The sequence below is a fragment of the Sturnira hondurensis genome, unplaced genomic scaffold (assembly GCF_014824575.4).
Source record: "Sturnira hondurensis isolate 20B ecotype Veracruz unplaced genomic scaffold, ASM1482457v3 Scaffold0005220, whole genome shotgun sequence".
Taxonomy (NCBI): domain Eukaryota; kingdom Metazoa; phylum Chordata; class Mammalia; order Chiroptera; family Phyllostomidae; genus Sturnira; species Sturnira hondurensis.
Window position 1 is genome coordinate 245,601 of NW_028077851.1, and position 134,201 is coordinate 379,801.

The following is a 134,201-nucleotide window of genomic DNA, read 5'->3' on the forward strand; positions in this document are numbered from 1 at the left end:
CAGTAATCGAGGTTATAGGTCCTTGCTTTCCATGACTTTGAATACTTCTTGCCAGGCCCTTCTTGCCTGTAAGGTTTCTTTTGAGAATTCAGCTGACAGTCTTATGAGAACTATTTTGTAGGTAACTAACTGCTTTTCTTTTACTGGTTGTAAGGCTCTCTCTTTGTATCGAAGACCCATTTTAACTCGTTAAGACATTCTTTTTGTAAGACACTGACATGGAAAATTGAGAGTCCATAAAAATGAGTCAACACACTAAAACCGGCAATGGCAAAGCTTTATACATTTAAACTTGCAGTCTTAGCTTGGGCTCCCTGCAAGCTGACTCCGAGGTGAGAATGAGAGTTGAAGTATTAGTTTATTTGAGAGGTCATTCCACAAAGCATCAGCGGGGTGGGGGGGGGGCGGGGAGTAATACAGGGACTGGGATGAGCGAGTAAAAGGGCACATCATCAAGCCGATTTCCACTGGGGGCGAATGGGTTCAGTCCTCAACACCCAGGCGACTGGGGGGAAAAGGTGTAGAACATACCTAAGAGGAATCTCACCAGAGGAGGAGGAAGCTGGGGCATTCATCCTCCATCAGCCATCTGTCATTGGCACATTAAGTCCCAACACTTCCAGCCTGGGGGGTGTCCAGGCTGAGACAGCCCAGGTCAGGCTTTGCAGGTCTTCACACTCAGAAGCCACCCACCATTCTTGGGTACTGGAGGGTGAGTGCCAACGGGGCATCGGTGGGCCACCACTACTACCCACTACGTATGTTATTGACTCAAAACTATTGGAAGAGGCCCTGGCTGGTGTGGCTCAGTGGATTGAGCGCGGGCCTGTGAACCAAAAGGCCACTGGTTGGATTCCCGGTCAGGGCACATGCCTGGGTTGCGGGCCAGTTCCCAGCAGGGGAAGCACAAGAGGCAACCGTACATTGATATTNTTAATTTAAAAAAAAAGAAGAAAATAACAGGTTCAGATCGTTACCGTATGCTTCATGAATACCTATGTGCCAGTCACTCTGCTAGGTGTTGGACCTAAAGGCTTTCACATTATCTGTCCTCAGAGTGTGAGAGGCAGCCATTAAACCCTTAAACACAAGTTAACATGTAATTGCAAATCGTGGTGGTTGCCTCAACTGAAAACTGGCACTATATGAGTTGCCTGTGTAGGGGAAGCCAGTTCCAACCGCGTGGTTAGGGAAGGCCTATCTAAAGAAGGAATAGCCCTGGGTGGCGTGGTTTAGTGGGTTGAGTGTGGGCCTGAGAACCAAAGGCTCACTGATTCGATCCCCAGTGAGGGGTCATGCCTGTGTTGCAGGCCAGTTCCCAGTGTGGGGGTGCATGAGAGGCAACCACACATTGATGTTTCTTTCCCTCTTTCCCCTCTCTTGAAAATAAATAAAATCTTTTTAAAAGAGTTAAGAAGTAAGAAACATCACTGAATACATAAATCTGGCTGAAGCTCAGGAGAGAAGCCAGAACTGAAAGCCCTCCACTATTACAGATAGTACTTATTTACTTGGGTTTTATGTACCCTTTTCTTATGGAAATGCTCAGAGAGAGACGCAAAAGCAGACAAAATAGCATACTGAATCTCTACATACCCATCATAGTACAAATCGTATTTTGCCATGAAAATGCGAAGTCTCCTAGAAAAGAGAAATATCCCAATCACTCCAGTCCGAGTTTTCCCATCTGAAAAATGGGAATATTTTAACTGACCTCATGGAGTTCTAGTGAAAACACACAATTAACCACGTCAACAGTGTGCAGTAAACCGATTTTAGCCGATTAATATTTCGTTGTTTTGGGGTTGGCAGTATTGACCCAATATTGGAGGAAAATATATCAGGTTTAGTGAGTTGTTTAACTAGTTCCAGGGCGATGCTGAGGACCAGGACTCTCTGGGGCCCTGCAGGGCTCTGACGTGGCTCCTCACCTCGACTCTGCAAGAAGTCTGTCACTGAGAATTTCTGTAGCACGCACAGCCGCCTGCACTGCTGCTAGAAAGACAGCGGGATGGGCACATGGCAGAAACCCATTTCCTCTGAAGCCCTCCACCCAGGGGAGGAGCTGGGTTTTGTGTCAGTCAGGGGCTTAGAGTCCTCCAATGGGCATGAGATAGCCCAGGAGGGTTGGGGGAGGTTCAAGGCGTCAGCAGATCTGGACATTGATACTGTGTCACCCATGCCCATGCCCCCAGGAACTCGATGTTCAGAGGCGGAGACAGAAAATGACACAGAACAGACACTGAACAACAAATTACAGGTGCGTAATGTTCTTGGCCCAGAGACACAGATGAAAGATCTTTCAGAATAAGGTTTTCCTAAGTGAGTGAGGGAGGTCTCTATGTGGGGACTCAAAGAACTTACCCCATTTCAGGGAGAATTCCCTATCTACCCACAAACCCATTTGGCAACAAATTTTAGCTACAACAGAAAAACACCTGCGATCATCAAGACAGCAGAAAGCAAATCACCATTTGTTCTGCACACTGCTTGGTGCTTTACAGAACTTCTCTCATTTAGACCTCACAGCATTCCAACAAAGGGCGGTGCTGGCCTTCAAGTTGACCAGATTCAGGAATTCCAACCATGTTGACAGGCTTCCTCCAGACAGGACACCAGCAGCCCCAGGCTCATGTTATCTTAGCTCAGTAACCCCAGGAGAAAGAGACGGGGTCTCTCTCCTGGTCTCACCATACCAGGGCTCCAGCCGTGTGTATGCCATGTGCTCGCCCTTGGATCCATCACAGTGGCTCAGAGTGGCTGGGAGAATAGACTTAAGATAATTGGCCAGGGGCTGAGGTACTATGATTAGAAACCCCACCAGAATTAAAAGGGCGGGGTGAGAAAAAATAAACGAATACAGAGAGGTTTGGCCAACAAATGCAAAAGGTCCCTGCGCGGATGATCTATGAGTTGCCCCACTGTACAGAAGAGGACAGTGAGGATGAGAGAGGCGAAGTAACTTGCCCGAGGTCGCCCCTCCAGTACAAGTCAATCAGCCAGGGTGCAAACCAAGGCGGTCCGACCAGAGCTCCTAACCACTGTGTTACAAGGCAGCGAAGTCAGTTTGGTCTCCGACTTCTCTGCAGCAACAGCTTTCAGAAGAAAATGCAGCAACAGATAGACTTTTTAGAGAAAAAAAGACTGTACCCAAAGAGTCCTCCACTCTGCCTGCCAAACTGTCTTTCACAATATAGCTAACAAATATTAAACATGCACCGTGTGACAGGCACTGTCATAAGTGCTTTATAGATATTGAGTCATTCGTGAACAATCCTGTAAGACAGGAATTCTTTTTTTAAAGATTTTATTTATTTCCCTTTAGAGAGAGAAGGGAGTGAGAAAGCAAGAAACATTAGGGTGGAAGAGATACATCGATTGGTTGCCTCTCTCACGCCCCCAAATAGGGACCAGGCCCACCATCCGGGCATGTGCCCTGACTAGGAATCAAATCAGCGACCTTTGGGTTCACAGGCGGGTGCTCAATCCACTGAGCCACACCAGCCAGGGCACGAGAATTCTTATTATCTTCCTTTTACACGAGACAACAAGCCCAGAGAGCTTAGGTAACTCATCTCAGAGCTAAGAGGGCACCTATGCAACCTGGTCTTCTGACCCCTGGTGTGAACTGCCCTTCCATACCACCAGGGTTCGAAAGCATACCATCGATGTCCACTTCTTGAAAAAAATTACTTAAAAATAGACATCACAATAACAAGAGATCAAAAAACAATGAAAAATGAGACAACCTTGTGAAAACTACAAAGTTAGTTTTTAAAAGTCTAAAAGATTCATCTATATGTAAATCTAACATTTTTATTAACAAAGAGAAGGAGGAGGAAAGTAAAAGTGAGCTCCACCTGGCTGAATCAGGAGGAACTAAAAGACTATCATCTCATGTTAAGAACAGGATAGAAAATGGAGAAGCCCTGGCTGGCGTAGCTCAGTGGATTGAGCGCGGGCCTGCGAACCACACGATCGCGGTTCGATTCCCAGTCAGGGCACATGCCTGGGTTGCAGGCCTGTTCCCAGCGGGGGATGCACGAGAGGCAACTATTTCTCTCCCTCACTCCTTCCCTTCCCCTCTAAAGATAAATAAAAAATAAATAAATTTAAAGAATAAAAAAAAAGAACGGGATAGAAAATGGAGAAGCCAAAGAATTTCCATGCACGACCGATGGACAAGAACTAAGGGGCAGGGATTGCTGGAGGGAAGGGCGTTATGGGCAGAGGGGGGCAGAGGGAGAAAATTTGGGACACCTGTAACAGCATAGTCAATAAAATACTCTAAAAACAATATAAATAAAAAATAAAAAAGATTACCATTTCAGTTTAAGAATTCTGATAATTTAAGAAATATAGGCCACAGAATGAATGCTTTAAAAATTGTTCTGCTCAACTCTTTTTTAGCAGTTTTCTAAATACAGCTGGTGCCATAAACTCCTCTACAGGAAAATAGTAAGGTTTTTTTTTCAAAGATAACAGTAGGGTTTTAAAACTATGAACACACGGATTCAAACTTACTTGATGTGTTTCATCTATGCAATTATCTTTCTCGATGGTCAAATTGTCCCACCTGTGACTAGCTGGGACTTTAAGTTGGCACATGAGTCCCGTTACCATGACCTAGAAGACTCTGAAAGTTTTACTGCCACTGAAACACCACGTCTGTCTTTTCCCAGACCCACAGAAAGCTTAAAGGTCATATTTACAATTCAAAAAGTGTATATATGCCTTCCAAAGCAAAGAAGAAGTTGCTAGCAAAGAAAATACTCATAAGAGAGAAACAGATCACAAAGCAAAAGAAATAGCAAAGGAGCATTAAAAGGTAGCACAGAAAAAGATGAAACATGAGCTGCATGCATCGGTTACAATGGTAAATAGAAATGAAACCTACTTCCATATTTAAAAATAATGTCTCCTAGGCTGGATTTTTTAAAAAATTAGTTCTATGATATTTAAAAGAAGCACAAAATGGCACAAGAAGATCCATGTAAAAGAGTCAGGAAAATATGCAAAACAGACACAAATGAAGGGAAACCAACGGTTGAAATACTTAGTTAAATTTGAGACCCCAAAAACCTGCATAAAACGGCATTGAAATGTATAAATCCAAAATAAGAATAGAGACTCACTTAATAATACAATTAATGTCTTCTTTAATGGCTTCCTGGAAAGGAGCCTGCATACTAGACAAATAGACCTTTTTCCCTGGTGCCGATGGGACCCATAAAGATAGAACATGTAGCCGCACTAACAGTGGCACTTCAACAGGGTTCAGTTGCTGAATTAGACTCACGGAACTTAAAAGGACAAAGCTTTCAAATACGCCGTTTATTACAGGGAACAGACACACCCTAGCAAGAGCCCGAAAATCAGAATAAACATCAGCATATGACTCACAGCAGGGGTCTGGAGAAGCCAGGTGCGGCCTCCTAATGTCCTCTCTCTCTAAGGGCCAGGCCAGATGTCTGTGGATGGGGAACCCCTGAGGTGTGCACAGAACACTTCGGAACCAGGGAGACAAAAATGAATTCTTTGCTGAGGTGTTTTCTACTGTGCTTGTCACCTAGGCATATCCTGGCTGTGGACCCGGTAGAACCCGGGGGTGGGAGCGGGGGCGGGGGAGTGGCCCACGCAGACCAGGTGCAAGCCCCCAAGCTCATTGTTATTCCTAAACGGTGCTGACAAGCTGGGTCGAACTCCCCTGAAACTCTTTGGACTCATGGTTCCATAGAGACACTATGCATCAATGTTTCATGCTTTGACTAGGAGTCATGTCAGTCAGGAGCTTTAATTGAACCAAACAGCTCAGGTTAATTGTAAACCTGCCAGGATTAAGCTCTACAGCACAAAAGCAAAGCACAAAGTCCATCCCAATAATTTCCAAAATGCTGAAACCACACAAGCCCTATTTTCGGACCACGATCCAAACCAAGGATGAATAAATGCGATAAATACAAAGTGATAAAAATGCAAATTAAAGCAAGGTGCCTTTTTTTAAAACCCTGTAAGTCTGATGAAAATGAATATAAGCGTGATCGCATCCAATGTCAGTAAGGGTCGAGGAGAACTAGGCCTCTTCGTTCACTGCTCTTGGAAACATAAATTTGTAGAATCTTTCTCAGGTAAGGACCGATCATTTTGGTAAGCTGGATTTAAAAATCCCTCAAAAGGTACATTCTCTCGGCCCAGAAACTATATATTTGGCATTTCATCCTGAAGACACTAAATGAGGATATGGACAGGCAAGAATGCTTATTGCAGCCCCATGGGTAGCAACAAAATGTTGGAAACGATCAAAATGTCCAGCAGTGTGGGGCCTCTTTCACTAAGTCAGTGCCATAGACAACTGTCTGTGGCAGGCTCTGCTGGTTCCGTGTCTACAATGGTGTCCCATCTTCTCCTGTAGTAACACAACCGCCCCCGGCAGTGCTCACTGCTCCCAGCACAAAATCTGACAGTCCCGTTCCCGCTTGCCGAGCTTGCCCTGCACTTAGGGGTGACCATGTGATCCTGTTCTGGTCCATGAGATGTAAGGAGAAGTCTACCGGGGGCTCTGAGAGAGGTTTTACTTTCCTAATGAAAGGGAAAGATGCTGTTGATGCCACAGCTATCACCTACTATTAAGTGAAAAAGATGAACTATTTGTCGAGCAACAGTGGTTTGGGTTCTCTGGTAATAGGAGCCCAAAGAGTCCCTAACTCTGGTGGATACTGTGATGTGCCCCCCCCAGGCCCCCTCAGGACTCCCAGATGCTGGGAGTGCTATGGGCTGACAGTTGTCAGCCGTCCCCAGGAATTGCACTCATTGGATCGGCTGCTTTGCCCAGTCCCCTTCCTGGGAGGCAGCCCATAGGTGTATAAAGGCTCAGCCTTCTTTCTTGAATTTGGGGCACAGGGCATTGCCAGCTCCAGAGCTGCGGCGCTTGTCGCTCCTGCACTGCCCAACTTCCCCTCGTGCCTAATCCTGCGTGACTCCCTTTCTCGGTGGTATCTTAAGAGCACTTCTTAATAAACTGCCTGCACTTAAATCTCTCTCCTAGAGAGAGAGGAAGGGAGGGAGGGAGGGAAACATCAATGTGCAAGAGAAACATTGATCAGTGCCTCTCACATGCCTCCCACTGGGGACCTGTCCTGCAACCCAGGCATGTGCCCTGGTCAGGAGTTGAACTGGCGAACCTTTGGTTCACAGGCCGGCACTCAATCCACTGAGCCGCACCAGGGCTGGTACTCAAATCTCTTGACTCAGAGTCTGTTTCCTAAGTTACTCTACCCACAGCATCACTGACACATTCGTTCATGTAAAAAGACATTCAAATTATATTGCTAAATGACATGAAAGGAAGTTATAAAGCAGCATGCATGGTGTGTTTGTTTTTTATTATACCAATTATACAGAGGTGGGGAAAAGTAGGTTAATAATAATACAACGATCAATAAGTAACAATACAAAAATAAACTCTGTTTCACGTATTCACAATTGTAAACCTACGTTAGCCCCATCCTGTACATCTGCCCAGTAAAAATGCAAAGGAAGACATTTCAATGCCAAAAATAAGTTTAAAAAAATTTTAAAAAAGATTTTATTTACTTATCTTTAGAGGGGAAGGGAAGGAGAGAGGGAGAGAAATATCAATGTATGGTTGCCTCTCGTGCGTTCCCTGCTGGGAACTGGCCTGCAGCCCAGGCATGTGCCCCAACCGGGAATCGAACCACAGCTGTTTGGTTCGCATGCCCACACTCAACCCACTAAGCTACACCAGCCAGGGCAAAAAAAAAAAAGTTTTAATATTTTAATACATAGAGTAGTGGTGAGAAAGTAAGGGAATCCATCCCAAGGGTGGTGGTCAGGGTGCAAAAATGATTGGCAAGCACCAATCCACAAGAGCTAGAGATCAGATTTACTCTGGAGGTAGCTGCTGACTCCTGAGGCCTACAGCCAGGTTTTCCCGAGCCGTTGCTGTGGGGGATGGGAGACAAAGCTTAGAGCTTGAGCAGTGTGAGAGTTCAGGATGGACACCCTTGCATTCAGGCAGGAGAGCAAAGAGCAACTAACAGCCTTAAGAAGTCCAACGGGAAGAGCCCACCCTGTGCACGGTGCCAGGAGAAGTCAGCTCCATGGGAACCACCAGGCACAAGCAAGTTCACCAAACTGTACTTAACCACCACGACGGTAAATTTATTTTATGTGTGTTTTACCATACTAAAAACAGGGGGGTGGGGGAATGGAATGAAGTACTGACACATCATACAACGTGATGAACCTTGAAAACATTAGGCTACATGGAAGAAGTCAGACACAAATACCACATATTGCATGACTCCATTTATATGATGTGCTCAGAAGAGGCAAACCTACAGAGACATGAAATAGGCTGACAGTTGCACAGGGGAGCAATGGGCTCCGGCAGCTCATCCTGGGCTTACCCCCGATACTGCTCCAGGGCCCCTTCCTTTGCCTCACTGCCCCAGACTTAAATATCCTTACTCTCACTTTTGCCTGCACTTGTGTCTTGAAATTTTCCCTGCACAAGTCAAGAACCTGGTGGTCCCCGGACACTGAAAGATCCTGGACCTTGCCGAGGCAAGTCCAGCCCCGGTACAGAAGCTGTCCGGTAACATTTTTGCATCTAAGATAACACGCCTCTGGAAGGTCAGAGTCACCTGCGATTCCAGACCCCTCCAGACACACACACAAAAACAATGATGCTATCAGGCTAAGGGGGTTCTGCTGTATTTCTAATTTGCTAAGAGTGTTTATTAGAAATGGGTATTTAATTTTGTTAAATGCTTTTCTGCATCAGCTATATATCATGTGGTTTTTCCACTTTAGCCTGTTAATATGATTGGTTACACTAACTGATTTTTGAATATTGAACCTTTTACAGCTTGAAATAAACCCCACTTGGTCATGGTATAAACTTCTTATGTGTTGCTGAATTCCATTTGCTAAATTTCTTTTGAGGATTTTGGTGTCTAAGTTTATAAGTGATACTGTTCTGTGGTTTTCTTTTTTGTAGTACTTTTGTCTGGTTTTGGTATTATGTTGTCCTCAAAATGAGTTGAAAAGTACTCCCTCCTATTCAATTTTTTCTCTTAAAGGTATTTAAAATAATTATTTATTTATATATTCTTAAAAGATTTTATTTGTTTGTTCGTTTATTTTTAGAGAGGAGAAAGGAGGGAGAAAGGGAGGGAGAGACACATCAGTGTGTGGCTGCCTCTCTTGTGCCCCCTGCTGGGGACCTGGCCCGCAACCCAGGCATATGCACTATACTGGGAATTGAATTGGCAACCCTTTGGTGTGCAGGCTGGGCCTCAATCCACTGAGCTACTCCAGCCAGGGCCCTCCTATTCAATTTTCTGGACTACTTTCCATAGAATTGTTGCTAAAAACGTGTACAATTTTAAAGCTGGAAGACACCTTGGCCATCACTAAGCACCGACCACGAACTTGGTTTGACTTCAGAGACACCAGAGACTCCCACCCCATTTTTCTGCAGGTAGCCCAGTTCCATTGTAGATATCTACACCTGGGAGGGTTAGCAAAAGGAATGAAATGATGTTTCTTGACATAGCGCAGAAAGAAGATAGTACGTTCCGAAGGAGCTGAAAAGTAATCTAACGAAGTTGGCAGTTGCTCTCTTCATTGTATTATAAAACCAGGAAATAACAAATGAATTGAAATGTCGAGGAAAGAATAAAACAAAGCAGGAAGAGCTGCTGAGTCTTTGGTTGGTTTTCCCCAGAAGCTGACTGTGAGGCAAGGATTCCAGTGCAAGTAATTTATTCAGAAGGTACACACACAAACAAACACCTCAGTAGGAGAATGAGGAAGTTGCTGGGGAAGTGAGATGAGGAGGACAAGGCAGCCACGAGCAGTGGTCAAGGCGAGGAAATACCGGCGGCCTATCTATAGCATCTGCCACAGCCTGGGAAGAGAATTGCGTTTGGGGCAGAGAGAGAAATTACCTCCCGGGAAAAGATTTGTGTGATTTTAGAAGGGAAATATCAGTACCATGATTTAATGTATTCCCAAATTACTCAAACTGTAGAAATTTATTCCTGAGGGAGACACTACATTTTTTGGTCAAAATAATACTCATTTGCCCTGGCTAGTGTAGCTCAGTGGATTGAGCGCGGGCCTGCAAACCACACGATCGCGGTTCGATTCCCAGTCAGGGCACATGCCTGGGTTGCAGGCCGGTTCCCAGCGGGGGACTCACGAGAGGCAACCATATGCTGATATTTCTCTCCTTCCCTTCCCCTCTAGAGATGGATAAATACAATCTTTTCAAAATAATAATAATACTCATTTGATGCTTTGCCTTAAAGAAATAATCTGTGAAGGCAAAAAGCAACTGGCAAGGTGCAGCCTTTGTATAGAGCATTTTGATTCACTTTAAATTAATACAAACCTGGATATCCTCATCTGATCCTATTTTCTTTAGCATGTCAAAAGAATTACATTAACTTATCTGTGCTAAATGAGAAAGTACTCTGAATGAGAAAAAATGTAATGGATTGCATGCTGAGAATAACCTATGGATTAATATTTAAATGTTCTCAAGAGATGACGTCATGATTAAACTCCCTGGAACGGAGAGTATAATGGTATTAGTCATAGATGTTTGGAAATGCTGCTCCAACAACTTTTAACACTGGAAGCTTTTTATTTATAGAAACCCGTAATAATTATTGATCCAAAATAACTCAGGTTGTGTTTGAATCTTTCTTAATGTTCTGCGATGGAATGGTATACTTTTTGGCATCATATTTTTTTTAGTCTGGCCCATAACCATCATATTCCACTTTCAGAAAGTTCCTCTTACCTCTGCAAATGTTGGAGAATTTTGGAGAATATAATTTGACAGGTTAATTTATTTTTATTTTTTTAAGATTTTATTTATCTTTAGAGGGGAAGGGAAGGAGAGAGGGAGAGAAATATGTACGGTTGCCTCTCATGCATCCCCTGCTGGGAACTGGCCTGCAACCCAGGCATGTGCCCTGACTGGGAATCGAACCACGGTCCTCTGGTTTGCAGGCCCTCACTCAATCCACTGACCTACACCAGCCAGGGCTGACAGGTTAATTTTAATGCCAAAGATTGCCTTAATTTACCAGGGAGAGATGAATATTCACTTTTGCAAAACTACAGAAAGAAATGATTTACTTTGGGAGAACTTTTAGAAAATGACACGCATGAATATTTTAAACTTAATGTCATTTCTGTGAATCATGCTGAATATAATACTGTAAACTTATAGAGTAGGGTTGCACATTTTTGGTTTGTGGGCAATCTTTATTCTCTCATAGCTTCCTGGTCCACAAATCTGAGCATTTCTCCTTACTTCCAAGCAAAGAATTCATAGCAGAAGTGAAGTTCTTGTTACTAAAACTTCATTAATTTTATAAACATTATATATATATAACATAAAACATTCACTAGTACACTATGAGACTAAGCCACAAGACCATTTTAAATTAAACCACACTTTAAATAATTTAGCCAAGTACTGTTCATACAGGAAGCCTTGATGTTTGATTTTAAGCACATGAACACATCTTCAGGTTGCCAATATTATTCTAGCAATAATTAGGGACTACTTAGGGAGACTGCATTATTGGTTCATCACAGGAAAAAGTTATAGAGAGCATTGAGTTATAGAATCTTATTGTTCTGTGTTCTTTTAAAAAAAATTAAGGTTCTGATTAGTTAGAAATATGTAACTACATTTCCTCCTCTTCCTTTTAAAAATCCTTTATTGCTGAGTTTCTACGAACTGTTCTATGAAATCTGCAATTAGTGTCAGTGGTACTTCGTAAATGTACCATTATTAAAACCAGCCTTGAAAAGGAGACAGAGGTTTCTATACCATTGGTTATGTAGTTAATAATTTCTTCAGGAAGGCATTCCTGTACTATGTTAATACTGTTATCAGGAGTCTCTTTGTAGGTTAATATATATGGCACACATAAGGCCTAACACTTTTAGAGATGCCTTCTGAGTTGGTGACCAGGCTGTTATAGAGCAAGGGTGTCAAACTCATTTGCACCGGGGGCCACATCAGCCTCGTGGTTGCCTTCAAAGGGAGGGGGGCAAGGGGGCATGTAATTTTAGGACTGTATAAATGTAACTACTCCTTAACTGTTACGCAGTTGAAATTACATTTGGCCCTTGGAAGGCAACCACAAGGCGGATGTGGCTTCCGGTGAAAATGAGTTTGACATCCCTGAATATAGAGTGAACTGTAACAATCTGTCCCTCAGACAGATTCTGTTAGTTGCCTGAAATAACGAAGCCTTAAAAAATATGCATTTTTATAGCATCCCATTCGGGCATGCAAGAAATATTCAATATGCATTTGCTGAATTAGTGTTTTTGTTGTCATTGTTAAATAATAAAGAGTGAGTCTCTGGATCCATCCACCAGTTTATAGGAAATACAGCAGGCAGAAGAGCACGTTAAGCTACCCCAGAGGAATTCAGTCAGCAAAATCCAGATCATGGGAGATGGCACAGATAAACAGTTCAGTTTTATTGGCAAATTGTTAAAAGAAAGAAAAGAGGTAGACAGGGAACCTACAGGTTAAAAAGAGGTAAAAACCATGTGAACATAATAGGTGAAATTAAAGTGTTTATGGCTGCATGCGTAGGTGATGAAACTATAAAGTGCTGAAGTGATTACCATAAAAGTACAAAGTGGAACCTAATCAACAAAACAAACAAGCACGCAAAATAGAAACAGAGACGTGGAAATAAAGAACAAACTGACAGTGACCAGCGGGGAGGGGGGCAAGGGGATAAATGGGGAAAGAAGGGGAAAGGCCATCGAGGAACGTGTATGAAGGGCCCGTGGGCAAATCCAAAGGAGGGGGAAGGATTGAGGGTGGGAGGTGGGGGTGGGTGGGGCAGGGGAGGGTAATGAGGGGACAATGGGGACAACTGTAATTGAACAACAAAATTTTTTTTAAAGATTTTATTTATTTATTTATCTTTAGAGGGGAAGGGAAGGAGAGAAGTATCAATGTATGGTTGCCTCTCATACGTCCCACGCTGGGACCTGGCCTGCAACCCAGGCATGTGCCCTGACTGGGAATCGAACCGCGATCGTGTGGTTCGCAGGCCCGCGCTCAATCCACTGAGCTACACCAGCCAGGGCAACAAATTTTTTTTTTAAAGAAGTATGGTTACTCTTAGGAGAGGGGGAGCAGATGGAGAGCTTTTGGGGTGGCCAGCTATGGTTCTTTTTCTGACATGGATGATAGTTACAAAGGTGTCTTGCCTTACAATAATATCTTAAACACTATGTTTTATGTGGTTTTATTTTTTAAGTATTTTTATTGATTATGCTATTACAGTTTTTTCAATTTTCCCCCTTTATCCCCTCTCCACACTGCCCCCCAACCCTCCAGGCTTCCCTCACTTAGTTCATGTCCATGGGTTACACATATAAGTTTTTTGAGTCCTCTTGTTTCCTATACCATGTTTTATCTCTCCCCATCTATTTTATGCCCACTAATTATACTTCTTCTTCCCTGTACCTTTCCCCCCATTCTTCCCTTCCCCCTCCCCACTGAAAACCCTAAACGTGATGTCCATTTTTCTGATTCTGCTCCTGTTCTGGTTGTTTTCTTAGTTTTTGTTTTCATTGTTTTTCTTTTCTTTTATGTTCATTCGTTGATAGTTGTGAGTTCATTGTCGTTTTACTGTTCATAGTTTTGATCTTCTTTTTCTTAGATAAGTCCCTTTAACATTTCATATAATAAGGGCTTGGTGGTGATGAACTCCCTGAACTTGACCCTATCTGGGAAGCACTTTTATCTGCCCTTGCATTCTAAATGAAAGCTTTGCTGCATAGAGCAATCTTGGATGGAGGTCCTTGCCTTTCATGACTTCAAATACTTCTTTCCAGCCCCTTCTTGCCTGTAAGGTCTCTTTTGAGAAACCAGCTGACAGTCTTATGGGCACCTCTTTGTAGATAACTGTCTCCTTTTCTCTGGCTTCTTTTAGGATTCTCTCCTTATCTTTAATCTTGGGTAACTGAAAGCAAAATATTCAGGGATCCAAAAGTGACAGGAGGGAAACCAAGACTGAAAGCAATGATTTGGAACAAAAGAAAGAAGTAAACATCTGTCCAGAAGAAAAGGAAGAAACGAGAATTCAAAAAAATGAAGAGAGGCTTAGGAACCTCTAGGACAACTTTAAATATTCCCATATCCAAATTATAGGGGTGCCAGAAGGAGAAGAACAACAGCAAGAAATCGAAAACTTATTTGAAGAAATAATGAAGGTGAAGGAAATAGACTTCCAGGAAGTCCAGGAAGCTCAGAGAGTCCCAAAGAAGTTGTTTTATGTGGTTTTCTATAGATGTTATACTTAACAATAAAAAAGTTTAAGAAATAAACAAAAAGATGCCCTGGCTGGTGTAGCTCAGTGGATTGAGCATGGGCCTATGAAGCAAAGGGTTGCTGGTTCGATTCCCAGTCAGGACACATGCCTGGGTTTCAGGCCAGGTCCCCCAGTAGGGGGCATGCGAGAGCAAGCACACATTGCTGTTTTTCTCCCTATCTCCTTCTCTTCCCCTTTCTCTAAAAATAAATAAATAAAAAACTTTCAAATGAAATGCATACTTGCACAGCTTTAAAAATTAAATAGTTCCATAATAGTTATAAAACTGGCTTCTTTTGGGAACATGGGCTTTGTTTTCCCCTATGTTCTTTTCCTTAGAGGTAACCATTTCAATTCTTTTAATTTAACTGATTCTGTCTTTACACGGCTGTCTTCTTATAAAGACACCAGTTCTGTTGGATTACGGCCCCACCCTACTCTACTATGACTTCATCCTAACTAATTACATCTGCAACAACTCTATTTCCAAATAAGGTCACATTCTGAGATACTGGGGGTTAAGCCTTCAAATGATCTTTTCTGGGGGAAGGAAGGGAACACGAGTCAACCTGTACCAGTGGGGAAGGACTCTGGTGTTCTAATTGCTTCTTAAGCAGATTTTCAGCCAATTCTTCCTCCTTTACCCCTCACTTCCAAATGTAACTACTTTGCTGTTGCTAATTCCTGAGTCCTTTGGAGGGTCCCACAGGATAAACTGGTTTGCTTCTTAGCTTACCTCAAGGCCAGTTTAAGGTATAGTTTTCTCAGATGCGCTTTGTCAACTACCACTCATAAGTTTTCCAACTGCCAAAATTTTGCTGCTGCTTTCTCTGATTTCTACCACTGACAGTTTGTCTTTAAAAGAAACACCTCTTTACTGTTATTTTAGTGGGCTTGAAGGGGAAGCACTTTTAGTCAGAAGTCCTTCCCCATGGATCTTCATTCTGTCCTTCTCAAGTGGTACCTTCTTTCCGAGCTCTCTTGCATCTCAAACCACAACAAAGCTTCTAAGGGAAGGATTTCTCTAATTGCTATATATATGTGAATAGTGAAGGGATAGAAAGAGATGGGGTAGGGGGAGACAGAATCACACGCGACCTATTCAAAGCCCATACTCTCTAATGTCACTCTGCCTCCGAGTGGTTGCCACTCAGAAAGAGGATGGTGGGGAAACAATGTGACAACGCATACGAACGACCCTAAAAATATCTTAAGTTTCTGATGCTGTTAAGGGGTCCTACTCTCAAGATTCTATCCTAAGGATATAATTCAATAGAATGAAGTGACAATGTGGACCTTCACGTAGGAGAAAATGGTAGACTAAATATTCTGCAAAACCATCCCACTGCAAAAGCATAGAAACCCTAGCTAAAATGTAAAAAGAAACCCCCATCTTTTAAAAGCTATGGTTGAGCTTGTAAGAAGGAAAATAGGAGTGAAAAATAAAGAGGGAGCTACAAACTCGCATGGTAAGTGACTGATAACCCTGAGTCCCTTCGCCACTCCCAGGAACCTAAAATCTCAGGTTTGAATGACCTCATATTTGTGGGAGACATGATCTTGGGCTCAGGGAAGGTAGGGAATTGGCATGGAGACTTCTGCATACAGCCAGACGCTCCAAGGACACTAAGATGAAACAAAATGGAGATAAAGTGTGGGAGAGTCAGTTTCCTTCAGTTGTGACTGCAGAGCACAAAATACAAGGAGAAAACCCTTAAAAGTTGACAGGACGAAAAGAGAGATCAGCTAAAAGGAACAACTGGACTGGCAATCACAGTGGAACAATAATTTAAGATTGCTAAGAGAAAACCACTGTCAATGTAGAATTTGATATCTACTTAAATTATGTACACTGTATTTAAAAGTAAGGGTGAAATGAGGACATTTTCAGAAAAATCCCAAACTGAATGAGTTACCACCAAAGGATACTCGTTACAGGAGTTTCTAAGAGTATATACATTAGGATAAAGAAAAAATGATCCCAGAAGGAAGTTTGAGATTTATAAAACAACAATAATGTATAATTTGCAGGTTTAAAACAAGATGGTGCTAAAATATTGGATAATAATAACTTTTAAGACAAGAGGATGGTGGTGATTAGCATTCTGACACCCTCGGGTGGTGGAGCTATTCTGATGTAGACTTTAAGTACACATGCTAAAATTTAAGAGTCATCACTAAATAAAAATAGAGCGTATAACTTCCAAAACAATAGAAAGGAAAATGTGGAATCAATCTGAGAGAACACAGGAAAGGGGGGGAAAGACAACGGAAAAAGCAGGAGAGAGAGCATAAAATAAAATGCTAAAGATAATCCCACATATCAACAATTAAAATCACAATAACGTATAAGTGGTCTAAACGCACTAGTTACAACAAAGATGTTCTCAAACTGGATCGAAACGAAAATGATCCAGATATCTGCTGTATCCTAGAGAAAACCTAAAACACAAAGACACGGTATATCAGAATAATTAATGTTAGCTACTGCAATGAACAACCTCTAAGCTCGCTGGGGCTTTAACACAACAGAGTTTATTTCTTGCTCACATAACAACCCATCAGGGCCGGTTGCTTCTCTGGGTGCCACACATTCAATCAGTGACATAGGAGTCTGGGGCCTTTTAATCCTAGTTCTAACACTTGGGAGTTCTTTGCCTGCAGACACTTGAAGAGGGAAGACAGCACATAGAAGATCACGCATGACATTTCTGCCAAGTCTAGAAGTGGCATATATCACGTCTGCCCATACTCCTCTGGTGGTTCCAATATAATTGCAAAAAGAGCTGGGAAACGTAGTCCTGTGTTCGCAGGAAGAGAAAATGAAATCAGCGAGCACCTAACCAGTCTCTGACGCACGAAAAGGTTGCAAATAAGAACAGATGCGGAAGGATATGCCAGGCAGACAATAAGCAGAGGAAAGCTAGAGTCGTTCTGCTCACATTGAACAAAATATTCTTCAAGGCAAAATGCATTAACAGGACTAATGAGAGTAACTACATAAAGATAACAGATTCAATTCACCAGAGATGTAGCTAATGATGCCTTCAAATAACATACAGCAAAAGTTGACAGAATTATGAGGAGAAACTGACGAACCCACCACCACAAAATGTAACATATGGCCTTCTTAGTCACTGGTGTCACACAGACCAAAAATTAGTAGCATACGGAAAATATAAATAATACATCTAACAAGCTGGATCAAAAGGACACATGTAGGGAGAAGGTTTCAATTAGTAATAATTGCACCTTGGATAAACCTCAATGGGCCGTGATAATGCCATGGCACAATGCTGAATCTTGTATCCAATGATACAAGATTCATGTACAGAATCTTGTATCCAATGACAGAGAATGCACGTTTTTCTTTCTGTACACTGAATGCTTCTTTCTTTTCTTCATTAAGAGTGCAAGAATCATTTATTCAAAGTGAACACATACTTGCCTATAAAACCAGCCTCAAAGTTTCCCAGAATCAGCATCATACAAATCATGTTCTCTGATTACAGTGGGGTTGTTAAAAATAAATAACAGAAAGATGACCAAAAGAAAGAAAGCTGTGCATGAAGACATTTACTCTGGTGTTAATTACCTACAATAGGTGAAAAATTAAAATTGCTGAAATATCCAATGATATGGGCATGGCTAAGTAAATTATGCTTCATCGACCCAATGGGCTATCATGCGGGCATTAAAACTATTTTTAAGTGGACTATGTCTAATGTACGTTAAGTGAAAAATTCAAATCTACAGGGGTGTTATGATCTGGTTTCTCCTCAGATTGTGCAAATCTTTTGCCTTTTAAAATCTACAGGCGTGGGAAAAAGTAGGTTTACGGTTATAATACAAATGATACGATAATTAATAACAAATAATACAACAATAAACTTTCACGTACTCACAACTGTAAACCTACTTTTGCCACCCCTGTATGTTATTTATTACAACCATGTAAAAGCCTGTGTACATTTAGATTAGAAAGATATAAACAAATGAAAACATCTGTTATATTATAGTGATGAGATAACGTGTAATTCTTTTAAAAGGATTTTCTGTGATGCAGTTACACTGTTTAATGCGAATGAAAAGAATCAGTAGAAGATAATCTCTGGCAGTTGATGCTAATTATGTCTTAATATCCATTATCCTGTTCTTTTTCCCCCAAAGATTTTATGTATTTATTTTTAGAAAGAGGGGAAGAGGAGGAGAGAGGGAGAGAAAGATCATTGTGTTGTTGCCTCTTGTGTGCCCCCTGCTGGGCACCTGGCCTGCAACCCGGGCATGTGCTTTGACTAGGAAGCAAACTGGTGACCCTTTGGTCCACAGGTTGGCACTCAATCCACTGAGCCACACCAGCCAGTGCTATCCTGTTCTTTTATAACAACAGAATTTTAGTTTGATACGTAACTGCCCCAAATAAGAGCACATTTCCCAGCCTCCCCTGCAGCTGGGAGGAATGCAGCTGGCATTATGATGGGACAAAGGCATAGCTAGTAAAAGAAATGGCTGCCCTTGAACAGACTCTTTAGTCTGTTCTTCCTGTGTCACTTTCCTTCATCGTGTTACCTTAAACCTCCCTTAGCTTTGTTATTGCACATCCTATGGGTAGACTGGACCTGCTATGCATTTGATCGATATAGGGACTGATTCATAATTTAACAAATGAGAATATGTATGACTCACGAGGTAAGTACGTGTTTTCTATTCAGCCAGTGTCCAGAACAAGCTCTGAAAACAAGGGGATTATCTATCCCATGTTTGGAGATCAAATGAGGATATATTAATATTGAAGAGCACACGTTTATGTTAAATATATTCTAGCGGGAATCACACACGTTTACTCCAATATTCTTTATCATTTAAGAGAATGTTTTAGCAGAGAATGAGATCCACTTATAGGCTGCTTTGCCTGAGTTAAATCAGTGATCAACCTCCACATTTTAAATGTTAAACAGAATAAAAAATTGTATGTTAAAAGTTAAATAAATAATGCACCTGGTTTAACTATGACAGTGTCTGGTAAGGTTTGATCTAATCCAATAGCCTAAATCACAAAAATATCAATAGTATTTGTACTATATCAGGAATGAGGACTTATCAATTCAAAAGGAAATTGATAAATATTATTCAAAACCGTCTTCATACTTGAAAAGTATCCAAAAATACAGCATTAAAGCAGATGCAACACTCTGTCCCAAGAGCTTACAATGCTCAGTAATGATTAGGTATGCTACATCCCACTGACTGGAGCAACAAATTCATTACTAATTTTATTATAATCGAGAATCGGTCAATCACAAGCTGTTCTGTAAAAACAACATGCTACTAAAAACAATGACACTGGAGGCTGACTCTGCAGAAGCCTTTTATTCTGAGAGTTCTAATATTTATGCTAAGCATGACCTGGTTAGATATTTGTTCAAAATGAAGGAAAATAAAACTTGAGAAATGTTCTAGGGATTCATTTACTCATCATTTCTCAAACAAAACTGTATGTAGCTAGTCGGAGGGCATCTAGTTGAAATAATTTATTCAGATTAAAATTCTGTCAGTAAGAAATATTTGTATCCATGGTAATACAAAAAGGGCTTAAAAATCTGTCACATGTTTGGTTAAGAAAGCAGACCGGGGCCTTGGTTCTAGTTTGTTTTCCTCGAGGACTCATAGTTGAATCACTTAGAGACAGACAAGCAAATTATTAAATAACTTGGTTTTCTGTTAATTAGCTGTTCATTGAAATGGTGGAAAATGATGACTACACATCTGTTCATGACAAGCACATGGTCCTTTTTTGTTTTTTTCCAATTTGTCATTCAATTTCAGTTCCTTAATGTCCGGTGTCCAGAGATGAGGAGAAGATAATCGTCTGTTGGTTGATACTTTTCATCTCCTGTGTCTCGCTGAGGTGCCTAGGTAGAATGATAAATAAAAGTGGAAAGTGTTTTATATTTGTTTTTTACTACTTTATGTTTTTATATTTGACTTTCTATACGTAGCCTCATCTCAAAAAATGCATAGCGTATTTTAAGAGATTACAAAGTGATACATGAATATATATATATGTTCATTGTAAATATTCCTACAACAGGAGTATACTGAAGCAAAATTTATGCAGTATGGATTTTAAGAAGTTCAGCTAGAAGACAGAACTGACTTCCTCTTTGAGAAATGTACCATCAGAGATGTGCTGACTCATCAGTGTCAACATACAGAGGGTTGGGGTTTTTTTTGGTTTGTTTGTTTTTGCCAGCTCATGAAGTATTGATCAGGTTTAAGAATTTCAAAAATATGTGTTACCAAGAGAACTGTAGCCTTATACTATCATACAAGTTATATAATGAAGGTTTTTCAGCCTTGAACTTGTAGATTCAAAAAATTCTACTTATGGAAGTAGAATTATTTACAGTTTGCATATTGTCCAAACAATGAATTCAGTACAGGTTGAACTTACAGTCCCCACAGAAGTGTTTATTTCTTTTGCCATTCCATAAGCTTTTTTCATTTTTTCAACTTTCATTTTAGCTTGCTTGGATCGACAACCCATTTGTTTAATCTGACTTTGCTGTTGGTAGGGCCGATATAAAGTTTGGCTCCCTGACACATACGAACTGTACCTAGGAAACATTTGTAATACAAACAGAAAAATTGCACAAAATAAAATTTAAATATATAGCAAGTTCCTACTTTTCTTAAAGTATCCTCTAGCAAATACATCATAGACCTTAGTAGTTGCAGCAATGCTGCATATATATTTTTAGGTCAAAGTTATCGTTTCTGTTTGAGTGACGTAGCACACTTCTTTATCTGCTATGATGACAGTGATGATGATAATGATGAAAATGATAAAAGTATCAATTTAAAATCAGTTTTCCTGGAAAATACCATGTAGTAGCCATTCGAATTTTTTTTACTATACACTAACACAAAAAGGTATTCCATTTCACAATGGATGGAAAAACAAACTTTGGAAAATCAGTGTTGGACTCAGATATAGTTGGTAGCACGCCCACAGTCCGTCACCTTGGCCTTACTGCTGCAGGGCGCACAGGCCCGACTTCCACCTGCTAGCAGGGGCCTCACTCAGCCTGAGAGCTTTCTTGTGAAAACAAAAACCCACGTGTGGGGAAACTGCCTGCGAATTAATACCCTCTCTCCTAAGCAACCCTTAACCAACGACTAATGGGCGTTGGTGTATAGCTCTCCCGACTCCTTGGGCTCTTCAGGAAAACTGGAGTTGCGTGTTCTGCAGTGGTTCAGACATTCCCAGGAGAGATTAAGCTCCAGTTACCCACAGTGGTAACTTGCTTGCTGACCCACCCAGTTTTGGCTGCCTGCCCTTTCCTGTTTCACACCTCTACCCTGCCTCATCAGCAGTTCCTGGGATCGGCCCGTCAAACTACTCTTGCTCAAATCCTTGTCTCATGGTGTGCTCCTGAAAGAGCTCAAAGTAAGGCTACATTCAAAGAATCCCTTAAAAAAGTACTTTTCGCCCTGGCTGGCGTAGCTCAGTGGATTGAGTGCGGGCCTGCGAACCACATAATCGCGGTTCGATTCCCAGTCAGGGCACATGCCTGGGTTGCAGGCCAGTTCCCAGCAGGGGACTCACGAGAGGCAACTACACATTGATATTTCTCTCCTTCTCTCACTCCCTTCCCCTCTAAAGATAAATAAATAAAATCTAAAAAATACATTTTAAAAAAGTACTTTCACTCTTCAGTTGATTTAGAATTCGACTACCTATTTGGCTCCTTAAAGTGACTTATTCTTGGATAATCAGTAGCATGCACCCAAATGGCAAGGAGTCTAGGGTTACAAATGGGGGCAGAGAAAACCACACCACTCATTTGATCTTGGTGGTAATAGGGTTAAGTTTTATATTCAGTGCTTATATGGATGAGCTACTGTAAATCTATTTCATGACAGACCACCTGCACCCTGCACCAGGCCATCCGTCTGGCAAATGCATGGCCTTGATCATAAAAATAAATGGGCTAAATTGTGTTATTGAATCAGCATCACTCATCTCTTTTCCTGGAAAAAAACCCCCCAACCCAGCATGTTTGTGTGACAATGGGTCACGGGTGTCCTCTTCAGGTACTAAAGGAGTATTTTTCACTTTGAATATGACTGTGTGAAAATGGACTACCAATAGGTCTTCTTCTGTCTTATTATCTCTTTTTGTTAAGAAAGAAAGCTTAATCTGTAAACAAGATAGGCTAGGTGAGACTTGGTAATGGAAAGAAAAAAGAAATATAATTGGAGCAGTCATATTCTGTTCATGTTGCTTCAGATCATAATACAGTCTATTTTGCTACAACATGCATTTCTATCATGTGAATTGGCTCACATGCTACTGGTAAAGAAGGAATAATGTCACTGTAATTTATATGCAATTTATCTTCAGCAAGGGGAGCCAGTATAGCAAGAGCAAAATTGTAACCTTCAGCAGAAAGGAAAACATCCTTAGCTCTGTGCAGCACAGGCAAAGGGGGCCCTTCTGGCTGTATTTCAAAAACAACCATTAGCACCTGCAATTAGGGCTCTCTCCCGGGAGAGGGGCCCCACTCCCACACTATCCACCCATACGATCTCCACCCTACACCCCACCTTGGGTGGCTCCTGGTTCAGGACAAGTCGAACTGCCTCTCATGTCCACTTAAAAGGCAACCACACTGGACTTGGGCTCCACTTCCATCTGCACAATCTCAGTGCTTACAACTTGCTCTAAATCAAGAGTTGTGCCCTGGCTGGTGCGGCTTAGTGGATTGAGTGCCGGCCTGAAAGGGTTGCCAGTTCGATTCCCAGTTAGGGCACAAGCCTGGGTTGCGGGCTAGGTCACCAGTGAGGGGTGCACAAGCAGTAACCACACATTGATGTTCCTCTCGGTCTCTTTTTCCCTCCCTTCCCCTCTGTCTAAAAATAAATAAATAAAATATTTAAAAAAAAAGGAGTTGCTAGCATTCCTACCCTGCTGTACATTTTAAATATTTGCTTTGGGGGCCTCCAGCTCTCCTGAACTGCCTGTCTGGTGATATGAGTTATCTCCCCATGTACCAGTTGTCCTTTTTGTTGGTGCTGTGTTTGCAAAGTTGCATAAGTTTTGAGCAATCTGCCCCAACCCTATTTTTCCCATATGCCCTTTTTTTTTTTTAGTCCTCACCTGAAGATATGTGCTTATTGATTTTAGAGAGGGGGGAAGGGAAGGAGAGAGGGGGAGAAACATTGATGCAATAGAGAAACAATGGTAGGCTGCCCCTCGTAAGCACCCCAAGGACTGAACCCGCAACCCAGATATTTGTCCTGAGCAGGAATCCAACTTGCTACCTTTCAGTTTGCAGGAGGATGCCCCTCCAACCGAGCCACACTGGCCAGGGCCCCAGACCTTCCATGAGTTATTTGGCAGTATGTGACCATTTTCAGTAATGTCCCTGGGATTGGAACCCCAGTGAGGGATCGCTTTTACCTAACTTCAGAAGCAACATGTAGCTTGTCCTGGAGCGTGTCTTCTGCTTGGTGGTCTCTGTAACAGATTCTTCACTTCTTTTCATACACGGTTTGAGATTATTCCAAATTCTGCATACTTAACTATGTCATACATCATCCTTGTCCTGGGAATGCTGTCAAGGCTTACTCGTCTTCAACTGTTATTTCTTCCACCAGAAGATGCAGGGATCTTTATCCAGTAGGCTACGATACTACAGGGAAGGGCAAAAGTAGGTTTACAGTTGTGAGTATGCAAAACACAGTTTATTCTTTTTTTAAAAATTTATTTACCTTTAGAGGGGAAGGGAAGGAGAGAGGGAGAGAAATATCAATGTATGGTTGCCTCTGGTGCGTTCCCCACTGGGAACTGGCACACAACCCAGGCATGTGCCCTGACTGGGAATCGAACTGTGATCCTCTGGTTCGCAGGCCCGTGCTCAAGCCACTGAGCTACACCAGCCAGGGCAGTTTATTCTTATATTATTATTTACTAATTATTGTATTGTCTTCCATATGAACAACTGTAAACCTCCTTTCCCCCACCCTGTATATGGGAAAAACAATTTTACAAAATTGGTTGTGGATGCTCTAGAACAGGGGAGTCAAAGTCATCTTCCCTGGGGGCCACATCAGCCTCGTGGTTGCCTTCAAAGGGCCAAGTGTAACTTTAGGACTGTGTACATGGAACGGCTCCGTAACTAGGGGAAAGGAGCTGGGCGCTGCTGCCGGGTAGAAACAAAGGGCTGGGCCGGATAAAACAAGGTGGAGGGCTGCATTCGGCCCGTGGGCCTTGTGCTTGCCAGCTGTGCTCTGGAATGTTTTTTGGAGATAATACCCAAGGTTCCACTCAAATGTCAGTTCATTCAAAAAGCATTCCTTGGTCACATCTCTGACTTTTACTGGCATCTCTCTTCTATGACTCTTATTACTGACTACCTGATGCTTTAGCTGTATCATGCATGGAATACCACACTCACTAAGTATTTCTTTAATGCACACACATTTTAATGGCAAATATAACTCCGATAAATTGAACTCAGAATGACCCTAAAAACTGATAATAGCTATGTGATTTTCATTCCTGGTCGTGCTCCTTCATGACATGCGTGGGTTGAGATGACATTTGCAGAAATCTTTTTAGAAATGAGTTCATCTCTGGTGCTAAGTGGCAAATTGCGTTATTATCGTTTGAAATATTTCTAGAAATCACACTTTTGAAGAATTTGAAAACATAAAATTAGGAATTAAAAATGCAAAGGCAAACATATAATTCATTCAACCTCATAAATGCTCATTTGGCCACTACAAGCAGGGAGGGAGGATCCATGATGCCAGGAAATGGAGTAACGGCTGGGCAGTTAGGGTACACGGGCCCCCCATACACGCACTCTCCCTCACACACATGTGGGCAGTTCTCCCTTTGTATTATTTAGTAAAAGGCGAAAGATTTGTGCGATCTGAAGAGAAACCAGAGTATCCCCTTTGTGTTATTTAGGCATGCATGAGTTTTCATTATCACCATTTAGTCAAATAAGCCCAGTCTTCCAACAATATGGTTCAAATTTCAGTAACCACAGTATAATTGAGTAATTGCATAAAGTACAAACTGCTGCCACCTCTTCAGTCCACAGATCGCTGCATAAAATAACAGACGTGTTTGGCGATTAGTGACCAATCATGTCACTTCTCTCGACGTGTGTCAATGACTGGTCACTGCGGATTTGTTATTTAGTTCACAAAAACAGCCAAGTGTGTCGTTGTGTAGCCTGTTTGTCTCCCAGTGACCAAAAAAAAAAAAATCAAATGAGGTAACAGCCAAAAAAGAAACAAAAAGTGGTAATGCTGGTGGTAAAATTCAAATAGAATGTAAACGGAATTTTAGAAGAAATTGGGGACCTGGGGTGGTGACACTGTCATCACGGAAGAGACTGCAGAGAGGCAGCTGGAGGCAGTTGGTGAAGGTGAAGTTATTCACATAAATGAGGAAAGTGGCTGTAACCAAAAGGATTCAGCGGTTGCAAAGGAAGTGACGCTAGCAGAAAAAGACGCTTCGCAGCCCAGTGCAGGAACTGAGATGTATCAAAACGTTGAAAGGCCAGAGGGTAAAATGCTGGTGGGTGAGCCACACTCAGAAAGAAGGACGACAATTTGTCCACAGAGATGTTCACTCCGTATTGCAAGTTACGTAAGGACAAGAAGGCAAAGCGTTGTTTAAGCTACTCTAGATAAATGGTCTTTTAATAGTTTTATTGAGATTCACATCCCATACAATTCACCCACTTAAAGTGGATAATTCAATGGTTTTTAGTATGTTCGCAGCTGATAAATTTAAGTTTTTTACAAAGAAATAAAACTTTACTTCTCAATATTTTATAGTATATTAAATAAATCTTTCATTTTATAATTTTCCTATATAACAGATAGTAAGAGTGTTTTTAATGTTTTGACAAGATTTCTTTTTTTAAGATTTTATTTATTTATCTTTAGAGAGGAAGGGAAGGAGAGAAGGAGAGAAATATCAATGTATGGTTGCCTCTGGTGTGTCCCCTGCCGGGAACTGGCCTGCAACCCAGGCATGTGCCCTGACTGGGAATCGAACCGTGATCGTGTGGTTCGCAGGCCCGGGCTCAGTCCACTGAGCTACACCAGCCAGGGCCTGACAAGATTTCTTAAAGGCAGGGAACAATACTGATTTTTCCCATTGATTATACAGTTTGCTTTGCATCCTTTCAGTTTGCATGGTCCTTTCCATGGCCCTGCACTACCGTGCAAAGTGAGGACTGCCTGTGCCTTTTACTTCCTGAGAGTGGAGGAGTAAACTGGGGAAACATCTCAGAACAGTCAGTGATCTGCTCTGCGCTTATTAGCTATATGACCTTGGGCAGATTTTTAAAAATCTCATTAAACTCAGTTTTTCTCATCTGTTAAAGGGTCCCCTAATTTATAAACCTGAAGATTAAAGGAGATAACACGATGCATATAAAGAGCTAAAAACTATGCTATGCCCAGAAAGGGCTCAATAAATATCAGCAATCATCATATCTCCCTCTACCAATGTATCGGTCTGGAGACTTTTTTCTATGACACCAGTCCTTGGCATAGTCACGATCTGTGAGCATGAGAGCCATGTCCTTAGCAAAGATAGTTGGCACGGCCAAGCTCCACTTATTTCCTGGTCCAATGCCCTAATCTTCTAGGTTAAGGCTTCGAGAGAAAGTAAACAGAATCAGGGGTTCCTGCAGCATTGTACTAATTTCATATTTCACATCGAAGCAACTGAGTGAATGGTTAACGCCATATATTATTATTATTATTATGAGCTAGAATTTTGGGATCCCTTGTTCCTTACAATGTGTAAAATAGGGTAATAATAGTACCTACCTCTTAGGGTTGTTATGAGACGAAAAGGAGCTGGTATTACAGTTATGTGCCATGTGATGACGTTTTGGCCAACACCAGACTACCTATATGATGCTTGTCCCTTAATATTATAGTGCAGCTGAAACATTCCTATCACCTAGTGACATCATAGCTGTTATAAAATCATAGCACAATGCATTACTCACATGTTTGTGGTGATGCTGTAAACAAACGTACTGCACTGCCAGTTGTATAAATTATAGCACATACAATTATAGTAGCAAGCTATACCATCTAGGTTTAGGATAAGGAGCCATATTGGACACCTCCCTTTAGTTTACCGTCCTGTCACCAAGACCCATTCCTTAAAAAAAAAATTATTTATTGAATTTTTAGAGAGAGGAGGAAGAGGGAGAGAGAGAGAAAAAAAGATTGATTTGTTGTCCACTTATTTATGCATTCATTGATTCTTATATGTGCCCTGACTGGGGATTGAACCTGCAACCTCGGTGTATTGAGACAGCGCTCTTGCCAACTGAGTTACCGAGCCAGGGCCAAGACTGGCTGCTTTTATTCTCTAATTACCTTTTGCATCTCCAGTCTCACAGCCCTAAACCGAGACACCACCATCTCTCCTAAAATACTGCAGGAAGCTCTGAACTAGGAGAAGGCTGTCGCTGTCCTCCAATCCACACTCTGTGTTGCTGCCACACGCCTCTCCTCACTCACTAGATCTGATCACCTCACTACACCGTACCAGCTTCTAGCTGCACACAGAATCAAAAATAAATAAATAAATAAATAAATAAATAAATAAATAAATAAATGCCTTCCTATGGTCGAAAGCCCTGCTTGGTGATCTCCTCCCAGCCCTCTGGCCTGACTACATGCCACGCTCTCTGCGCTCTCTCTCCTCCAGTCCACAGACCTGTTCTCAGGCCCTGCATCTCCTCTCCCCACGACGCCTTTGCCTTGGGTATGTCATCTCCTCAGCCCCAGACTGAGGTTGTGACCCATTGTTGATCGCCTACCCATCAGCTATTTATCACTTTTTCCTTTCTCCCGGAGCCCTGATTTTTTTTTCCCTAGGTATAGAACAGCAATATTCTCTGGAAAGGAGGGCCCCAGCACATGAACCATGACCCAGTCCTGACCAGTAGGGCCTGGGGGGAGGTCTGTTGGAGTCTTCTGGGAGAGAGTTTTCTTGGTAACATAAAGAGAAAAGGACTCCAGGCGTCTCCTTCCTGCCTTTGAATGTAGTTGAGAATGTGATAGTCATCTCGCTACCATGTGAAGGGAGCCAAGAGAAGCATAGAGAAGTTGACCCAGGACCCTGATGTCCATGAGCTGCTTGCTACGTTAGCTAGTCCAAGACCCTCCTATCCGGGGACTTGATACATGGGATAATAAATGTCCTTTATCGTTTAAGCCTCTTGTGGCTGGAAATATTCTGTTATTTGTAGCAGAAGGCACCCAAACAATAACAGGGTCTTCATTATTAGGTCAAATCCCCGTGCAGTCTCTTAGCACCATGAATTTATTTTTGATTTTTTATTGAGATAAAATTTAGATAATATAAAATTCACCAATTTAAGCATTTTAGAGTGTACAATCCAGTGGTGTTTAGAAGTTCACATTGTGTGTCACCACTAATTCTAAAACATTTCCATCAACAGAAAAGGAACCCCACATTCCTTAGCTATCACTCCCCAGACACAAAAAGCCACAGAGTATATGATTCCATTAGGACGAAATCTCCAGAATGGGCAAATTCCGAGACAGAAAGCGGATTAGTGGTTGATAAGGGCTGCAGTGATGGAAGAACAAGGAGTGACTGCTTAATGGATGCGAGGTTTCCCTTCGGGAATAACAAAAAGGTTCTGAAACTAGATGGTCGCAATGTTTGCACAACACTGTGAATGCACTTAATGCCACTGAATTTCACTTTAAAGTGGCACATTTTAGCCCTAGCTAGGTGGCTTAGTTGGCTAGAGCATTGTCCCTATATGCCAAGGTTGTGGGTTTGATCCCCAGTCAGGGCACATACAAGAATCAACCAACGAATAAATAAGTGGAATAACAAATCGCTATTTCTCTCTCTCAAAGTAAAAATAAAAAAAATAAAATTAAAAAAATAAAACAGTACATTTTATATTGTGTGTATTTTGCCACAGTAAAAAAAATGTATGATTCTTAGAAGATAAGGTCAGAAGGCTTTTGGTGGTTGTTTGTATGTTTTCAATATCCAAACCTAAATTCCTTACTCTCATGCCATCTTGCAAGTTGACAATGTCTGTTTCATCAGTTGTTTTGAACTCCTGGGGGAAAACGTTCATCTTCCACAATTTGTGCATGAAACTTCTTCTTCCCCATTAATTTGCAAGCATCAGTGGATGCCTATAGAGAGAATAGAAAATAGACTCTTAAAATAGTAGTATAATAGGAATAGTTATTAGCACACGCTTCACATGTTTTTCTGACAGATATATCAAATATTGTTCCTTTCTTCTAGCAGCCTGCTATTTAACAAATGGATTATGTTTACAAAAATATTATGCAGGGATTTAAAAAACCACCTAAAATTTGTCTCCATAACCACATCTACAGTTTGAAGTTGTAGCTAGAGGAGTAGCTGAGTCTATAATCTTTGAAGGACCCGTTTTTATTTTTTATTTTATTTTTAAAATATTTTATTTATTTATTCTTAGAGGGGAAGGAGAGAAATATCAATGTATGGTTGTCTCTTGTGAGTCCCCTGCCGGGAACTGGCTTGCAACCCAGGCATGTGCCCTGACTGGGAGTCGAACCAGGACCCATTTTTAAAAGATGTTTTTTAACCCCTTAAAAACAAAACAAAACAAACCTATGATGCCATTTGTGGTGTCCATGCAGAGAACACTTACCTGGTTATTCAACAGGCTGGCCTCGGCCCTGCGATGGGAGGTGTTACTGGGCCAACTCTCTTTTATGTGTTACTTCCTATACAGCCTCGGAATGGAACCACGGATGTTTCAGATCGTTCCTACCTCCCTCTCCTTCAGACTTCATTCTCAGGAGCCAAAGATTGGCAAACAAAGGGTTTTGTTTTTTTTTTTTAACATTTGGTACTCAAAGAAAGCACCCGAAAGGGCAGAGATAGAAAAACCAAAGAAAATACTGAGGCTCAAATCCCATCTGGCTCTATCTGTACCAAACTCTTCCATGCACATCAGTTCTTGCGTTAAGAGCTATACCCAGACTGTGAGTAGAGCTTTAAGTAACCCCCTTCCTCCTCCCCACTGCCCGTAAGTATATGCTGTCTCTTCCAACCCATATTTGTATTACATATCTGTGTTTCTGGCCACAAAGGGTACGCTTATGTGAAGGGAGACTGGTGTAGATGAAAATTCAAGTATGTTTTGATTTCCAATCAGTCTCTCTTTTCCTTTGTATCTCAAAGTACGGGAACTCTGTGTTATATAATCCTGCTAAAAGACCATAGAGGAATGACTGAGATAGGACTGAAACTCAGAATCTGGCCTTTTTACTTAACACACAATACAACAGCAAACCTGTTGTATTTTCCATCCCAATTCTCATTTTTGTTATCTACATTAGTCTTTTTTTTAAATTCCAAAGCTTAGAACACAAGACACAGGTGAAAAATGAAAGAAAATACAGGGTGGGGCAAAAGTAGGTTTACAGTTGCGAGTATGCAAAACACAGTCTGTTCTTGTATAATTATTTATTAATTATCGTATTATTTTTCTTTTTTTAAGATTTTATTTCTTTTTAGACAGAGGAAGGGAGAGAGAAAGAGAGGGAGAGACACATCAACATGTGGTTGTGTCCTGCATGCCTCTACGAGGGACCTGGCCTGCAACCCAGGCACGTGCCCCAACTGGGAATCAAACCAGCGGCCCTTTGGTTCGCAGGCTGGTGCTCAATCCAGTGAGCCATACCCGTCAGGACTATTGCATTATTTTTTCAGGCAAACAACTGTAAACCTACTTTTTCCCCACTCTGTATTCAAATGGTTGTGTGTAGTTTTATTCCTAATGTAATGCACTAAAAGGACAGAAATAGTTTACTAAAAATGTGATGGAACCTTCCTTCAGGCAGATTGTTTTCGTTTTTCATTTCATTAAGTTTCTTTATACACTGCGCATCTAAACAAAAGGCAGTATTGGCACGTATCTCCATTATGCTTTCTTGTAATTAATTTTCTGTGGGTTCTAATTAGCCATTCCCACAGGGACACTAGAGGTAAAAACAAATAGTTACACACTAAAGAGGTCTGAAAAAATCATTTCATTTCTGTTTTGAGCACTTCTTTGGATATTATTATATTTTACTTTAGATCGAGTTATTTGAAAAGGTACTTCTTGTTAGTTCCTCCAAACTCTATTGCGCTCAGCCATCGCCGCCAGTCTCTCCACGCCCCAGATTCTTTATTTGTACAGGGCCTCACAGAGGCCCATCCTAGTCTCTGAGGCAGAAAACCTTCCACCTCGCAGCACAGGGCAGTTTTGCTGCCCTCTTGTGACAGAGGTTTGAAAAAAGTTTGCTCTCCAATAGCCAAGATGTTCTTTCCCATACAGCTGCCCTGTATGGCCAAATTCAGGAAAGTCCTTCTGGATAAGAAGGGCGGGGGGAGAAGAACCCACTCCCCCCCAAAATGGGAAGGGCGAAAAGTAGGCAAGGGATCCAGGATAGCAGCTAATCAGACTAGGATTCAAGAGGCAGGTTCCTTTCTTGGGACTCAAAGGGTCAGAGTGGGGTATCTGTAAGTTTGACACCTCCCCTGATACCTGGCATCAATGTGACCCAGAAGCCCCCACAGCCCTGTGCTTACTTGCTGGCCTAGATCCATACGTGGGCTTATCAAGTTACTCTAATATCTCAAGTCTCATCCCTGCCCAGCCTGACATTCTCACTCACCAAGGTAGTAATGGGTAGCATCTGCACAGGAACAGGTTATTGGTTTGAAATGGTTCAATTACATACAGGCTCCAAATGAGTCAAACCACCATAACTGCACCAGAATGTGTAGGATACACGGAGATGGAGTCAAGTCTCAGTCCTGTGCCGGACAAGCCTCCCTGAGTTTCACCTTCTTCATAGGGAAATGGGAGTAACGTGTCTAGCAGGAGGCCATATGAGAGAACAGATTTAGTTAGTGGGGTTCCTGACTCGGGAGTGGTGAAGAGCCTGAGCTCTGGAGTCAGGCTCACTGAGTTTTGATGCCATTTCCTTCACTTTCTAGTTACGAGGCCTTAGGCAACTTACTTAGTCTCTTTAAAATGAAGATAAGAACAGAACCTACAGTCTAGAGTTTAGGAGAATAATGATGCCCATAAACATGTTTAACTTTGTACTTGACGGTACTCAGTAAGGGCAGCTATGATTAATACTAATGTTTTTCCTTTTCACATAAATGCACAATCCTCAAGAAGAATGGGATCTTCAATTAAAAATAACAGCTATTTAAATGTTAATGTTTAAGAACTGTCGGTTACCCAGAGGTATTCCAGGCCATGGTGGGGGCATCTTTAGAACAGCGCTCATCCAACTAGATTGCACCTCGGATCACCTGGGTGTCCTGTTAAATGGCAGCTGCCGATTCGGTGGGTCTGGGGTGGGGCCCGAGGGTCTGCATTTTTAATAAGTTCCAGGGGATACCAGTGTTGTGGGTCTGCAGACCACACACTGAGTAGCAAGGTTTTAGAATATTCTAAATATAGTTGGTGGACTAACTACAGTGATAACCCTCTGTAAATAAGCATTACTTTGAAAATAGATTATTGAAGGAGGTAACTGAAACAAGATCTCTTTTTTGTACACATGGCTATCTCATTGTTCTAGCACCATTTGAACTGCCTTGGCAACTTCAGTGTAAATCAATTGGCCCTGGCTGGTGTGGCACAGCGGATTGAGTGCCAGCCTGTGACCCGAAAGGTCACAGGTATAATTCCCAGTCAGGGCACATGTCTGGGCTGCAGGCCAGGTCCCCAGTTGGAGGTATGCAAGAGGCAACTGATCGACGTTATCTCTCGCACATTAAGGTTCTCCCTTTCTTTCTCTCTCCTTTCCTTTCTAAAACTAAATAAAATCTTTAAAAAAAATCAATTGATCATCTTTGTGTAGGTCTATTTCTGAGTTCTCTATTCTATCTCATTGTTCTCCATGTCTGTCTTTACATTATCACCAAACTGTTGGGATTACTGTGGCTTTTTCTATCTTGATATCAGGTAGTGTAAATTTTCTAACTTCACTCTTCTCCAAAGTTTCTTAGACTGGCTATTCTACATCTTTTCACTTGTTTTTGCTTGCGTGTGTGTGTGTGTGTGTGCGTATGAATACATGAAAGATGTCATAGGAAAATAACATGGAAATTAAACTAGAAATGGCAATAGAAACAAGAGAAAAGCCGGAATGCGAGCAACAATCTGTGAAACACCCCTCCTCCGTAAGTCAACTTAGATTAAACATCTGAATGGACTAAAATGGACTTCTTTCTTTCATGTTAAGAAATAAGTAAACTTAGGAAAGCAGGATCAGTTTGCTAAAGACACAGTTTCTACATTCAGAGAGCAAAGGAGTTGAGTAAACTTATAGTGAGAAACATTCCACTTCTATCAACCATTAATCCAAGGGTTACCAGAGTTTGTTTTGCAACTGAACTAAAGGGAAAAAGGAACCCTAAATTGTTCCCTCCAAATTGGGGAGTCCCAATCATTTAAAACCCTTATAATGTTCAGTGAAAAACGCAAGCTGAATGGTGTGATCGCATTTTTATAATAAAAAAAAACTTAAAAATACATTTGTGGATGTTTTCATGAGGAAAAAATAAAGGATATGTAGCACAGTATTAACAGTAATCACCCCAGGCGAGTGAAAATTGCAGCACAGTAAAGAAAGGCATATTTTCCCTTAAAAAATCTCTGTGCCATTTTCTCTTTTAAACAGCTACTTTGTAATCTAAATAAAAATAGAAGTTATTATACAGCATTTTCATGAGTTTTAGTACACACACAGTGCTTTCCAGTCACGGCGTCCAAGCTTCTCATTTGCTCCAGCCTGGGGACAGCAGGGGCCTCCAGGAGCTGACCCAGGAGATTTTCAGTTCCTGGAAAGGCCCCATTATATAACCTCAGAAAAGCTGCAATTGATGGGCGTTTACAGGGCCAACTCTGAGCTTATGCTGTAGATAAATGTGGCATGAACATAAAATAAACATCTACTTTGCATTTGAAGTCATCCTTTATAGATGAACATATATTAATGTTTCTGAAACACTGCATTTCACATGAAAACACATAATCCATTTACTACATTTCTTTTTTTTTTTCATTTACTACATTTCTGAAACTGAGCTAAATTTTCTCTGACACCGCCTGAGAGCAGAAAAAAGCAGTCTCTTTTCCTTTTCTAATATTCTCCGGAGAATAAAGGCTACACATGCTGGATCTGACCAGACGCCGCCAGGCTGTGTGGTCTTCTCTCCGTAATTCATGCCAGTACTGATTATTTCAGATGGGCCATACTTTTCATGTAAAATACTTCCAAAAGGCTATAGGAAAATAACCTTTGGTTTATGGCTTATAAAACGCTAAATATGAGAATGCACACTTTTTTTTTACTCAGTTGTAGTTGCGTATAAGGCTCAAAGGAGTAAACCCTGTGTTGTCGATCCTTGCTATTCCAAATGTGGCCTGTGGACCAGAAGCAGCGGGCACACCTGGGAGCTGGTTAGGTGGGCTCAGTCCCTCCCAGGTCTGCTTGCCCGTAACTGCATTTTAAACAAGATCCTCAGGTGATTCCTCTGCTGTGGGCACCGTTTGGATGAATATTCATGAAACTTAAACGGATGAGAACTCACATAAAAAAGGATAAATATTTTAAAAGCTCATTTCCAACAGTCCGGCATCATTTTTCTAAATATGCTGCCAGGACTGAAAAAAACAATGATAAAGTATCATTAGACAAAATTGCATCAAATGTTCTGCATAATCTTTAAAGGATTTTATTTATTTACTTTTAGAGAGGGGCAGGGAGGTGGAAAGAGACGGAGAGAAGCATCTATGTGTGGTTTGCCTCTTACATGTCTCGCCCTGGGGACCTGGCCCACAACCCAGGCGTGTCCCCTAGACTGGGAATAGAGCTGGCCACCCTTTAGTTTGCAGGCCGGCACTCAATCCACTGAGCCACCAAGGCTGCATAATTTAAAAAAAAACATTTTATTTACTTATTTTTAGAGAGAGGGAAAGGGAAGGAGAAAGGGAAACATCAACGTGTGGCTGCCTCTCGAGCTCCCCCTTCTGGGGGCCTGGGCTGCAACCCAGGCATGTGCTCCAACCAGAAATCGAACTGGTTTGGAGGCCAGCACTCAGTTGCCTGAGCCGCACCAGCCAGGGCTGTTGTGCACAATTTTAAAGCTGTGACTAATAGACCACGTTAGTTTGTTAAAGGAATGGACAAAAGTGCGTTTACAGTTGTGAGTATGTGAAACACAGAGCTTATTCTTGTATTATTATTTATTAATTATTGTACTACTTCATTTTATTAATCTATCATACTATTTTTGCCCACCCCTGTATGAAGAAACCCAAATTGTAATACAAAGAATATTGGTGGCTATTTTCTAAGGCCTTATATAAGTAATTACTTCAGATGTTTTTTAGCTAATAAACAGAGACACTTTGAAACATACATATGCTTAAAAATACTGTCTGCTGGGATGTTTGATGGGGAAATAATTTTGTCTGTATACTTAAATGCAATTCAGATACTACCTATCTGTGTTATGATGTTAAGAATCATAAGAAGCTAAATTAACATAAAATGTACATTGTGAAACATCACCTTGCTTGACTACTTTAACATGTTTTTCTCTCTGAAATACTTGTAACCCTGGCCTCCACTGGGAATGAAAATTTTAAACGCAATAAAAGGTGGAAATGTTTCACCACTCAATCTGAAAGAAAGAACAAAAATGTGTCATTTGGCTTCAGGTTTGGGACTTCTCCCCCTTGTACTTAAGATATTTCAGTCAAACAGATCAAGGCTGTTTGAAGGTTGAATCCTGGCTGCTCCACTTACCACCCCGTATGCCTTTGGACAAGTTACAGACACTCCCAGAGCCTCAGCCTGCTCATCTGTAAAATGGGAGTGATAATATTCAAATAATATTGCTGAATCATAAGGATTAAATAAGATTATGTGGATAAGTCACCTAACATACTATGTGGTATGTAAAATGTGCTTAAAAGCTAGTAACTGGATGCTGGGAACACAGCGGTAAAAAAGGAACACTGCTCCTAACTTCATTAAGCTTGCAGTCTAGTAGGGGACACAAAGGAGTTTGTAGTCAATGATGATACATTGTGAGAAGTGTCATAGGGAAAGAACAGTGCCTGGGATCTCGAGGAGGAACACGTACCCAAACTTGGAAGCCGGAAGGATGAAGTAACTGACTCAAGGCTACAGGGATGATAAGTGAAGAAGCCAAGACTAGAACCCAAGTCTTCAGAACTTCAAGTCTGATGTACTGTTCACTTTATCATGCCACCTCTGTTATTGAGTGAATTGCATCTGGTCAGGGTACCACCTTCCACTTACAGCACCATCATCTATTTCAGGGATACTGCGTGGCACGTGAAATACTAAAGAATGTGAGCCCCGTAGAGGCTGAGCTCAGTTAAAGATCCTAGCATGAAGTGTAAAATTAGATTCAGGTAATGTTTCTGTGCTGCTTTATTTCGAAAAGTCCTTAGTTAATGTGAAGGTACCTTAGAAGTTTATTTTCTTAAGTCATCCTCACTTCTCAGTATATAATTACAAAGTAAATGTGTTCTTACTTACATTTATTATGGGAAGAAACTGAGGAATGACTCTCGGGCCAAAAGTTGCCTTGAGAGTGGCTCTCATCTCCTGTGACGTATCCAGTCTGACACATACATGAGAACAGTTGTGACATACACATGTAAGTGTGGCTCTTTCACCTTCTGTAATCCAATTCATTACCAGTTTTTTTTTCTGTGCTGTGGCATAGCCTTTACCCTGCATGCAAGAAGCTGTGTGAAATATCTTAAGTACAATGGGGAGAAGTCCCAAACCTGATGCCAAATGACACATTTTTGTTCTTTCTTTCAGACTGAGTGGTGAAACATTTCCACCTTTTATTGTGCTTAAAATTTTCATTCCCACTGGAGGCCAGGGTTACAAGTATTTCAGTGGGAAGAACATGTTAAAGCCCCCACTTTCGCCTCCATATGGCCCTGCCCAACATTTATGCCTGTGACAATCACATAAAAATGTACACCAATGGCCTTTTAAAACGGCAAAGCATTATCCATGGAAGCTAGTAACTTGAAGCATTAGGATAATAGATGGGAAAAAAAGAATTAATTTCCTTCTTTCTGTTATTAAACAAATCTAAAATTATAGTCAAACTAGTACCATGGTACTTAAATACAAGTTCTCTATGCGAAGACGATGGACAATGGACCTGCAATGTCGCCAGTTTACCTGGGTGGGTTTTCTCTGAGGGATCCTGCTTTCACTGACATCAGAAATGGGTCTGTGGGTCAGATGGTGAAGAAGTGTATACACTGCTCAGACTTGAGGGTTTTTTCAGAGGGGTTAAAATTCCCTCAGTGTGACTATTGCTAATTATAGAGTACTATAATCATGAGTGATTTTATTAGGACACTATTTGGTACTATATGAGGGAAGTCTTAATATTCTTCCAGGCTTACTATTTTTGTTGTTGTTGTTGTTTGTTTGTTTTTTTGCGGGGGGAGAAGTGGAGGGTATGCATTTTTTTACTCGGATAGGACCATATTACTCATACTGTTCTGCACTTGCCTTTTTCACTAACACAGTATCTTGGCTAACTTTCTACTGCAGATTCACATGCAAGGTTTCAAGGTTTAACACTATGAAAGCACCAACACTTTATTGAACCAGCAACATCTTGATGAACATTATATGGTTTACTTTCTTCACTGTTATAAACAATACTGCAGTGAAATGAAATCTGTCAGACAAAACAAAAAGCAAACTACATACCGCTGCAAAAATTGTGTGCTTTAGGAGATAATATTCTTTTGTCCGTATGAGATAGCCAAGCTCTCTGTATCGTTAGAGCTGCAATATCTTTCTGACTTCTGAGGGAGAGAGAGAAAAAAGAGGTTAAGATCTGTGAAGTCGTTTTCATTTTCCTAAAATCTTAGGGAACGCTGAATTCACGCTTCCTCCTCCCGCACCTCCCCCTCCCGCACTGTGAGACTGACCCAATGAGGAACATTTGGATGTGGCAACTGGAACCGGTCATTTGCAAAATCCAGTTAGAATGAGGAGATGAGATACTTGAGAATATTTCCCTTAAGATTAAAAAACCACCCTGGCTACAACTTTATCATCAAAAGGTATGAGTATTTTTGTGTGTGTGTGTGTGTATGTGTGTGTATGTATAAAATATTGTAAATAATATGTGAGGGGACAAACTTGTTTTCTAAAACCATCCATGACCTAAAATGATCCCACTATAGTTAGTTCTTTTTAAAAAAAATATTTTTATTTATTTATCTTTAGAGGGGAGGGGAAGGAGAGAGGGAGAGAAATATCAATGTATGGTTGCCTCTGCCGAGAACACACAATGTATCGTGTGTCCCCTGCCGGGAACTGGCCTGCAACCCAGGCATGCACCCTGACTGGGAATCGAACCACGATCCTCTGGTTCGCAGGCCCGTGCTCAGTCCACTGAGCTACACCAGCCAGGGCCTGTTAGTTCTTAAAAACACTGTCCAACAAGTTCAAATACTAAGAAAATACAATGTGGACTTGTCGAAGTTTACAGTAGGCTGAATTCTCTTGAAGGAGCAGATGCCCACGCCCTAGGAAAGAAACTCCTTTCTCATGGATGCTTGAACCAGGTGTGGCCCAGACAGGTCAGAGAATTACCTTGGGAACTAGCAGGTCACAGGGATCTCCCTCTCCCCAACCCCCCCAACCCTGTCATTACCCCTCACAGGACCACATGCAAGGAGAGATATTTCTGTATAACGTCACCATCACTGTGAGCTGGCAAAATGCAGGCTACAACGTGTTGGGTAGAAAAGGCCTGGAGTATGGGAAAAACCCTTTGAATCGGAGCCTATGCCATTTATTAGCTGTCTAACCTTCTACAAACCACCTACCTTCTCCCAGTTGCTGCTCCCTCACGTATAAAACGTAGTGAGACTGCTTCACAGAGCTGTGTCAGGATCAAAGAGATGTGCGTTCACATGCTTTGTCAACTATGACATGCTGTAATTATAATAATTACTCAATCCAAAAGTAATTTTAAAACACACACAAACCCTATCATTTACAAAACAAGAAGGGCTTGATGTTCCCTGGGTAAATACCGTATGTAAACTGTTCAGTTGTGGCAAATGATACAAGGTGAAAGATGGCTGCTCCCAGGGGTGCTTCCTTTTTCCTTTCAATCCTTGGCGAAATTACTCTGCAGCCTTTTACCCAGCTTGGATGAACTGATTTTCGAGCACCAGTAATTGCTGCCTTTGAGAAACGACTCATCTTTCTTCTCCCAAAGTACTCTGAAAGTATATAAATTAAGCATTTGAAGCCATAGTCTGTATTATCGCACTGGATGAGACTCAAGTATCATTTGCTCATTGCACTAATTCCAGAGCCCCTTAAAAAGGAAAGCTGAGTGTATCTCTTAATATTGCTTACAGTTTACAGTCTTTGCGTACTAAAATATCATGAGGGATATGGGAAAGATAAGGGGGGGTCTTTCCAATCACCTTCCCACTGCTCTCCCTGTCTCCAGGCTCTTTGTCCTCCTATTCTTTCTCCACACTGCAGCTGGAGTTAACTTTTTAGATGAATAACTCAACTTTATCACTCCCCAACTTACCATCTTTCGGGGACACCTCATTTCCTCCTGGCTGACGACTAGAGTCTTCAGAGTGCCATTCAAGCCTTTTCACAACCTAGCTCCGTTCTCTCTTTCAAATCTCAAAGTACCAACTTTCATTAGCATTCCTCTCTATACTCTGTGAGGACAAGACCTTCTTGCCAAAATCAGTCAATGTTTTACAATTCTGGGCCGTTGATCATGCCATGTCCTCTACCCGGGACGAATTCCCTGCCACCAGCAAACGTCAATTCATTCTTGAAGACCCCCTGAGCTAATTGATGCCAATTGATGCCTCTTTTCTTAAGTTTTCCATTTTTTAAAAAATTTTTATTTATTTCTATTCAGAGGGGAAGGGAAGGAGAGAGGGAGAGAAACATCAATGTGTGGTTGCCTCTCGTGAGTCCCCTGCTGGGAACTGGCCTGCAAACCAGGCATGTGCCCTGACTGGGAATCGAACCATGATCGTGTGATTCACAGGCCTGTGCTCAATCCAGAGCTATGCCAGCCAGGACAAAACATCAGTTCCTTTTTTACAGAACTGCACACTCCTACGTCCAAGGTCCCATAATACTGGATATGCATTCCTTATACGTTACTTCTCATATTGCATCATAGTTTTCTTGGCTGTCACCAAACCAATCTCACTGAGGGGAGGAGGCACCTTGCTAACTATGGAATCCTCAATGCCTAGCAGAGTAGAGGATTTTTACATGCTTGCCTAAAAAATTTCCACCCCGATTTTGTCATGATATAGCTATGAAACTTTGGTCACCCCTAACCTCTAACCTCTAACCCCACCCCTAACCTCTCTAGCACAGTCCCCACCTTGGTAAGTGTGAGGGTGTGTACTAAATCATCTGGTTCCATCTCTGATTTTCTGTCCTTTGATGCAATACTCTAATTTGGATGCAGTTCCCAAATTCTTAGTTACTGCTTAGTCTCTTCTACTAAACCAGGGGCTCTCTATCTCGTCTGTTGGTGTCGTGGACCTCTATGGCACACTCCTTCAAAGAGCTGTTGCATAGCCTTGGAGAAACCATGCATAGCCTTGGCCAGTGTGGCTCAGTTGGCTGCAGTGCCATCCTGTAAACCAAAAGGTCACAAGTTAGATTCCTGGTCATGCCACATACCTGGGTTGCTGGTTCCCTCTCCAGTTGGGATGCATAAGTTTCTCTCTCACATCAATGTTTTTCTCTCTTCCTTCCTCTCTCTCTGAAATCAATAAGCATGTCCTTGGGTGAGGATAAAAAAAGTAAAAATGCATAACATAAAATATACAGGATTACAAAAAACTTCAATTACATTGAAATCATTGTTGCAACATTTTCAAAAAACAAAATTATCGACACGTGCTTTCTTATGCATTAAATGAGAGCTCTAATCCCTACTGTACTTGTGAAGTGGTAATGAGTAGAAATGATATCTAAAGAAGTCTTCCATGACTATAACATGATATGAAGATATCTGTATTTTCCTTTACAAAAAAATATTTTATTTATTTATATTTAGACAGAGGGGAAAGAAGGGAGAAAGAGAAGGAGAGAAACATCAATGTGTGGTTGCCTTTCACACACCCCCTACTGGGGACCTGGCCTGCAACCCAAGCATGTGCCCTGACTGAGAATCGAATTGGTGACCCTTCGGTTCACAGACCGATGCTTAAACCACTGAATCATACCTGCCAGGGCTCTGTACTTTCTATTGATGGCAAAGTCACAGGTATTGCTGATAGTACTGTGGTTTGTTGCCTCCACTATACTTGAAAGAAATGCTAAAGTTCAGTTAGAGGTTAGTAAAAATAAAGTTGTAGTTTTTTCCTATCTGACTTCACATACCCCCCTGAATTAAGAACTCCTGCCCCGATTTACCACTATACTTCACATTTTTATATACATATGACATTCCATTCCTAATGCACAGCCTTCAGAGTCTTCTCAATATTTCTCCTTAGGATTGTGGATGGGGGTGGCTTGGAATATACAATTCGCTTGAGAAGGAGAAAAGCAGCCCTGAACATCTGGGAGCTGGCCGGGCACTCACAGCTGGGCTTTGGTATTAGGTGGCTTCCTAACAACACCTAATTCAGAGCAAAGCCCTGCTTCCTTGAACTTGCCCCCAAATCACCCAACCAAGCCCAAATCCTATAATAAATCCTCCTAACCTTAAGGTGATGCCCCAACTGTTTCCCAAAGTGTGTGATTTCCTCTCAGCAATGAGAAACGAAACAAACCCAGCTTGTTCAACTACAGAGGTGTTCCAAGTGGTCTTTGACTGGTGAACATCACCACACAAACCTCCCAAATCATCTAGGTGCCCGCCTGAATGGGTTTATACGTTCTACAGCGTTAGAGCATGAAATACAAAACGAAATATCAAACACACCTCCATTACGGCACACTATAACAATTATTTAGGTGAGATCACAGTCTATAAACGCAGGCGACCTAGGTTTGGATCCTGGCTTCCCACCTTCTGTGTGGCTTTATACAAATTACTTCTCCGTGCCTCAGTTTCCTCAGATTGGGAATACTGTCCACCGACTTCGGTTGTTGAAAAGATTAGATAAATATGTGTAAGGAGTTCGGACTGAGCTGGGCACATAGTAAACGCCATGGTAGAGCTTACTATTCTTGTCAGTAAGGTAATCGTCATTATTACTTATTTCTACTAGTATTAAGGGACAAACATTTGATTCCTAGTTAGGGGCATACACCTAAGTATATCGATGGGAAAACAAAAGGTCAGGGCCTTGGCAGACTAAAAATCGTAGCAAATTAGTTCAAATTTAAGACCTTAGAAATCTCATCCATGGTAAAAAAAAAAAAATACTGAAACCTTTTGGGAGGTAAATCCAGGTTCCAAACTCGGCGGTTCCGGGCTCCGAGGCTTTTCAAGTCACCGATGGTCCACCGGGCGCCCCCGCGCGGCGGCCTAGCGCACAAATTCTCAGCCCACGTTACTGGGCGCCCAATCCCGGCAGCGGAAGCCGATTCGCAGTGGCGCTGGTCTTCCCGCGCCTCCCTCCTCCCACCGCTCGTGCTGCTCACAAGGAGCTGGCGGTTTCTGGCCGCCTAGCAACCGTCGGCGCAGGGGCGGAGCCTCCGGAAGGCGGGGCTTGAGTTCTCTGGCCGCGCGAAGCTCGACCCGCCCCAGCTTTGCGCCACGCGCCGCAGCTTAGCGCCGCACGCCACACCTTCGCGCGACGCGCCGCAGTTTAGCGCGACGCGCCGCAGCTTAGCGACGTCGCTTGTAACCCAGGCTTCCGAACTAAGCTTTCGCGAGATCCATTCGGCTGTACCGCCTACGCTCGCAACGCGGCCCACCTGCGGTCGGAAGAATCAGGGCCCTATCCGGCCGCCGTAGCCGCCTGTCTGTAGTGGGCGTGGCCTAGGCCGGGGTGACCCGCCGGAGCCGCCGCTGCCAGCGACATGTTCAAGGTGAGAGCCTGGAGTTGGGTCACCGATGTCACCGCTCCCTCCCGGCCTCCCGGAGCCCTTCCCGCGCTCTCACGGGCCTCTCTGGGGACCAAGCCCTGTTCACCGCGAGGCTTTTCTCGCCTCCGGCCGGCTGCGTCTTGCTCCGGTGGTTCATTCACTTGTCCGCTTGGAGCCGGCGGTTGCCAGGTGGAGGCGTGAGACTCCGGGGTGGGTGGGGCTATTTGGGTCGTACTTTCGTGAATAAAACATTCTGAAAAATTCAAGTAACCCCCAAAGTATTCACCCTCTTCCCCCGGTGCTCTCTTGGGTCTGTGGTAGGGTGCCCTCTTGGGTTTGTGGTAGGGTGAGGCCATCTCCAGGCACTGCGGGGTTCGGCTTCGGTTGCTCGGTAGGGTCAGGTTTCAGAACCTAGTGGGTGAATGGGGGAGGGCCGCCCACTTGAAAAACATTTGCAGGATGTGGGGGTTGCTGGCACTGGAGTAGCTGGGTCGAGGGGGTGGGAAGCTGGAGCTCGCTCCTCTCCTTAGTGAACATTATCTCGTATGGACAAGTTGTCCTCTTTAAATTTTATGAATTCGTGTCCTTTGAAAGAAATGGACTTGTACAGTGAAGACTTTGTTCGAAAATCTTCACTTTAACGTGAAGTTACCTTTCTACTACTTAAGAAAGTAAATGATAGTTTCTATCATGAAAAACAAGCTACCAGAAATGAGTCTGCAAGAAGCATAACACCGATATAATAATGCTAATGAAATTTCAAAAGTACCACTCAAAAGTTTTGTCGAATCCCTGCAGTGTACTTTGGGCGCGTTAGTACAGGCTATAAAAATCAGAACATAGATTTCACCTTCCAATCCTGGCATTGCCACTTTTCTAGCTGTATGACCTTGAGCAAGTCATTTCACTGCTTTGTACCTGTTTTCCTATTGGTGAAATCGGGGGAATAGCACATACCTCGTAGGAATGTTATAAAGAATAAATAAGTTAGTATGTGTAAAGCACTTGGAAGGGGCTCTGGCGCATAGAAATACCATCTGGGCATTCGCTTTTATTTTGTCTTCAGGCAGCTCCCAGTTTAGTCAGGATGACAGATCCCATAAGCAGCTTGCACCCACTTGATTACTTTGTGTTGAACACCCATTATGTGCTAGAAACTCAGCTCAGTTTTAGGGTTGCAACGACAAGGGAAACACTGTGATCAGTTTACATGGGTATGAACAACGTACTGTGGTACTAAAAAGAGAGAGCAGTATTTTCTCTGCCTAAACCAGGGGTTCTTATCTTGAGAACCACAGCCCCTCAAAAGTATCTGGAGAGAATCCTGGGAGACCCTGATTTCTGATGGAAAAAGAATTTTTTCACTAATCTCCCACTGAAGTTTGGCCATTTCTTCAGTTATAGATGTAGGCAACTGTTTCATTTATCTGTTGCTAGAGAATAAACCACTGCAAGCCAGTGCCTGAAAACTGATTTGTCTTTGCCATCTAGGTTGGCTGGGCAGTTCTGCTGGCATTCGCCCAGCAGCTGAATTCAGCTGGTGGCTACACTACAGGGTGGTCTTACTCCCCTATCTGGGGGCTTGGTACCTCTCAGTGTGCCTAAGTTGGGCTTCCTCAAATGGCTACTGGGTTCCAAGAGAGCAAGTCCCAGTGTGCAAACTTACCTGCTTGCTTCACATTTGCTGATGTCAAGACAGGTCACCTGGCCAACTCCAGAGTCATTGTGGTTGGGGATTACATGGATATGAGGAGAGGTCGTGTGGTTTGCTAGGACCCACTGATTAATTAATTCTTAAAAATATCTTTATTATATTTCTTTCCATTATCATTCTGTCTCCTTGTAACCCCTCCCCCCAGCAATCACCACACTGTTGTCCATCTCCCTGAATCCCTTTTTCCTTTTTGCTCAATCCATCCACCCCCTAACTTCCCTACCACTAGCTGTCATCTGTTGGGACTCATTAAATGATAAGCTACCACAGCAACAAATCAGTTGTATGAGCAGTACCTGTCACCAGTAGAAGTCCGAGACCAGTGCAAGTCACAGACATTTTCACATCATATTCTTGTTGCAGATGTCATTTATGCTCATCACTACAAAATTACAGTACTTCCAGGACTCACTGTTAGATCTTTTTTTTAAAGATTTAAAAAAATTATTTATCTTTAGAGAGGAAGGAAAGGAGAGAGGGAGAGAAATATCAATGTATGGTTGCCTCTCGTGTGTCCCTTCCTGGGAACTGGCCTGCAACCCAGGCATGTGCGCTGACTGGGAATCGAACCACGATCCTCTGGTTCATAGGCCCGTGTTCAGTCCACTGAGCTACACCAGCCAGGACAGATCTTTTTCTTTAAGGAGCTAATAGAGAAGCACATATTACTATATCAGATTTTGGATTTTAAACTATTTTTATAACTATTGCAATATAATTGGTATTTCAGGCATTTAGAAGCATTACTTTGAGAAGGGGTCCACAGGGCTCACCAGACTGCTAAAGAAGTCCATGGCACAAAAAGGCAAGGAATCCCTGGGGACTTAAGGAGAGGCTTCACAGTGGAGACACTGACATTTAGTTTTGAAAGGCAAATAGGAGTCCCTGAGGTGGATGGACTGGGGAACAGCACTGGTACTCAACTGGCAGACATGCCATGAACTCCGTTCTGTTGTGTCAAGGGAAAGATAGAGGGAGCCGAAATGATGGAAACATGTAGTTGGAGTAGATAAGATGCAAGAAACCTTGGGGGACCCCAAAATACAAGGAGTAGGTAGAGGAAGAGGGGAGGCCAGAGATGTTCGAGAAGCAACTTTTGAGAAGTAGAGGAATGAGAAGAGTGATGTTTTGAAAACTAAGGGAGGAAAGTTTCAAGAATGACAGGCTGTTAGGTTGCATTCAGCTGGGTGAACCCAATTGCTTAGATAGTAAGGGAAATTATGTCATAAAGTCCAGGGGAAGGGTGGGCTCCTGTGGGTCAACAGTGCCATCGAGGGCCCTGTCTCTTGGCTTTCAACAGTGAGATTGGTTCCCCTATGGTTGCAAGATGACTGCCTATAACACATGCTTTCCCAGTCACTAGAACAGGGGGTGTCAAACTAATTTTCACCCCAGGGGGCTGCATTGGCCTCAAGGTTGCCTTCAAAGGGCCAAGATAATTTTAGGGCTGTATAAATGTACCTACTCCTTAACTGCTAAGGAGCTGAAATCACATTCAGCCTTTTGAAGGCAACTGCAAGGCTGATGTGGCCCCTGGTGAAAATGAGTTTGACACCTCTGCTCTAGAGTAAGAGAGAGGACAAGATTCCCATGCTTGGATCATGCTCTTCCTTCAGTCTGATCTGACCAACTTAGGTCAGGTGTCTGCCCCTGACCCTTTAGGAGTCATGACCCTTCGGTGGCTAGGGAAATGCCATGCTCTGATTGGCTTAGACACAGGGTCATGTCCAGATAAGGTCACTTCACCTTAATCACATAGGAGGGGAATTAATTCATGAACACAGCGAGGGAATGGAGACCGGATGCACAACCAACAATGTCCATTACAGAAAGATGAGTTCAGTGAGTTTGGGAAAGTATTTATCGATTTGGGCAATTTGAAAAGCTTTCACGATACATGTAGGTTTAACTAATGGAAGTGAAAGCTGGATTAACGTGGGTGGCGACTGAGAGAAGTGTAAATGTGCACAATGGTGGATAAGCTTGACCGTCAAGGGAAGGAGAGAGAATATGCTGACAGCGACAGGTTGGGTCAAGATTCTAGAGTTGTCTTCCGGTTGTTGGAGTATTCAAGATGTGGCAGTGTATGTGGCCTAGGGAGGAGTGTGGGGAGGGAGCTTTTACAAGAGGGGGTCCCCCAGCTTTCAAAGGAGGAGAGATTCCCTTCGTCCCGTGAGGTGGAAGGAGAGGGATGGGAGTGATTGTGGACACTGGTTCTCATCTGGATGGTACCACCCCTTCTGAGTACTTGAGTTGGTCTTCACATCTTTAGTTGTGTTGAGCCTTTATTATTGAAATATAATTCTTACAAATCTTTTCCTTTTTGTTCTCCGTGATGTTGCCATCAAATCAGTCTGCTGCTCTCTTTTATTGGACGTATGCTTGTACCTAGGTGATGAATTCTGTTCAAGCATAGCGAAAGAGTTACTTTAAAAATAATTTGTCCTAAAACGGTGGTGTTAGGTCTGGTTGTTGAGAACCAGTGCTTCTCAAACTGTGATGTGCGTGCGACTCTTTCTACAATGCAGCTTCCCATTCAGTAGGTCTGAAGTGGGGCCTCAGATTGTCCATTTTTAACAAGTTCTGGGAGATACAGATGCTGCTGCTCCCCCATCATACTTTTAATGGCAAGCACTGAGGCACATTGATAGATGAATGGTTTCTTGTGTTTTTACGTGACTAGTTTTACGAGTGTGGTGGAATTTGGAAGAGGCACTGGGCAAGGAACAAAAAAGATAAATGAGAGGCTTTGAAGGGCTCTGCTGAGTGCTGCTGGGGCAGGTCTGTCATGAGTGCAGCTTGGGAGTGCGGACAGAGCAAATAGGGTTGATCTGGCTCTGCGAGTTATCAGCTTGGATCAGCTAGGACTGGAAGGCAAAGGAGTTGGTAGTACAGGTGTTGGCAGAAAAAGTACAGTGTGTGACTAGTTATGCGCATACACCATTAAAATAGTTGAACTGCAACTGTTTTGATTTAGCCATTCATCTTTACGTCAGTAGGGGGCACTAAAGGATTAAAAACCACATTTGAAAGGCTGGCCAGAATTTGAATTTCATTGCAGGAAGCAGTTTTTCCGGCTGCTGCTTTAGGAAGCCTGAATGTTGAATAGATACACCCAGTTCCCAGATTCACATGAATAGATTTCATTCATTACACAAATGTTTACCATGGTCCAGCTATGGCCTGGGCACCGTTCTGTGCCCTGGCAGGTATAAATGAAAATACCCAGTTTTTACCTAGGAGAGGGTCCCCAAATTTGGCTATGCATCAGAATTAGTCAAGAGATGAGTAGTTTTCCAGAGTCCTGGCCACAAATCAGATTTAGTTTATAAGTGACGTGCAGGAACCTCTAGGATTTTTTTTTTGTAGTTATTGTTTTAAAATTATTTTATTGTTCAATTACAGTTGTCTCCATTTACCCATACCACTCCCCCCCACCCCAGCCAAACCCACCTCCCTTCCTTGCTTTCACCACCTGCCCCTTGGTTTTGTTTGTGTGTCCTTTATAGTTGTTCCTGAAAACCCTTACTCCCATTATCCCCTCCCACCTCCCCTCTGGTTACTGCCAGACTGTTTTAATTTCAATGTCTCTGATTATATTTTGCTTGCTTTTTTCTTTTGTTGATTAGGTTCCTGTTAAAGGTGAGATCATATGGTATTTGTCCCTCACTGCCTGACTTATTTCATTTAGCATAATGCTCTCCAGTTCCATCCATGCTGTTGTGAAGGGTAGGAGGAGCTCCTTTCTTTTTGCTGCATAGAATTCCACTGTGTAAATGTACCACAGTTTTTGGATCCACTCATTTACTGATGGGCATCTAGGCCGCTTCCAGCACTTGGCTTTTATATTGTGCTGCTATGGACATTGGGGTACATACATTCTTTTGGGGTGGTGTTTCAGGGTTCTTAGGGTATAATCCCAGTAGTGGAATTGCTGGGTCCAAAGGCAGTTCTATTTTTCGTTTTCTGAGGAAATTCCATACTGGTTTTCACAGTGGCTGCACCAGTCTGCATTCCCACCAACAGTGCACTAGGCAGGAACCTCTAGTTTTGGGGGGGAGAAAACAAAAAACAAAACAAAAAAAAACCCCACTCCAGGTGACTGTGAAACTTCCATTTGAGGAGCGTGTCACTGTACTGTTAGCACAAACAGAAGCAGCCCATTCCAATGTGGTGGGGGAGGTGCTCTGATGTCTGTGTGTTGATGTCTGTGTGTTGAGGAAACATAGAGCAGTGGGTCTCAACCTTGACTGTATATCAGAACCTGCTGGGGGGCTTTTATAAGCCCCAATGCCCAGGTTTCACCCAGGCCAATGCCATCAGAATCTGTAGGGTTGAGATCTAGGCGGCTAGTTTTTAGAGCTTGCCGCCAACTTTGAGAGCCACTGACTTAGAGGAACGAGCACCAGCAGGGGGCATCAGGAGACTTTGTAGAGGAGCCTGAGCTTGTGCTGACCTTTGAAGCTGGGCTGACAGGTTGTGAAAGGGCCTTCCAAGTAGAGCAGAAAAGTGCACGCAAGGACAGAGAAGGGAGGACTCAGCGCAATATTAAGACCTTGGGCCTCACCTGTTACCGTGGGCGAGATACCAGAGTTCTCTGTAGCTGTGTCCTTATCTGTAAAACAAGCATGAGGCTAGCACCAACCTCAAATTGTAGTGTGGAGAATTAACTCATTAACTCAGACCTAAAGCCTAGCATGGTGCTTGGTACAATGTAAGTCTCGATAAACATGAGCTGCTAGTACCTTTTAGCTGGCCTCTCGTAGGAGGCTGCTACAGTAGTGTTGTGGTGGTGTACATTCTTGGGGCTCTCTGAAAGTACTCATTCACAACTTGGTAGCTGACTGAATGTGGCAGAGGAGGGAGAAGAATACAAGGATGCCGTTCAGGCTTTTGGGTTGGAAAATTCAGTGGCTATTAGAACCATTCATTGAAATGGGAAAGAGGAAGAAGGCCGAGTGTGTTTTGGGGGTGAAGGTAATTTGATTTTGAAGAGGTTGGGCTTGTTGAAGTATCTGTGGACATTAAGAGGTGATACTCAGCTGACATGGAACCCAGGGGTATGGAGTTTTCATGAGAGAGATGTGGGTTGGAGATGGGAGAGTCCTCAGATGCCTCAGGGGTGAGAAGGTAGACAGTAAAACCTGGTCTGCATCAGTTCGTTCCCTAAGGACAGATGTGACCCGCACTCAGAGCCCGAGATGACTGGATCTTTTTGTCTGTAGGGCATTGTTACCTCACATATTCTCTGTGGCTGTTTGGTCTTTCTTATGTATTGATTTGAGAGGAAGGGAGGAAGGGAGAGAAGGAGTTGGGAGGGGGGAAGAAAGGGAGAGAGAAACATCAGTTTGTCCTTCCACTTATTTGTACATTCATTGGTTGCTTCCTGTCCGTGCCCTGACCCAGGATCAGACCCACATCCTGGGTGTATTAGGATGATGCTTTAACCAACTGAGCTGCCGGGGCTGTTTGATCTTGATTTTTCTGTCCATTGGAAAAGAAATACTGTAACTGTATTTTACTCGCTTATTATTTTAAATGCCACATATTTTTAAAGATAATAAAGATTTTTTCCCCTCCCAATTTAGGCATCTCTGAGGGAATTTCTCCTTGAGTAGTGAATACATTTTTACTCACATAAATACGTATTTCTATGCAGAATAGTGAACACGTTTTTACTCACATAAATACATATTTCTGTGCAGAATTAACTTGATTTTTTTCCCTGTTGGGTGGTACATCACGAAGAAGAAAAAAAACTGCTTGCACTGCTGGACGTGGTCTGAAAGCACAGGCTTGGCCTCTAGTTAGTGTTTCGGGTGTTGACTAAGCAACCTTAATGAGATGTCTTCTCTTTTGGAGTCCCCTTATTAAGGGACTGTGGTGACAGTAATATGCTCCTCCATATCACACAGGATATTTAGGGGGTTCAAATGAGATGACGCATGGGAAAAGCACACACAGTCCACTACAAAGCATGATATGAATGTAAAGTATTTTCAATTCCTTCTGCATCACGTCTGCCCAGTGATCTAGAATTTCAGGTTAGTACTGTGGACTTGAGACTGTGAAAAGTAGATCCGACTGAAATACATTCACTTCTCATTTGGAACTGAATTCCGCTTAGGCCACTGTAACACTCTTCCATCCACTTCTAAAATGCAAATAGCCTCTCATTCGAAGCTAATGCTGGAAGGGGGAGTAAGAAATAGATGAATTAAACTTTAAAAGAATGGGGTGGGGGCAGAGACAAAATGCAGGACAGCAGATAATGTACTAGACATTTTTGATAAACATATTACCCTATGAGGCTTATGCATATTTGTAGACTTTTATGATATAAAGGTTTAGTTTGTAGTCTGTATGTTTATGTATTCCATATCCATGTCCTTTCTAGACTAAACTGGAACTTCTTTGAGGCTAGGAAATGAATTTTGACATTTCTTTGTGTGGTACATTTATAATTACTGCAAATAATTAAATACATAGGAAAGCTCTAAAAAAGAGAAAGCTCTAGCAAACATACGTATTTCAAAAAATTGAGATTTGAGTTATTTATATCATGATAGGAAGGTACCAAAGGATTTTTTTTAATGAAGGGATTAAAAAAGCTTGTATTAGTTGATTTTCCTACAATAATGCTTAAGTGGAATTTTAGAATTAGTGCATATAACATGAAACTACGTAGATATTTTCAGGGAAAAAATCTCAATCTAAAGGTATATTTTTGAACTTACAAGTTGTGTGTTTTTTACTTTTGCTGAGTTTTTCTTTTATCATTTGATCCTCACCTGAGGATGTATTTATTGATTTTAGACAGAGAGAGGAAGAGGGGGAGAGAGAGAAAGAGAGAGACAGACAGACAGACAGACATCAATGTGAGAGAGACACAAACATCAATTGGTTGCCTCCCACACGCTCCCTGACCAGGGATCGAACCTGCAACCTAGGTATGTGCCTTGACCACAGATCAAAGCCACAGTCTTCTTGTATAGACAGCACTCCAACCAACTGAACCACTACATGAGGCTGCTAAGTTTTTCTTAATTTTTGCATGGCCTCATGCTAGTTTTATTGGAAAGCTTCATCAATACCAATTAATGTAGTCGGTTTTAAAGCTTGTGTTCATTGTACACAAAAACTTGTAGAGGCAAGAATTTAGAGCAAAGTTGTATTTTTCATTATGCTGAGAGCCTGTAATTTGGACTGGTAAGCTGCATCTTCGTGATAATAGCATTATATATAGTACAATTGTGTTTTGAATGAATATAGTCTTAAAGGCACTTTAAATACTGTCACCCTTTGTTTTCCTACTTCTTTCTGACTCCTTGAAGCAATGATGTGTTTTATTCAGAGCCCACACTGGCTCCAACTTAAGGAGAGGATAAGTAGCTTTCTGTGGGAGCTAGAGATAGATTCTCAAGTGCATGTTCATTGCTTTAGTTGGGGGTGGGGATACCCAGTGGTCTCTTTTTCAGACATGTTTAATCCTTTGAATGGTCTTTTAAATAGGAGATATAAAAATAATAATGGTACATTCCCCCCCACCCCCCATCCCACACATGTCAGTCCTTCTGAAATAACAGACTATTTTACTTCATGCTTGTTGGAATGAATCTCCTCTTCCATTGGGGGGGCTGATTTATGTGTTGCATTATGACACGAGTTAAACTGGTGAGTAAGTAAGCACCAAGTGATAGGAGGACTTCAACAAGTTTACTAAATCCTCTGATGATGGCTCGCCTCCCTTAACTAATATTGACTCTGAGCCTGTTTATGAGGTCACATCATCTGGGGGCACGGTTGTGCATAGTCTCAAGACTGACTTTTCTTACTTTTGTTCCTTATTCTCACAGAATGTTTCATTATGAATCCAGATTATCATAGCTGAATTGAGCCTTGCACATGATTTCTTTTCAAAAGAATTTTGGAGTTTTCTTTTCCTGCAAGATGATAATGCCCGTGACTAAGGGAGATGAGGTGGAAGGTAGTTGTCATCAGTGAACCTGGCATTCTCTGTGCACATACTGGTTGGTCTATTAGGAAATGAAACCTATTAGGAAACGTTCTCTGTGCACACAGGGATATATTAGGAAATGAAGACTAGATAGACTTTACTTCGACAGAATAGCTCTTCCTCTTAGAAAATGTAGATTTTTAAAAGTTTTTTGAAAAGAGAAGCATTTGAAAGGCAAGTCTTGAAGCAAATGTTCCTTTGTGATTTTTTTCCTACCTATATTCCCTTAACTCAGAAAAGAATGAATAGATTTGGGGATGCCATTCCCAAAGAGAAAATTATATAGATACATATACATATACACATACACATATATACATATGTGTATATATATATGTATGTATGTTTTGGAGATGTACGTAAGCAGTGGTAAATTTCTGTCTGAATGAGGAAGTACAAAATATTTGAAACACGGTAAATTACATGTCATTTCTGTTCCATGCCTGTGAAACCAGTACAACCCAACCAGATGACTCAAAACCTGCCTGAAGAAACAATTATCTCATTCTTTGGCCCTGAGGTTTCCTTCCTGTTTATCAGACAAATTTACTATTTTTTGTGTGAATTTAACAAAATCTGATAACTATTTTTAATGAGTAGGAAATGGAACAATTACAGCCAAGACAGTTTTGTTTTTGTTTTGTTTTGTTTTGTTTTGCTTTGCTGACCTCATTTTGTGGTGAATTCTGCTTTCCAAAGATAAAATAGTAGTTGGTTTTCTGTAAGAAAAAGATAAACACTGATCTTGAAAACAGCCTCGTTTTTTTTTTTCTTTAGTCATCCTTTAGATCACAGTGTGTTTACAGTGGACGAGGAAGAACTAGGAAATACCAATGACTCCAGTACAGAATTGAAAGTTCGTCATAAAATAGTTCTGTGTTTGTCATAGTTGGAAGACAGCTTTTCTTTTTGTTGGTTAAAGTCTGAACTCTCAAAATATCTGGCTTCATAATCCCTTCACTATGAAACAGGTTGAAGTCATTGTGGTTTGCATTGTTGAAGTATAGGTGCTCCCCAAATGTGTACATTCAAATGAGTGCTGTTTTGCCAGGACACATTTAATTTTTCTGTCAGTAGATTTTTTCCAAACATACTGTCACTCATCAATATATTTATTCCAAAAATGTCATCAGAGATAGCCAGAAATATCTTCTTTTGGGGTTATCTTCATACTTCGTGGTAAATTCTTTAGAATATACTCAGGAGCCAGCCACTTTAGTTTTTTGCATATTACAACCCAAATCAATATTCATCTTTAAAACTTCAGGATATACAGATAATACTAGAGAATCCCACTATCTGTAGGTAACCACTGTTATCATCTTTTTTCAGACTCGTTTCTGGGCATACTTTTATATACCTTCAGCTTGACGTTTAAAAAAAACTCACAAATCCCCCGCCTTTTAAACAAACACCATTTTCTAATCTGCTTTCTCATTTTTATTTCAAATATATTGAAACTGATTTTCTTAGAAGGCAAAAATTTGATCTGAGGATGTTTAGAAATAGAAGCCACATAATCACATATTAAAAGTAACTTTCTTTTACTAACTTTGTATACAGCTAGTTGCCATAAATTCCAACTTAGTATATGATTTACCAAGATTACCACTTTGAAGAAAATCACTTTTTTTTTTGAGGAGGCATACTGTTTCTTTTTCTTTCTGGCTACCTTGATTTTTTTTCTTTTTTGCCATCTTAACCATTTTTCTAGTTCCATGTATCTTTTAATGTGCTAAAAAGTTAGGTAAAATTTATCAGCTTAATCCTTTTTAAGTGGACAGTGCAGTAGTGTTCACTGTGTTTACACTGATGTGGAAAAGAGCTCCAGAACTTTTTCATCTTGCCAAACAGAGATTCTATACCCATTAAACAACTCCTATTTCCTCCTTCCTTCAGCTCCTGGTAACCACCATTTACTTCCTGTTTCCGTGAATTTGACTACTTTAAATATCTCCTATAAATTAAATTATACGGTATTTCACAGCTCTAGTATTCCGTGGTATGTGTATGCCACATTTTCGTTACCCATTCATCTTTCCATGGGCACTTGGGTTGCTTCCACTTTTTGGCTATTGTGAATAATGTCGTTATGAACGTGGATGTGCAAATCTAATCTTAAGACCCTGCTTTCAATTCTTTTGGATAAATACCCAGAAGTGGAATTGCTGGATCATATGGTAGTTCTATTTTTAGTTTTTTGAGGAACCTCCATGCTGTTTTCCTTAATAGCGCACCGTTGTACAATCCCACCAACTGTGCACAAAGATTTCTGTTTCTCTATATCCTCGCCAACAGTTGTCATTTTCTGAGAGAGGAGGGAAGGGAGAAAGAGAGGGAGAGAAACATCAGTGTGTGAGAGATACATTGATCAGTTGCCTCTCGCATGATCCCAACTGGGGACCTGGCCCGCAACCCAGGCATGTGCCCTGACTGGGAACCGAACTGGCGACCCTTTGGTTCACAGGCCGGCACTCAATCCACTGAGCCACACCAGCCAGGGCTTTCTGATTTTTTGATAGTGACCATCTTAAGGGGTGTGAGGTGAGGAAATATCTCTTAAAAATGGTGTAAGTAACACTTAAATAACTTTTCTTAAAAAAAAAGTCAAGACAGTACAGTTAAGGTAATTAAGTGTTAGGTTTCCACTATCCGCTTCTCTCCAACCCCCTTCTCAGAGAAAGCTCTTGTTACCAGTTTGGTGTGTAGCCCTCCAGATTAGAAAGAATTGTTGTATAAAATGTAGGTACTCTACTGAATGCTCCTTTTGGGGGTGAGGGCAAATCCTTTTGGCGTATCAAGAGCATGGACTCTTTTAGTTTCTCTTTATTTTTGATTCAAGACAGTAGTGTGGTCTGATTTGGGCAAAATTGTTGATTTGTTTCATTTTTTAATTTTATTTATTTTTATTATTTTTAGAGAGAGGGGAAGGGAGGGAGGAAGAGAGGGAGAGAAACATCGCTCTGCTGTGTCTTGTATGTGCCTGACCAGGGACTGAACCCACAAAACAGGCCTGTGCCCTGGGTGGGAATCAAACCAGTGACCCTGCTTTGTGGGTTGATGCCCAACCAACTGAGCCACACTGGTCAAAGCTTGATGTACAGGTAATGTAACAGCTAAAATGCTATAATTGAAGCGTTAGATTTGTTTATGCAATTTTTTGAGTTGGCAGAACTTTTTTCATTTTTAAATTTGTGTTTTTTCCATTACCATTTACCTCGCCTATACCCTCTGCCACCTCTGTCCACCTCCCTCCCCACTGCAGTCACCACACTGGTGTCCATGTCCATAAGTTCTTTCTTTTGATACCAAATTATTTTGAGTGGATTACCATTGAACCCCTATCTGCCCTTGGTATTAAAAGGGAAAATTTTGATTAAGAATATTTTTGAACCATGGCCCATGTGGCTCAGTTGATTGGAGCATTGTCCCATAAACAGAAAGGTCGTAGGTTCGATTCCCTGGTCAGGGCACATGCCTGGGTTGTGGATTGTTTCCTGGTGGGGGCGTGTATGGGAGGCAATGGATGGGTCCATGTTTCCCCCTCCCTCCCTCCCTCCCTCCCTCCTTCCCTCCTTCTCTCTCTGAAAGCAATGAAAAAAATGTCCTCAGGTGAGGATTTAGAAAAAGAACTTTTGATATTAAAGTAACAGCGTGGTTTACGGTTGCCTATATTTGCTTTGTCTAGCAATTACATCTACTCATGGGTGTAGCTGAAAAGATTGTGGCGTGTCAGAAATGCTCGTGTTCCAAACCTTCCTTCTCTTTATGGTGCCTGTTCTTAATGATGCTGAGTCTCAGCATCAATCTGATGGATGACTTTACTAAAAAAAAAAAAAAAAAAAAAAAAAAAAAAAAAAAAAAAAAAGGAAGGGAGGGTGGCAAGCAGGCAGGCATAAACTTTTTGATTGTTGATTCCACTGTTGTCTCTGCAGTTGTTTCCCGCAATTTCTAGTTGTGGTACATTATTCCTTTTTCTGTGTTACTTCTGTCCCTTGTTTGTTAGTGCACTTATCACAGGTGGTGTAGTTATTTGTTTATCCTCTTTATTAGATTGTGGAGGCAGAGACCACATGTTATTGCTTTTGAAGTCTGTTTTCATTGTTTCATTAAAGAGTTGCTTTGATGTTGTCCTTTGACTGTGTGGCTTGTAGGGCTATTAAATGAGGTAGAGAAACTCAGAGAAAACCAGGTTTTAGAGAAAGAAAATCCATTATGAGGTAGTAATTGAAAAACCTGGTGAAGGTGTCCCTGGGGAGTTAGACACACAAGCCTAAGGCTTAGGGAGAGAGAGGGTCCTGGCTGGGAATGCTGATTTGGGCATCAAAAGCATAGGGTTGGATTTAAAGCCTTAGATTTAAATGAAATTGCTTTGGTGTGAGAAGAGGAGAGGGCTTAAGGACTGGGTTAAGGACTCATCAACTTCGAAGAGATGGACAGAGGAGGAGAAGACCCGTAATGAGAGTGAAGGAGTGCCCTACAAAGCTCCCATAATGGAGCTAGAGGGGAATCTTGAAACAAAGGAAGAGAGTTCAGAGACAATGGAGTGTTACTCATTTCGGGGTGCAACCAAGATTCCAGATATCCATTGAAGTTTAGTAACTGGGGGACCTTGGGAAGAACAGTTTTAGGTACCTTGAGTAGTGAAGGGAGGAGGGAAAAAGGAAAGAAAGCAAACAGAGTCTTTTTAACTTGGTGTTGAAATATGCATACAGTAGAGCACACAGATCACAAGTGAGCTTTTACAAACTGGCCATACTAGTCTATCGAGCACTCTAGAAGCCCTTGTCAATGTGAGAAATGTCCAAACCTGTAGAGAATTTTCGTGAGTGCATTTGAACCAAACTGATGACAATTGCCGGGAAGCAAAATGTCAGTGGACTGAGAAAATGCCCCAGAGATTGGCAGTTTTACCACTTTATACATCAGAATCAAAGGAGAAGACATGAGGGGGTTATTTGAAATCCATTGGTGGTAGATTAAGGAGGCAGGAGAAAGCAAAGCGAGGAAGTCTCTGAGGTTGGATACAGAGTAGAAGGGATAGACACATACTCCTGTTCCACTGGTGGGTACAGGATGGTGAACAGTTCACCTGTGCGGCACATGCAGATGGCGTGGGGGAGACAAGGTTACAAGGCAGGGTTCTGAGGTCTGTGCTGCGGGGAGGGATTGTGCCCTGAGGGGTCTGGAAAAAATGGAAATTACCCTCACATTCTAAAGATACGCTATTGTAGACATAAAAACACAACGGATGGGCTCAGTTAGGTAAAGACTGACTTTGTTAGAGGATAGTATGGGCCTAGGATGTGACTGTCCACCACGAACTGCTTTTACTTAGGAAGGTTTAATTTCAGACCATCCCACGTGCTTACTTTGGTCCCTTAGTTTGTAAGGCCACCATTCAGGTCACCCCTGAGTTTGTCAGGGTTAGTGTGTGGCCTCTTTTTCTCCCACACCCTCGTGGCCCCTTCTAGTCACTCTCTAGCTCGCTAAGGGTATCCACTATTCTGCCTTCTAACCATAGGCTATTTTTTAAAATTGATTTGAGAGAGAGAGAGAGCAGGAGAGAAAGAAAATTCGATTTGTTGTTCCACTTATTTTGTGCATTCATTGGTTGCTTCTTGTATGTGCCTTGACCGGGGATCCAACCCCCAACCTTGGTATCTCTGGATGGTGCTCTAACCAACTGGATACCCAGCCATGGCCTAATCATAGTCTATTTTTTTAAGTTTTTATTTTATTTTTAAGTATATTTTCCTGATTGTGTTATTACAGTTCCAATTTTCTCCCTCCCCCCCCTCCTCCCAGTACCCCCATTCCCTCCAGCAGTCCCCCCCCCTTAGTTCATGTCCATGTGTCATGCATATGAGTTCTTTGGCTTCTCCATTTCCTATACTGTTCTTAACATCCTTACTTTGTACCTACCAATTTGTGCTTCTTTTTGGAGATGAGAACGACTATATACTGGATTCTCCATAAAGTTGAAAAATGAAGGCAGTTTTCAGGGTTTTGAGACCCATCGTTTCTAAATATCCTTGAGGGTAGCTTATTTAAATAGCTTGCAGATTTTGTCTTTAAAGCCATTTTACTGGGACACAATGAGAAAGAGGTCCTGGGGTTCTGGACCAGAATTCTGGGCAGCGCACTTTTATTGCTAAACAAGGACAACTGCCAGTCTTGGTGCTCAGTTTCTGTAGACAGTGAAGGCGCCTGTGGACTATGTAAAACAAACGTTGAAAGACAATGAGAGAGAGAGTTCAAAGGTCTAAGATGGAGACAATATCTTGATAGGGAGAGTATAAGATACCTTGCTGGGGGTAGAATCAGACAGACAGTTTAGCCATGTGAGCCAGGGAACTTAGTGACACTTTCCATGAGGTCCCCAGCTCACTTTTGTTTGAGCCAAATTTTAGTTTTCGCTGTGACTATGGGTTTCTTACACCTATATTCAAAACCAACCCCCAGACCAGCCAACACATTGGGGCCCTTACTTTGAGACCCCCAACCAGCTGACTTCTGGGAGTCGCATCTAATAACTGAAGGGTACACTCCAGAGGATAGGCGTGATATAAAGCAGCACAGCCTTTGGGTCTAGTTTAGTCTGTTGCTGTAGCTCAGTGCTCATTGAAGATGCAGCTCTTGACATAGTGGGCTTGACTGTGATCTAGCAAGCTGAACTCTGACCCAAAGTCAAGTATTTCTACTGGGCCCTTGAAAGGTACATCTGTACCTACTGTCTGAGCTGAGCCATTTGCCCTGGGTGGAGAGGTGAGCCTGGCAAACAAGGATTCTCAAGGACTGTCACTGGGACAGACTGTGATCACGCCATGGGTATATGCATGGTAGAGGTTCCAGCCCTTCATCAAAAATGGTCCAGGGGAGATCTCACTTCCCAGGAGGTACTTTCAATCTGGTTGTACCTGAATGGGTCTCATGGGGAGAGAACAGCTTTTTGTTCGGGTTTTACACGACAACCCAATAGGAGTACCCACAGGAGAGAGGTGGTAATTCCAGAGCTTCAGTGATTATGACCCACACCATGGAAGTTGGTTAAATCTTTCTTCAGAACACTGAACTTTCAGATTAGTGTTCTTTTACTTCCTTGGGGAGACAGAAGATTGAAGAAAGTGCTTCTTTTGCCCTCATACATACATACCTGGGGGTGATCTCGGCACATTTTAATGGCCTTTTTCTTTTTAAATTCTGATACTGAATGGGTTAGCCTGAGTACTCAATATGAACTCGAACAAATTATGATAGCCACCTGGCAGGGGTCCAGTGTCCGCAGTTCCCAATCACGATAACATCTGGTCTGGCCAATGCAGAATGGGGTAGTTTGTCCCCAAGAAGAGCCCCCTTTGGTGCCAGAAAGGAGAGTGAACCAGCCAGGGGGTTGGGAAGCACATCAGCATCAGGCTTGTCTGCCTGTGGACCTTTTACCCAGGCTCCTCCTGTGGTTTTCCTCGAGCATTCAGTGCTACCTATCCTTTATACCGTCTGTAACCCACATGTCAGTCAAAATATAGAACATTTCCGTCACCCCCTTCTCGGTAAGTCTACCTCCCCTTCCACACTTAATCCCCAAGCATCGAGTGTTCTGATTTCTATTACTGTGTATGAGGTTTGAGGCTGTTCAGTTTGAAACGTACAGAGGTTCTTAAAGTCTAGATGGTGAGAGATGTCAGCAAATGTTAATTGAAGTAAATCAGTGCTTCTAAGTGGGGGTTGGTGGGCACCCCCGGGAGACTTTTGGCGGGGTCTGGAGACATTTTTGATTCTTGATGGGGAGGGGGGTGCTCCTGGCATCTAGTGGGTGCAGGCCAGGGGTGCTGCTAAGCCTCCTACAGTGCACAGGATGGCCTGACGACAAAGAATGATCCAGCCTCAAATGTCAACAGCGCTAAGATTGAGAAACCCTGAAGTAAATTATGTGCTCTTTGCCCCTGGAGAGTGTTTGTCTGTGGATCTCTCAAATCTCCTGGGATGATGTTTGTTTTACTCTTTATTTGTTTACTCTTTGTTAATTTGTTGAGAGCCTGCAGGGAGCTGAAAGGGCAACCCAAGGAGAGGGCTTTGTTGGGTGCCTCGGGCCTGTGGCTGAATTCTTGCCGTGGAGCGGGAGTGAGGGCGGCTTGTGTGGTAGACTTTTGGGAGCAGTGGAAGGAGAGCAACTTGGGCAACAAAGGGGCAGGCTTAGTGTAATGTTAAAAGGAGAAAAAATGGGAAACGGTGGAAAATAAAGTAGAGAGGAATAATCAGGAATCCAGTAAAATGTTAAATTGTAAAAATAAGCTGAGATTGAAAAGAAAAAATCATTAAAAACGTAAAAAGTAGAGATCTGAGTTAAAACAGTAGAAGGCCATGAGATGAAAAATGAAATATGTGGAAAATAGGTAGGAATAATCATTGAAAGCAGAGACTTAATAAGGTTAACGTAAGGTGTCATATCAAACGAGGGTGAACATAGGGGACAACATGAACCTGAAAGGCTCAGAGGCTCCCGTGCTGGGTGAGGAGTGAGAAAAGTGCCAGGCACCAGCTATTGCCCATGAGGAAGGGAATCGGGAACAAAGTCCAGGGTGGGGCCAGCTGGCTGAGTAGAAAGTCCCCAGTTCAAGCAGTATTATTAGTTGGTGGTGGGTAGACCTAGAGGGCAGAGAGCATGAGCTGACATCTCCAGACATCTCCCAATACCCGCAGCCTAACAGGCCCTCTCCTGGGGTGCAGGGAGGGACCACACTGACTGCATCAGCAGTAACTGGCTGACCTTTACCCTGGAAGCAAAAGGAATTTGTAGCAATATTTCTTCGAAATTACAACGTTTCAGGATGAACACATAATACTTTCAGGGTGTGTTAATTATTTTTAAAGCAGTTAAAGTAGTAACTTCTTAAAAATAACTTCTAGCTCTTTGGTTGCTTCTGAAATATGGGAATTTTCTTTTTTGTGTGTGACTCCAGGCATGCCATACATTTCAATGGACACTTTTGTTATGTTTTATATATGTTTTGTGAATATTACAGAATAGCCCAGTCTTTCACATTGCAGGCCCTGCAAATCTCAGCAACATGATTTCTGCGGTGCTAAGTCATGCCTAAGTACTTAGAATAAGTCAGTAATTTCTTTTTCACCTCCCTCTGTCCACGCAGGCAGGCAGTAAACAGTTATTGGGCATTTCTTATATGCTGGGCAGTCCTGGGCACTAGGAATACAAAGTAAGACATGGCCCTATCCTGAAAGGGCTTCCAGTCTTGCAGGGAGAACTTGACAGACATAAATAGACACATAAGAAAAGAAAAGCACTGAATCTCTCTGCTTTTAGGCAGTTGTACAGAAGGACAAAGCAAACATAAAACGTCCTAGGCAGAGGAATCGGCGTGTGTGAACCCCTGAAGCTGGAAAGCAGCATGGGAGGAGCACAGGGAGTTCAGGTTTTGCGGGAGAAGGCAGAATGACAGAGATGAGGTTAGAGGAGGTGGTTGGGGTGAGATTTTCATAGGCCTTGTTAGACCCCGAAAAAGTCCTGGGTAATGAGTTACCAAAGATCTCAATGAGGGTAGAAGATAATCAGGTTTGGTTGTTTACGAAGATCATTCCTTCACAATGTGGTCATCAGAGGCCAGGTGAGCAGTTTAATGCTGCTAAAATAATCCAGGAAAGAAATGAGGTCCCAAAGGAAAACTGTACAGGAGGGGATCTCAAGAAAGAGTGAATTGCCATCATCTAATAGGCAGAATTAAAAGGATTTAATGACCAATAGAATGGGGCTGGTGGTGAAGGATGACCTCAGAGTTTCTGACTGGGTTGTCTAGGTGGGTGAGAAAGTAGAGGAAGAGGGACAGGGCTGGGGAAAAGATGCTAGACGGTCGAGAGCTGTGTAAATGTAGGGGTTATTGAGAAAAAGCTTTCTGACTTGATTCCACAGCACACATCCACCCATTGGGCCTAGTGGGGGCTTGGAGGCACAGACACGATCCTGATGAGTTGGTCTTAGACATGCTTGATCTGGGGAGCTTGGGTCCCATCCAAGTGGCCGTGTCCAGCAGTGGTAGTGTGAGTGAATTGGTAGCTCAGGAGAGAGCTCTGGGCTAGAGCTTTATATCTGCAAGTCACTGGGTGTGAGTGACTCCCAGCCAGGGAGAGCAAGGCACAGAAAGAGATTGAGTTTGGGAACTGAGATCAAGGGAGACCAGCTCTGGATGGGAATGGAAAGAGGGAACTTCTGAAAGTTTGATTGGTAGAATTACAGAAGTCACCTGCATCTGTTCCATGAATTACTAAGTGAGATCGTTAAAAACTTCCCTTGTGGTTGGTGCATGTTCTTATGTATATATCATTTATTTTACCTGAAAGGCTAAGTAGAAAAACTTAGAAACTGTTGTCTTTGGGAAATTAAGATCAAGATGACCTGAAATATTAAGTCCCTGAGAACATGCATTTTAGGTTCTGACTTCCATGAACTTTCAGGAATACATTTACTTCTCAAAAGACGCAGTTACCCTTTCAGGGCAGGAGTGGCTGAGGTTAGGAAGATGCTCATGTTGTACACATTCATTTTGTAGCACTGAGAGAGAGAAGGCTTAAGGTTGCTTCTGTGTTTCAGGTAATTCAGAGGTCCGTGGGGCCAGCCAGCCTGAGTCTGCTCACCTTCAAAGTCTATGCATCACAGAAAAAGGACTCACCGCACAAAACTTCCGTGAAGGTTAATGAGGTAACATGCTGTTCGTCTTGTGAAATAGTTTTGAACATCTGATTTACTTACTATAGGAAGGATGCAAATTGTGTATCAGGCAGATGTGACATTTTTAGAGGATGTTTAATAGGAGGAAATATATTTCCTTATGGTGTATTTTTCTTTGTGGGAAGCTACTAGAATGGCTTTTTCAACAGATACATTTTAGTTAATGGTACATATAATATTTCTTAGATTTTTTTAGTGAGGAATCCGCTGTGTTGCAGTAGAATGTAAGCACAATTTGCTTCTGAGTGATCTGCCCGGCTCTAGACTACTGCTTATCCAGCCAGGAAAACGTGCATTTTTCCTAAGAAGTTAAAACCGGGCCTCATTCTGCTTCTTGGCCAGATTAGTGGCTCACAAGGAGATGATTAACGAATACTAAAGAAACAAAACAAGAAATCTTCTTTCTATTGTTTACAGTCTTTTTGTCTATACTTGCAATGGATTATTTTGGGTATTTGGTTTCTGTTCAGACTGAGTCAAGTGACCTAAAGGTCTACCTTCAGTTGCCAGCAAGGTTACTCGACCACGTTTACATAAAACTAATTAGCTTATCTTTTGCCCTTTACTCTCTTCTTCTCAGGCCTTGGGGCAGTGGCATTTTTGAGGGTGAAGAAGGCAGCCCCTGGTGGCTGTGAAAGGTTTCTTCTCTGGATGGGGAACGAACCCGCTGTCCTGGTTTGGTTAGCACCAGACTGATCGTTTGAAATATGTAACATGCTCTTCAGTTACTCTCAAGCTTTTTAAAATATATATATATTTATTTATTTTTTAGAGAGAGAGAGAGAGAAAGGGAGGGAGAATGAGAGGGAGGAAGACACTGGTATGAGAAAGAAACATCCAATGACTGCTTTTCACACATCCCCGACTGGGAACCTGGCCCTCAACCCAGGCATATGCTCTGACTAGGAATCGAACTGGTGACCGTTCAGTTTGCAGATTGACTCTCAACCCACTGAGCCACACCAGCCAGGGCTCAAGCTTTTTTTAAAACCCCAATCCAACACACCCTTTAGGGTAATATTGTCCTTTTTCTAAATGAAATTGAAGGGGAAATAACAAATTTTAGTATATAAAACAAATAAAGGGGAGCTGCTTTGTCTGCTACCGGTAAGGTGGTAGGTGGATAGTAGAACACCTCATAGCCTTGCCCTCTTGGCCTTGGCCTTATTGATTAAGGTAATAAGTAAGGTGCCCTGGCTGGTGTGGCTCAGTGGGTTGGGCGTTGTTCTGCAAAGCAAAAGGTCACGGTTTGTTTCCTAGTCAGGACACAGTTTGTGGTGTGTGAGGGTCAATGGATCGATGTTTCTTTCCCTCTCTTTCTCCCTCTCTTCCCATCTCTCTGAAAATAAACCGACAAACTCTTTTAAAAAAGGAAGTTGGAAATCTTTTTTAGAAAAAGGTAGTAAGTAAGGTACAGAGATCCTCTGAAGGAAGGTTTAGGATGCACACAGCCCTTAGAGTGTCTGCAGTTCATGAGTTATTAGAATTGCAGTTCATTTGTATTACAGTACTTACAATTTTGATCATTGATTGCGTTATCTGATTGCTGTTTAGACATTTTAATTTTTTTGTTCTGTTTTTTAATGTATGCAGCTTTCACTCTACTCCGTTCCGGAGAGTGAATCTAAATATGTGGAGGAGCCAAGGACTCAACTTGAAGAGAGCATCTCACACCTTCGACAGTATTGTGAGCCATATACCAGTCGGTGTCAGGTACAGCTCCTCTGGAAATGGAGGGAACGCATTCCTGTTTAGAGTCCTTAGCAAGAAATCTGTATCAGCTGTATGTTTTCAGAAAAAGGCATGATAAAGGGCTCCAGCCTAAGAGTGCCCGACTTATAAGTGTTCATCAATGCCATCTGAGAGGTGGGGGGCGGTTGAGCAGAGAGCCCTGGCTACCTGGTGGTTCCTGTTGCCATAGCTGCACAGAGAATTTCCCTCCCACTGGGTAGGTCTAGCGCAGGACCAGGGAGTGGAGGGCTGGTAAGTATCTTGTTGGTCACAGCTATGAAAACACTATTGTCTAGAGGAAGGAAAAGGATACAATGTAACCATTTATGTCAAAATTGGGAAGTCCCCTGTCCCCCACTCCACCCGCCAGAGATTCTGCAAATCAGTACCACTTTAGATAGTAATTGTTACAGAGCATTTTGAGTGCTGTAATAGGAGGGTAAATAACTAAAAAAAAAAAAAAGGTGGAATTACATATTCAAGTACTGAACTATTTGCCCCAGTAATCCAAGAGCTCCTTATACAGATTGGCTTCTGTCACCGCTCAGGTTTTAGATCAGGCTTTGTGTTTCAGGAAGGCATTCTGTCGTTTTTAACGTCTAAAACTGAAGTTTACAATCTACAGAATGCTTCCGTGAGCCATGATCCATGTATTTGCTGTACTTGGTTTTGAAAATTGATGAAAATTAGTAAAAAGCATGTAGATGTGTGCGTGTGACATGATCTACATTTACTTTGCTTGAGACTTACAAACTCAATTTTCACCCAGAACTTATTTAAAGATTTTTACTTTATGTCACTGCTGAGCCAATTTAGAAAGAAAATAGTAAGCATAGAGTCTTTCAACAATATAAATTATGCCATTATACATAAATATAACCATATTATTGAGTTACGAAATACCCAAAGACTATATTGTGTTGTAAAAACACTTAGACTTTATCCTCTCGTTCTAGAAGACTTTTTTAAAGATGTTATTTATTTCTAGAGAGAGGGGAAGGAAGGTAGAAAGGGAGAGAAACATGGGTCACTTGCCTCTCACACACCCCCACCTGGGGTCCTGGCCTGCAACCCAGGCATGTGCCCTGACTGGGTATCAAACCAGTAACCTTTCAGTTCATAGGCTGGCACTCAGTCCACTGAGCCACACCATACATGGCTGTTCTAGAAGACTTTTAAACCATATGCTTAGTGGTTAAAGTAAGGTCAACGTGCCTGGTTGGTGTTGCTCAGAGGATTGAGTGCAGGCCTGCAAACTAACGTGACACTGGTTTGATTCCCACTCAGGGCGCATGCGTGGGTTGTGGGCCAGGTACCAGGTAGGGGCCATACGAGAGGCAGCCACAAATTGATGTTTCTCTCCCTCTTTCTCCTTCCCTTCCCCTCTCTCTAAAAACAAATAAGTGAAATCTCAGGGGGAAAAAGAAGATTGGCAAACGTTTTTGTATCATGTAGGCATGACTACTGTTATTTCTCTCTCTCTGTTTGGTTTTGAAAGTATTTTGTCTCTTTAGCATTCAACCTAGGTTGCTTTTTGTTTTTTACATTTTCATCTGTGCACAGTCCTCAGTGCAGCAAAATACCTCTCCAGATGATAGAGTGGTTATCAACATGTTTATTTGCAGTACCTCTAAATATTTTGTGTGTTTATAATGGTTTCATTTTCCTATGGAATAAAGTCTGCATGAATAGAAGTATTTTTAATTCTTGGCTCATTTTTCAGGCCAACAATTTCTATTCCATTTCTTCAAGAACGAATTTAATTTTCCTTTATAGTAAAAAGATTATGCAGTGAAAAGAAGTAGGCAGTCACTTTGGATGTTGATCCATAGCTTTTCTTTTCTTTCTTTTTAAAAAAAAACATTTTATTTATTTTAGAGAAGGGAACGGAGGGAGAAAGAGAAGGAGAGAAACATCAGTGTGTGGGTTGCCTCTTGTGTGCCCCCCACTGGGGACTCAGTCTACAACCCAGGCATGTGCCCTGACTGGGAATTGAACCAGTGACCCTTTGGTTCTCACACCAGCACTCAATCCACTGAGCCACACCAGCCAGGATAGTTATTTTATGTTTTTATGTCTTCCTCCAAATTTAGCGTTTATTATTTAGGCTCATTTAACAGTATTAGGTATATTTGTTTTGACTTGAGCTAAATTATATTTAAAAATCCTTTTCCAAGTGGCAACTTAGTTCTGATGCCTTCTAATACCCACGCATCGCTTTTCTGATCTTCACTGTAGACTTCTTGAAGGTGCATAGCTTCTAACTAGTTCCTTGTTTTCTGTAGGATCATCTGTTCATGTGCAAAGCCTTTTTATTATTGTTGTTGTTAAGAGAATGTTAACACTTCCCTTGCTTTAGGACTAGGATAAGTGTCTTTCCAAACTTAGATGTAGACTTCTTTGTCCCATTAAAGCTGGTCATTCCTGCTTCAAATGGGCAGTTCTTTAGATTAGGCTCTAAAGTCATGACAAATCAGGAATTAGACTTAACATGAAAGACAGATTTAATCTCACAGGGAAAGGATTGTTGCTTTAATGATCAAGGGACTGGTTTTTGTCCATTCTCTTGTACGTTAATAGCGAATGAAGAGGCTGGGCTGTTGAAACCACCCCACTTGAAATCTTTGCTTCCTGTGGCAGTCATAAGCCATTCTGCTGAGCAATTTGTGGTGAAGGGGAGATTACACAAGATAATACAGAACACAAAAAGTCCAGACCGACAGAAAATCTTTGTTCAAAAAGTGTTAATAACGTGATAATTTATTAAGTAAAGACAAATACATTTATTGTTACTTTCTAATCAGCAAATCCTACTCATTCATTTTCTGTTCACCATTTTAGGAAATGTACTCCCAAACTGAGCCCAAGATGCAAAGTTTGGTTCAGTGGGGGTTAGGTAAGTTGATTTTTAATGATGTAAAATCAGTTTCTTCATTTACATTGCACTCTTTAACTGGGTTCCATGGATGGGTTTCAAGGAGAGCTGTGAATTCCTTAAAATGGTATGCAGAATTTTAGAGCTACGTAGATTTTTTTTTTCTGGAAAGGTGATCTGTTACTTTCATCAGGTTTCAGAGGATTAGTATCCCCAGACATTCAGGTAAGTCTCTTCGACATCGTTAGGATTGTTGTGCTAGCAAGTGCAGATTTCCTGTGTTTTTTTTCTTTACATTTATTCTAGGTGCAATGCCCCTAACTCACACTGACCTGCACTAACTCATCAATAGTTTTTCCGAATCAGGAGAGCTCTTATGCACAGCTCTTAATGCATTTTATAGAAGTTTAAAGGCAGGAAGGAACTGGGTTGGTGTGCCTAGGAAAGGCCTTATTGCACAGTTAGTGGTGGTTTTACATTTTTCATTGGTTCTTATTTTTTATTTTTCAATTTATGAGAGAAAGTCTATTTAGAAAGTCACAGGTAGCAAAGGTGAGCCAGCTGGGCTCTGTGGGCTCAGGAAAGGAGTTATAGAAGCAAAAGAAGGGCCCTTGGAGTTTGGGGAAAAGAAAGGCAGAGAGAAAGCACCTGGGGGAAGGAGGAGCAGAAAGATGTGTGTGGAAGGAGGGAGGGAGGACAGACAGACAGACAGACAGAAAGACAAAGGCAGACAGAGACTCATACTGTGATACTGCCCTGGGGAAAGAAGGGGATGGGGAAAGGTGCTGGCTTACTCAAGAAAGCTGCCTTCGTTGGTTTTTATTGTCCTTGACTGTTTTTCATAATCACTTATCACATAGACTCATTCACAGTGTATGTGTTGACTAATCTCAGCCAGGAAGTGGTAACATATTTCATTCCCCTTATTGGGCATCTTGACAAATTAAACTCTTATTTTTGCAAGTGTTTGCTTCCATGACAGAAGAAAAGAAAATGAGTATAGTTTATTTCTTCGCACAGATTATCATAGGGTATTGATGAGCTGATAGCCCTGAAACTACCAGATAAAGACATTTTCCATTTGAAGACAGACATAGTTAGTAATAGCCTACTGGTTCTTTAAATTATTCACGTGGGTTAATAACCAACATCTTTTAAAATTTTTATTTTTAAAAGAATTTATTTTTATTTTTAGAGAGAGTAAAAGGGAGGGAGAAAGAGAGGGAGAGAAACATATGTGTGTGAGAGATAGCTGTCGCCTCTCGCATGCCCCCAACTGGGGACCTGGCCCGCAACCCAGGCGTGTGCCCAGACTGGGAATCGAATTGGTGACCCTTTGCTTCACAGGCTGGCGCTCAGTCCACTGGGTCACACCAGCCAGGGCAGAATATAGAAAATTAAGGTTAAAGGCAAAGTAAGTGAAAGACCAGTCAGGAATTAGTACCAACAACACAAGCCCTATAGTAATATTTAAAATGATCACCACACTTCTCAAAGAACCCAGGAAAAGGAAAACTGACATGTGTCTGGTATTATCTGGGAGAGAGAATTACTGAGTATTCCATTTACTTCAGTTCTACATAAGTCATCACAATGGCAAGCACTGAAGATCGAGGCTGATTACAACAGTGGTCCCAGCCACTGCTTTGCATAATAAATTATTCAATATTAGCATAAACACAGAGACAATCCCAGACCACTCTCAAAGGTGCAGAGGGAGGAGGCTAGTTTAATAGAGACTGGGAAGATGGAAACAGTCAGGGAGGGATTTCTGGGATAAATATTGAAGAAATAAAGGCGGCCACATAGAGGGCACGGTACCACCAAGGCTTGGATGGACAACTCAGTGTTGCACGTGCCGGGAACTGGAAGCAGACCGTTGAAGATGACGTTGAGGAAGAGATGTGAGCCTTTTTAAGTCATCACCCAGCTAAAAGCCATTTGTTAATTCACTCAGTATTCATCAACTTATAGCAGTACTTTTAATAAACGACCTGTTGAATGAACATCCACTGTTACCACTGAGGACAGTAGCATAGGAGTCGGGGCAGTGCGCCATTAAGGATGTATGTTCTCCTTGTGGAGACATAAAACACACCTCTGCTTAATTAAACAAGGTGCTATAGGAGTAGATACCAAATTATGGTACAGAGAATAAATATGATGGGACTGTAGAGGAGGAGGAGAGCTATGGGCTGATGAGCATAGGAAAAGCTTTTCTGAGGAATTAGGACGCAAACTGGCTGTTATTTGGGGGGATTGGCTCAGTGGAGAGGAGAGGAGATGCGGGGTCATGTGAATGAGGTATAAAGCGTGTTTAGTCGTGGCAGAGAGACTCACGTGTTGCTTTGATTTTTATGTATTTTACCACTACCAATGGTGACGATTTCCCCACATACACTTGTGTTACAAGGTCCCTTCATTATCCAAATTTGTTCTGTTCTTGGGTTCAAATAATGAGTTCAGAAGACAAAAAGTATTTTTTTCCTTGAGTTTAATGTACTTGGTTGCTGAGCATCAAGAACAGGCAGCAAAGCTTCTGAGAGTCATAGATTTATCCAAATATTCAGGCATACCTCATTTTTTTGTGCTTCGCTTTATTGATTTTTTTTTTCAACAAGTTGGACCTTTTGGCAACCCTGCACTAAGCAGGTCTGTCAGCACCAGATTTTCCAACAGGCTCAGATGGTAGTTAGCATTTTTTAGCAGTAAAATACGTGTTACTTAAGATATTATACATTGCTCTTTTAGACATAATGCACACTTAATAGACTGCACCACAGTAGAAACATAACTTCTATATGCACTGGGAAACCAAAAAATTCGTGTGACTCGCTTTATTGTGGTGGTCTGGAACCGAACCCTCAGTATCTCCAAGGTCCGTGTGTGTTCTGTGTTTCTGTGTTGGGATAACAGGAGTTTGGATATCCCTGTATTTGTATTTCTCCCTGCGTGAATAGTTGATTCACGTCTGTAGCCTTTAGAAATATGAGGGTAATCTAACATTACTGTTAGTAGGATGTCAGACCAAAAGTGTTTAGAAATTGGATACGTGCTATGTGAATAGTAAATCGTGTTTATCACGTACAAAGAATGTGTTGAAAAGAAGCATGTTAGCCAAAAGCCAAGAATACATTATTTGAAAAGCATTTGATACTACAATACTAGTTAGACTTTAAGATTTGTTTTGTTCCTTTAATGAGCAATTTATGAAACTGTTTCCTTGTCTGATTTGATTGTAGACAGCTATGAATATCTTCAAAATGCACCTCCTGGATTTTTTCCAAGACTTGGTGTTATTGGGTTTGCTGGTGTTGTTGGACTCCTTTTTGCTAGAGGTAGGTACAATTTTTTTAAGCTAGTGCATAAGGGAGAGAGAAGATAATATATTTGATTCTTTGTTTTCATTTACCAGTTTTTAGAACAATGAGTTGGATCCATTGATATGGTTTCTTTTCTCCAGTATACTTAATTTTAAGCATATATAGAAATTGTTAAAAAAATAAAATGAAAGGAATTGTATACTCTTGGTTGAAAAAAGATATTAGTTATCCTTTATATGAACATTTACTTGATCAAATTACTGTTGCTCTTTGGTACAGAAAGAGTGAACCTTTGTTCACCAGAATCTGTCAGACCTGGGACACCGTTTTCAAATGTTTCACTGTTAAGATCAGGCTGTTAATCACAGTAAATAGAACAGTGATTTTATATAGATTGTATTGATCTTTTGATGTGTCATAGGTTCAGCCATTGAGGATATAAAATTTTTTAAAACAAATAGAAAGCTAGCGAGCCAACTTAAAAATATTACAACACTGCACTGCTGGATCATAAAACATTTATAGGAAGCAAAGGATGGTAAAATCCTTCATTATAATGAGTGAATTTGTTATGAACAACTTGAAGTTTCACTGATTGTGAAATTCAGACTTTACAAAAATTCCCAAAATAGAAAGTTTATGAACCCTGTAATCAGACCCCCATAAAAGATAACTATGGAGACTAGTCTGGCATCCAGCCTTGCAGCTTTAAAACCTTTGCTAATACACGCCTTAACTGTTACGTCAGAACCGGCAGAGACGTGTGTACTGGTGCCACTCCTGCAGCCTGTGGAATGAACTCTGGTTGGAGTTTCTGTGCCCTCCTCCCATCTATATAAGAATTAAATTTAGAGTTTATTTTTACTAATCAACTTGTGAAATAGTTGAACAGACTCTCCTCTTTTTTTTAAAGCTGTCCAGAAAAGCATTCCAGTCTTATTTAGATAGTGTTTGGAATGTAGGAGAATCTCAAGGCCAAGGTATTGGACTCTTGGGTACTAATTGACATATCTTCTCCCATAATTACCTTTGTGTGTGTGTGTGTGTGTGTGAGATGAGAGCTCATGAAATCTCTTAGTAAATTTCCAGGATTCAATATTATGAGCTGTAGGAGCCCTGCTACACATTAGATCTCTGGACTCATTCATCCTACATAACATCTGCCCATTTTCCCACCTCTCTGCCCCTGGTAACCACCCTAATACTCTTATGTATTTGATTTTCTATGTGTTTGATTCTTAAAGATCCTGCACATTGGTGAGATCATGCAGGTTTTTTTCCTTTCTGTGTCTGGATTATTTCACTTAGCACAATGCCCTCCAGGTTCATCCGTGTTGTTGCAAATGGCAGGGTGTCCTTTTTTAAGGCTGAATAACATTCCATTGTATATAGACACCACAATGTCTTTATCAGTTCACCCATTGTCAGACACTTAGGTTGTTTCCATGTCTTGGCTGTTGTGAATAATGTTGCAATGAACTGGGAATACAGATAACTGAGATAGATTTCGTTTCCTTGGGGTGTATACCCAGGAGAAGGTTTGTTGGACCATATGATAGGGTTTCTGGAGTGTATCTGCTAAGGTAGTCTGCTTCAGTTGATGGGGATGGGTGACAAGTGGCATCTCTCTTGGAAGAGAAGTGAGTGGATGGTCAGTCAGAGGAAATGGGCCCAACCAGGCCACTCGGTGGGGGGGCAGGTAGTTGTCACTTACTGTTGTTGCCTTTTGGTGGCTCCCCCTAGCACTGGCAGCCAGGGGTTCCCCTCTGGCAACGCTGATAGCTACAGCTCAGACTCCTGGCTTCTTGGGAGGTCTGGGCATGGAGATGGCAGAGGTGGAGGTTGCACGTCCTTCCTAAAATTCTGGGAATCCCAGCTCATTGTATGAACCAATAGGAGCTGAAGGCCCAAGAGCTGCTTGCTGCTTATCGGCTTTCCCTAGGGGAATGGAAAATGGCAGGTTGGCAGGTTTGCTGCCCTTCACTTGGTCCTCGCCTGTGTGAGCTGCCCAGGTGCTTAAAGCTTCAAGTATACAGGTGGGATCCCAGGGGAACAACAGGCTTTTCTCCTTCGGAGTGATTATGTCCTTTAAATCAAGGCAATGGGACAGGGAGAGAAATATTAGTATATTAGGAGTCTACACTGATAATATTTGTATTCTCTTCTGCAATACCTATTCCATCTTTGGGGATTTGTCTGTTTAAAGTTAAAGTAAACAGCACTTGTACATTATTCTGTGTGTTAGTAACATACACTGCACCAGCATCTATACGTATCCCATGTACAAACTGTGTCTCTCAGTGGAAACTGTTTCTCATGTCAAGTCCATTTCAAGTGTATTTTCCTTTTTTACCCTCCACCTACCTGTTTTCTCAACCGCATTCTCAGGTTTCTCCCAGATTCCCATCCTGCTCAATTCCCCCTTCCCAGGGCTGCACATCCCCTCAGTCTGGACTGAGACTCCACACAGCTGTTGTCTTGGGACACCGCCTCACTCTTCCTTGGATTTGGCCCCCTTTTCCAGTTCCATGTCATCATGTCCTTGTTTCGCTCTGCCATGCTGTTCAACTACATGCTTAAGTCACTCTCGAAAAAGCCTGTGTTGGAGGTAAACTTTCCTAAAATTACTCATACCGTGTGATAGTTTGGTTGGGCGTATAGTTTGTTTCCATCAAGACTTTGAAGGCTGTGTGTTCTAGCATCCAGAGTTGCAGATGTGAGAGTCAGCAGCCAGTCTGGAAGTTTGATCCTTTTGAGGTGATTCGTTTTTTTTCCTGGAAGCTTTAAGGATCTTCTCTTCATCTCCAGTGCTCTGAATTTCTATGGTGCTGTGACTATATATAGTTGTTTGTTTCCTGGTTGGGCATTTTGGTGGCTTGCAGCCTTCAGCTATAGGAAGATGTCTATCCTGTATTTCTTTGAAAATTTACCCTCATCTCTCTCCTTCCTGAACTCATATTAGTGACCAAGCTATTTAAACTGACCCTATATGTTCCTTGTATTTTCTTGATTATTTTATTTTATTCCTTTTGATTTTTTTTACTCAGTCATTTCCAAGACCTCTTTTTTCCCTGAGTGTTCTTTTTCTTAGAACTCTTTTTTTCTTTCAATGTAGTAGCTTCTTTAATTTATTCGGTGATACTTAACTACAGGTTTAGTTTTGTTTTAAACTTCTATTTCCTATAGGGTCATTTTTTTTCCTTCTTGCTTATCTTGATCTTATCTTATATTGCGGGCTTTCCTCAAATAAACAGTGATCCTTGGTTGTGCATCATGTTTAACAAGAAAGCCATTGAAATGCCAATAGGAATTTTCGTGCATAGATGGGGCTTGCTAGCAGGCAGGTTTTACCTCAGGGGGAGCTGAATGGAGAGTGACTTTAATATGGGGGGTGCCCGAATGAGGAAGGCTTTACTCTTATGCACTTACATGTATGTGCACACACACCAGTTATCTTAGTTCTCAACACAAAATTCATGGCATTTCTCTAGAAATACCCTATCCACTTTTAAAATTTTGCCTTGGAGAGACACCTGGCCATAGGTAGTTTTGCACTGGGATGGTGTGGGGGATGGAGAAGGCCAGCTGGTCCATGCACAGGACTTGCATTTATAACCCTGTCTTGATCCCTGGTTGCCCTGTCCATCCTCCACAGTGCCCGTCATCTCTGGGCTGCTGGGACATTCTGTTCCCTCCTCCGCTATAGCCCCTCTGCAGGACTTCAAGGCTGTGTGTCCTCTTGCTTCTGCCCACTCTCTATTTAATTGTTTTATTAAAGAGAGGAAGGGAGGGAGAAAGGGAGGGAGAGAGACATCAATGTGTGAGAGATACATGGATCAGTTGCCTCTCACAGCCCCAACCGGGACCTGGCCTGCAAACCAGGCATGTGCCCTGACCAGGAGTTGAACCAGTAACCCTTCAGCTTGCAGGCCGGCACTCAGTCCCCTGAGCCACACTACCCAGGGCCACTATCCATTTTCTGAAAATTGCCCCTCCAGTGGCCCTTGCACATATTTTCTCTTTGGTGTGGGTTTGTCATCTGTATTTTATTATTGTACTATTATTGTCATGGAGTATTAGGAAAGAGAAGAGAGGAATACTTGTGTTCATTATGTAAATAGGAAGCCAGTTTTCTATAAAAAGAACATAAACCTTAGAAATCAAAATAATGTGTCTGTTTTTTCCATAACAATCTTTTTTCTGTTTCCTTAGAAATGGTGGTTCTCTTAAACATTGTGCTGATGAAAGAAGCCAGTTGCAAGGACCACATGTCATAAAGTTCCATTTATATGAAATGTCCAAGTGGGCAAATGCTTAGAGATAGAAAGTAGATTAGTGTCTCCCTAGGGCTGGGGGTGATGTGGGAATTGGGGGTGACTGCTAATGGATGTGGGATTTCTTTTGAGACTCATGAAATTATTCTCAAATTCACTGTGGTGATGGTTTGCACACCTCTGTGAGTTCACTAGAAGCCATTGAATTGTACATTTTAAACAGGTGAGTTGTATGAATTGTATCTCACTGAAGTTATGAAAATGTGGTGGTTCTTTTGGATATGTTTGATGTTATTAAGTACATTCTCTGTCAATCTAGGACCGAAGAAGTCAGGTGTTTTTGGTTTTTTCCAGAAAGAGAAACATCAATTGGTTTTTTCACTTACTTATACATTCATTAGTTGATTCTTGTATAAGCCCCGACCAGGGATTGAACCCACACCTTGGTGTATTGGGATGGCACTAACCAACTGAGCTACCTGGCCAGAGCCCCAAAGAAGTCTTTCTTTTTAAAGGATTTTATTTATTTACTCTTTAGAGAGAGGGGAAGGAAAGGAGAGAGGGAGAGAAACATCAGTGTGTGGTTGCCCCATATGTTCCCCCAACTGGGGACCTGTCCCACAACCCAGGTATGTGCCCTGACTGGGAATCGAACCAGCAACCACTTGGTTTACAAGCCCATGCTCGATCCACTGATCTACACCAGCCAGGGCCCAAAGAAGTCTTATTTAGTGTTGGATATACAGGCAAATTGAGATAGTTAAGATGGAATCATCTGACAGTGTCCACAACCTTTTATTTAATAGGTTCAAAAGTAAAGAAGCTGGTGTATCCACCTGGTTTCATGGGAGTAGCTGCCTCTCTTTATTATCCACAACAAGCCATTGTATTTTTCCAGGTAAGGTAGACCAAGTAAGTTAAGATGTCCCTTACTCTTGCTTATGTGTGTATGAGTTTACTGCTTTATTTTAATTTAATTTAATTTTTTTAAATTTTACAGCTTTTATAATACCAGACTAAAATTTGTTTGCAAATATAAATGAGCACAGCAAATTTAAATGTTTTTCTTCACTATGTACCTCGGTTCCGGCCCTTCTTCCAATCATGTCAGTGGTCAGAGAATGTACAGTAATTTAATACAAGAAAACTTACCCTTTTTTTCTGTGCTTGTTGACATGGAAGCATAGAGATTCAAATTCCAAAGTTGCTAGTTATGGATCATTCTCAGTTCAGGAGTATCTGGTCACAACCTGCCTTCCTTGGGTTGCAGGCACAGACCTGTACTTGACCCTCCATGCCTTGTCTGTGGCCCTGGAGCTGGCCTGGCCTTCCTTGCTGGGCCCTTCAGAGAGCGCAGTCCCTTCTCCCGGGAGCACCCTGCTTGGGGCTCTCAGTTGGCCACTCCTTTCCTGCCTTCAGGCCTCAGCTTGATGGCATCCTAGCGAGTAGAACACAGTAGCAGGCAACATGGTTAAAGCTGATTTCGTATGAACTGTCATAACAAAACACCATAGACTGTGGGGCTTAAATAACAGAAATTTCTTTTCTCACAGTTCTGGAGAGTGGAAGTCTAAGATCAAGGCAAGGCGTCAGCGAAGTTGGTTTCTCTTGGGGCCTCTCTCCTTGGCTTGCAGATGGCCGCCTTTCCACTGTGTCTTCACATGCCTTTCCATTGTGTACACACATCCCTGGTGTCTTGTCCTCATTGTACAGTGACACCAGTCATATTGGATTAGAGACCCTCCCTTTATAACCTCATTTAATCTTAAAAGGCCCTGTCTAAATAGAGTCACATTGTGGGTTAAGGCTTTACCATGTGAATTTGGCAGGGGACGTAATTCAGGCCATAACAGCTGGACCAGCGGGTCTCAAAGTATGGTCCCTAGACCACCAATATCAGAATCTTTTGGGAACTTGTTAGAAATGCAAATTCTCATGGAACCTGCAGGAACTAACCATGTGGACAAATGAGAAGTATATTTGTCTACAAATTGCAGTGATCCTACGTATAAGCATGGAGGTCTCTGGGCGGCTTAGGACAGCCGAGTGAGCTTGATCCTCTCCCTCCCTACAGGCTTTAAAACCAGCACTGCAGGCACTACTTTCCCTGCTGCTTTGTTTACCGTCTCTGCTGATTAAGAGGTCTGGGTTATGAAAAGGCAGCCAAGTGAGCTTATTTCTGCATCCATCCTAACTGTTTTCTGAGGTATCTTACGGTTTTCGAAAATAGGAGTCCACTGTGCTGATTGCTGCTAACAGGGTATAGTTTAAGGTGCTGGAGTGGATATGAAGGGTTTACTTAAGTTGAATTGTACTCGATCCTGCTGAAGTACACCTGCAGCTAAGAATGAAAGAAGATAGAAACTGTCATGTCATGTCTGTCCCGAAAGTCATCGTGGGTTTTGGATTTGTTCTGAGGATTTTTTTTCTTTTACTCTTTTCCTCCTTTAGGGCCTTTGGGACATGGGAATACCCAGTGAATGCTCCCTCATCAGTGTAACTGTTCAGACTTTGCTACTCTTGGTGGTGGGGTTATCATATTTTTGTGATAGGGAAACACATACTTTTGGATAAAATAAATAACAAAAGAACGTTTTTTTGAGTTAAAAAAAGTAGTGAACATTCTCAGGCCCCAGCCCAGACCCACTGACTCAGACCCTGAGAGTTAGGGTTCCCTCCTGTTTCAGCGAGCGCTCCAGGGGATTTCAATGCCTCTGACATTTGAGAACCACCGATGTAGACTAGATTCCTCCAGGGCAGTGCTGTCTGGACTTGGTGGGACTGGAGACACAGAGTTCCTTGGAAAACTGGCAAGAGCAAAGCAGGCTATAGGTTTTGAGTTCCTGGACAGCTTATGGGGGCTGGGACCAGTTGCCAGAACTGCCGGATCACACGGAGGCCCGGGCCTAGGACGAGCAGCAGTGCCGTCACCAGAATTGGGCTCCGAGGACTCTAAGCTGGACTGCCATGACAGTGAGCTCCCTGGAGTCCTCGTGACAAGATTCAGTCTGGATTCCTGGATTGTGCTACAGTTGTAGGTGGGATCCCATTAGCTCCAGCTGTGGGAAATTGATGGCTTTGGTGACAGTCACCGGCGAGATCTCTTTAGCATGAGCTTGACATTGTTTACAGCGGTCCTGGAAGCAAATAGTTAATGTTCCTCCTCATGTTGCAGCCCCAGCTCAGCAACAGGGGATCATTCCGCCTGCTCTAGGTCATAAAAATCATCTAATGTTGTGTTAGTCTGTTAAGGTTTAAATAGTAAATGGATAGGGTGGGCATGGCTGCTGGTCGAGAGGCATAGGTGGCTGCCCCCTGAATAGAAGTCTTTTCTAAATTTTTATTTTTTTATTAATTTTTATTTTTATTTAATTCTTGTTCAAGTACAGTTTTCTGTCTTATATTCCCAGCCCTGCCCCCCCCCAGTGCTCCCCACCTCCCTCCCATTTCCTCCCCCCACCTTAGTTATTGTCCATGTGTCCTTTATACTTGTTCATGTGAGTCCATCCCCTTTTCCCCTATGATTCTCTCCCCTCTCCCCTCTGGGCCCTGTCAGCCTGTTCCATATTTGAGTGTCATTGGTCATATTTTGCTTGCTTGTTTGTTTTGTTGTTTAGATTCCTGTTAACGGTGATATATGGTATTTGTCTTTCACCACCTGGCTTATTTCACTCAGCATAATGCTTTCCAGTTCCATCCATGCTGTTGCAAAGGGTAGGAGCTCCTTCTTCTTTTCTGCAGCATAGAATTCCATTGTGTAAATGTACCATAGCTTTTTGATCCAGTCATTTACCGATGGGCATCTAGGTTGCTTCCAACTCTTGGCTATTGTAAATTGTGCTGCTATGAACATTGGGGTGCATAGGTTCTTTTGGATTGGTGTTTTAGGGTTCTTAGGATATACTCCTAATAGTGGCTTTTCTAAATTTTATATGCCCTGACATATGTTGGAAGAGATCTTCTGGGTCCACAACCAAGGTAATAGGATGCAAATCTGAGTTGTATTATAATGTGTTTTTAAAGTTAACGGGAAGGAGTTTGGTCTTTTATTTTATACCTTGGGTAAGCCAGAGCAAAATAATTAACTTTGTTTTCACTGGGTATCAAACATTAGTGATCTGTTTGGGATAATGAAAAACTTTGAGAAATGGTTAGTGGTGATGGTTGCATAACATTGTGAATGAATTTTTTTAATGTCACTGAGTTTTACACATAAAAATGGTTGTAGTGGTACATTTTATGTTAAATATATTTTGCCAAAATAAAACAAAACAGACATCAGTGATTGAAAAAGATTTTCTGATGTCATTTGGTTCCTATTTCACAGTATAAATTTTTGTGTTTTTTTTTTAATGACTACTCTGACTTTGGACAAACCCCTTAATTGCATACATTCTATTTTCTGTTCAGTGGTGTTTGGATGAAAGTGGTGTAAGCAAACTGTTAAAATGACAGTGAATGTTATTTTCCTCTCAAATTTCTAACAGTGAAAAAACAGTGCTATATATGAGGTAGATGCTCAGAATGTCTCCCAGTGGGTCCGAGAATCATGTCATACCATATTCTAAGAACATTTGGAGCAACTGGAAGAATCTAACGTGTAAGAACCCAGCATGTTGCAGTGACCAGTGGATTTACTAGCTCCGTGACCTTAGACAAGTCACTTGGTCTCTGAATATTTCCTTATCATCTTTGCCTACTTATTGCACAGGGTTGTTACATAATAGAGTAGAGATGATTCATGTGAATGTGCTTTGTAAACTAAAATGCTATGTATGGAGAAATTAGTATAAAAATTAGGAAGAGGAATAATAACTTTTCAGAGATTTGAAATACCGTCATGTGGAAGAGTAATCAACATCCTTGGTTATAACTAGGACTAATGAATGCAAATTATTGGAAGCATTTTTTAAAAGAAAGCTCAATACTTACAGAAAAGTTTCTAATTATTAAAGCTGGCTAGCTAAAGGTAGACAAATACCTTTTTTAAAAAAATTTTGTATTTATTTATCTTTAGAGGGGAAGGGAAGGAGAGAAGGAGAGAAATATCAATGTATGGTTGCCTCTCGTGAGTCCCCTACTGGGAACTGGCCTGCAACCCAGGCATGCGCCCTGACTGGGAATCGAACCTCGATCGTGTGGTTCACAGGCCCGCGCTCAATCCACTGAGCTACACCAGCCAGGGCGACAAATACCTTTTAAGGTAGTGAACCTCCCACCCCCAAAAATTCTCTGACTCTGGGACCTCAGGATGTTGTGGAAAAGATTTTGGATTAGGAGGCAAAATCCCTGTGGAAACTCGAAGACTTTATGTTTGGGGGAACCTGGGAAAGCTGAGAGCGTCTTCATTGGGTTCACCAGTTTTTTACTAAGCTCCTACAATGAATGATTTGCAGTTTGGCAAAAATGTGACTTGGTTGGCTGTTCTGTGCTAGGTGTGGTTGGTAGAGTTTTTGGAATTTCCCATATCAGCAGCGATCTCCTACATTTCTTCCTTGAAACTGCAAAACTTTGGAATATATACATGATGGATAGCAGATTATTTTAAATGATAACTGTATATAATCAAACTATTTTTCTTCTTATTATTTTATGTACTTAGGTTGCACAGTTTTAATGTATATGTCCCAAGACTTCTATAGTCGTCATATGCTCAAATAGAGTTATATTAGAAAAAGGAAAAATTCTCTTCCTTACCAGTCTTGCATGTATGGACTAGCAGTGGATCTTTTATGTTTTATTTCAAGGTCAGTGGGGAGAAATTATATGACTGGGGTTTACGAGGATACATAGTCATAGAAGATTTGTGGAAGGAGAACTTTCAAAAGGTGAGAAATCTTTTTCATTATCTTCCTTTTGGTTGAAATATGTGGTTTCCCTAGGATTTTGTAAAATTCTTGATAACCTGTTGCTCAGTCTTGCCTGTCCTGTTTATTGGTTGCACCTCTCTCTCAGATTCTCTGGTGGCCCTTCGTGGAGGAGCAAAAGGTCTCCCTACTTTTCCTTAATATCAGCGGGGCTGAGTAAATAGTAACCGTGAGATGCGTTCCACAGCAGTCTTAGATCCTAACTGCCACTGTATTGTAGTTACAATTTACTCAAAGTATGGCATATTATATGAAAGTTTTTATCAAAACTGGAGGCAAAGGGAACGTAACTATGCTTCCAGGCAAAAGACAGATAATTAAGACTATTCTTGCTATTTCACTTATCATAAGTGCCTGTTCTTTCCTTTAGCAATACTGTATCTCAGCCACAGGCCAGATTCTCTGCACTGACTGAGGGACGAGAGGCAGGGGGAGGAGGTTGTGTGACTGACTGTAAGGGAGTGTCCTCTTTTATCTCTTCTCACAGCCACATAGTTGATTGGATGTCATTTGTGTTTGCTGGAATTTTCTCTCTTTCCCTGATAAGGAAGAATGAGTACAGAACAAGGCATCATGTCTCCTCCGAGCACTTAGAGGCACAACTCGCCAAGGAAGACTTAGAATCCTTATATTAACGTACCTTCTACATTGTAAACTTAACGATGTTGATTTAGACTCCTACCATCCCAAATCAGAATACTCTTTAAAAAATATAAACAACTCTCTCAAAATTAAAATCCAGAATTTGGACCTGGAATTTGGAAGAAATATTAGAGAATAAATTATAAGCCCTCATTGTATACATAAGTAATCTCCTATTGATATCTGGACTGGTTTTTGTACTGATAGTTTCTAAAGGCATTAGTCTCTATTGAGCCTATTTAAACTAACTCTTGAGGAGGAAGTTCTGTATTAATATCAAGTGCCCTTTGGCAATCCATTTTAAAGAATAAACACTCATTGTTTTAGTTTCATTTCTGATATTTTCTTTGGAGGCTTCCTTTCCTGTTTAAAAAATTCCTTAAGTCCACACTGAGTTTTATGTGGAAAAGAAAACACTAGTGTCAGGGAAGCTATACACAGCCCTCAAAGGAAGTGTGGAAAGTGAAACTCAGCCGTAGTCCTGTGTTCCCTGTGTTGTCAGGCAGACACACGCACACCAAAGCCAAGCGGGGTCCCCCCGGAGCCTCTCGCTTGGAAATAGTTTGCTCTGCTCTGATTCAGCCCAGTGCACAAGCAATGGGACTCTGGTTGGAATGCAAGTTAAATAGCATTTTATGATAATTCGAAAACATTAGATTTTAAAGCTACTCACATTTATTTGCATGCATTTGGGGAATAGGGTAGTAAAGATGTCTAATTAGCTCATGGTTGCTCTTGCATTTTTCTCTCCTCTTCCAAGCCCCTACCCTTGTCAGAGTCCTGAAGAACTCAGTGTTCTTTCATTTGTTTACTCTCAAAGCATACTTTTCTTGTCTGTTCTCAATAGAAGGTAATAAAATCAATGTTGACTACCTAAACATTTAGCACAAGTTTTAAATGAAAGATAGCAGAGGGCTCTATTAATTCAAGATTTGATATTCTTAGATTTCAGGAATTACTTTGTAGTGAAATGCCACTGTTTTTTTTTTGTTTTATTGATTCCCCTGCCCTGCCCTCCTCATTTGGTTTTGTGAGTTTCAGTGATTTTTTTTGTTTGTGGGTTTCTTTGTTTGTTTTATTCATGAGAACAAAGGTTTAAACTACCCTGAAACAGGGATCTCTTGGGGCTCAGGAACTATCTCTTTGAAGGAAATCGACAGACACTTTATGAAGGTGATTTTTGTTTGTTTCTTAGCTTGTCTGAAGAATGGTTTTCTAGTCAAGCTTCAGTGATCAGTCGCTATTAGATGCAATTTAATTCATAATTATTTAGACTATAATGGTGTAACAGATATACATGATTTAGCTTTGTAAACAGTCAAAGAAATCTGTAGACACTCTGTTTAAAAGAAGGCCCAGGAATTTTAAGTGGTATGAATGATGGGTCAGTTCTCAATTTTATTGTTTCCTGTGGAGCTGTATTACTCTTAAAGACCTTAAGTAAGTTTGGGGCATTTTTCTACTCTGCCACATCCCGTTTTCCACTTAGAAATGCTGAGTGTTTGCACTGAGTCCTGTACCAATAAAGTTTGGATGAGGTTGTCTTTCAGTTTAATCATTGGTTAGTTAAGAGAAATTTATGTGCTTCCGCTAAAGTGAACTCTATCAGAACTGTGAAGCAAAGATGAGTGTATCCAGAAATATTGTCATCATAGGGTGGTCTAGGGTTTGTCTTTCTGTGAGATAAAAGAACACATGGTTTACAGTTGACCCTTGCACAACACGGATTAGGGGTGCCGACCCCCCACACAGTCAAATCATGCGTAACTTCTGACTTACCGCAAACTTAGTTGTCCTTTGGTATCTGTGGGAGATTGGTTCCAGGACCCCCCCCAAGGACATGAGAATCTGTGGATGTTCAAGTCTTCTATTGAAAATGGTGTAGATCAAGGCTTACAGTCAGCCCACACATCCACAGACACCCATCCTCGGATCCATATAGTACAGGAATTTATTGAAAAAAATTACACGTAAGTGGACCTATGCAGTTCCAACCCGTGTTATTCAAGGATCAACTGTATATAATCAGTTTAAAATCAAACAGTGTAACGACCATACATACAGCAATCACCCATCTACCTTTAAAAATAGGAAATTACCATGCCTTTTAAGTTCTCCATAGGCCCCTCCATATCCCCAGATTCCTGTTTTTCATTCCCTTGTTTTTCTTTAAACTTTCTTAGTTTAACCACATACATGTATATTCTAAAACACTGCAGTTGAGCTTGTCTTTTATAAATATATATCAAAAACAAATATAAAAGGCAAGCTCAACTACAGTGTTCTAGAATATAATAGAATGTTAGAATAGAATATGAAACACCAAGCTCACCATAGTTGAGCTTGCTTTTATAATATAAATATATATCAAAACAAATATGCCCTGGCCATTGTGGCTCAGTGGATTGAGTGCTGACCTATGAAGCAAAGGGTCACTGGTTCAATTCCCAGTCCAGGCATATGCCTGGGTTGCAGGCTGGATCCCTAGTTGGGGGTGCATGAGAGGCAACCACACATTGATGTTTCTCTCCCTCTCTTTCTCCCTCCCTTCCCCTCTCTCTTAAATAAATAAAATCTTTCAAAAAGGATACATAGCTTAAAAAAACCATAAATACATAGAGTTTATCTAGAGGAAGTCTTTCCATGCATATTACTGTGTAACTTTTGTTCCCTTAACATTATGTTTGTTGGTTATGCATGGTTGTAGTTTATTCATTTTCACTGCTGTAGAATATTTGTATATCTTTGTGGGAAAATGCGCATGTCATTGGCTAGTTGGGCAGTTTTCATTATATTGTTGTTGCACACAGACCTGGGAGCATTTTTTGTGCATGTGTCATGGTTTATTAAGAGTTTTTCAAAGCTGGGATTCCTGATACATGGGGCCTGCACATCAGTTTTACTAGCTGGTGCCAAGTTAGCTTCCAAAGTGGTTGTTTCCATTTTTGCCAGTCTGCTGGCTTTAAAATCGTTTATGCATGCATGCATGCATGTGCATGTGTGTGGTTTTACTTTATCCCCCAATTTTTATTTTGAAAAAAAAACCCTCAAAACTACAGAAAGTTGCCCCAAGAGTACAATGAATATACCTTCACTTAGATTCACCAATTCATACTTTGCTATATTTGCTTTATCTTTTTACATATGCATGGGTGCTCACACGCACTTGTATTTTATTTTTTCTGAACCATTTAAGAGTTAATTGTAGATATCATTGCACTTTAGCATGCATTTCTAAAGAACTTGTCTCATAATCACAGTATTATTATTGTATCAAGGAAAATTGACATTTCATTGTTTAAATGAACATTACCTAATATACAGTTCATATTCACATTTTTCCAGTTGCCTCAAGAATGCGCTTTCCTTCAACAACTTAATTTGTTTTGTAGCCGAGGGAATTAATATAAGGCAAACACCCCTGTAACCATCATCTAGGACAAAAAAAGAAAAAGAACTTTGCTAGTCACCCCAGGACCTTCTGCATGTAGCCCGCCCTCATCACAGTCTTCCTCCATCCAGATACACCTACCATCCTGACTTTTATACTAACAACTTTATTCTCTTCTTTATGGCTTTTTCACCTAAGTATTTATTCTTGTCACCTTAATCTTGCCTGTTGTTATTTCTGACTTCATATACCTTTTTAAGTCTTTTTTTTTTTTTTGCCTTTTCAGTCACTTTTAATCTACAGGTTCCCCTTCTCCCCTTTTATCTTCCTTACAATGTATCTGTTAAAAGAACCTAGCATGTTGGACCTGCAAATCTCCAACAGTTTGAGTCTTTTGCACACTCATAGTGTGTAGTTGAACAGGATCCGCTCTTTGTGTTTTCTGCAGATTGGCAGCCGGATCCAGAGGCTGCTTAATCAGGGTCATGTTTGATCCCATTGATAAGGCTATGTAAACACATCAGTCTGGTTTTTACTTTGATATTTTGGTGTTAGGGCTGTTGATGCTCAATGCCTAGACCCATTGGTTCGCTGGGCTTGGAAAATGGTGTCTTTTTCCTTCTGTCATTTCATTTTCACATGTTAGCTGGAGTGTTTGAATAAGGAACCACTTTCCCTCATCTACACTTACCCAGGGTGGGAAAGACAGGATGAATGCTTGATCTTTTTAGTATCTTATTTAGACAATTTTATCTTCTATTAAGTATTTTATTTTTTAGAAGCGGGGAGTGGGGAGAGAGGGAGAGGGAGAGAAACATGAATGTGTGAGAGAAACATCCATTGGTTGGCTGTCGCATCACCTGGCCCACAACCCAGTCATGTGCTCTGAGCAGGAATCAAACCGGCAACCTTTCAGTTTGCAGGTTGGCACTCAACCCACTGAGGCGCACCAGCTGGGGCTCATTTTTGTTTTAATGTACCTTTCCTTGATTAGTAATGAGGTCAAGCATCTTTTGACATGTTTATTGATTTCTTCTTCTTGAAGTGCCTGTTCATGTCTTTTGGCCAGCTTTTTTTTTTAAGATTTTATTTATTTATCTTTAGAGGGGGAGGGAAGGAGACAGGGAGAGAGAAACATCAATGTATGGTTGCCTCTCGTGCATCCCCTGCTGGGAACTGGCCTGCAACCCAGGCATGTGCCCCGACTGGGAATTGAACCTCCGTTGTTTGGTTCACAGGCCCGCGCTCAATCCACTGAACCACACCAGCCAGGGCTGACCAGTTTTTTATATGGGTCATTTTTTCATCTCAGTGATTTATAGAAGGTCTTTATTTTTTTCCTAGATATTCATTTTTTGGTCACATGTTTACAAATATCTTTTCCCAATTTGAGGCCTGTCTTTTCAGTTTTAGTGTGTTTTGATGATCAGAAGTTCTTAATGTAGTTGTTTTATTGATTTTTTTCCATTGTGGTGTTCACTTCTTAACTGTAGGAGCTTAATAAAAGCATGGGACTATTTATTGATTGTCCATTGCTAATTTTTTTTCAGAATAGTCTCAGTCCAGTGTCTGAGTATCAGAGATGCAGGCCAGTCGTGAGTGTTAGGCACCAGGGTCACAGATTGGAGTTGTCCTGTAAATAGCCACACACAGCAATATGTCTCAGGAAGTGTCATGTTTAGTTTTCATGAGGCTTTTAAAATATAGAACACGTTACTGTCAAAGAATTGTAGAATGACAATTAGAGGCCAACAATAACTAAAAAGAAAAATCTCAGTTCTTCAAAGGACAGGAAAATACATAAAGAAATATATAAACCCATTACTAACATGAAAACTGAGCGGAATTTCTGAAGCTGAGCTTCTGATAGTTGTATTCAGGGCCTCGCTGGCTCAGCAGGAATATGAAGGGGAAGCAGCAGCAACCACTCTGAGTAAATATAGCCTGCTTTCTCTTCCTCCATTTAAAAGTTCCATAACTTTCTAAGCATACTCCACTTTAGCTGTAAGTTATGTGATCCAAGTGATTTAAAATGACCACCTTTGAGCCCTGGCTGGTGTAGCTCAGTGGATTGAGCGCGGGCCTGCGAACTAGAGGATGGTGGTTCAATTCCCAGTCAGGGCACGTGCCTGGGTTGCAGGCCAGTTCCCAGCAGGGGACACATGAGAAGCAACCATACATTGATGTTTCTCTCCCTGTCTCCTTCCCTTCCCCTCTAAAAGTAAATGAATAAAATCTTTAAAAAACGACCATCTTTGAAATAAGTCAATCACAAGAGAAATACTGCATAATTCCACTTACATGAAGTATTAAAATAGTCAAGCTCATAAGAGCAGAGAGCAGAATGGTGGTTGGCAGGGGCTGGAGCAGAGAGAAACGGGGAGGGGGGTTGCTCAACTGGTATAAAGTATCCGTTATGCAAGATAAATCTGCTCTAGAGATCTGCTATACAACATTGTGTCTGTAGTTAGAAGTACTGTATTGTCCACTTAAAAGTTTGTCAGGAGGGTAGAGCTCATATTAAGTGCTCTCCCCACAATAAAATAAAAATAAAAATAAGGACAATGTGGTGAGTTTTCTATAAAGCTACATTTGTTTTGAATTTGTGCCCTCTCTAGTTTTTGCTGTTTAAAATTCAAGGAAAAGCCGGTTCTAGACAATGAATTTTCTTTTTTTTCCTAACATCATTAGTTAGAAAAATAAAAAGTTAGAAATCTTCAAAAAAGTCATTTTTTGGAAAGACATACACTTTTGGTAGCAGAAAAGGTGGCCCTGGCAGGATGCAGTGTGGCCTGGAAGCCGAGAGAGTGGACTTCACGGTGGGCACGTGAGGCTCCATCCCCACCCCACCTCTTACAAGACTGGAAACCTTTTGGAAACTGCTCCAGCGCCCTGGGAAATGGGTGGAGTCGCTCATGGGGGCTGTTTGGGGGATGAAGTGAGTTTACCCATGTGAGAGACACATAAAGCAGACAGATCCTAGCACACTAGCCATGATAGATGTCATATGACTCTGCACGTTTTCGCTTCTGCCCAAGAAGATAACATCCGATGGAAAAGGGAGCCATAGGGCTTATCCCCATTAGTCAAGTCCTCCCTATCAGTGTTCCGGTTTTTTATTACTGCCATAACAAATGACCACAAATTTACTGGCTGAAAGTGACACAGATTTATGTTAGACTCTGTAGGTCAGGAGTCTGGTGCTAAATCAAGGTGTCAGCTGGACTGCAGTCCTTTCTATAGGCTCCAGGGGAGAACCCTGCTCATTCAGGTTGGTGACAGAGTTCAGTTCCTTGCACTTACAAGGACCGAGGTCTGTGTTGCTGCCCATCAGCTGAGGGGCTGCTCCCAGCTTCTAGACTCTGCAGCATTCCTGGGGTCAGCCCTCCTTCTCCATCTTCAAAACCAGCTACTGCAGGTTGGGTCCTTTGTACTTCTCATTTCTCTGACCCCGTCTTCTGCCTCCGTTTTAGCTGTAGAAACCCATGTAATTCCATTGGGCCCATCCAGATAATCCCAAATAATCCCAAATAATCTCGCCATTGTAAGGTTAGCTGATTAGCAGCCTCAGTTCCAGTGCTACTTTAGTTCTCCCCTGCCATATAAAGTGACACAGTCACGGGTTCCAGGATTAGGTAGGACGCAGACGTCTTTGGTGGGGGGGGGGAGCATTATTCCGCCTGCCACATTTAGTGAACCGGAATTTCACTGGGGTCTTTAACAGGTCGTTTGTCCTTTTATTTCTTCATCCAAAAAGCTAGGTGACCTACCTCATAAAACAGGTAATGTTTATTGAACACATGCTGTGAACTTGGCTCTGGACACTAAACTCTGCTCCTGGAAGAGTCTGTGAGGCAGGTGCTGTTGCTCTCCCAGTTTTACAAAGGAGGAAGCTGCAGTTTGGAAAAGTTACACAATAGATCAAAATAATTTGGCTGGTGAAGACTCAGACATTTCAGGGGACTGCTGTACCTCAAAGGTTTGGTTGAAAGTTCCTCTTCACGTGGCAGTGCATACTAATCACAAATAAACATTTTGATTAAAACATGTTTTAATTTTGCTAATAGAAATGATTTGTGTTTGTGGACAAACATGATTTTCCTATGAATTGTCCTCTATAGCGTAGCCAAGTTGACACATAAAACTAACCATCACAGTGCTATTTGGCTTATTCCCTAGCCCTGTGTAGTTCAATATGGCAGCCACTAGCTATTGAGTGCTTGAACTGGAGCTAGTCTGAATTGAGGTATGCTGTAAGTATAAATCCACACCAAATTTACAAGACATAATAGAAATAAAAAGATAGAAATGTAAACTATCTCATTATTTTATATTGATCATATGTTAAAATAATATTTTATTTCTTTTTTAAAGAATTTATTTATTTTTAGAGAGAGGGGAAGGCGGGGAGGAAGAGAGGGAGAGAAACATCGATGTGTGACAGAAATATCGATCTGCTGCCTCTCTCGTGCCCCCAACGGGGGGCCTGGCCTGCAGCTTAGGCATGTGACCCAACCAGGAATCGAACTGGCGACCTTTGACACCCAGCTCACTGAGCCATGCCACTCAGGGCTGAAATAATATTTAGGTCTATTGGGTTAAATAAATGTATTGATTCCTAAAAAAAAAACAATAAAACCCAACATATATTAAAATTAGGTCATAAGGAGAATGAATGAATTATAAAATATTAAATAAAATTTTTTGGTCTGAAAAATGCAGAAAGTTTATTTCTGGCTTGTTCTAAATTACAAACTGTCTTTTGAAGTCAGAACGTGTTTCTTTTTCTGAGATCATTAAGGTTTCTGCCAAGAGAGATCTGATTTGTAATAGGGTGGATGGGCTCAATATTTCTTTAGTGAGATATTTGACTGTCTTGTTTTATTATACTATAAGTGATATGTAACCAAACGAAAAATTTTCCTAGCAACAGAGTTGTTTTCCTCAACCAAAAGAATGTTTTCATGTGCTCATTTTCGTAATGTCCAAAAGATTTTAAAAAGCCTTTGAATTTCACAGCTTATATATTTTTTTTTCACAGCTTATATTTTTGAGATTGTGGTCTGGGCAAGTATAGATAGTAGACTATCTAAGAATATCACTAGAAGTACTTGGCAAGCATTATGTAAAAGTAGTTCTGACCTACAGTATATTTAACTAGGTAGAGAACCACATACTTTTTTTTAATCCTCTCCTGAGAATAGATTTGTAAATTGATTTTAGAGAGACTGGAAGGGAGAGAACAAGAGACAAAACATCAGTGTGAGAGAGAAACATTGATCAGTTGCCTCCTGTACTTGAAGGTTTGGGGACCAAACCTTCAACTTAGGTTTGTGCCATGATGGGGAATTGAACCCGTGACCTTTCAGTGCACAGACAATTTTCCAGCTAACCAAGCCACACTGGCCAGGGCAAAAAACAGATAGTTTTTATGATAGACCCAATTGTTTGACTTGGTTATCTCATTTATCTCCGTAATTCTCTTGTTCTTCATTAATTGCATATTCTTAAAAAATTTGAAAAAAACTTAAAAAATTTGATTGATTGATTTTAGAGAGTGATACAGACAGACAGACAGACATTGACTTGTTGTTCTACTTACCTATGCATTCATTGGTTGATTCCTGTATGTATTCTGATTGGGGATCAAACCCACAACCTTGGTATATCAGGATGACGCTACAACCAATCAAGCTATCTGGCCAGGGTCTACCCAAACTTATTTTATACAAGTGTTTGAATACTGTGTGTTAGGAGGTCATAAGGATATTGTGCCCTCATGCAGCTTATTTGTTAGTGAAGGATTCAAACATGAGTGAAAGATTTACACGAATCGGGAAGCTCATGAGTGCTATGAATATGAATTAAAGGTTTTTACCTAAATCAAAGGGTAGCAGACAGGGGAAAGGCTTGATCTAAAGGATGAGTAGCATTTAGCCAGGCAAAAATTGGGATTGGTCAGTCTAGGTCAAGGATACATTTCATGAAGGTCTCCCAGGAAAGAACTTGGCAAGTTGGAAGAGCAATAGCAGGAAGGTCCGTGTGATGGTTCTGTCTGTGTGTGTGTGTGTGTGTGTGTGTGTGTGTGTGTGTGTGTGTGTGTGTGTGAGAGAGAGAGAGAGAGAGAGAGGGGGGGGGGAGAGGGAGAGAGGCAGACTCTGGAGCAATAGAGTAAGGCACACAGGCAGTCTCCAGTCCTGTAGAACTCTGTTCATAGCAACAAGTAGACATGAGTATTGTATGATGATCCATCAAGCAGTACTTACGGCCTTGTTGCCCAGAACTCAGCCGTCAGGTGGATATGGTTTCTGGATAGGATGACTATATAATTTATCACCCAAACTAGGATACTCTAGAGCAGGGGTGTCACACTTATTTTCACTGGGGGGCCACATTAGCCTCACAGTTGCCTTCAAAGGGCCGGCTGTAATTTCAACTCCTTAACAGTTAGGGAGTATTTACATTTATGGAGTCCTAAAATTATTTTGGCCCTTTGAAGGCAACCGCAAGGCTGATGTGGCCCCTGGTGAAAATGAGTGTGACACCCCTGCTCTAAGAGAGTAAAGGGGAGTACTGTGAGTTATACTGGGACAATAGATATAAACCAGTATAACTTGGACAAGCCAAGATGTATAATCCCCATGCTTAGGGACCAGTTTGCAAACATTCCGGTAAGCCTGATGTTGCTTAGAAACCATGCTCTGAAATGACAGGATTAGTCACATGCTTCTGCTCTCTTACTGCCCCGACCCTCTCCTTCACGCATGGATAACTGAGAGAAGTCCGGCAGGAGAACCTTCACCAAGTCTAGACCACAGCATCACAGCCCCATCGCCCACTGAACCGCAGCCTGGCTTTTCAGGGTGCCGTCTCATGAGAGCTCAGATCCTTGATGACCTCAGGTCTTACCAATGTGTTCTAAGAATTAAAGTCGTAAAGAAATATAGGAAAGAAAGTAAGGCCTTACGCATTTAACACAAACTTCTCCCACTAGAAACTTTGCTACATCACTTCTCATGGATGACATGACCTAATTATATGTTCCCAGATGGTGGCCAGGCCAAACGGGTGTGGTCCGATTATAACCTCTTTCAGAGTAAACATATTTTGTGATTTGGCCCCTATGGTGGATGATAGACACACAGAGCGGAGTTAGGACACATCCCATAGGTGTAAAACCTTCTTTAACAATGACTGTGACATGAGCTGGTAAAGAAATCTTTTCACTACTGATTTGATGTTTTTAATAGAAATCAGCTGTTTGCCTGACTCAGTATAATGGGAGTTGATGGAGCGTTATTTCCTGCTGTCTTCTGTACCTAAGTTACTCTCCAAGGCCTTAGTATTGATAATTCCTTAGGTTTACTGAGAAACGGATTACTTTGCATTATAATAGTATTTAGTGTTTGTATCAGCCAAATGCTGAAGACTGGCACTTTGAGATGTTCCACCATTTCTTTACAAGTTTCACTCTTTCTTTTCAAGCTGTACTAATATTCTTCCTGTTTTGTTTTATAAGCCCGGAAATGTGAAGAATTCACCTGGAAATAAGTAGAATGCTCCATGCTCTGCCCATTTTAATCAGGTAAAGAATAAAAACCTGTGGTTATTTTTAGCATTGTTAGCACTAGCTCAAATGAGCTATCTTTAATTAATTAAATTTAATTCTGTAAAATAATTATAACAGTTTCAACTTTATGTGGAAACAGGGTTAGGATGATATTTCATTCCGTCTTTAATTTATGGGTTTAAGTGCCATGACTTACATAATTGTGTTTGTTCCTGAGATGTACCTGGGTTTTTTAGACAAGCTAGAACTTGACAGCTGTGATTTATAATTTCAAACAATTGAAAAATGCCATTATTTCTTAGGTTTGTTTTTTCAAACTTTGCTGTAGTAAGCATACTTGTACTCATCTACTAGTCATTCATTAAATGTTTATTCAATGTATGACTGTTGTAGAGAGGTTCAAGATTATATGGAGATACTGTTGTAATTGACGTAGGGAATTTGTAGGTATAGTTATTCTTTCTTTAAAGATTGAGTAACCCGCCCTGGCTGGTGTAGCTCAGGGGATTGAGCGCAGGCCTGCGAACCACACGATCATGGTTCGATTCCCAGTCAGGGCACACGCCTGGGTTGCAGGCCAATTCCCGGCAGGGGACACACCAGAGGCAACCATACATTGATATTTCTCTCTCTCTCCTTCCTTTCCCCTCTAAAAATAAATAAATAAAATTAAAAAAAAAAAAAGATTGAGTAACCCCAGGCTGGAGAAATTTAGGATGATATGAGATGAAGTCAGACAGTCAGTTTGATTCTTTCTCATCTTATACTCAGTTCACCATTTATTTTCATTCATTTGTTTAATATTTATTCATTGAGTGCCTGCTAAGTACAAAACACTAGTTAATAATATTAGTATTATTTTGTGACATTAAAAATTATAGGGTAGCACTTGTGATTTCCTGGTAATTAGACTATATTTAATTTGGAAACAGTCCAAATATTCAACTCTAGGAAAATGACTTATCATGGTCCATCCATAAAGAGGAATGTCACTATGTTTTAATAATATTTAGTTCCATGGGAACATGTACACAGTTATTGTTAAATGGAGGAAATAAAAGATAGTACAGTACATTTTTAGAGAGGCTAAGGACCAAGAAATAAAACAGAATATTCAAGCCGTTCCCCCTTATCCATAGCTTCAATTTCCATGGTTTCATTTACTTGTAGTCAACTGTGGTCTAAAAGTATTACATGGAAAATTCCAGAAGTAAACAATTCACAAGTTTTAAATGACACATTCTAAGTAGTGTGATGAAATCTTACGCCGTCCTGCTGTGTCCCACCCAGAACATGAATCATACCTTTGTCCTACGTTTCACACTGTACCTTTTTGAGAGACCACAATCACACAACTCTTGTTACAGTATATTGTTCTGTTTTATTGTTGTCATTAATCTCTCACCATCCCCAGCTTACAAATTAAACTTTATTATAGATATGCCTGTCTAGGAAAAAACATAGTATACGTAGGGTTTGGTACTATATCCACAATCTCGGGCATCCACTGGGGGATCTAGGGATGTATCCCATGCAAATAAGGGGGACTACAGTATATATCTTGTCACAGTAGAATTATAGATGTTTTTTGTATTTTTTCTTTTATATCAGCGTTACATTTATTGTAAATTATGGCAGCTATTTAAAATTCATGAAAGCCTCAGGTTTGAGATTTTTCTCTCTCAAGCTGTCTTCCTATTATTGGAGACCCAGAGAATCATACGATCTTTGAATTCGGGAGGGGTCATCTGGCCCAACTCCCAGCCTCAAGTGTGTGTTCCCACTTTTCACCTCCACTGATAGAAAGCACACGTGTCTCATAGGGCAGCCATCTTTGGATCGTTCCGATTTTTAGGAAGCTATTATTTATACTAAGCAAAAATGTATCTCCTTATAACTCCTTCTACACAATGGTCCTGACCCTGCGTTAGGGGTCACAGAAAACAAATCCAGATCCTCTTTCACATCACAGCTCCTCATGTAGTAAGCCTAAGTCAGCAGTTCTCAAATCTCATTATACAAACAAATTACGTGGGAAGCTGATGAAAAGGCAGAGAGGCCTAGGCCTCATCCCAGAATCGGCATCTCTGGCGAGTGGGGCCAGATGTGCACCCCACGTGCTGTTAGAAGAGAGACTAGAGGTTGCACAGCGAGGAAGACACACCTATCCTCCAGAGACTTGACTTTGACTATGGTTCTATTTCTCTATGGGGACAATGAGACATGGAGTAAAGGGAAACCATGTAAATACCTATTTCATTTTCTAAAAGTATTGTGGATCAGAGGTCAACTTACGGTATACATGACCTTGATTTCATTCCTTACGTTTAGAGCTATATTGGCATTGTATTTTTGAATATACAAGGGATGCATATTTATTGTAAAGAAAATTTTTTAGATAAATTTTTTTAAAATATTTTATTTATTTCTTTTGAGAGAGACAGGGAAAGGGGGGAGAAAGAGAGGGAGGAAAACACCGATGTGTGAGAGGATCATCAGTTGGTTGCTTCTCACATGCCTGCCCCCCACCCCCAACCAGGGACCAGCCTGCAACCCAGGCACGTGCCCCAACTGGGAATAGAACCAGCGACTTTTTGCTTTGCTGGACGACGCCCAACCAACTGAGCCACACTGGTCAGGGCCTAGATAAATATTTTTAAAGTGTTTTTGTTTTCTATTTTTTTCTCCAGAGGAAATTTCTGTTAATATTTTGCTATATAATTTCAGACTTTTTTCCTATGTGTAAATACGCATCCATACATGCTTTTGGTTTTTTGACAGAATGAGGTCACATTCCTCGTATTGCTCTACAGAACACTGAAAGCTCCATGAGGGGCACACACTACAATTTTATTGTCCCAGCTAAAGAAGTGAACACTAATTCCTTAATATCATCTACTGTCCAGACAGTATGCAGACTCCCCTGGTTGTCTCACTAATAACTTTCTGCCCTTGGTTTGTTTGAATCAAAATCTAAACAAGATCAGCCCATGGCGTTTGACTGACAGGTCTCATAAGTGCCTTTTAAACTGTAATAGTTCCTTCTCCCTCATTTTCCATTGCCATTTATCTGTTGAAAACCTGGGTTTACTTGTCCTTTAGAATTTCCCACGTTGTGGCCCTGGCTGAGTGCGTCCGTTTAGTGTTATTCTGTTTATCTCTTGGGTCCTCTCCTCTCTGCCTTTCCCATCAACTGATGGGTCTGAAGGCTTAATCAGATTTAGGTTCAGTTATTTGGGTAAGAATACTACATAGACAGTGTGCTGTGTTTAACTATATCGAATGAATGAACTTGCCTTTCTTCACTTAATATATTGTGTGCATCTTTCCCTGTTGGTACTTACAGATCTATCTCATTCCTCCTGTAGCTGCATAATAATTGCCTAGCATGGACCACCATGATCTATTAAATCCTCACTAGTACAGGCTGTTTGTGGTTTGTAGTTTTTAGCAATGCAGTAAATCTATTGAGCTGTTAGAGAAGTCCATAACAGATTAATAAACCGAAATAGAAAAGGTAAGCTAGTGGTTTACATGTTTAAGAATTTTTGGTTTTATCTTAAAAAGCCAAATGAGTAGTCACTGGACTCTAAAATATTTATAAACCTTTAATGGCTAAGTAGATTCTTTACATATTAGAAAACGGCATTATGGAGAAGAGCCGGTTTAGCTCTGGTGTGTCTTCGGATTGCTGGGTGTCTCCTTCCAGAAAAGAATGATGGGGTGACATGAGGAAGGGTAGATGTCAGACTGACAGTGAAATAATCATGTTCTCCTCCAGCTGATGGGCGGAAACGTAATTGTTTCGTTTTCAGGAAGGGAGAGATGTGGTGTTGCTGTGTGTTTCAGCCTTTATTTTTTAACCACCCTTGGAATTGTGCTCAGTACACAGCCAGTGGAGAATCTGAATATAGTCTCGATGAAACACAAAACCTTTCTGGTATTTGGTTTACCTGTCTATTAAAGAAGAACAATTATACTTTTCTCTTGCTCTGTATGATCCTCATGGTCATATAAGGGTCATGTAAATATTTGTTAGGATTGCTCTATGTAAAACTAAGGCATTTTCAAAATGCAAAATTTTAGAGTTGTTTTTCTTTTTCTGGCACAGATTACTTAATGTTTTTCTTTTAGTTATAGGTAAACGTTGGAAACTCCATACACTAAACCAGTATTTCTACAGAAAAACGGAATAAAAGTCAGTGTTGAATGTAATAAACTGGCTTTCTTCTTCAGGAAAAACATACCAGGCCTCTTTGTTATCTTGGGTGATGCCGTACTACACGGGGACTAATCTGGGATCTTTCCACCTATAGATAATGTACAAGCCTTAGGACTTCTCGTTCTCATGTTGCTATTTATGTACATAATTAAAATTCCAAGTTAAAAAATGTTGTCCTGCTTTTTTCCCTCCAATAGTATGGAGTAACAGTTTAAACGTATCTAGTGCCATTGTCTATGGAGTGATGTGTGGTGTCTCTAAGTATACATATATGTGTGTGTGTGAGAGAGAGCATATGTGTATATGAAGGCATGTGTGACATACATGGGTGTCTGTTCATGTGTGTAGCATGTTTGTGGTATGTATCTGAGTGTACAGTGTGTGTATATGTGTGTGTGAGAAAGAAAAATGGCAACTCTTAGAGCAGTATCAGCTGGCAACCTGCAGAGCCTGTACCCTGCAAGAGAGTCCAGTCGATAACAGCAGCTCCGGAGCCAAGAGACGATGCTTCGATAGCCAGCACAAGGAACAAAACCTGTAAGTAATAGTCTGTCTGACCCTGATTAGAAGGCGTGCAAAAGAAAACAGTGACTGTGAATCTTTGTGTCTCATTCTTATGAGCCTCCCAGCTCATACATAGCTTCTGTTTCTCCATTGCCAGTGGGAGATACATAGTAAGTACACAGGGGGAACCTTCAGAAAACCAGACTTATTTTCTGGTTTTATAGAAAATAATACAAACTTCCCCCTCTAGGTGAGTTTTCTAGGAACCCATCTGTATCAGTGTACCAACCAGCTGGTGTCATTGTCAGAGGCTGCATTTGTCAGTGAATTTTTTTGGAGACTCTTGCAACGCGTTTGCCCGTTTCATGATGGGTAGTTTACAAGCGCACCTGCCTACACCGTGCTGAGTGTTCAGCAGTTTTGGACCCCAAACCGCATGAACCCCCGTGCCTCACCCTCCCTATTCACCTGATCACACCCAAAGTGACTTTTGTTTCCCTGACGAAAAAAGTTCTCAAAGGAAAACATTTTGCTGACATGGAAGAGGTGAAACAAAAAAACGGCAGAAGCACTAAAAGGCATCAAAATGGATGAGTTCACAAACTCTTTTCAGTGGTGGAGAACATGTCTTGATAGGGGTATTGCATCAAATGAAGAGTGCTTTGAAGGTGACAAGTTTAAACGTGTGAGAATAAAGACACACTTTTTAAAAATAAATTCCGGGTGTTTTGGGTCCTCCCTTGTAGGCTCTGTCCTCTGCCACTGGGGGAGTGCTAGGTGGCGGTGTGTGGCGGTTCTCTGTACGTAGGCTTTCTATTCACCTTTGTGGCCCCTGAATGCACAGCTCATTGCACTCCGTGTTCCCAGTACTGGTGGGAATAGCAGGGGCCTCTTTTGACTTGTCAGCCAGCCAGGAAGGATGGTTGGCAACAGTATGTGAAAGAGAATTGAGAGTCTCCAAATTTCAATCACATTTGGAAACTAAAAGTCATCTTTGTACTCCTGTAGCATCAATTTGATTCCTAACTGTTGACCTTCCAGAATTGATAGCAGTTGGTAAGATAACAATATGCAAATGGAACATGCACATGTTAATATTACATTTAATAGATTCAAAATGGCTGACAGTGGTGCCTGCATTGCTACAGGATTAATGAGCCGAAGCACCCTTGTCACTAGAATAATCCTGCCAGTGACCCAGTGACCAGTCATTTCAGTATGTTAAAACTGTGCCTAAATTATAATATCATTATATTATCTCATGATAATATCTCAGTATATTATTATTTCAGGCCTTTCCCCATTGGCTTGGCTTCCTATATCACCTCCAGAAAGTAGAGATTCCACAAGTTTCCTCATTCTTGAGATTACTTGATCTAGAGAAGATGAAGAAATGGCCCATGTCATAGCATGCTCTGGGGATCATTAATCAAAAGGTATTTCAGTGCCTCCTAACTAAGAGATTCCCCTTTTTAGCCCTTTATTCAGTATTGAAACATTGCCTTAAAACCTCTTAACTTCTCCAAGGGGCTGTAGGGGTGGGAGTCCAGGACCGGCTTCTAGTGGGACCTGACCCACATCTAGGACAGCAGGGCACTCACCTCCCAGCCAGTGTAACTCAGTTACCCTTTATATTGTACTGTGATCTTTGCCTTTTGTGGTGGTTTGTACCCGGCACTGCCTTTTAATACTTAACACTTTTTGCATGCCTTCCATGAACACTCAGCTGTAGGGAATATAAAATTTGCATATCATACTATCTTGCATTTCTCCAGCTCTTGATGCTATCTGGAGTGCTGTTTCATACCTTTCCTTCCTTGGCTGATTTCTGACCTCAGTGTGCTTGTACTGTTTTTCTCCGTCCCGAGGTAATACTCCCTACTTAACGTTTACACTTTTATTCTATTTCTTATGACCATTTCCCCTTACAATAAAACTATAAATCTCAATCCCATTTATTTGTAGTTTAGTCAACATGATGCTCTTTGAATAACTTAAGGGGGTTTGCAGGGAACGTTCTGTACCATACAGAATGCTTTCTACTCATCTAAAGTGACAAATGTGGTGTGGTCTGTTCTGTGATGTGGTAGTTGGAGTCCTAAGAAAAGTTACTTGGTCGGAAGTCAAGATTTAAAAGCAGTTGCTTCGGTGGGGATAAAAGGAGCAAGAGCACTAAAAAAATGTCTTCATCAATCTTATCACCTGTGTCACCTCTTGGGACAAAAATCAAAACAATAATAGTACAGTAGGAAGGGCCATGCACCCGGGCAGTGGAGCCACAGGTGCCAGGGCTACTGGGTCAGCAGTTTTTGTCCTGAGTGTGGCTGGCTCCCAGCCCAGTAGTGGCCTGTGTAATGGATCAATGACGTCATATCCAGGTGGCCTAATGAAGTTTAAAGTCGAGGCAGAGTGCCTGTGTTTGCAAATATAGATGGAAAAAAATGTGGCTTGCATGTGGTTAACTACCAAATCAATGACAGTTAAAATTCGGCCATGTAAGTGAGCGTTGCTGGTTTTTATTAGTTTGAAGATAAAGTTCAGAATCCTTGAATTCAGCGGGAAAAGAAATTTTGTTCTCTTCATTGTCTTGTTTTTTTTTTTAAATTGACTTAGAGGGAGGAAGGGGGAGAGAAAGGAGAGAGACGGGGAGAGAAATCGATTCATTGCTCCACTTACTTAGGCACTCATTGGTTGCTTCTCATACGTGCCCTGACCAGGGATTGAACCTGCAACTTTGGCACATTGGGACAGTGTTCCAACTTAGCTACCCAGTCAGGGCTTTCATTGTTCTGTTTCAATTCATCTTTTGGGCAAGGCTTGATATTGAGAGAGACATTTATTTTTTTGTGACCAGTAGTATTCATGCTCGTTATGCAAGCTGAATGATTTACCTTGAGTATAAAAGTTTTTACTTTTTAATTCAATGCACCCACGCAGTCTAATGCAAACACCACCGTCAGAACAGCAATATATTTGTGGGTCTAAACTCTCACCCCAGGCATAATTTTAATTAAGGTAAATATTTGAAATAATGGTTTCATTCACTGCTGGTTGAAAGAAACCTGCTGAGGGTGTTGGTTTTCACCCTGTAGTACTCCTCCCGTCTGCTGTTTTGTTTTCTTTCTGATACATTCAAATTTCAAGTCGGTAATCAGCCAGCACATAGTTCTAAAGGTACGATTAGGTCAAACTTCAGACATGACCGTAGTTCAGGCATATTTATGTTTATGAAATGATAGCCAAGGAAATTTGTGGATGGAACAAAAGCTTATTTTCGTAAGGCAAGCATTTCACTGTTTCACATTTGGTTCCCTTAGCAGCGCTGAATGAGCCACCTGTATTTCCTATTTAAGGGCCATTATCTTCTTAATCAACTCTGCAGCTTTGTTGTTGGACTTTAGCTGTGGCTCTGGAAGGCAAAAGAATAGCGAAGGAAGTGGCTCTTCTCCCTGCCCACCCCCAACCTGTGAAACAGTTTTCGGACTCAGTATATTTGTTCCCAGAGTCAGAATGCTCCCCTCTCCCTCTGCGCTGGCCTGTCTTGGTAGTAGACAGGACAGGTGGGAGGAGGAGAAAAAGGCAAAGATGGAGAGAAACATAGGATTCAAAGACTGCTCCCGACACCGGAAAGGGAAGTCACAGTGAGTCCCCCCAATGGTGAAGTGATGCAATACTGGGACTTTGTTAGTAACCCCGGATTTGAGTGGGGTTGGAGGAATGATTTTGAATGTTTTGTTCACTACAGGGAGAGTATCAGCCGTCTCATTTGTCTTCCATAGCTCTTCTAAATCACGAAAAAATGGCCTTCAAGTAATGATGGTGTCACAATACATACATTATTGCCTCCCGAAACCCCAGGAAGACGAGAGGAAGGGGGGTTGGAGATGGCATTAGCACACAGGGAAGGAGAGGGAGAGGGCAACAATGGGACTCTTGTTTTACACCAGACTTAGTGATCACTGTTTGACTTTTGAAACTCAGTGCCCGTATAACATCGACACAAATAAAAATACCCAAAACATTTAGAAATGAATTCTAAGAAAAACAAAGTTACTATTAAAAATATCATTTACTTTGCAAACTTTGGTTCCATGCATCAAACTGGGGCCCTTCTGTAATGAATGCAGTACGATACATTTCTTTACATTTTAAAAAAGTTTTAGAAGGTCCTGATGTGTCTTTGTGTCTGTGGCATTTGGGGTAATATCTCTGATTCATTTTCTGAATCCTTCATCACGAAGGCAACCCTCAATTACAGCATTGCTCAAGAGGGAGGCTGCGATCTGTTTGGGGGCGTGTTCCTGGGGCTGGGAATCGGGTCATTTCTCGAAGAAAAGCAGAGACTGCTTACTGCACTGTTGGCCCCGCAGAAGCTGGTCAGACCTGGAAGTGGCTGCGGCGCACCCGGGCCTTCCCTGCGTCCTTCACCCCACTTGCCGTTGTTGGTGAGGATGTAGAGGGGGATGGGTGTCCTTTCTGCACCTCCCCTCTGTCCCATCAAGCAGACGTGGCACGGGTGTCCACGCCTCACTTTGTGTTACTGGCTCTTAGTGATCCCATTAACCTAAAGATACTTAACTTACTACTAATACATTTCTTTGTGTGACTGCCCAATTAACAAGATGTGAGATTTAGGGAAAGCTTGAACCCTTGTAAAACCTTTTTACCTTGTTTGGATTCCTGTTGAATTTACCACCACTCCCACATTTCTGAAGAACTGAATTTCCAGACATGAAAACCTTTTCTCACTGAACTCCTGGGTCACTTTCTGGATTTCTTATGGCCTTGTACGTGTTCTACCCTCGTTAGTTCACACTTGATCTCTAGTAGACTACAATCTCCTGAGGCCAGCGTAACTATCTTCTTTAGTGTACACATAATATATAATGTAATATAAAATAATTCAGTATAGTATAGTATAATATAATGTAGCATAATTCAGTGTAGTATAGTCTAGTATAATATCTGCTGTAATATACTCATTTATTCATAGATAGGATAAACTTCAACTCATTGAAATGATGACAAATTTGAATGTTTCCTTAAGTAATCGTCAAATTAGAGCTTCAGTGAGTGCCACGACCTCTCTGGGCAGATCATAGAGATTGTTTGTACAAATGACATGATTTACTTCAAATGTATGATTTCCTCCTGGGATTCGGGAATTTTGGTGCTTGCTAGGCAGGGGCTGCTTATGTGACCACCCCCTAATACAAATCTTGGGTGCTGACTCTCTAATGGGCCTTTGTAGGCAGAAGCATTGCACCCACATGGCTGCATTCCCCACCCCCTCTCACCCCCACCCCCCACCGCTGGGAAAAGGAACATGCTCCTAGTCTGGGAGGGAGAGAGGCTATGAAGCCTGTGCGTGGATTTCTTCAGATTGTGCCTGTTTTTTTTTTCCCCCTTTGCTGGTCTTGTCATGCGCCCTTTGCTGTAATAAACCTGAGCCATGAGTACAACTATATCTTGTGTCCTATGAATCATTTTAGCAAATTGCCTAATGTGTGGGTGATGTTGGGGACCCCCCAGAACAGCATGTTGAAATGGAGTTTGTTTTGTTATGTTATGCCATCTTCCCCTCAGCTTTAAAGGAAAAACATAAATACAGGGACTATTTTATTTACATTGACTATTTCCAGGTCACAAGATATTCAAGTTTTTGTTCATCTTCCTTAAGCAAAGAGAAAGTGGTTTTTGAAGGCCTCAGAAGACTCTAAGCTTCCTTGTTTAGACCAAATTAGTGATTGGATTTTTTTCGGATTCTCACAATAGACTCTTTCTTCCTTCCCTCACGCTACGGAGGCAAGCTGTTTGGGCTGGTTCATAAGTAAATAGGTCATAAACTTTACTCCATTCAAAAGTGACGTACTTATGAAAGCATTTATTTGTCCTACGCAGAGAGCACTGGGCTCATTTCAAATACTGTTCTCAGCCTAGAACAGAATGCTGAAGAGTACACATCACACATTTTGTTTTAAATACAATACTCTGATTGTGTTTTGATGGTGCCGTAAATATTTCCCTAGGAAATCACTATCAAATAGGTAAGACTTTTAAAACTGTCTGGGAGCATAGACCTAAACGGAAGGGCTCAAACTAGAACTCTCAGAAGACAGCTGAGGAGTCAATCTTGGGGAAGGAGTAAAATGTGGCCTTGGATTGGGCAGCGGTTTCCTCAGTACTACACCATAAGCGACAAAATAGAGATGTTGGACTACCTCAGAATTTAAAAACAGCCCTGGCTGGCGTGACTTAGTGGGCTGAGTGCCAGTCTGTGAAGCAAAAGGTTGCCAGTTCGATTCCCGGTCAGGGCACATGCCTTGGTTGTGGGCCAGGTCCCTGGTTGGGGGCGCATAAGAGGCAACCACACATTGATGTTTCTGTCTCTAACCCTCTGTCTAAAAATAAAATTAAAATTTTTTAAATTTGTGCTATAAACAATACCATCAAGAAAATTAAAAGACAACCCATTGACTATGGGGTCTGTAAAGAATTTTTATCTCTGGCTGGTGTAGCTCAGTGGATGGAGTGTGGGCTGCGAACCAAAGGGTCGCCAGTTCGATTCAGGAATCAAATTCAGGGCACATGCCTGGGTTGCCGGCCAGGTCCCCAGTGGGGGCCACATGACAGGCAACCACACACTGATGTTTCTCTCTCCCTTGCTTCCCCTCTCTCTAAAAATAAATAAATAAAATCTTCAAAAAAAGAATTTGTGTAATTCAACAGTACAAAGACTAATAAGCCAATTAAACCTGGGCAGAGGATTTGAACAGACCTTTTTTCCAAAGAAGATAATAGAAATGGCCAATAAACACATGAAAAGGATGTTCAACATTATTAGTCATTAGGGCAAGGCAAATGAAAACCACACCGAGATACCACTTTGCATCTACTAGGGTGATTGTAGTAAAAAAAAAAAAAAAAAAGAAAGAAAATAACAAGTGTGGTGGAGAAAAAAATAGTCCAGCAGTCACTCCCATTATTTAATGAGTACAGTTTCCTATTTGCAGAATGAAAACGTTCCGGAGAGTTGTTGCCTAACGATGTAAATATGCAGGGTGGGGCAAAGGTAGGTTTACAGTTCGTATGAAAAATAGTACAGTAATTAATAAATACAGTAATATAAAAATAAACTTCCGTGCACTCACTGGAAACTGGAAACTAACTTTTGCCCCACCCTGCACTTAACCCTACTGATCTGTACACTTGGAAATGATTTAGATGGGAAATTTTATGTTATGTATTTTTATTACTGTTTTAAAAACGAAAAAAAGACTGTCCTACATTGCCCCAAAAGCACCCTGTTATCTGAACTCTTCCCTGACACCCACTCTGTCCCGTACAGTATTGTATATACTCTCTGAAGTGAGGGCGAGGGTATTTCTGAAAATGTAATGAAAATATACTCAGGGAGTTCAAGTTGTTTCTATTTGTGGCATATTTAATTTCATTAACCCATTTCTTGGAAGTTGATATGTAGAGATGGTGGCTTTACAGGATAAAAAAATTGAGGTAGAGTTGTTCATATTTATTTTTATAGTTAAGACAACCACCCTGGTATGGCTCAGTGGAATGAACACCGGCCTGTGAACCAACGTTGCTGGTTTGATTCCCAGTCAGGGCACATGCCTGGGTTGCGGGCCAGGTCCCCAGTGGGGGGGGGGGTGCACGAGAGGCAACCACACACTGATGTTTCTCTCCCTCTCTTTCTCCCTCCTTCCCCTCTCTAAAATAAATAAATAAAATATTTTAAATAATAGTCTGTTCTTTTCTACAAAAAAAAAAAAAAGACAACTGCGAAAAGCAAGGAAAAATGTGGCCTTGAATAATAGAAACGTGGCTGCCTGGCCTGTTTGGGAGTTTGGTGGACAGCAGGAGAGTCCTCTTCAGGGAAGTGACACAGACCCCAGGCCTGTGCTGCCTGCCTGCCTGCCTGTGGGTCCTTCTGTGGTCTGGGACTATCTGGCCCCAGCTTCAAGAAGTAAGTGGGGGAGACCAGCAGCCCCTGACTGAAGCATTGAACCAGGAAGGACTCCCACTTGCCAGTTTGCCCCTTTCTTCTCTAAGATCTGTTGCCACTTGTCACAGTTGGCAAAATTCACCCAGAAGGAGGGACAGCTGGAACTGATGAGGCCAAGCAGGCCCAGGGCCCTGTTTCTTCTGCCAGGAATGCTTTTGCCCAAGCCCAGCAGTTTTCAGTCAAGTGGTTCTGCCCTCCAGACGCACTTGACAATGTCCAGAGACATTTTTGGTTGTCTCAACTTGGGAGGGTGGGTGCTACTGGCGTCTTGTGGGCAGAGTTCCATTGACGCTGCCAAACTTTCTCTAAGGCACAACGAAGCCTCACTACGAAGAATGATCTGGCCCCAAATACCAGGAATGCTGGGCCGAGCAGCCCTGCACTGGACCTTTGCAAGGCTGGCTCTTTGTCATCCAGGTCTTGACCTAAATCAATCTTCAGTTGGGTGGGTTCTGATCTGTCAGCAGAAAAGGTAGCTTTATTTTCCTTGTTGCATTATCATTATATTTTGTGTATCTTTTTTTTTTACAACCTCACCAGAGGACATTTTTTTGTTGCTCGTAGAGAGAGAGGAAGTGAGAGAAGCATTGATGTGAGAGAGAAACATTGATTAGTTGCCTCTTGCATGTGCCTGGACCGGGGATCACAGGCACTCAGACCAGGGATCAACCCTGCAACTCCTTGGCTCAGGAATATTGCTCCAATCAACTGAGCCACACCAGCCAGGCCATATTTTTTTTTATCTTTCATCTATGTCATCTTCTCCCCAAGTTTCCACCACATGTAATATAATAATGACTAATACAAATTTGAAAATCTGCAAAGATTAGAGACCTTGTTCCTCCCACTGCTGTATCCTCAACTTGCATAGTGTTTAGAGCTTAGTGAGATGTAATGAGCATTGTTTCATCAATGAATGAAAAGGATTTAACTTGCTCTAGTAACTCAGCCTCCAGCCCCCAGCTGTGAGAGTTTCAGCCCTGCCAATGAGGTCACCAGTCCAGATACCCCCAGAGCATGCCAGCTCCTCTTTCTCTCTTAGTCCTGAAGCCCCTGGCCCCTTCCTGCCTTCCCAACCCTACAGTGGGAACACGGGAGGAGTGAGACTCCCAGAGGCGTTCCCCTGGGGGAAGCAGACCTGCGGGGCTCAGGGAAGGCTCTGGAGCATTCACCAGCAGAGGAGTGTGGGAGAGAAAGGACTCAAGGGAAGTTTCAAAAAGCTAAATGGAAAAGGGCCAGGTGGGGAGGCCAGCAGTGCCTGGCCATTCAGCATTTTTCAGTGGGAGAGAAACAACATTGAGTGAGTTCCTTTTAGGTATAAGGGAAAATAATCTCATTTAATTCTTTTAAGAATTCTGAGATGAGGACACTCAAGTCCGGCATGAATAGCATATTTAAGGCCACACAACTAGGAAGTGGCAGAGTTGAGATTTAAATCAGGGTTTGTGTGATTCCAGAGGCCAAGCCTGTTAAGTCTTCTGGGGAGACCAGATGAGATGAGTCCTCAGAGGAGCTTCTGACTGGGAAAGGGGGGTGAGGCATATGAAGGTTGTAGCAGGTATGACCTCTTCACCAGCTTGAAGGTACAAATGTCACTTCCTTGTAATCAAATTAATTGTTCAAACACTCACAAATACAAGTTAGTAAGCAGTCCGGTATTTCTCTTTCTCTCTCTCTCTCCCTCCCTCTCTGTCTCCCTCCAACTCCCCGACTCTCTCGCCTGCACACACAGCCCTTCACCAAATTGCATTCACAATTTGGAACCCCAGGGACGTAAAAAGTCTGACTTTGTCAGTCCTAAGTGAAAGACACGCATATGGTCATTACTACCTGGTCACTACTGAAATTGGTCATTGTAAGGGCTGCAGTGGTGGTCCAGGGTTACCACTCTCTGTCCTCGTACAATTGATCTCTAGTCACAGACTCAGCTGTTGTCCCAAGGTGGCTCCAGCCTCGGGCAGGTACCACTAAACCTGTTATGATTATCTATAGCCACAGCAATATTTCTGGTTCTACATGTTCTCATAGAACCTGGTTCTCCCTGCCAGCAAAAGGTGGAGACTGATTCTCCTCCCTTTGAGTATGGGCTGACCTTAGTAGTGACGTCCTCCTACGGAAGTGGATGCAGTAGATGGGATGCTGCATGACTTCTGAGGTTGGGTCATAAAAGGGGCTATGTCTTTCACCTGGTTGCCTCACTGTGCTCACCCTCAGAACGCAGTCACCATGCTGTGAGGAAGCCCAGGTCACACGGAGAGACCATGTGTAGGCGTTCCACCAACAATTCCAGCTACGATCTGGGCAGACAGCCAGCAGCAAATGTTGAGCGTGTGGACCAAGTCAGCCTTCAAATCTTCCAGCCGAGACATACATAGATGAGCAGTGACAACCTGTCCCTCCTGTGCCATAACTTAATTAACGACTGACAAAATCCATGAGCATAGTGGTGGTTTTTAGGCCTTCAAGTTTGGGGATAATTTGTTTTGCAGCCATTGCACCTGGAACTCCCCGCCCCCAACCTGTGACAGTTTCAGCCCTGCCATGGAGGTCACCAGTCCACATAGCCCGTCTTCATCATTTCTAAAGGCCTAATCAAAGGTCAACCTTTGTGTAGGCAAATAAGAGGCAAATATTCTGTTGCCTCTTAGAGAAAAGTCATCTTTAATGCCTCTGGATTTTGGAAATATTTTATTGTTTATGCTATTGCAGTTGTCCCAATGTTTCCCCCTTGCCCCTCTCCACCAAGTTTACCCCCCAGTTCTATAGTCAATCCCCACACTGTTGTCCATGTCCATGGGTCCTGCATACGTGCTCTTTGACTAGTCCCTTCACCTACTTTCAATCGGTCCCCACCTCCCCCTCCCCCTCTTGCAGCTGTCTGTCTGTTCCATGATTCTATGCCTCTGGTTCTATTTTGCTCATTAGTTTATTTTGTTCACTAGATTCCTCTTATAGGAGAGATTGTACGGGATTTGTCTTTCATCACCGGGCTTATTTAGCTTCGCATAATGCTCTCCAGTTCCATCCATGCTGTCGCAAAGGGTAGGCGCTCCTTTCTCTCTGCTGTGTAGTATTCCATGATGTAAATGTACCTTAGTTTTTTTATCTAATCATTTACTGATGGGCATTTAGGCTGTTTCCAAATCTTGGCTATTCTAAATAACACTACTATGAACATGGGGGTAAATAAATTCTTTTGAATTGGTGTTTTGGGATTGTTAGTGTATATTCCCAGAATCGCTAGGTCAAAAGGCAGTTCCATTTTTAGTGTTTTAAGGAAATTCCATACTGTTTTCCACAGTGGCTGCACCGGTCTACATTTCCATTTTGCCTCTGCTTTAACATAATGTTCACCATATTGTATTAAAGCTACTTGTGTCTGCTTCCCAGGTCAACTATGAGCTGTCTTAAAGGAAGGGTCCACATTATATCCTTGCTCTTTGCTGGCGCCTGATATGTGGTGAGGCTAGCGGCTCCTTAGGCACTCACTGCATGAACCATGAACTCAACATTCAAACCCCTTATACAGTGTCAGATTGCTTCAGAAGCTTTGTTTATGTATGTGTGTGTATGGATGTGTATGTTTGAATTTTTTAAAAAACCAATTCCTGACAGCCCTGGCTGGTGTGGCTCAGTGGATTGAGTGCGGGCCTGCGAACCAGAGGATCATGGTTCGATTCCCAGTCAGGGCACATGCCTGGGTTGCAGGCCAGTTCCCAGCAAGGGACGCACGAGTGGCAACCACACATTGATATTTCTCTCCCTCTCTCCTTCCCTTCCCCTCTAAAGATAAATAAATTAAAATTAAAAAAAAAACCAATTCCTGCCCTGGCTGGTGTGGCCTAGTGGCTTGAGTGCCAGCCTGTGAACTGAAGGGTCGCTGGTTCGATTCCCAGTCAGGGCACATGCCTGGGTTGCCGGCCAGGTCCCCAGTGGGGGCCACATGACAGGCAATCACACATTGATTTTTCTCTTCCTCTTTTTCTCCCTCCCTTCCCCTGTTTCTAAAAATAAATAAATAAAATTCTTCCAAAAAAAACAAAAAACAAACAAAACCACCCAATTCCTACATACACCCACACAATGGAACATTATTCAGCCTTAAAAACAAATGAAGTTCTGACACAGGCAACAACATGAATGAGCCTTGAAGACATTATGCCAAGTGAAAGCAGTTAGACACAAAAGGATAAATACTGTATGATTTCATTTACATGAAGCACTGAGACTCATCAATTTTACAGAGACAGAAATTAAAAGGGCGGTTGTCAGGGGCTGTAGGGTGGGCGATGAGGAATTAGTGTTTCATGAGGTGAGACTTTCGCTTTGAGAAGATGGAAATTCCTGGGGATAGACAGTGGTGATGGTTGGACAGCAATGTGAATGTATTTAATGACAGGGACTTGTATGCTTAAAAATTGTTAAAATGGTAAATGTTGAGTCAACGCCAATTTTACCACATTAGATAATAGATTCCTGAATGACGCGTTATTTCTGAATATTGCCAAGAAGATACGGGACCCGTACCAGAAACTCAGCCCTAGAGGAAACTATAGAAGTGCCTGCTACACAGTTTCACCTCTTCCTTGGAAGCCTTCCTGAAAGAGCCCCGTGAGAGAAGTCACGTGCACGTGACGGGAGCTGCTTCACTGTCTCATTATGTGCCACTCAGAGCCTTTGGGCTGAAAGTTCAGCCCGAGACCCTCTCCACCTGCTTCCCATCCTTGCAGCTCAGGCTCTGCCAAAAGATTCCAACTGGGCAGAGCTCCTGAGGTGCACCTCTCGCCCTCTGTGTGGTGACCTTGGACTTGGTAACACTAATTAGGAAGTGGAGTGCCCAAGGTGCCTAACCCCTTGGCTTGAAGGAAACAACACAGAACCAGGAGCCAGAAGGCCTGGATTCGTGTCCCAGGTGTGTGCCCCACTGTCTGTGTGGCCTGGATATGCTGTTTCGAGACTGTGTTCCACTCGCTCTCCCCTGCCTGTTGCAGAGGCATTCTGAACCACGCCCCCGTACCCCGTGCGCTCTCCCGCCCTCCGGATGAAGACCACAGCCCTCCCGCCTTACCTGTCATTTCCCTTACTGTGGTTTTAGTTACATGCAGTCAAGCACGGTCCAAAAATATTAAATAAAATTTTCAGAAATAAAGTTTTACACTGCACGCCGTTCTGAAGAACATGATGAAATCTTATGCCATCTGTTCTGTCCCATCCAAGGTGTGAATCATCCCTTTGTCCAGCGTGTCCACACTTCGTACATTCCCGCCCATTAGCCACTTAGTAGGCATCTCACTTATCAGATCGACTGTTGTAGTATCACGGTGCCTGCATTCAAGTGAGCCTTATTTTACAAAAATGATGGCCCGTGACCCTCAGATGGAATACAGCATTTAAGGCTACCTGTATGACCCCCAAAGGATGACACCCTCTGCAGCAACACTTCAACGAGTTAAAAAGAGACAACAGCTTCTGATCACGGTGTTCTTTTGGCCAAAACCACTTTTCAGTGTTCAAGGCCCGGTATCTGTTCCTGGCATCTAACCATCAACATTGTCGTGGGTCAATGAGCCAGAGTTTACTGAAGCAGGTAGTCCTCCTTCTGATACATTATCAGAAGGTCATTACTAGCCTAAGGTTACTTTGCAAAGCCTGTGTTCTCTGCCTCCCTTCAAATCCTCACGTAGGCATTGTATCATCTCATATCACAAGAAGAAAGGTGAGTACAGTACATGTTTTGAGAGGCCACACGCACGCATCTTGCATTCCAGTACATTCTTAAAACTGTTCTATTTTAATATTAGTTATTATTGTTAATCTCTTACTGTGCCTAACTTATAAATTAAAGTTTGTCATAGGTAAGCATGCATAGGAAAAAAACGTAGCTGAGTAGAGTTCAGTACTACCCATGGTTTCTGGCATCAACTGGGGGTCTTTGGAATATATCCCCTTTGATAAGGTGGGACTACAGTATCAGTCATTCACTCTCTTCTTGTGAATCAGTTTAAGGAGATTGCAAGGAGGTGTTGCGCAATTTTCCCATATGGAGAAGGCAAGCTTAGAAGAGGTTGGGAGTGAGGGAGGCAAAGAGGCCGAGGGGAGACCTTGGTAACAACCATGGCTTCTAGGAACCCCGGGAAAGGAGTCAGGAGATGGAAACTACCAGTCAAGTTAAACTACCTTTGCTGTTAGACAGGAATGTATCATGAAAACAGCCTAAACTGGGATGCCTTTGTGAGGTAGCAGATGGGAACCCTTCCTAAACAGAGTCTGATGTCTTGAGGAGAGGAAGGGAAGAGAAGATGTAGGTTGTGAGACTTCTCCCCTAGGTGTGTATTTTCTGAGAGCACAGTTGTATTAGTTGGGATTGGTTTTAGCTGGGGGTAATAGAGACCCCAAAACTAGTGGCTGAAAAAGACAAGTTTCTTTCTCAAATAAAAGAAGTTTGTAAGTAAGCAATGCAGGGCTGGTGTGACAGTACCATGGTCATAAGGGACACAGGCTCCCTCCAGCTTTTCACCTGGCCATCCTTAGGATATGGTCCTCATCCTTATGGTCTCATGCAGCTGCTGGGGCTCCAGCCATCACATCATAGTTTCAAACAGCAGAATAGAACGAGAGAGGAAGGAGCACATGCCACCTCCCTCCCAAGACTTCCCAGAACTTTCACCCATTACTTCAGCTTGCTTGTTAGCTATAACATAACCCAGTTGCAATGGAGTCTGACAAATGCCATCTTTTAGCCTGGAAGCAGTATGCCGGCTGAAAAACTGGGATTCTTTTGAGAGAGAATTGGAGAGTAGATATTTGTTAGGCAGCTACCACAACAACCTGAAAGACAATAGCTGGCAAGATCGCTGGGAAATCCAGTTCATTCTGCCACACATTCCTTTAGCATTTCTCGAGCAGTTGTAATGCAAGAACCACTTTTCCTTTAAAATCTTTAGCTCCTTTTGATGTGTTGTGTATTAAGATACCCCATTTGTTTGTCTTATTCACTCAGCAAATGTTCACTGAATGCCAGTCACCAGCAAGCATAGCACAGGAGATGAAAAGAGAAGTGGGACCCAGCTTTCGAGCCTTCCCTCACTTCATCACCACCGGTCCCTTCAGCATAGATTTGTGCTGCTGACCCCAACTCTACACACTCCTGTTCTGAAAACAGCTGTGACCCTTGCAGGAGGGGACATCGCAGTCACATCTTGTGCGGGAAGAGAGGAGGTCGTGACATTTTAGGCAACACTGAGAACCCAGAAAATAGGGAAAGCAGGGTGAATATCTATTGTTTCAAACTGAAGAGAGCTGTTTCCTTGAAAGGGAAAAAGCTTTAGTACTAAGAATAGAGCAAGAGAAACATCAGCCCCAGTGCCTTCAGCTGAGAAATGAGTTTCATTAGAGTCACAGTTATTGTCTATTGTCCCCACTGGTGGTTCTGGTTGGGCTGAGATCTGATCTGCACTGCGGTTCTCACAGTTGGCATTATTACTTCCCTTTGTGTAACTTTTGGGAAAAAATTCAATATGAATCAGGTTTTGTTTTTAGTTCCCACCGAAGAGAGACTTTTTTTTTTAATACAATGAGAACAGGCTCAGACTTAGATCAAAATAGTTACGTCACAATGGAGTATCTTTTAGGAGGACTGCCGAGGCCTCTGCCTTTCATTGTTTCTGAGTTTGTAATCGCCCGACACGGTTCCTGTCCTAATTTAGAACCGAGTACACCTGCTGCCTAAATCCTTTTTTTTTTTTAGCTCAGCCTTCCTTCATGTTTTATTTTTCTTGTTTACGAAATTGACAAACCTGAGATTTATTACTGGGTGCTTCCCAGTCAACGGAACACATAAAAGCGACAGGCTTCAAAGGAACACCCAGCTTCCTCCTTCCTGGTCTTGGCTTGTGCTTATTGCCGAAGTGTGGATCTTCAGCATTGCCGGAGGTGCCGTGAACAATCACATGGTCTTCCAGAATTTTCTCCCTTTAAGTTAGCCATGTCAAAACGAAGGTTTTAAAAGCTGTGGTGAAAAAGCACATTCAATGGACAGTTTTCACCATTTTGCACGTATAGTTCAGTAATATTAAATAGATTCACAATGCAGGGGATAAGCTCTCCAGAATTTTTTTCGTCTCGAGGAACTAACGCTGTTTGCCCATTACAGGACACCGTGACATCTCCCTGCCTCCTCCGTCCCCTGGTAGCCAGCATCCTACTTCCCGTTTCTATGAATTGGACTACTTTAGATCCTTCATATAAATGAACTCATATAGCATTTGTCTTTTGTAACTGGCTTATTTCACTTAGCATAATGCCCTCCAAGTTCATCCACTTGTAGCATACAGGAATACAACAGGATTTCCTTCCTTTTTTAAGGCTGAATAACATTCCATTGTCTGTATCCCCCACATTATGTGTAGCCATTCATCCATCATGGCCACTTGAGTTGCTTTTACCTCTTGGCTATTCTGTGTAATGCTGCCGTGGGCTCGGCAGTGCAGATAAGATATCTCTTTGAGACCCTGCTTTCAAGTCTTAGGGATTAAATGCCCAGAAGTGGGATAGCTGGATCGTGTGCTGGTTCTATTTTGAACTTTGTGAGGAAACTCCACCTTCTTTTCCTCTTTCAGTTTTAATGCAGAGACATGTTAATCTTCCTCTCTGCAGACTCTGACGTGTACATCAAGGAAACACCAATGTTTTTGGAAGACACTGAGAAAAATGGGTGGAGCAGAATTGACATCAAACTGAAACTCGCGAAATGAAGTTTCAGCAAAGTCACAGTGGCGAGCCTCTCATTTTGCGGTCAGACTCCAAAATGTTCAACCCGAGATACACTTCTTTGTACTAGTTTTGGCTGTTTCTTATTAAACCTCATTTTCCTTTATTAAAATGAGTCCTCAGACCAAGAAGAGTTAAACGTCACTGTTTTTCTCTCCAAGCCCTCTTTAATTGTTAGGCAGGTGAAATAAAACTAGGCAGAAATCAAAGCCCCTGCCTGTGCACCATTACATACATGTTTTTATGGTTACATGTGCTTTGGGTCAGATCATGCTGGCAATGAGTTCGATGTCCGGTGCTGCCGTGCCGCGCCTTCACACCAGATTGCTACACACACAGCATCCATTTCACAACCTGTCTCATTCTGAACGTTCATTGTCCTAGGGTAACCCAGGCATCAGTATTTTTGTAAAGCACCTCAAGGCTGAGAACCAGAGTACCGAAGAGAAAACGCAGATTGCTACTGCTTTCCCCCAGCAGCACGATTTGTAAATTTACCCTTTTTCAATGGAATTTATTGGGGTGACACTGGTTAATAAGGTTATATAGGTTTCAGGTATGTAATTCTACAGCACGTCATCTGGATGTTGTATTGTGTGTGCACCACCTCGAGTCAAGTCTTCTTCCATCACCATTTATTCCCCCTTTACCCTCTCCTGCCTCCCCCACCCCCTCCCCTTCTGGGAGCCACCATACTGTTGTGCCTGCCTGTGAGTTTGTTTGTTTTGGTTGTTCGTTTATTGCTTTCTGTTTTATCTCCCACGTATGAGAGCAATCGTGGTTCTTGTCCTTTTCCATCTGACTTATTTTGCTCAGCCTTTATAGTAAAAAGCAACAAACTTTCATTTCAAAGTTGAAGTACCACATAATCTGTTGTAAGTGCTGACATTTATGGTCTGATAAATATAACAAGTCTTTGTTAGAAATTCATAGAGCGGGAGGAACCAGGTGAGGTGATCTGAGTGCCTTTATTTGGTGCTGGCTTAGAGGCGGGCTGAGTGGGGGTCGACTTCAGCACCAGGGGAACACAGGAGTGGGGTTTTAAAAGAAAGTGAGGGTTTTGTCAGGGGATAGGGGAGGGGTTAGTCTCTTGATCTTCCAGGCTCAGGGTTCCAGGATGTGAGTGGGGACAATGGGTTAGGTAGAGGGCAGGCTGTTCCCAGGTAAAGGAGGGTCAGTGTGGCCCCCGGCTATTGTATCTGGCAGCAGCTGTCTATTGTGCGCAGTGGGAGAGAGTTCCGATTAAGCCATAGGCTACCAAGCCAGTCAGGGACAACTGAGTCATAGGCAGGCCCAAGGGTTGGAAATTGTCCTGACCGGGTCATTAGCAGTCTGGGGGTTGGGGACCTGGCCTGACCCTTTCAGTATTCCTCATGGATTATTCTCTCTACCGGAAAGGATAAATGCTCTGGTACATTTTTGCAATAGAATACTACTCAGCTGTAAAAAAGAAGGAAATCTTACCCTTTACAACACTATGGGCGGACCTGGGGAGCGTTATGCTAAGTGAACTAAGTCCGGCAGCGGAAGACAAATACCATATGATCTCACTTTCATGTGAGAAATCTAATCAACAAAATAAACAAAATAGAAACAGACTCATAGCTAGAGAACAGACTGACCGCTGTCAGAGGGGAGGGAGGTTGTGGGGCTGGGTGAAAAAGATGAAGGGATTAAGCAAAACAAAAAAAAAACAAAAAAAATGAACTCATAGACACAGAGAACAGTATGGGGGTTACCAGAGGGAAGTAGGGGGCGCGGCAGGTAGAAGAGGGGAAAGGGGGTACACAGTGATGGAAGGAGACTTGACCCGGGTTGGTGAACACCCAGTACAACACACAGATGATGCATCGTGGAAATGTACACCTGAAACCTATATAATCTTATTAACCGATGTCACCCCAATAAATTCAACAAAAAGGAAAAATAAATAAATAGATCCTAAAAATACCCAGCATCTGTCCAAAAAAAAAAAATTGAATGAATGGATAAAACGTATGCACTGTGAATCGGTAGGTACATCCACTCACGGTTCCCACACTGTTTGCTTCTTGTGGTGCTGGTGAGTATTGAATGCTTGTGACTCACTGTCACTGGAATGTTTCCCCTTATGATTCTTTTTCACAGTCGGCCTCCTGGTCTCCTTCCACCTTTGATGTTAACTGGCTACCCTTGTGGTTCATTTCCTGTTATTTGCGACTTTGGATTCAAACACATAAATGAAGTCAAAGCAAATGAAAAGCTCCGGTCAGCTATCTTGTTAAGGGTCACAGCTGCATTTCTGGAAGGTCCCAGTTGTAACAACTGGCTTGTCCTCCCTCCGTCCCTCCCTCCAGCCCCTGGATGGAGGCCTCTCCTGTGGAGGCAGTTACCAAGGTTGGCCAAAGTCTCTCAGGAGAAGTGTTATCTGCCTGAGTGGTTGGTTTTTCTATGCCGAAGCATGCATTTTGGTGCTTGGGGAATGTATTTTGATGAAACTCAAGTGGATAATTGGTTCCAGTTTATTCAGCATGTAGAGCCTTGTCCTTGAACATCTTTTATCCCTCAGATACTGGGAGTAATGATATGGTGCAAATTTGCTCAATTTGCTTGTTGCTTGGCAGGGGAGGAGGGGACGGTGTGAAGAGGAGGCGTTTCGGGCAGTTTGTTTCCTAACGCAGAATGTAGAGACAGAGGTACTTGCCTTCATTACATTTTATAACTCAGTTCAGAATCCCAAGGCCATAAAGTTGAACATCCATCCTCCTCACAAATTGGTTGTGTGGATTAAAGAAGATAATGCAAGCTGTGCCCAGTAAACGTGGTTCCTTAAGCAGCCACCTCATGTGATCACTTAGTATAAAAACATTCTGCATAATTAAAATATCAAAGATGAAAGATAAAGAGAGAATCTTCAAAGCAGCAAGAGAAAAGCAGAGAATTGCCTACAAAGGAGTTCCCATGAGACTGTCAGCTGATTTCTCAAAAGAAACTTTGCAGGCAAGAAGGGACTGGCAAGAAGTATTCAAGTGATGAAAAGCAAGGACCTACAACCTAGATTACTGTATCCAGCAAAGCTATCATTTAGAATGGAAGGCCAAGTGAAGTGCTTCCCAGACAAGGTGAAGCTAAAGGAGTTGATCATCACCAAGCTATTATGATGTGAAATGTTAAAGGGACTTACTGAGGAAAAAGAAGATCAAAACTATGAACAGTAAAATGACAATAAACTCACAACTACCAAGAACTGAACCTAAAAAACAAAAAGAAAAAGAAACTAAGTGAACAACTAGAACAGGAACAGAATCACAGAAATGGAGATCACATGGGGGTTATCAGTGGGGGACAGGGAGGGGGGAGAAGGGGGAAAAAGGTACAGGTAATAAGTAGCATAAATGGTAGGTACAAAATAGACAGGGGGAGGTTAAGAATACTATGGGACCTGGCTGGTGTAGCTCAGTGGATTGAGCACAAGCCTGCGCGAACCAGAGGATCGAGGTTCGATTCCCAGTCAGGGCACATGCCTGGGTTCCAGACCGGTTCCCTGTAGGCCAGCTCCCAGCAGGGGACACATGAAAGGCAACCATACATTGATGTTTCTCTCCCTCTCTCCTTCCCCTCTAAAGATAAATAAATAAATAAAATCTTTAAAACAAAACAAACAAACAAAAAAGAACACTATAGGAAATGGAGAAGCCAAAGAACTTATATGTATGACCCCATGGATGTGGACTAAGGCGGGGGAATGCTGGAGGGAAGAGGGGAGCTGGGTGGAGGGGGGCAAAGGGGAAAAATGGGACAACTGTTATAGCATAATCAGTAAAATATACTGTAAGAAAATATTCTGGTTTTAGTTTACTTTCTGTCATTGGAAAAGAATGGAACAAGTCTTACGTGTGACCCTACTACGTGCCCGGGTAGTGCTGTACACACCAGCGGCAGCAGAAAAAGGTCATTTAGAATGTAGGCAGGGGGATGTATGATAGATTCAGTCATAGGAGGCTGTGGTTTGAGTGTGAGCGGGGCCTGATCCCCATGGGCTGGGATGGAGCTTCAGCTGGGAGTCCAAGGATGGAGAATGAGAAAGACAGGTTTCACAGGGTCTCACTCATCTGTGGAATCTAATGAACAAAATAAACTGACGAACAGAACAAGACCAGAGGTGTGGAAACAAGGAACAGACTGACACAGGGGAGGAGAGAGGGTGGACTGGAGGAGATTAGCCAAAGCACGTAGATGCAGATATGCATAGCCCGGGGACACAGAACAATGTAGTGAAGGCTGGGGGGAGGGGTCTGGGTGGAGCGGGGCAAAGGGTGGGAAGTGGGGGACATCTGTAAGAGTGTCAACAATAAGAAACATGGATGGAGAATGAGTAGGAATGCCACGAGGAAGAAACATCTCAAGCCACTGTGCTGTTCTCTCAGTGCTTGGCTCTGATGCCCGTAGGCCTTTGGCTGCATCTTATAGCAGGTGCTCCCTCCTGGCACTGAAGATGGCAGCCAACAGCCCCAGGCTACTGCCTTCAGCCTGTGAATGATCTGGAAATGGTGGAGCTGTGAAACACGTGGGCACCCAGCCCCGAGCCAACTCTTGGCCTTCGAGAGTTTGGAGAGGGGCAGGGCATCGTGACTAATAATCTTACCAGGACACCAAGACCACATGGGTGGAAGGGAAGTTCTGGAAATGAACAAAAGAAGAGAAATGGGCAGTGGGCTGGGCCAAAATGGTAGCCATTACAGGCCATGATGTTTGCAATTCTGATTTTCTGCTTTCCAGACAGAAAACAAAATCCAGACTATTCCATACAAACAAACAAGCAAAAAAAAAAACCACCCTAAAACAGAAAGCAAACAACCCTATATGTAGTTCCCCTGCACTGTGTACAGGATGGCTAGATTAACGTCATTGTCACACAGACCCCTATACAGAAGAGAACGCTTAAAACATGTTCAGTATGTTGCTTGCCTGCCTGCCTTGCTGCTCAGCACCCTTTCCTTGTGATTTCTCACAGCCTCCTCTCCCCCTTGGGCTTTCCCCCTTCCCAGCTTGCAAGTCATGGGGTTCTATTTTAAAGTGCTTTCTCTTTCTCCTTGTCTTCCTTATCCTTTATCCTTTTCACCATATTCTCTTCTGAACTTTTTCTAAAACACCACACTAAGAATGAAAAACTCTCCTAAAAGTTGTTAGAATGTTGGATGCGGCAAATAGAGGGGGAATTGGGACTGGTACTCCAGGAGCCGGCCCAGGCTTCACTCTTAAGAGTCTAGGCGGGAGTGTGGAGGTTGGGATGATGATGTGAGTGTGTTTTCAAAAGGAAAGTAGTTAGGACACAAACCGGTCCTGGCTGGTGTAGCTCAGTTGTCCTGCAGACGGAAAGGTTGCATGTTTGATTTCCCGGTCGGAGCATGTGTGAAAAGCCAACCAATCAATGTTTCTCTCTCACTTCTCTCAAAGCAATGAAAAAATGTCCTCAGGAGAGGATTAAATAAATGAATAAATATTTTTTAAAAAGTTAGGCACGAATCCAACAGCGCCAGCCAGAACATCTTCAAGATTAGATATTCCATGTAAATACTCATATTAAAAGATCATTGTTTCAATCAGAACAAATAATCCCCTTCTAAACTTTTTAAAAAGGTTTTATTTATTTATTTTTAGAGGGGAAGGAAGGGAGAGAGGGAGAGAAACATCAATGTGTGGTTTCCTCTTGCTCACCCCTACTGGGGACCTGGCCTGCAACCCAGGCATGTGCCCTGACTGGGAATCGAACTGTGATCCTCTGGTTCACAGGCCCGTGTGTGCTCAATCCACTGAGCTACACCAGCCAGGGCCCCTTCTAAACTTTTAAAATAATCCAAAAAACATATTTGATATGTTATTACTCAAATATGCATAAATATGTTTTATGTTTTCCTTGTTTATTTTCAATACTCAAATAGTAAAGGCAATGATTTATAGTAAGTTCTGAAGATGCTGTTTCCTGAACAGGAAAGGAAATGGCCAGTGTTCCACAGAGCACACAAGCACCTAATTTGATGGAGAAATCCTGCTGATTCACAGGAGAAAATGGTCTTCAGCATAATCAACTGAACATTTGTGTGTAAGTATTTTTAAAATTGTTACCTTAGAAAAATCAAATTGCTTTATAGGAAGTCATGCAAATGGTGTGACCCATAATTTAAAATGTACTTTACAAATTTCTGACTTACATGAGGATTAGAAAGCACAAAAGTCACGACCTTTTAACATTTGTGGGTAGAGAAGTTGGAGTTGGAAGTGGAAAGAGAAGTTATTGTAAAATTTTGGAAAAGGCAACATCTGGCCATATATACTACTTTGTATTTTTTGAGGGTTTGCTTTTTTGATGAAGTGTTTATCTTTTTGCTTTAACTCAATTAGAAAGCTGTGTCCTTTTACACAGTGTCAAAGGTTTGTGTTGTTTTGTTTTGTTTTTAAATAACCACTTTGTTGGCTGGTTGCTTAGTTTACCTTACAATCTTCCAAATTACTTTTAAAATTACAGCTTATCGTTCTTTTTTAAAAAAATCCTTGCCTGAGGATATGCTTATTAATTTTAGAGAGAGAGTAAGGGAGAGAAAGTGAGAGAGAAACACCAATTGGTTGCCTCTCATCCATGCCCTGACTGGGCATCGAACCCACAACCTTTTGGTGCATGGGACCACGCTCCGACCAACTGACCCACCTGGCCAGGGCTACAGCTTGTTATTCTTGCATTGTATGCTTCGTCACTTTGCTCACCTTTCCTCACTGGAAAGCAGAATACGAGAATTCCCAGCCTCCCTTACCACTAAGGATTGCTGTATGACACACCCCAGCCAATGAAATGTAGGTGGAAGTGCTGGGAGTTGGCTTTCATCAGAACTAAAAAAAAGGCCAAGCTCTATGAGGACAGGCTGTGTGTTTTACCCTGTGCCTTCCCCCTCTCTCTGTGTAAAAAGTGGACACACTGCTTAGAGGTGCTGAAAGGGACGTTAAAGCTGGCATTTGAGGGGAAGTAGGAACTAATCAGGTGAAGGGGAACAAGGATGTTTAAGAAATTATATTTAATAAAGAATGATTGAAGGACCGGATATCTGCCGTGTCTCTCTTGGAGTCATGAAAGCCTATTCAGTGAGTGAGGGGCTATTCTCGCCCCACTGGCAGAATTAAGGAAACAGTTGGGTGAATGAGAACGACAAAGAGACAGCTTGCAACTGGGAGCTAGCTGACCTTGATCGGAAGTGGAGCTTTCTGAAAATGATTTGAGCTACCATGTAGGTAGTAATTTCGCCATCGCCAAATGTGTTGAAGCAGACGCTGACTGACACCCACCCAAGGATAGTGGAAGCTTCTGAGTCCTGCATTAATGTAGGGATTGCACTGTTTCAGGGTCTTCCAAACATTTTTGCTTGAATATGCCCTGAAACAGGGGTGTCAAACTCATGTTCACCGGGAGCCACATCAGCCTCGCAGTTGCCTTCAAAGGGCCGAATGTAACTTTAGGACTGTATACATGTAACTGCTCCTTAACAGTTAAGTGAGAGCTGGGCGCTGCTGCCAGGTAGAAACAAGGTGCCGGGCCGGATTCGGCCTGCGGGCCTTGTGTTTGCCACCTCTGCCCTAAAAGAATTTTGAACACTTGTGTAGCCCATTAAACAGTTTATTTTGTCTTTCAAATGTTTCAATTTTTACATTTTCCCTCCATTTCAAACTGACATATTTGTCAAATCATAAATACCTGCAAAGAATGTGATTTCTGGTGTACCGTACATTATGCATATACTTTAAATCCATTCTTATCACTTCAAAATCTTGGCGCAACTCATTTAGCTCATTCCATGACTGAAAAACGCCTGCTCTATCACCTAATGGCAAAGCCAGTCCTCTCTATCAAAGCAATCAGCCCAATCAAACTACTTTTACAGAATTAGTCAAAATGTTAGCTCTCTCTCTCTCTGCTCACCAAACAATGGTGGACCTAAAACTGACATAATTCTTGTCTCATGGAACTTGTGGTCTAACAGGAGAGACAGGTGTTAATCAAAGTATTTCACAAATAAATAGTATATCACATTGGGAAGAGTGCAGTGAAGGAGGTGTTAGTGGAATGTATAATAGGAGGTGGGTGGGTGGTCAGGGAGGGGGCTTCCTGGAGGAGGTGACATTTATGCCAGAAGCTGAAAGAAGGGAAAGAGAAAAATTGAAAGAAAATCTGACTTCATTTTTCAATTCAAACACGCATGAGATATTATCTCACTTCTACTTCTAATGCTCAGATAAGGCAGTTTGTTACCTGGATAAAAAGAACTTCCCATTTCTATCATTATACTTTTTTTTTTTTAACCAAAGCCATCTCTCTCTTTTTTCTTTTCTTTTTTTTTTTTGTTTGTTTTTTCAGCTCTTGAGAGAGAAAATTGTCCCAAATCTAGTCCGGGATAGAACTTTTATGTCTAATGTAATTTGCAGTTGTCTTCTGGGAGATGATAATCAACAATCCTAATAAAATGCTTGAGCAATCTCTTTGTGGAACATTCTGGTTACCCCCCAGCTGACTGACTGCTGACACTCTTTAACCAGTAGTTCCTTTATTGTACCACTTACATCTCTCTAAAAGAGGATCTTTGAACTGGCTTGCTCAGGAGCCTCTTTCTTTGTGGAGTTTGAAATAAAACCTTGTGTTTGTGTTCCTAAGCAATCTGAGAAGCTAGTGAAGGGGAACAGAATATGTCCCCCCCCCCCCAAAATATGCTCTTTGACAGAGGGATTATCCTGAGCTGGTTGTTGTTTTTTAAATTTTATTTTCTTTATCTTCCGAGGGGAAGGGAAGGAGAGAGGGAGAGAAATATCAGTGTATGGTTGCCTCTCATGCATCCCCTGCTGGGAACTGGCCTGCAACCCAGGCATGTGCCCTGACTGGGAATCGAACCGCGACCCTTTGGTTCGCAGGCCCGCACTCAATCCACTGAGCTACACCAGCCAGGTTGTTTTTTTTTAAGAGCCAGCAGACACCATAGAATCTCCGAAAACTTGAGTACAAGTTACCCTTTTGTAAGAGACACACGTCTCCCTCTCTGTGCCGGGAAGAGGTGGATGACTCTAGATCTTTAGAAGATCTCATCAGTGGCAAAGGCACTGACTTGGAGATACAGAACAACTTTACCCTTGTTTACTGTGTTTTTCCCAGTACGCTTTCATAACTGACTCCCCACCACACCATCTTCTTTTGTGTTTAACTAGGGAGAGCATGGAAGGTGGAGGCTTGGGCCATTTGGGGCAGTTACTCAATTTTCCTGGGTCTCTCCCATGTGTGCAGGAGGTGTATAGGTTAATTTCATTTGTTTGCTTTTCTCCCATTAGTCCATCTTTTATTATAGGGTAGTCTCAGCCAAGAACATAGGAGGGTGGAGAGAAAATTATTTTTTCCTCCATGACACCGAGTTAACGCTCAGGAAACTATTGCCTCAGAAGCTATAGACATTCCCGAATTATTCTTCAGTTTGGTGCCCACAGGTTTTTACACTTTAAGGTAGCATATTCTGCTAAAATTCAGGGTGGACGAGGCAAACACCTTTTTTTTGTTTTAGGCCAGTGGGAGAAGGGTAACTATGAAAGGGAAGCAGGGCAAAGGGAACCAAATCTGACTTGTTCACCTCAGGAGGATTATTGTCAGGCAGATTATTTCCATAAAGAGCATATATGGAATCTGAGGTTTGGAAACCACTTTCCTAAAAGTCAGTCCCCTGGAAAATTCTCACATACCTCAAGTGGCAAGTGTTTACAAGTTTGAAGGCCTTCAACTAGGTCATTCTTGTATGCTTACGACAGTAGCTTACATAAATGACCATAGAGTGACTTATCAGAGATCATTTCAAGAGGTTATTCTAAAGACTCTGCGGCAGAGGTCCCTGGGGCAGCGTCCCACGTGTCTCTGAGCTTCCCCAAAGGGCGTTCTTCTCAGTGGCTCCTTTGAGGACAGAATGATCATTATTCAGTGGGTAGTGTTGCAGAAAGATCATGTGGTGCATGGCCATACCGCCCTCAATGTGCCCCATCTCGTCTGAGATGCAGGCTGGATGAAATGAACTAGAAAGAAACTGAAACTGTCCTGAATTTGTCCCCTCCGGGTTGGAGCATTTGATACCTAGGGGTTTGTTTTCTTTTTTTTTTTTTTTAAAGATTTTATTTATGTATTTATCTTTAGAGGGGAAGGAAAGGGAAAGAAACATCAATGTATGGTCGCCTTTCGTGCGGCCCCTGCTGGGAGTTGGCCTGCAGGGAACAAGCCTGCAACCTAGGGATGTGCCCTGACTGGGAATCGAACCACGATCCTCTAGTTCGCAGGCCCGTGCTCAATCCACTGAGCTACACCAGCCAGGGCACTAGGGGTTTGTTTTCAAAGCTAAGTCTCAAAGTATTATCATTTGAACTAAAAGGTTGTGTATATTTCTTTCTTTCTTTTTATGGATTGATTTTAGAGAAAGAAAGAAACATCCCATCTATGTATTCATTGGTTGATTTTTATATGTGCTCTGACTTGGTATCAAACCCGCAACCTTGGTGTGTTGAGATAACACTCTAACCAACTGAGCTACCCAGCCAAGGCCTAAGACTGTGTCTATTTCACTGAAAAAGAGCACATTCTTTAAAAAAAAATACATTTGGTTTTGTCATATCATTCACAATTGTCAACTTTTAATTTTCGCTTTTTTTCTCGATCCCAATCTCAGGAAGATATTCTTCCCTACAAGTCATTACCAGGAAATACCTAGGTTTTAAAATGTACACTTTGCTTTTTCCCATTGAGTTGTATGAAGAAAGAATAATAAACTTAATGAAATTCAAACCCAGGACAATATACCCGGAAAAATGCTAACACAATAACCTGAGTTGCAAAACTTGTTTAGCAGGTTTCAGCTGGAGGTTAATTAAAACCTGCTGGGAAACCTCTTCAATCACAGACTGGAATGAAAACCACACTCACCACCACCACCTAGATTCTTCCCCGAGGAGCTTTCTCCCCGCCACTCCCCTGGGTTTGGGAGGAACATTTCCCTAGAGTTCCTTCTGGTCTGGCCCAAGACCCCATTGTCTGTGATATGGGTGTCCGTGACCATGGCATGACCCCTTTCCTCCCATGGGGGAGAAGAAAATGGCCCCTTTCTCAGTTCTTCTGGCTGGCTGAATAACTAAGATGCCATAAGACAGATTAATAGGAGAAAATAACTGCATTTAATTTCTTGAGAACACCGGGGCTCAGTGTCACTGAGCAGCCCGGGGTCTGGCCACCTGCCCCCAGGCACAAGCATAACACGGAAATAGATGAAGAAGGGAAGGGATTTTTATTAACAGGGTTCTCAATTTGGGGCAGCTGAGGGCTCCCCTGATTCAAGCCATTCTCTTCCACAAAACACAGAAATCCACTTGTTCCCGGAAAGACTGAAATCCAAACCACGCCCAGAAGTTCCCCAAGGAGGCTACGTGAACGTGCGTCCATCTCTCCAATTTTCAGGCTCTCTGGGGTGCACAATTGTGGGTGCCGGCATCACCATTTCCTGGTGCACTTTCTTCTCCGCCCCGCCCCGGCTTTGGGGGGCATTGCCAAATCACACCAACTGGAAGTACAAGGAAAGCTCCCTTTGTGGGATCCTGGCGCGGTGCCCAAAGCTGCTTGCCCCCCTGGGGCCAAGGAACGTTCCCAGCCTGTGCATCTGTGTGCTGCACTCAGGGCGAGAGAGTGGAAGCAGTCTAGGACCCTTGCCATGTGCTGCTGGGTCGCAGTGTCCTGCATGCAGGCCTGCTCCAGACTGTGCAAGCAGGCCAAGGCAGGAGCCGCGAGTGGGGCCTGGAGTCTCACGGGGTCCTGCAAACACTCTGCCCCACCCCGACTGGGGCAAGGGATGAGGAAGAGAATGAAGTTCTGTTTTAAAGCCTCGGCCCACAAACTCATGAGCAACGGAGCATCTGGCTTTTCAATGAGTTCTAAGGTCCGCCACGTTTGTCAGCCCCGCAGTGTCTTTGCCCCCTTCTGGCTGCCATTCTGCAAGAGGGAGCAGGAGTTTCCCAGCTGCACCCAAGGGCACAAGCGTCTTGGCCTAAGGTGGGGTGTCCGGCTCCCACAGCCCCCATGGGCTCTGTGCAAACTCCCTCCAGCTGTGTCACAAGAATGCCAGTTTTTTACTCTCCCCCGGGATGAGGAAGCCGGCTTGGCTACAATGCACACCTCGGGGTTTCCTGCAACTTCCCCATTCTGGGGGGCAGGTGCTGGCTCTGGCACCACTTCTGGGGTCCTCTGCCTGCTCCCCAGCAGTCTGGCCAGACCTACCCTGTTACATGAGGACAAATCAGGCAGTTGAGTTGGTGACTTGTATGCCACCTTGAGCTAAGGAAAAGGGGCATAGTTTGGGATGGCAAAGGGGAGGAAGTCAACTCATAAGGAGGTGAAAAACAAATGTTTGGTAAGTAAATGTTTGCTGGACGACCTTTAACAATGGCACTTGGATGGAAAGAGCCTTGCTAGGGTCCTTCTTGTCTTTCACACTAGTTCAAGTTAAACTGTATGTGCGAAGATAGCTGTCTTGCTGGAGCAGATCCACCATCTAAATTCTTTTAGGCAGTTGCGGGGGAGGGAGAAGGTTGAAGGTTCTTCTTCAGTCTTTGTTTTTTCTTAAGGTTATATTTATTCATTTCCAGAGAGAGGAAGTCAGACAGAGAGGGAGAGAAACATCCATATGGGAGAGAAACAACCACTGGTTGCTTCTCATGCACCCCCACCCTGGGACCTGGCCTGCAACCCAGGCATGTGCCCTGACCCCGAATTGAACCAATGACCTTTCGGTTCCCAACCAGCACTCAGCCCACAGAGCCACACCGGCTAGGGCTTCAGTCTTTGTTTCTTAAAAATAACTGGCTTGCCATGCCCGGTGTGTCTTGGTTGGGCCGCATTCCGCAAAGTGAAAGGTGGTCAGGTTGATTCCTGGCCAGGGCTCATGCCAGGGTTTCCGGTTCCTTTCTGGTCGGGGCACATGTGAGAGGCAACTGATCGAGGTTTTTCTTTCACATGGATGTTTCTTTCCCTCTCTTTCTCCCTCCCTTCCCCTTTCTCTCAAAATAAATAAATAAAATCTTTTTGGAAAAAGTAACCAGCTTAAAATAATCAACGTCTCAAAGAAGCATATTTTGGTTTTGCAACCTCTGCCCGCCTGCACTCCTACGGCAGGGAAGGAGCTGTAGGACAGCGGGTGGGCAGCCCCTGCGAACGTAGCAGGTGTAACAAACTGCACGCGCACACCACTCACTCTGTGGACATTTCAGCTCCTCTGGGGGGTGGGGCAGTGTTGGGATCTGGGGCTGGAGGGTTGTGAGACTTTCTCCCAGCGTTTCACATTTTAAGGTGAGTAGAGTAACTGTTCTGGAAAAGACATCACAAAGAGAGGTCAAAGGCAGAATAAGAGAGGTAGAAATACCATTTGATACCATTTGATATTTTTGATTAGCCTATCAGAGACTCTTGACTTGGTCGAACATTCTGGAACATTAGCTGTCTATTCTTTCCTAAGTTCCTGAGGGTTACCACTGTTAATTGATTTTTGTCCAGGCTTGTTTAGAGCGATTGTCAGGTAATTCTGCTGGCGGATAAGCATCTGGAAGATGGGCAGGAAACAAGGCCAGGGTATAATTATAACATAATGCTTTAACAACATTGCACAAGACTGCCTCAGTACTCTGTGCCAGAGTACACAGTGACCGTCTGGCTGACAGACATTTGGATGGTGATTAGTGTTGGATCATATCCTAGAATCAGGCTTGAAGCCAGAAAAACTGGAAAATGATTTTTGTTTTTCAGCTCCTTGGAGGCCCGTGTGGAAAATTTAGGAGAGCGAATTTTTTGTTTCTAGTAACAGAACTCAATATAATTTGAGAAAGAAAGTGAGATGGAATGGTTCCGGACCCTGAACCACGGGCCTTGCCTTGAAGCTTGCCCTGTGGGGAGGAGTTGAATTTTCTCATGTAGCTGTCCGAGAAGTGAAGGAAGGAACAGGTAATAGACTCCAAACCTATTCTAAGCACAGGCAAGACTTTTTCCAGGTGACAAACAGTCAGCCCCCGAGCACCCACCAGTGTTAACTACTCAAGGCCACTGTGTCTGGTTAGACTACACAGAGTTCTGCTTCATGGGGTCTGTGTGCAGTCCCGCTGTCCAGTTCAAATCTCAACTCCATTACCTCTGGTTGTACAACATAGAATAAGTTACTTCACCTCTACCTTCCCCGGCACAAAAGGATGCCTTTGTTTCAAAGATGAAATGACGTAAGCCATGAAAGTGCTTTATAATTATTAGCTTTCTTTTAAAAAAATTAAATTGCAGCCCTAGCTAGTGTGGTTCAGTGGATTGGGTGCCACCCTGCAAAACCAAAGGGTCACTGGTTCAATTCCAGGGTCACTGGTCAAGGCACATGCCTGGGTTGAGGGCCAGGTAGTGCAAAGGACAACCCACTGATGTTTCTCTTACATACTGATGTTTCTCTCTCTCTTTCTCCCTCCCTTCCTCTCTATCTAAAAATAATAAATAAGCCCTGGCTGGTGTGGCTCAGTGGATTGAGCACGGGTCTGTGAACCAAAAGGTTGCAGGTTCAATTCCCAGATCAGGGCACATGCCTGGGTTGTGGGCCAGGTCCCCACTAGGGGATGCGCGAGAGGTAACTATGCATTGATGTGTGTGTCTCTCTCTCTTTTTCCCGCCCCCACATCTAAAAATAAATGAAATCCTTTAAAAAATAAAAAGAATAAATAAAATCTTTTTAAAAATTACATTGCACCTCAAAACGGGTGCCTGTTACTAGATGCATGGAATACGGCCCTCGGGCTATAACAATTATGACACACAGAATCCCTGCTCTCACAATCTGTTGTAGGTCAAGGAGGTAAACTGTTTTGTTTGCCCTGTTGTAGCAAAAGGATAAATAAGTCAATCCCAGGGCAAATAGTGTGGAGCAACTTCGTAGAGGGGGGGCCACGTGTCTGGTAGAGCATGCGCACGTCTGTGGAGGCACGGATCTGGTTGACGGCCCAGGCCAGCAGCCCCTGCACTGAATCCCGGTTGCTCAACCTCTCTCAGCCTCCTTCTTCATTTTAAAATGGGCCTGATTCAGTGGTGTGCTGAAGCCAGCTCGTACTAGCTTGGGGAGCCGATTGTTAAGTATTTGGGAGGTTTGCAAGACAGTTAGTTGTTAAAACCATTGGTTGCTTAAAATCAGCCTTGGTGGAACTATTCATACCGTGTTAACCAGCAAATTGTACCAACCAAGGCTCCCCCACCCCAACGGTCTGCTAGTTGAAACCACAGCTCTATGTGCCGAAGGGAAAACTTGACCTTTATTCTCTTGGGGTCTTTGGCAGGGCCTGATCATTTAATTTACAGAACACAGATTACCGAGGGGGAAAGAATACAGATTTATTCAATATAAGTTTTACATGACATGGGAGCCCTTTGCAGGAGGAAATGAAGACCCAAAGAATTGGCAAAACCTAAACGTTCTCATACTAGTTCAGACAAGGAGAGACAGCTGTGTAAAAGTAACTCAGCTAGGCCCTGGCTGGTGTAGCTCAGTGGATTGAGCGCGGGCCTGTGAACCACATGATCGAGGTTCGATTCCCAGTCAGGGCACATGCCTGGGTTGCAGGCCAGTTCCCGGCAGGGGACACACTAGAGGCAACCATACATTGATATTTCTCTCTCTCTCCTTCCTTTCCCATCTATAAATAAGTAAAATCTTTTTTTTTAAAAAGTAACTCAGCTATATGGGCAGGCTAAAGAAAGGATTCTTTTCACAAACTCCATTCAGAATCCTCAAGGCTTTGACTGCCCTTCGAAAAATGTTTCTCTTCTCCTAATACAGGGAAGACATCTTTTCACTTGGGAATTTTATCTCCAGTTTTCAGAAAGAAAATGCGAGATTACAATGCCCTTTTTGCTTCTGCTATTTTTCAAGTGCCTTTAGCTCAAAATAATCCTTATGCCAATGTAGCATATTTTGGGGTGGCTTATTCTGCCACCCATGAAATACCCTCCACTATTGTTATGCAGATTTAATGAAATAAAATCACCACAGCATCTGGTACGTAGTAGATGCTCCCCATAGGGTTACTGTAAGTAGATATGTATCACATAGAATGTATTAACAATGTACACCTTGCACATCCATATTCATAATTTCATTTAATCCGCATAGCAACTCTGAGGTGGTTTAATTGTAAGCCCGTGAATGAAGTTTATTTTTATTCCCATGAATGTAGAAGAGCCTGGTAGTCATTCAGTTTCCTTTGGCTCCAAGTGGAGTGTTCTTTTCTTCAGATCCAAACTGCCCCTGGACCTTGTCTCTCTGCAAACAAGGATCATTGTTGTTGTGAATGTAGCTGTTTTGGAAGCACTTTTGTGGTTGTTGTTATTGATTTGCTGGATGAAAGAAAGCAGTATAAGCAACAGGGTGGAAGGAGTCAGCCTGGCCCACATCTGATGGAAGCCTCCCTGAGCTAAGCCGGAAGGGAATTCCCTCCCTGCTCTCAGTCCCCACTTACAAGGTGTTCCCTGCTGCGCCTGTGCCATTATCCAAACAGAGAGCTGTGGCCCTGGCCTGTGTGGCTCAGTTGGTTGAAGCACCGTCCATGTACACGGAAAAGTTGGGGATTTGATTCCCCATCAGGGCACATGCCTAGGGTGGAGATTCATCCCCAGTTGGGGCACAGATGGGAAGAAACCAATCCACGTTTCTCTCTCTCTCCCTTCCTTCCCCGCCTCCTAACCCCCCTCTTGAAATCAATAAACATATATATATATATTCTCAAAAAGCCCTGGCCAGTGTGGCTCAGTAGCTTGGAGTATTGTCCCATACCTGAAGGGATGCAGGTTTAATTCCTGGTCAGAGCACATTTCTAGCTTCTGGATTTGATCCCCCGTCTGGGTGTGTGCAATCCCTGTCTGGGGCTCCCGCGGGAGGCAGCCATTGATGTTTCTCTCTCATGTCGATGTTTCTCTCCCCCTTCATCTCTCTCTAAAAAGCAATGAAAAAATGTCCTTGAGTGAGGATGGAATAGAATAGAATAGAATAGAATAGAATAGAATACCCAGAGAGCTGTGTACACTCCTGGCTCCCAATAAATGTCGCTTCCCTGGGAGCCTCTGAAGCTCAGAATTACCTGGACATGGATGTCAGTTCCCCGGGTGGGAAATGTACCAGATGAACTTGAGACATCTTAAAAGCAAGGAAGCTAACGAAGCCTTCTGGGGTCACGTTACAACTTGAAGAAGCTCTCACGGAATAATAAGGGGCCAACCTGAGCTCCAATAAGAAATCTAATGACAATGAGTTAAAACACAGGAAATGTTTAAAATCCACGAGTTAATAATAATGATATTTGGGAGAGGGGTGAGCCTGATTACAAGACGCCGGAGAAGCCACTGCATTCTTTTGAAATTTAGTAAATACAAGGGAAGAATCAAGCATTTACCCTGCCTTTACTCGGTAAACTGTACTTTATGCAAGATGTGGGGGAAGCTCTCTTTCTAGAAGTGTTTCAGCTAATGAAGAGGGAATGGTAGACATACAAGAACATCATTTCGGAACTCCTAATGAATCAGTGGACCTAGATATTCATTTGAATGGCTGCTAGCATCACAAAAAGAGACATCCAGGCATACCATGCCTCTTGATGGGAAAGAATCATCTATGAAATATTCGTGCTGGAAAACTAAAGCTACTTTGATCAAGTCGGGGCCCATTTGGTAAAGTCCTACCTCTGACACCTTTGGTTTTTTTTTGAAACCAAGCAGAAGCAGGCAGTGTTGCATTATGGTCATGGCAACAAGTTCACTAATATGACCCCATTGAAAGGAACAGAATTTTCACAGGCCTCCCGTGGTGATTGAAATGATTTTTATTATACTGAATATTACTTACTACAGACATACAACTAGATGTGAACATTGCATGTTCATAACTCCTATGTCACAGTAAAAACCAATATATATTTACAAATGCAGTACAGGCAAACTACCAAATGAATAAAATGCAAATGAATAACATTGATTTAATGTGAGGGAGGATGTTTTGCTGAAATGAAGTTGCTGCTTGCAAAGGATGAAGTTGCTGGCTGGGGTGGAATTTTTTGGTTCCAGCGCTGTACACAACCGGATGACACAACTCTTCCACCATTTTCTCTAAAAACTCTCCAGAATTTTCTTCTTCATGCAATATGATGTCGCTTCCGTTAGTCTTTGCCCGCTTGGCAAGAGCTCACTGTCAATGACGTGGTGCCCAAGGAAGCAGCATGGTTGCATTCATAACTGTGATTAGAACTTGGTTACAAGGTGATGATCTTCATCAGTGGTTCTCAACCCTGGCCTCACCTCAGAATGTCCATTTCCTTAAAAGCTTTCTAGGTGATTCCAGTGTGCAGCCGGTACTGAGAACTACTGATTTCTCTCTCTCTCTCTCTCTCTCTCTTTCTGGGCACTTTATTCAGATGCTGGCCATCTGAGAAGATGGTGGGTTACGTACCCTCAAAAACCATCTTAACATCTCATCTCAAGCCAATCTTTTTAATAAGGAGAAGAAAGGGTAGGTAAGAGGTTTGGAAAAAAAGGTTAATTGAGTAAGAATTGCAGTCCAGGGTGATTTTCCTGGTACGTCTTTGTCCATTTTATCTGTTGATCAACAAACAATTCTTTATCTGCCTCACGGGCATTTCCCTCCCTGGAATGCAACTGCTCAGATACCATCTCCAAGGCTTACAGACCCCCTGGACCACCGAGGTTGACGTGACCTCCTATATTCATGCATTTCAGTTCCTGGGATAACAGCTTTCCGCAGGCTCCACCTGCATTCATCACTTAAGTTAACCAACGAAGGCTAAAATCTTTAACTGTTGAGTTCCGCTCTCATTCTCGCACTGGTACTTTGAATTATCTTATCTTTAT

The 134,201-nt window shown here is 42.3% G+C and overlaps 2 protein-coding genes, 1 long non-coding RNA gene and 1 other non-coding gene across 5 annotated transcripts; 2 read left to right on the top strand and 2 right to left on the bottom strand.

The window, feature by feature from the left end:
• Window positions 1–19,715: 19,715 nt before the first annotated feature.
• On the bottom strand, window positions 19,716–36,847 carry CUNHXorf58 (chromosome unknown CXorf58 homolog). Its single transcript, XM_037046350.1, is given in 8 exon segments — window positions 19,716–21,010; window positions 23,860–23,909; window positions 23,911–24,072; window positions 24,074–24,091; window positions 29,504–29,570; window positions 29,572–29,636; window positions 36,084–36,195; window positions 36,840–36,847. Coding segments are annotated over 8 exon segments (696 nt in total). The 3' UTR covers window positions 19,716–20,796.
• An 848-nt stretch (window positions 36,848–37,695) lies between these two features.
• Window positions 37,696–43,310, bottom strand: LOC118987186 (uncharacterized). Its single transcript, XR_005066522.1, has 4 exons — window positions 42,985–43,310; window positions 39,422–39,823; window positions 38,292–38,389; window positions 37,696–37,800 (listed from the first exon to the last, which is right to left on the bottom strand). It is a non-coding gene; the product is annotated as an uncharacterized LOC118987186 (long non-coding RNA).
• Window positions 43,311–43,324: 14 nt separating this feature from the next.
• On the top strand, window positions 43,325–98,119 carry APOO (apolipoprotein O). Of its 2 annotated transcripts, XM_037046219.1 has the most exons (9): window positions 43,325–43,586; window positions 63,918–64,025; window positions 65,649–65,768; window positions 68,628–68,682; window positions 71,904–71,999; window positions 77,065–77,156; window positions 82,006–82,086; window positions 93,678–93,743; window positions 97,863–98,119. In XM_037046219.1, exons 1-8 carry the CDS (start codon window positions 43,578–43,580, stop codon window positions 93,711–93,713), a joined length of 597 nt encoding a protein of 198 aa, XP_036902114.1. In that variant the 5' UTR covers window positions 43,325–43,577; the 3' UTR covers window positions 93,714–93,743; window positions 97,863–98,119. The 2 variants fall into 2 exon arrangements, with proteins under 2 accessions (XP_036902114.1, XP_036902115.1); XM_037046220.1 differs by lacking the exon at window positions 82,006–82,086.
• Window positions 78,193–78,333, top strand: LOC118987302 (small Cajal body-specific RNA 3). The gene has a single exon (XR_005066541.1).
• Window positions 98,120–134,201: the final 36,082 nt, after the last annotated feature.

Excerpts from the sequence above, each read along its gene's own strand:
- APOO (XM_037046219.1), top strand. Across the intron at positions 68,683-71,903 it reads TTTGGTTCAGTGGGGGTTAG|ACAGCTATGAATATCTTCAA; the intron begins GTAAGTTGATTT and ends ATTTGATTGTAG. Across the intron at positions 72,000-77,064 it reads TGGACTCCTTTTTGCTAGAG|GTTCAAAAGTAAAGAAGCTG; the intron begins GTAGGTACAATT and ends TTTATTTAATAG.